Genomic DNA, 144,179 nt, shown 5'->3' on the forward strand with positions numbered 1-144,179 from the left:
TAAAGCTCTTTTTTTTTCAGAGATGGAGTTTCATTCTTATTGCCCAGGCTAGAGTGCAATGGCGCGATCTAGGCTCACTGCAACCTCCGCCTCCTGGGTTCAAGCGATTTTCCTGTCTCAGTCACCCGAGTAGCTGGGATTATAGGCATGCATCACCATGCCCAGCTAATTTTTGTATGTTTAGTAGAGATGGGGTTTCACCATGTTTGCCAGGCTGTTCTTGAACTTATAACCTCAGGTGATCCGCCCGCCTTGGCCTCCCAAAGTCCTGGGATTACAGGGCTGAGCCACCACACCTGGCCAGAGCTGGTCACAGTTCTTATGAGATGTTGGGTTGCCTCCCTTCAGGGGCATGGATGAATTTGTTTTTTATGATATGATGGGTAGGAGGGAGGGATTTTTGTTTTGTCATATTTTGGTTTTGAAGTATAAATGTAGAAAGAAGAAATACTGTTGATAAGGTAAAATTTCTAAATAACACACCACCTCATACTGCAAACTTGAATATAACACAACTAGTGATTGCCCTCTGCCCAACCCCTGTTTAAACGCAGGCAGGCTTAATTTCTTATCCTCTGCAGCAAGACTGAGAAATATGGAGGAAGGATGAAGCCAAATAGGAAACAGCAGACACAGGCAGTCCTTGTTTAGGAAAGATGAGAGATGGGGGTTATGCTCCTACATCCCTGGTATTCTCCCCAGATCAGGGCAATTAAATGGGAACCAATCAAGTGGGAGAGTTTTAGAAGCACTGCAACTGTTCTGGAATCCATTCTGGTTGCAGAATCCAGAATCATTTTCTTGATATTTAAGCTAGGGGTTGACAGCTGCCCCAGATGGTACCAGATGGCACCCGGGACCAGGACACAATTGAATCCTGCAGTAGGACTCTCAGAACTCTCGTCCAGCTAGCTGTGCTGCCTCACTCAGTTATTTCACAATAATACAACCCCTCCTTCTACAAGCTTTGATGCATTTTGGAACTTACTATGGCATTAGAGCAGAGTTTATGGTATCAGCTACCAAAGGGAAGGGCTTTCAGAGATATTTGTGTTTTGTTTTTCATTTTTGACTTCCCAGAGCTTGAGCCCATTTCTAAAATTAGGAAATTCCCACCTTATGAGTCTTATGAGGCTGTGCTGATAATGCCCAGAACCCACTTCTCCAGCCTCCTTTGCAATTAGTGTATAAGCCACATGGCCGAGGAACAGCCCGGATAGCAAACCCGCCCTGAATCTGGCATTCAGTGGTAACAATGGCATCTCCACCACGCCCCTTCTGACGGTTTGGTTGGATAGCCTGCATACAGTCTTTCCATCTTTTGAGTGATTCCTGAGTTACCTTTTTACAATAATTACTTTTCTTCTTATATCAGACAGCTATTTTTGTAATTAAAACCCTTAGTTCATGCTATACAAATATATTCTACGGGGAAGTAGCAGAGTCCCATTTCAACTTTGGGACCAATGACCCAGGAAGTAAGGCCACTTGGAAAAACTATGGAATTCTTTTTGAATGAGTTTGCTTGTAATGTCACTCTGCTACTTCCTTGGTGAGCTATTTGAATTCTCTGCCTTTAACCTCCCCTTCTTTCATAGGGCTCGTCCTCCAGTCACTACTATAGAGGCAGGAGGGGAGCTCTTATATCCATAGCTACTTGATTCCCCCTGTATTCTGTCTTTCTGTTAATGCACATAAGCACATCATACACTAACAGCAGTGTGAGAAGTTCAATACATGCATGTAGACATACATCTCAACCAAACTTAGTGTCAGAAAAAGCAACTTCAAAATTCATAATTCAGAGAAAACAAGAACATGATTGGTCCAAATGCCAAGACAAGCTCAACAGTCACACCAGGAATAGAACCTCATAAAACTCTTGTGCTAAGAAGCAGTTTTGTAAAAATCAAAGCATCTCTCTTTTCATTCAGGTCTAGGTACTGAGGTTAAGTTAGTTATACAAGGTCATACCAATAATTAGGAGTATACCTAGGAGCCAAACTCAAGTCTTGCTTACATTTTTACATTTCACAAAACTTTATAAATTCTCCATCATTAAAGATGTCCTGGGTTATCTAATCTACACACACACACAGTCCAGTAAGAGGAAGACACTTTCTACAGAAAGTGTCAACTTCCAATGAGCCCACTAATCTCTAAAAGACATATCTTATTTGATCTAATGTTAATTTCTCCCCACAACACATTCACTTCCTCTTTCACACAGTTCCATTTTAGATGGATCCTGACAAGCCTTGTACCTAGGAAATTCTTCCAGGCTAGTTTTTCCACTACAGGCACTGGCGTTTCCCACTGACCATCATCATAGCCAGGACATAATGAGTCCACCAAGCTCTTGCATATGTCCAGAGACAAATGCAGAAGACAAAGGACTGACATAGGCCACTATTCAGTGTTTTATTGTAACACAAAACAATAGAAAGTGCTCTTTTATTCACTCAAGTCCTAAAGGTGCTGTCCTCTGGATTAAAGAGGTAGCTTAGGGGCAAACAGAAACCCCAACAGACTCGTGTTTTTCTTTGGGTTTAGGAAGCTCAGATCTGACTTTGTAGACCAAGTTTGGCTATGGTATGAGGACTTTACACTTAGCTTCATCTTAACCCTCAATTGCCTAACATAATTACTTTCATCTTACACGTATTTCTGTAAGTCATTGTTTATTTTTCTGAAGAACAAGGTAAATTACTTTCACCATTTTTTTTCATTTTGAAATAGTCACTGGCCGGGCACTGTGGCTCACGCCTGTAATCCCAGCACGTTGGGAGGCCGAGGTGGGCAGATCACGAGGTCAGGAGATTGAGACCATCCTGGCTAACTTGGTGAAACCCTGTCTCTACTAAAAACACAAAAAATTAGCCGGGCGTGGTGGTGGGTGCCTGTAGTCCCAGCTACTCGGGAGGCTGAGGCAGGAGAATGGCGTGAACCCAGGAGGCGGAGCTTGCAGTGAGCCAAAATCCAGCCACTGCACTCCAGCCTGGGAGACAGCGAGACTCCGTCTCAAAAAAAAAAAAAAAAAAAAAAAGAAATAGTCACCAAAAGTTTTCAAGATACTACAGAGAAGTTCACTGTGCTCTTTACCCAGTTTCACTAAATGGTTACATTTCACATCAATAATCAAAACCAAGAAATTGACACTGCTACAATATGTGTATGTGTAGTTCTAGGTCATGTTCTCACATATGTAGATTCCTGTAACCCTGGAACCACCCTGTAATCAAGATACACAACTATTCCATCCCCACAAAGATCTTTCCTGCTATCTCTTCATATCGTACCCACTCCCTCCACCCCTCGTGTATTAGTCCATTCTCACACCACTAAAAAGAAATACCCAGGTCTGGGTAATTTATAAAGGAAAGACTAATTGACTCACAGTTCTGCATGGCTGGGGAAGCCTCAGGAAACTTACAATCATGGCGGAAGGAAAAGCAGACATGTCTTATGTGGCAACAGGTAAGAGAGAGTGTGCAAGAGCAAGGAAAACTGCCTTATAAAACCATCAGATCTCATGAGCACTCACTCACTATCATGAGAACAACATGGAGAAACTGCCCCCATAATTCAATCACTTCCCTCCCTCCACACATTGGGATTGCAATTTGAGATGAGATTTGGGTGGGGACACAGACCCAAACCACATCACCTGGCACCCAACAATCGGTTCTCCATTGCCATAATTTTGTCATTTTGAGAATGCATATAAATGAGTTCCTATAGTATGTGAAGGTAAATATATTTTTGAAGTATTTATTTTTTCACTCATCTTTTTTTCTCTAGATCATTTTCATTCACCATTTTATTAACATATCCACTTATTCAAGCGGAAGACTTGGCTGGGAAAGCCACCACTGGAGAGATTGAAAATGTTCTAAGACCACTCTTACTTCACTGTAGCACATAATTTGGTTTAGTAACTTACGTGTCAAAAACTTCACAGATGATAGGACAGATAACTGTATCTTTATTCTCTGTGCCAGATTCAATAATGGCTTCCCAAAGATGTTACCCATGCCTTAATTCCTAGAACTTCTGAATGTCACCACGTATGGCAAAAAAGTACTTTTTGCAAGTGTGATTAAGGGTCTTGAGATGGAGTGATTATCCTGGATTATCCAAGTGGACTCTCCTAAATGCAACCACGTGTTCATATAAGAGGGAGACAGAGTGGGATGTGACTACAGACAAGAGAGGAGAAGGCAATGAGGCAACGTGACCACAGAGACAGAAGTTGGAGTGACACATGCACAAGCCAAGGAATGCCAGACGCTACCAGAAGCTGAGAGGCAAGGAACGGGTCTTTCCCAGAGCCTCCAGAGGAAGTGCAATCCTGCTGACACTTTGACACAGTGAAACTGATTTCTGATTTTTGGACCCCCAGAACTGCGAGGTATTAAATTTCTTTCATTTTAGGCCACTAAAGTTATGGAAATTTGTTTAAAGTGCCCATAGGAAATGAATATACTCCCCGACAACTAAGACGGTGCCTTTCTGATATATTGCAAGTGCTCAAGAAACGTTTCATGAACTTCACTGAGTTCAGTATGAAAGAAAAAGCTTTTTACAAGGGAATTTCTGAAAGGCTTAATGGAAGGAGGATTTGGCTTGTCCCTTGAAGAATTAGGTGAATTATAATAGCAATAAATGGAGCAAGAGATTATTTCAAGTGGTGTGAATAAGATGGGCAAAGCAAGGAGGCAGGAGAGCCCAGTACTATGAGGACAATGATGCTGGGATATTGTCCCAGCTTGGCTGGGATAGAAGGTCCTTGCTGGGAACCAGTGGGGGAAGCACCACAGTATGAATGGCTGGCTACCTCATTTATCAGTCCATATATGGGTTTCCACTGGCTTTCCTCCAGTGCAACTAATCCTGCCAATATGGGAGACTCTCAAATGATTCTTCTAAGACCTGAGCATAAGCAGTGGTGTTCTGTGGTGTGCTGTAGAAATCCTACTTCAGTGGGTCCACTTGGCTCCCCTGCCAGGAAGCCATTTGGAGCCCACTAGGATAGAAAGAATGTGTTTGCTCCTCTGGGAGATGGCTCTGTCAATTACTGACCAACTGTTATCATTGTCTTAGTTACCATTCTGTAACAGTTCTAATGTACAAATTTCATTCATCAGCTTGGTGTGGATGTGGTAATCCATATAACAAATGGATAGGCCTGTCGTCTGTCTCCAAAAGCTCTGACACTCACTTCCCTCCCGGCATCCAAGAAGAAAAACACAGTCAACTCTATTTTATCCAATATCCTGTGCGGGCTCTGTTCATGAGCACATCAGCACATCCATTGCATAATGATAATCAGTGTTGTGATGTTGTTGATGATCCTGAGATACTATAAGGTCTTGACAGTCCTTGTGAATTCCCAAAGGCAAAGTACATTTTTTCAATACAGTTTCTTATTTAACAGAATTCTGTGTTAACCAGGACATTTTATTCTCTGCCCACATGGCAATCTCCAACTGGCAGGCTTCCCAAATTCCTGCCTATTTATCCAAGATTGCCTTTTGTTTTCTCAAAAGCAATTGAAGAAATATTTGGAACTTGTGAGAGTATAGATTTTGGAATAGAGGTAAAAGATAGATAGACTAATGGAACAGAATGAAGAGTCAAAAAATAGCCCCAGATATATATAGAAATTTGATATGTGCTCAAGGTGGCATCACAAATCAGTGAAGAAGACAGACAGCACTGAATTTAAAAAAAAAGATAACTGAAACAAACTGTATAGCAATTTGGACAATAATTAAACTGAATCTATACCTCACATGATAGCATTAAAACAAACTCCGAATGGATTATTTGTTTAAATATAAACAATATCATACAAGCACTAGATAAAATATGTTGGGAAAGAATGTTTAAGGTGTAACACTAATGCCGGAAACCATAAAGACTGACAAATTTTACTGTATACAAATTTAAAATTTCTGAATGAGAGAAACACAGTTAAATGACAAGTGAAAAAAATCGGGAAAAATTGCAATCTATATGACAAAGAGTTAGCATTGTTTTATAGCTGATTCTTAAATAAGCTACAAATGTTAAAAGCCATCATTCTTCCCCTCTTGCCCACATAGTCCAATTCAATTAAGCACTCTTAAGCCCAGACTCTTAAAACAAGGATTGGAAGCCTATTTATTGGATTCCCTGGACAAAGATGGAAGTGGCCCCAAAATTCTGCTCCATTATTATTATTGTTGTTTTTTGAGACGGAGTCTCACTCTGTCACCCAGGCTGGAAGCACAGTGGTGCAACCTCAGCTCACTGCAACCTCCACCTCCCAGGTTCAAGCGATTCTCCTGCCTCAGCCTCTCAAGTAGCTGAGGTGTGTGCCACCATACCTGGCTAATTTTTGTATTTTTAGTAGAGACAAGGTTTCACCATGTTGGCCAGGCTGGTCTTGAACTCCTGACCTCAGGTGATCCACCCACCTCGGCCTCCCAAAGTGCTGGGATTACAGGTGTGAGCCACCGTGCCCAGCCAATGCCCCATTATTCTTCCTCAGAACAGTCTTCCTTGGAATAGATGCATACAACGTATTGGAAAAGATACATCAAAGCACTAAGAGTGATTTATCTGTAGGCTTGGAGTGAATTATTTTTGCCTTTTTCCTATCTATATTTTCTGAAATTTTCTAAATTGACTACGTTTTGGAAATAAGGAGAAAAAATTATCAGCCCAGGTTCTTAACTGTAAGCAATAGAAATCAATCTGGCTGTTTTAAGCAGACAGGGATTTATTTAAAATGTACTGGCTATCTATAGGGAAGGTAAAAAACCCGGCTTAGGCCTGAGCAGGCAGAAACAAGCTTCCAAATTATACTCCAAAGCCTGTCTGGTGAGAAAACAGCTGTTCCACCAAGCATGAGATGCTCATCTTTTGGCCACCTCCATCTCTGCACCAGGAACCTGATTGTGCAGTAACCCCAACTGTCCTTGCTGCCAGAAAGACGAATATCACCCCTGCCTCTTACTGTTACTTAGTCCCCTAGTCAAAGCTGAGGGCACATTTGGCAGAATGTGCTGGCCTGGGTCATGTGCCTGCACCCCAACACCACCTCTGTCAAGGAAAAGCAATTGTTTGGCATTTTCAGCCTCTATAGTGAGCAGATGTCTCCACATCTTATCATGACTCATAAGGCAGAGAATTCCCGAGAGCTAGAAAGGTGGTTTGTATGCTGGGTGGTCAAGAGAACAGTAAATGTCCACTACACACTACACTTTTAAAAAAGATATTTATAAAAATACAGAGAAATGGAACACTCTAAGGAAAGCAGTAACAGTTCAGGGAGAATTGTGAAGGGGTTGGGCATAATACAGGCAGAGATGATGCCTCTACTTCTTGAAAATCATCTTCCTCTCCCCCTAAAATATGAATCATTTCCCTTCATTTTATTGTTTTTCATAAGATTCTCTGCCAACTAATACATTATTAGCGGGTTAAACATGCTTTTCAAAAATTAGTTTACAATGGTTGTTATCAATAATGTACGGCCAGTATGAATTTAGTCACATGGCTTTTTAATTCCTGCCTCAAAGCTATACCAATTCCTATCTTTGAATGAAGTGAGGGAGAGGAAAGAAAACAGGAGCACATGCACTTAGGGCCTAGGTAAGAGGATGCAAAAATGGGGGACTTACGGAATGGTGAGCATGTTAACGAAAAAATTATTCAGTGACACTTGTGAAAGCACAGTAAGGAAGGTGTTATTCAGGACCATCGTGTTAGGATAGGGACCACTGCAACAGAGTTTGCAAAGGGCAGAGAGACTGGGATTGACTCTGAATACAGCAAGGGTAAGTGGAAATTTATAGCCAAGAAGCAGGGTTGGAGTGGTGGTCACTGGATGGGAAATTTCTACAAGACAACATCAGGAGTAAGGCTAAACTACCCCACAGGATTCTTGCTGAAGACAGATCTGGGTGATGAGACATCACCTGTGGAAGGTGGAGTATGAGGCACCGGATCAGATGTCAAGAGTGACCAGCTATCAAGGGTGAGGGCTCTTGCTAAACTGACCTGGTGGGGTTCTTTGCTAAAACTGGGTTGTACAAGGAAGTGCACAGATGGGCCTAGAAGAAGGTTGAATAGCCTGACTAAAGTTTGGCCAGGCAAAGAATGTTTGTCATGTGCATAGGAGGCTAGAAGGGAGTGACACAGATAATGAAAAATAAGTAAAAGGCAGGCAAAAAACCAACGAACCAACCAAAAAGAACCAGACACAGGTATCTACTTAAGAAATTTGTTTGAAACATCTGTGGCCCAAGAATAAGGCAAGAAAAAAAACAACAAAAACAGATTTTTCCTTACGGACCCAAAATATGGACTGCTATTACCCTGGTTCAGTCATCTCATGGACTACAAATTACTCCAAAATAAAAATGTTACTAAAAATAGCTTTCTTACCATTAAGTCCGATGGAAGCACTTTAGGAAGATGTGCCATTTTTATCCCAGGGCATGTGCCCTGAGGCACTGCGCACTCCAGCTTGAGATGTATACCAACTGATGTGCTGGACCCACGGGGAACACCAGGCCAGTTTCAGAACCAGGAATACCTGTGCTCTGTCTGACACCATGTCTCACATATGTGATGTTTTCATCACTACATTGGCCACTAGGAAGTTCAGAGTCAAACTGAGGTCAGCCCCAGAAAAGCAGGGTATTATATTGTTAACTGGCATGTTTCCTGCACAACAAGTTGTTGCTTGTTTTTCCTATCCTTTTAGTATTTATCATCCCCATTCTCCTCTCCCATATTAACAAAAAAAAATGTGAGCCATCTTAAAATCCTTTTTATAATGAGGAAGGGCAAAAATAATAAATATGCATATTGACATTTGCTTGGAAACCTAGAATATAAATTCAAGGCACTAGCTCTTTATTCTGGTTAGACATCAAATCACAATTAAATCTTCCTCAAATTCTCTGTTGTCCTGGTAACTGCTCTCTACTTAGAGAACATGGAGGGCTTGCCCAAAAGGGTCTGGAAGGAGAGCAAGAGCTTATTAAGGAATTCTTTCTGATGTTCGTAACCACACAACAAGCTGTGCCAGAATGACAGCGCGGAGCTGGAGAAAAGCCTTCCTTCAGGTTATCCCAATTGCTGTGATATATTTTAGGCTCTGCTGCCGTTAAATGGCTATGTACATTATAATAATAAGATTGGCCATGGCACACCAAAAACATTGACAATAAATAGTATTTTGGATAATCAGATTGCAAATCCTCTTAAACACATTTGACTCTAACAGCTATATTTAGACTTAGATGAACAGTGGCTGGGGGATTTTAAGTGTCAATTGGTGTGAATGAATAAAGATGGTTTTAAAGGAGCTATATTGCTTAGGGATTAAGGCCAACTGGAACAATTCACTTAAAAAAAAAAAAAAACCCTCCACACTCAGGAGTGCAGCTCGCATGTATTTGATTGAGGCAGATGCACTTTAATCCTTAAGACTTGTATTGCTAGTCCTGGGATGGTTCATCTCTCTCCATTTGTACAAAGCAGAGTGAGTTTTAACTGCATAAATGAGATCCTGCAACTCCTGTAAGTGAGACAATGTTTGCAGCAACAACAAAGAGGGAAAAAAATTTAAGTAGCAGTCATTTTTATTTTGGCTTAACAGATTTTCAGCAGGAAGACTCTGAATATGAATCGGCTTCATTTTTAAATCCTGAAGAAAATTTCTGAAGCAGCCCATAAGGTGCCACTTTAGTCAGAGGCAATTTAAAAAAGCCTAGAATAGCAAGAAAGAAAATCACCAAATTTGTTTGGACATTGTAGGGGGGAAAAAGTTACAAATTATATTAACTCCATTCTCACATCCTCCCTGAGTCTATTTGCTTTTAAACTTCTAAAACTCTTCCATTTTTGGAAGTAGGAATGGGGCAGGAGGCATGGTGTAAATAGTAAGAAAAACTTATATTAAGGTATTAATTCCAACAATGGGATTGTGATAAGCACTTAATAAAGAGAATGGTGCAGACTTTCTTCCAATAGGCAAGTGATTCTTCTCAAGGGTCAAATTCCACTCTCTCATTGATAATTTGAGCATTGCTAGAAAAAGTAAACACTTACTAGAACTCCTCTCTGGGTCTTTGTTTTCATGGTCCTTAAGGACCACTGAAGAAGGCATTTCCAAACTTAAATTCCTGACAATACATCGCAACCTTAAGAATCCTGGAAACTACTAGAAACGCAGTTTCTCTAAGTGAAATATCAACAAAGGACATGTAGCTACTTGGATTTCCTGCAGGTACCACTTTTAAAATGGGCTTCACCATATTCTTCTAGCCGGTAAGCAAGCTACTTAATGATGCATAAAACTAATTATTATAAGACTGAATCTGTTTGGTAGCTGTTCACAATGTAGAAAATCACACTTTTTCATGGCCTATTTTCTTTTAAAATGTGTGCCCCTTTCCCATCCTTAATGGGTTCTGTATATGTAAAATAAATACTCTTCGCAGCAGGACCCTGGCTTGGGGGCCTTAAAACCCAATAAAAGAGTCCTGTAGTTTAATGGTCCTTAAATGCTCAACATCTTTTTCACTTAATGTAAAATCCATCTGATCTAATAGCTGTGACTGAATTATAGATATATAATTTTTTTCTATTAAATGTTAATCTTCCGACTTGGCAGAGCAATAGACGCTCTAAATTATTAAGAAGGCAATAACCTCTCTAAACTCTTTCCAGAATTCAGAATATTCCCATGACTGCTATCTTGAAAAAAACTGAAAACTTGCTTAAAATATAAAAGTCAGGCCAGGCGTGGTGACTCATGCCTGTAATCCCAGCACTTTGGGAGGCTGAGGTGGGTGGATCATCTGAGGTCAGGAGTTCGAGACCAGCCTGACCAACATAGTGAAATCCCCGTGTCTACTAAAAATACAAAATTAGCCAGGCATGGTGGTGCATGCCTGTAATCCCAGCTACTTGGGAGGCTGAGGCAGGGGAATCACTTGAACCCTGGAGGCGGAAATTGCAGTGAGATGAGCCTGAACCACTTTAGCCTATGCAACAAGAGTGGGAAAAAAAAAATCAGGCGTATTAAGTATAATTTGATGCCAAATATCAATTATAACGGGCATTGTTTTTATTGATGTCTCTTCCATTATTTTAACTGAATGGAATATATATACATATAAATTAGACTGAATTATATATATATATGAACTGGAGAAGCAACCCTCACAAGTCTTGCTCTTTTTCATTTACATATGACATTTTTGTAACCTTCTCTTTTTGGTTGAATTCATTCATCACCGATGTTTGTTCATGCAGGCATAAATAATGAAAATGCCTCTAATATATAAGTGATGTCACATGCCCAATTATGCTGAACACAAGCACCCTCACTGCCCAGGGAGTCTGTTGGAATGCCACTGCTGATATAGCTTGATCTTTAAAAAAAAAAAAAAAAATCTGTACATTCATTACTCACTTGAGCCCAAAGGTCAATATATTAATAATCAGAAACTATGCTAAGAAGCAGGTTAATATTTACCTGGAGAGGCTGGTCTAAATAGTCCTGTTTCAAATAGCTAAGACCAAAACATGGGGAAGAACTGAATTTCCAGCAACAGTCTCAGGTTCAGTTTCCAGTTTAGCTGGGAACAACACTGAATGAAATGACAGTTGAAATGTCTATACTAATTTTCATTTTGTATTTTGTGCACAATCTATTTTATGGTGCAAATTCTGCCTTTACTCATCTAGTGCTTTTTATCCTCCCTCTGAACTTATTCATAAAACTTATGGGCCAGGGGTAAGATCTAGGTCAGCCACATCTTCCACGTTCATCACAGGCATTCTCTTTCAACCCGTATTTTGGTGCCAGAGGTGCTACCATTACTTTGGTGCACAGAACCAACAAGAAGAGAAAAGATCACAAGGTTGCAGAATCCAGTGATGAGGAAAACAGAGGCAATAAGAAGTAACTGTCTTCTATCATGGTGAAGCAGATGTCCAAAGAAGCTTGTAACCACTGCTAAGGTCCGGCACTCCTGCAAGCAGGCACTGACGTATCTAGTCACCATGAACACCAAAAATTAACTTGAAACTCTTCCCTTTTTTACTTTGAAACAAGTCGGTCAAAGACATGAACATTCAGATAGGGTAACAAGCACATGTGTGAGAACAGTTTTTAGGTGCTAGTCAGAGGAAAGCTGGTAACACTGGAGAAAAAAAATGCTCATGTTCTGAAGCTGCAAGATTTTTAAAGCAGCAATGAGCCAATGCATTTATAGAAGAGTAGAAAATTGTAAACTATAAAATTTGGTTGGGGTCAAGAGAAAAGGTTCAACTAAAAAACCATAAAAAAGACCGAGCTAAATTCATCTGGAATTCTGGAACACTGCTGATACAGTTAAGTGATTATAGTCACCATAATATTAAAATTTAAGATGTTCAATGCATGAATATTTGATTTTATTTCAATAGACAATTATTTATAACACTGACCCTCTATCAAAAAGAATATGCTTTTCTGATGGGGAAGTGACAAAAAAAAAATCTACACAGAACAAGAGTAATAAAGCTTTCAAGTAAGGATTGCACTCCAATAGGAATTGAGTGATTCTCTGAGAGAGCACTCATGACATCTTAGACAACATCACTCTTCTTTCCTCTTGGCCAAATGTTCAGGTCTCATAGTCTTTCTGAACACGGAATGGCAGTGGCCAGCATTGTCCATTACCTATGTTCCACTTGTTTACTAATTTAAAAAGCTTTAGTTTTCAGTGTTGTAAATGCAATTTCTACTTTCAATATCAAAAGGTGAGTGAATGAGACAAGATTAGTTGAAGGAGGTACTTGATATTTTACTTCAGAGCGCTGAAGGAAAATGGGTATTCTCATTTGTACTCTGGAGCCCATCGTTTCCCACTCCCAATGCCCTCACAGACAGTAAATAAACTAGTTTAACTTGCAAATCTTTTTACAAGGATGTTCAAAACAATATTCTAGAGAAAACTTTATTAATGGTTGAAAACAAAATAAAATACACATAATGTTCCCTTCCCATCTCTAATGTGGAAAATAAAACACTTAACATAAATATTCAGTTTAAAACTTTGCTCTATTGTAGAGCTTTTATTTTATTTATTTTATTTTATTTTGAGATGGAGTCTCGCTGTGGCTCAAGCTGGAGTGCAGTGGCGTGATCTTGGCTCACCGCAACCTCCGCCTCCCACGTTCAAGCGATTCTCCCGTCTCAGCCTCCCAAGTACCTGGGAATACAGGCGTCCGCCACCATGCCGAGTTAATTTTTGTAGTTTTAATAGAGACGGGGTTTCACCATATTGGTCAGGTGGTCTGAACTCCTGACCTCAGGTGATCTACTTGCCTTGGCCTCCCAAAGGATTCTACAGGCATAAGCCACTACCCCTGGCAACTTTTTAAATTTTTTTTTTTTATTGAAATAGGTGGCCCAAAACTTGTGAAACAGAACTCATGCTGAAGGACAACATTAAACATAATAATTAAAGAAACAGATATTGCTTATGTAAACCATATAAAGAATTAAAAATAAATCCCATTCTGACTTTCAATGTTGTTTCAACACTGAAAAAATATGATGACTTATTCTTTGGTATGAGAAGTCATTTTGATGGTACTTTTACCCTATTAAAAAAAATAGGATTACAAAATCTGGTTCAGGATGTTCAAAGATTATTGCTAAGGCAAATTTTGCAATTTGAGAAAACCTAACTGCAATGATCCATTTATTCAGTTATTTGTTAATACTCAAATTAGTAATTTTCACTCCGAATGGTAAATAAAATGTTAATAAAAAATAACAAGGCATATAAACTTTCCCTACTGAGACGCAGTAAATAAAAACGGTTGGTTACTTCAGAGTATTTACTATAAACATGTCCACTTATGTTATTTTATTGCTATCTATATACTCTTTCCGTTTACTGTATTACTGCACTTGTCTCTAAAACTTCGAAAATCTGTTATCTAAAATCAATTCTCTAATGCTAATTTTGCAGGAAAACTGTATTTCACATTATTAATCTCATTAGTATAACTTTCCTATAAATAAGCATGAAACATTTGGAGGATGCATATATAATGAGTGCTTGGTTACTATAGTAGCAAATGTCAAACTAATTGCTAAAAAAAAGTCTAAAGGTTTTGACACTTTGAAAAATCTAGTATATCATTTATCACTATTCACTAATACTGTGGCAAGAATAGTCACCACAAGTAAAAATTAAGATACTGTTGTAGAGATTGAGGTAATTTTATTATAAATTCCTGATATATTCCACCCCTGCCTGTTCTTAATCTAACTGTAATTTAGCACCACAAACCATTTATGAAAATTAATTTATTTTAAAAGGCATAAAAGTTATTAGTGTAAAAAGAAAAAATACCTATAACTACAAAAAAGGCCAAAGACACTAATGAAGTTACCTCAATAAAGATACTGTAATATGTAACTTGGCCAGCCAAGTTATAACACATTCCTCGCAACTGTATGTCTCAAGGTTCTGAGGATCTGAAAGGTTTTTTGATCCACCTAAAAGTGGCCACCAACCAAATTAATTTCTCTGAAAGACATCTTTAAGAAATTATTTCAGCCTAACCTTGCTTCGTATGGACTCACACAGATGGCTCATGTTTTATTAGGGACTCGAAGGTTTAAAAATATGTAGTCAATCCAGGGCGAAGTGTTATGTTGTTTGCCTATTTGTAAAATTAACACATACAGAAAATAAGATTCAAACTGATATTGAAAAAGACTAATATATTCATCTAATTTTTTAAAAAAACCTACCAATGGAACAAAATATATTTTATTTTAATTATACCAGCACAGTAAGGCCCAGAAAGACCATGGAGTTGCACAAAGAATGTTCAGCACCAGCAAGATAAAACAGATACTGGCCGTCAGTGCTAACTGCTAGCACACAAGCCCCTGCCGCATTTGTATGATCTGGAGCAGAGCCTCCTGAACATCTTCATCCATGTGACCCTTCGGAGAAAGAAGAAAGAGGAGCATTATTTTATGTAATCTTTGTTTACATAAGAATTCTAAAGACAAAGCTTTTACAAAGCATAACTAGTCACTGACTCATCAAATGCTAAATCCTTACCATTGTGATATCTAAAGGAAAAGGGGGTACAGCCCTATCATGAAAATAAAGTCAATTAATAAGGAGTGCACGGCTGGGTGTGGTGGCTCATGCCTGCAATCCCAGCACTTTGGGAGGCCGAGATGGGTGGATCATTTGAGGTCAGGAGTTTGAGACCAGCCTGGCCAACATGGCGAAATTCCGTCTCTAGTAAAAATACAAAAATAAGCCAGTTGTGGTGGCACACATCTGTAATCCCAGCTATTCATGAGGCTGAGACAGGAGAATCGCTTGAACCTGGGAGGCGGAGGTTGCAGTGAACCGAGATCGTGGCACTGCACTCCAGCCTGAGTGACAGGGTGAGACCCCATCTAAAAAAAAAAGACTAGTGCACACCAGTTGCTCTAACATCCATTATCATAAAACATATGGATAAACCTCCCTCTTTCTCTTTTTTAATAACAGCCTTGAATGATAGAGCAAAGTAAACTACAAGGAAATCTGTTGCTGCTGATGAGGATTTTTTTTTTTTTTTTTTTTTTAATTAGAAAACTAACTGATGGCCGAACACGGTGGCTCACACCTGCAATCTCAGCACTTTGGGAGGCCAAGGTGCGAGGATCACTTGAGGCCAGGAGTTTAAGACCAGCCTAGACAATACAGTGAGACTCCATCTCAAAAACTTAAAAAAAAAACAATTTAGCTGGGTGTGGTGGCATGCGCCTGTAGTCCCAGCTACTTGGGAGGTTGAGGGAGGATGATCACTTGAGCCCAGGAGTTGAGGCTGTTTGAGTTATGACTGTGCCACTGCACTCCAGCCTGGATGACAGAGCAAGACTCTATCTCCTAAAAAAATTTAAAATTTAAGTAATTGATTTTAAAAACCCATATTTATGTTTTTACATAAATAGGTTCATATATATTATTTTATAACTTGCTTTTTTATGTAGTGTCATAAAAATCTTTCCCTTGAGCTACCCAATTATTTTAAGTTATTGTATAATATCCACTGCATGGATATATTACATTTCTTTACCCATTCCCCTAATGATGGACATTTAAGGTATTCCCAATCTTAATGGAAAGATTACTAGAGAAGAAATTGCTGGGTCAAAAAGCAGTCTCAATTTTTAATTCTGTTAAGTACTACAAAATTTCCCTCTATAGAGATTATAACAATCTGTACTACCATCAATGGAGTAAAAATGCCCGTTTCCAATACACTCTGGCTAACACGATAGACTATAATCTTGTGTAATATTTCCAGTTCCAATATGTTCTTATTCATTTGCATCTCCCCCATTACTGATGAAACAAAGTTATCTTTTTTACATGCATGTTCACCATTTATATTTTTAAAACATACTTTAAACTTCAAGTGATGGCATGAGTTGATTAAATGCAGCTCAATATGGTGGGCCTATTACAATACCGCATCCCCTCCCAACACACATGTACGTTTTTTTTCCTGGAGTACCTAAATAGGTTTCAGCACAACACTTCCTATTAATATGAAAAGTTTTGCTTTCAAAATCTGTTTCTATAACAGCAGGATGTTTACATTTCAAACATTAGCCATAGTTGACTGAACTGAATTTCTTAGTTAACTTTATGATGCCAGAAGGCAAGACTATTTCTGATGCCAATTGCTTTTGTTATGTTTCATTAGGACACAGCAGAAAATAATTTCAAATTCTGGAAGTGCATATTATACAAAGTGGAAAGGCTTGTTAGTTTGCTGTATTTTTCATTAAGAGCAAGCTCTTCCTCTCACGGCCAATACTAGTGAGTTTCTCAGCCTCTCTAACACAGATTTTCTACTATTTCCCCACTTGAACTTCCTATTCCCTGTCCCTCAATAATCTTCTCTAATAATTGCAATAAACTTTAAAATTCTAGTTTATCTCTGATTTGCTCAAAAGAGTAGCTAAGATACCTTGTTCTATCATATCATTCATTCTTTTTCATTGGTTTCCCCTCCATCTCCTATAGAAATGGCAGGTCTATTGATTTTAAGAACTTGATATCATAAAGTATCTTTCATTATTTTATCTAGTTGTCTGTTTAAAATTGATTTTTTTTTAATCTTTCCCTTCTTTTTTTTTTGGCTTGTTTTTACAGTGTGGCCTAACATACTTCAAATTCAAATAATTCCCATGATCTCTGTCATTCTAAAATTTCTTTCTTTTAGTACATTTTCTTCCTGAAAAAAATCTATGCTGAGAATTTTGGGGATGCTGCTCATGGTGTTTCTACAGGAAATTAAGTATAGTATCCTTTACATGTTAATCATTTCTTAGTATTTTTTTTTAACAATAACTTTCTCAGTACACCCCTAAAAAAAGGGAATTCATAATATTATTCCTTAATTATTCCTTGGCTTTACCAAGCCAAGTTAAGGCTTGGTAAATAATTATCACCAATTCTCTCTTAACAAATCATTTTGTCTTTAATTACTACAGTCCTATACACATAACACCCTGCTTGTTACTTTTGTACTTTTCTAGTATTCAAAGCCATTCCCACACTCCTCTTAGATGACAGCCACGTGTGGATGTCAAGGCACTGTCTCCAGCTAGCAACACCATTAACGTGTGCTACCATCACATGTTACCAAACGGTCTATAAACTGAGTGACAAGCAGATGGAGACAACACTAAATTTAAGATGTTGTGTTGCCATATAGCTTTGTAAATTTTTCTGGGAGATCCACAAACCATGATTAAAAGAAACATAATTATTTTTAAATAAGCATATGGGGTGCAGCTACTTTAAACATCAATTACTTTCACATAAATTTATTTGAAAATAAAAAAATTATTATCTCTAAAGCAATATTCTTTCCAAAGGAGAAGTAGTTCTTTACCTGTGCAGCACTAAGAAGGTGTGTTCGATAAATTGCAATTACTTCTTGATGCTGTCTGTCAGCATCCTAGAAATGTGGAAAGATGGGCAGATGTGAATATCAGCATTGACATTTCCAAACTTTGGACAATGCTCAGGCTTCATGCTACAAAACTATTATTATTATTAAAGTGCTCCTGCTATTTCTAACAACAAACTACCTTGGACCTACCAGATGCAGAATTCCAAAACTAACAATAGAAACTTCTCTAATGAATGTGTGGCTAATGACAGTAATGCTACTTTCCCTAATTAACATGAAATTATTGCTTTAGTTCACATCTAGTGCCATGACCTTCTGCAGACACTTATCACATGTTTGGATTATTGCAAATGCTTCCTATCCTGTCTTACTATCTCCACGCCGTATTCCCTATCATGCCTCTGAGACTAAGGTACCTCTTTCCTCACATCACTTTTGGCTCAAAAACCTTGAGTGACACTTCTTTACATACATGAGAGAATCCAAATTCATCAGTTTGGTTCTCAATGACTTCAACAGTTTGGCTTCAAACATTCGCTCTCAAATACAGCAGTCCCCTCTTATTGGCAGTTTTGCGATCAGCGGTTTCACTTTCTCTATTTCAGTTGCCCATGGTATAGTACAATAAGATATTGTGAGATATAGAGACCACATTCACATAACTTTTATTACAACATATTGTTATAATTGTTCTACTTTATTATGCTATTGTTATTAATCTCTTACTGTGCCCAATTTATAAATTAAACTTTATCACAGGTATTTATATATGGGGGGAAAACATAGCTTAGATAGGGTTCAGCAGGTCTTATCCATGGTTTCAGGCATCCACTGGGGGTCTTGGAACACAGCCTCAGTTGGTAAGAGGGGGACTACTCTACAGGCAGGCCTTTCAGTGCCCTCTGGCCATGCCACTTGTATTCTGTCTCCACGCTTTATAGCATATACAGGGTTCAGCAGGTCCTATCCATGATTTCAGGTATCCACTGGGGGTCTTGGAACATACCCTCAGTGGAGAAGAGGGGGACTACTCTACAGGCAGGCCTTTTACTGCCCACTGGCCATGTCACTTGTATTCCATCTCCATGCTTTTTTTACACTATTTTCTTTGGATGGAAGAGCCTCTACTTTCCTTTCACCCACCAAAATAGCATCTACTTTACAAGTTGAAGCCAGGTACTCCCTTCTTTAAAACTAGCTTCCACCACACCACTAAGCTTTCCTTCCTGGAAACTCCCATCACTTAGAATCTGCATTCTCAATTCTGTATTTGACATCTCTCATTTTGTCATTTTACGAATCTGTATTTTGCCTCCCTAACTACCCAGAATTCCTTGGGGACAGGAATGGCATACTTTCTTTATCCCTGCTTAGCACAGTGTCATGAAGATAATAAACAATAAACAAATATTTCTAATTACTAAAGGGACACTATACTCTTTGGATAAGATCCAAATTCACAATTTACCATCCTTAATCTATAGGCCTACAGTGTTAAAAAATAAACACTACAAAAAACCTTTCTTCTCTTAAAAAATAAACAATTCTACGAAATAGGGAAACATCAACAACAATTTACATGTGATTGGGCCATTTTACTTAGCATTTCGTGTGTATTAGTGCATAATTAAAAGCATAGTCCCAGATACTCAGGAAACTGAGGCAGCAGGATCACTTGAGCCCAGGAGATCAGCCTATAGCAAGACCCCATTGGAGACGAGCCTAAGCAACATAGCAAGACTCCATCTTTAAAAAAAAATGTAAACAAACAAGTAATCAGTTATTATTGTTTTGTGGATGAGAAAACCAAGAGTTAAAAGGAATGTTCCTTGCCACTTCCTTGTAAGTGGCAGGACTGAGACCAGACCTTCCAACTTTAGCTTCTAAATCCAGGCATTTATTCTTCTATGTAAGGTATAAAACAATAGGAATGCTTCTTTATTCACAAAGATAAAAGATTATTTTAAAACCTCCTTTAGTTTAGTGGACCAATATTTTAGAGAGTACACTGCAATGAGAAAGATGCTGGATTTGGAGTCAGCCAGTTCCACATTTATACCCCAGCTGAATGACCCCAGGCATCAAATATTTTATTCTTTGTTTCCTTAAGAATTAAATGGAGGGAATAAACCTGCTTTGTGAGATTGTGATGAAGATAAAGTTTATAGATAAAGTATGTAAAATGTTTAATATGGTGCCTGCTGTACAGTAGGCATCAAATAAGTATTATTACACCACCAGTATAGGTAACTTCTCGTATATAAAAACAATTACATTCTTGGATCCAAACACAGCTACAGATCACTTTAATTTCTAAATTAGCCTTACAAACCAACTACAGGGAACCAGCACATATTCACGCAAAGCCCCGTGTGCCTGGTTACTCACAGCCAGCTGTTGCTCCAGAGATTTCACTTGGTGCTGCAGAGTGTCAATCAGCTGGCTCTGCCTCTTGGTAGGGTTCCCACTTGTGTAGGTGAGTTGGGAAAGGCCATTGAGTGCTTGTTTTAGTCTTTCCACATCATTAAGCAGTTCAGTTATCTTAAAAAAAAGTTGTAGGAGAAACATATTATTTACTTATTCATGTACAATGAACATCTTTGTACATAAATCATTCCTTTTTGGAGACACAAGCTTTATCTTTATACAACAGAAAATTGAGGTATGAATATTGCCAAAATTGTTATCAACGGTGCATATAATATGTAATTTATAATTAAATCCCCAGAAATTCTTTACAAAAGCAATACCAGATTACAATAAATATTACATATATCCTAAGATGTGAGTATAAACATAGTCTTCTTACTTTTAGATTATAAGTATCTATGAAGGCACATGAACTATCTTCCAGGTAACATATAGAACACAGGAAGGGAAGGCGGATTCCCAGCAACAAAGTGTGAAAAGTAAAAGGGTGTGGCCCATGTAAGTCTAATATGTTCCTTTTTCCTTTCAAGAGTTGTATTATTTAAGACTACTTTGTTGTCGAGAAGAAAAAAAAACAAGGAGGCTGTTTATAGGAATAGGAAGTGCCTAGAAACATAGCATTTTCCCCCCTGCTTTAAAGTCAGACAGAGTCGACTTGTATGAGCTTGACTAATTTCCTTTACTTTGCTGAGCCTTAGATGCCACATTGATGAAAGGTGGACAATCTTTCAGAGTTAAAAAAATCAGGTTGGGCACAGTGGCTCACACCTATAATCCTAATACTTTGGGACGCTAAGGCAGGAAGATTGTTTAAACTCAGGAATTCAAGACCAGCCTGGGCAATATAGCAAGACTCCATCTCCTCCCCTGCAACATTTTTTATTGAAAAATAATAATAGACAAAAAAACAAAGAAAATCAAATGCACTTATATGCACATGCTCAATAAATGGCAACAAGTAGATATTAATAATTAGCTCTTATAATTTATAAGTATATTTACTTATACTTAAGTATAATAATATATTTAAATTTATAAGTATATTTATATAGTAATATATATTACTATATATATTCATAGCTACCTTCTGAACAAGCTTAGAGCATTTAAATTCTCAATCACAGAGATGGTGTGCCAGAGGATAGTATGTACAAATACTTTCCAATGGGGAGGGCAGTCTGTGTCTGTGTTTACTCCACTGTATCCCCAGCACATGATATGTAGAAGGCATTTAATCATTACATGTTGAATGGATAAAACTGCAGTCAGTCTTTATATGTCATCTCCATAGTAAAAACTTTATAAATACCAGTGTCAAAAATATTGTTGAGTACCTGTCTGTAAATTGTACCATGAGAATTAAAAATAAGATGGAAAGTTAAGTTATAAACCCTGCTCATAAAAACTGGGCAGATCAACTACATAATTCTAACAAGGTAATATACATGTTTTAAAGGGATGGCAAAGCCACAAAAAAACATGTATCTTAGAGGAGGAACTGTTTACCATAGACTAGATTGGACAGTGAGGGCTTTAGGAAGGAGGATAACATGTTAATGAATGTATAGGATTCAACTCAGTAGAAAGGAGGGAAAGGACATTCTGGGTGAGGGAACTAGTCTGGAGAAAGACATGAGCAACAGAACATAAAATGAATTGGAGGGCTCAGTTTACTACTATGGGTGAGTGCCAAGATCAACTCTGGATGCTCCCCAGTGTTCTTGGTTTCTTGCAGCCCAGAATGAGAGCTTCCCCGCCACCCTCTTCCCCACCTTTCACATGCCACAAACCCACTGGCTTTTGACTCTTCATCTGTGAGACAAGTGAGCCTTAAGTCTCCCCATCATTCCTCATTCTTGGCTAGAACAGCTAAACAAACAGAAGGAAAAATGCTTTTGATTTTTGTTTGCATTACTTCACTTTTTTTCAATTCGGAATTTTTGCACACAAGTTGCCAAACTGGAAAGGGTGTGTCTAATGGTCACTTTGTTACTACCTGTGTCTACTTTCCTGTGAGATTCTGTGGTAAAGAGTGCTGCTCTGGGTTTCCAACACATAGTCATGCAGACTACTTTGTACCTACCTTATTATCTTTTGCTTCTATTTGTTTAGCAGATTCTTGTATTCTTCTTTGCAACTCTGTGATTGTTGTTAAGGACTTATCACATCGTTCCTTCTGATCCTTGATTTCTTGCTCAATGCTAAAATGCAGTAATTCCTTCTCATCTTTTGCAGATATTTCCTTCTTCTTGGCATGTAAAACTTCCTCACATACTTCCTCATACTTTCTATTCAGATTGGCCAATTTTTCATTTAAGCTGGAAATCTGTGTCTCCAAATCACTTTTTGTTGCTTTATATTTAGACAAATCAACTACTTCTCTAGTCTCTAATTTTTTTAATGCTTGTTTAGTATTCTGAACCTCAGACTGAAGTTTGGAGACTTCTTCCATTTTGTTTTGGCTTTCTTCTTCCTTTTCTCTCAAGCTAGCTTTTATGATTCCAACTTCTTTCTCAAATGCTTCTTTAATCTGCAAATGCTCTGCCAGGGGTACAGAAGAGTTCTTTTGATTCTCCAACAACTGATGCAGTTTGGTCACTGTCTGCTGCTCTTTCTCGTAACACCTTTGCATATTCTTCAATTCTTCCTTTAGATTTTCAATCGTGCCATTAAGAGATTTTTTCAGAGCTTCAACCTGTTCCAATGGAACATGTTGTTTTTGCAAAAGATTTTGCACTGCAAGTATCTCAGAGGTCTGTTTGGCATTTTCTTCTACTAGCTTCTCTTTCACATTCTTTATTTCTGCATATTTCTGTGACAAGTCTTTTAACTGTTTGTTTAGCTCGTCTGTTTTTCTGCTTAATGCTCTTTCCATTTCATGAGACTTCTCAATGAGAACTGTCTTATCCCTCAAATCTTTCTGAAGGGTAAAAATCTCCTTCTTTAACCTATCATTCTCTTGCTTGTTTTTCTTGACTTCTTCTTCACTGACACTATACTTCTGTGTCTGCTCTGATAACTGGTCTTTTAGTTCTTTCTCTGTTGCTTTAAATTTTCTCTCGCACTCCTCAAAGCTGACAATTGGGGCGTATTTTACCTTAATGCATTCTTGTATTGTGTCGAGCTCCTTCTTCTGGGCTTTAATTTCGGCATGCAGTGTCACAATCTCTTCTTGGCCTTTTCTGTAGTTGGCCAGTATTTCAGCATTACTATCCTGCACCTTTCTCATGCTCTGACTTAGCGAGCTCATCTTTGCCTCGTGCTCTGCCAGGCTGATGTACTCAGCTTTTATTTGGTTCTGAGTGTTTTCCAGGTTTCTTTTTAGTATTTCATTCTTATCTTTTATTTTTACAAATTCCTGATTTATATCTTCAAACTTTTTCTTCACATCTAATAATTCTTTGTTAGTTTTAGCTAACGTGTTATTCAGTGTCATTTTAATCTCTTCATGGGTTTTAACCGGCACATACTCATTACTCATCATCTTCTTCAAGTTACTGTTTTCAGATGTGAGAGCGTGTATTTTCTCCTGGTCTTCACCACATTTTTTCTTAAGTTCAGACAATTGTTTCTTAAGTTCAACAATACTGGATTTCAGAGCTGTTACCTCTTTTTCATGTTTCTCAGGAGGTACAAACACAGTTTCTAGGCGGTTCACATCCTTACTTAAGCTGTCATTTTCCAGTAGCAATTTCTCCATTTCCAGCTTCTTTTCTGTGTATTTTTGTGTTACATCTAAAACCTTTCTATTAAGATCATCAATAATTGCATCATGTGACTTTTTCATGTCTTCACTTACTTTTAAAGGAACATAATGATTTTTCATTTCAATTGTTAAGTTATGTGCTTGCTCCTTGAGGAGCTTATTATCCAGATAAACTTTTTCAATTTCCTTTTGTAGTGTCTGATTTTTCAATGTTAACTCAGTGATCTTCTTCCCAAGTTCTCCTGATTTCTGTTCTAATCTGCTCTTAACCTGTTCATGTTCCTCTAGTTTGATGTGCTGAGCAAGCTTGGCCTTAACATTCTCAAGTTCTCTCTTTAACTGTCTAATTTCACTAAGGGATTTTTCATGTTCTCTTTCCATTTCTACTAATATTTTTGCTTTCTCATTCACTTCATTTGATAATGAGCTCTTCATGTTTTCAAATTTTTCGGCTGGAATGGAAAGGGCCAACTTTGCTAACAATTCTTTTGCCTGGCCTTCCATCTCTTTGACCTTTCTTCCTTTCTTCTCTCGCTCCATTTCACACATACTAAGTTCCTTCTGTAATCGCTTATTTTCTTCTATCAGCTTGCCTTCATCCCTCTTAAACTCTTCCACTATCATCTCATTTTGTTTGATTTGGTTTCTTAATTTCCCCACTTCTGCTGAAGCACCTTCATATTTTGCTTTCATGTCTTTCAACTGATCCTTCAGTTCCTCCGTTAGTCTGTGATTCCCTGAGGCTGCTTCACTTGTTAAGTGTTCTTTAAGGGCAAGAAAATGGGTCTGCATTTGTTTAACTTTACCTTCTGACTCATACATCCTCTTCTGCACATCTTTTAATGCATCTTCTAATTGCTTTATCTGTTCATCTGAATCCTCCTTGACCCTTTCACATTCTAATGCTAACGCTTTGCATTCTGCCACTTTGTGTGCCAGTTCATTTTGGAGCTTCAGTCGGTCTTGTTTTGCTGACTCGCAGAAAGTTCGCATTGCTTCTAACTCTTTCTTTAAAATTTCATTTTCGGAGTATGATGTTTGACTGGGTAAAGATAGCTCCAGAGGTCTTAACATAGATCTGCTTTGCATATGGGCTGGTATACCTGGGGAAGTACACTGAAAAGAAAAAAACAAAAAGACATCAATCACAAAAGTCTAAATGAGACATTTACTATACTTATTTGCCAAACTTAGAGAAAGTTTGCACATCATCAGGAGTCAAAGTGTTATCAGACTAGGTAGTAAGATGGAAAAAAAACACAATGCTGATTTTTGTAGTAAGAAAACAGTTCTGGATATGATTTCCTTAATACATTCACAACATTTTCAGACCTCTGTTCACGTAAGTCTATTTCTGGCAGAACAAGGGAAAACGGTCATGGCTACTGGGTGCTATTTTGTCTTTCCCCTTTCATAACACCTACCCACACATGAATATCACCAACTTTATCAAAACGTATTTATTATTTATATGTTTTATGGCACATAATGTGCTTAGAACTTCAAATTCTGAAGCAAACCATCATAACCTTGAATAAAAACAAGTATTGTCATTTTAAATGTGCCGATAATTTCATAGAATTATAGATTTAACTTCTAACAAGATTTTTGACTTCTGTGTACTTTCACTGTTAAAACAACAGAATATTCTCTAAATTATAAAAATACCACCAAAATAAACCCAGCTAGTTATCAGAGTTGTCAAGAGAATGATTGGTCATGGCCAGCACCAGGGAAAGAGTCTCCCAATAGATAGAAAACACCTGGAGCTGGTGACAGCCGCTTCCGGATAAGATCTCCGGAGCTGGGTGAGCAGGCTCAAGCATGCACACTAAGAGGCAAAATGGTGGATGTATGACCTTCTTCCAGGGGCATTTGACTGGTAAAGGAAAACAGCCCCTAGAGAGCATGTGCACAACCTTAGTAAAGGCACTACATATGTGGACCCTCCTAAGTGCTGACAGGCCACTACGCATGCAGACAGCCTGCCCCCAAAAGAAGAATCAAGGGAGGAGAAATGCAAACCCAAAACCAAGCCAGTGTATAAAAATCCCAAGCCAAGGGCTGAACAAGAGCACTGGGATCTCTCAAGCCACCCACTTGGCCTTCTTCCAAGTGTACTTTGCTTCCTTTTATTCCTGCTCTAACACTTTTTAATAAACTCGCTCCTGCCCTAAAACTTCCCTTGGTCTCTCCCTCTGCCTTAAACCTACTTCTGCCCCTCAGCCAAATCCTTTCCACTGAGGAGGCAAGGATAGAACTTGCTGCAGATCCCTACAGATTTACTGTTAGTTAAATCTGAACTGCCTTTCCCCTGGATCAGGAGGAAAAAAAAAAAATTAACTTTGAATTATTCATATCTGTCCTCCCCTTTATATGGGCAAATATGAAGAGTTAACTGACCACTGTTAATGAACAGAAACTTAGCATCAAATGCAATGAAACTGCAATTCAAATCTCTTATTATAACCACTAACATCAAAAACACTCTAGAGGGCACCAGAAACAGCAATATCTGTTTTTATTAAACTCAAGAAAGCAGGACCAACCTTTGATAATGAAAACCTCACTCTATTACAATGCTACTTTCTCCTCTTTATAAAGGCACAGAAATTTTCTTTAAATGTTTTTTAAAATTAAAAAAAAAAAAACAGTTATTACCTGTGAGTCTGCCATATACATCTGACCTTGTTTAAGAAGCATATCTTCTTTTCCTAAATAAATCCATATAAATGACATTTTAACTTAAATATCCATATTAAAGTAGGCTAAACATTAATTTGATGTTATTCCCTTTATTATTCAAATAAAAGAGAAGCAAGAGGTACAACATAAAAGTATCCTCATTCTAAAATACCCCTTTTTTTCCTTTATTATTTCTATAAACAGAAGTACCTACAATCTACTGAACAATAGATACTAGGTTGGTTTTTATTTTTTTCTTATTTTTTTTCTATGCTCTCTTTCAGCAGAATCACTAAGATTTCAGAAACATCGAAGACTGTCAAACTAGGCTACATGATAATAAAACATATCTTATAATCAAAACAAAAATGATATTCTTTCAAATTTATAGCATAAATATTACTGTTGTACGAGAGGATAGTTTAATAGTCACTAGGAAACAAACAAAAACAGATTTTCTACAGAAATTGTTTATTGCAGAATAAAAAAGATTATGTAGAGTCTAAAAATAATTCATAAATGTTTATTGAACATGTAATTTTAAAATGCCTACTTGCATTGAGACTGATTTCTCCAAATTAGAAAACTGTGTTTATGTTCTTCCCATAAAAAAATGAAGCCTAAATATCACAAGACGAATGTCTATGTCTACTAATCAACAAGGCAAATTTGGTAATTCATACAATATACAATTTTAAAATACAGGTAGCTAAGGAGAATCAGAGCCTCAGCAATTATCAGAATATGTTAGAAGTTACAATAGTCATCTTAACGTCTTCCTAGTTACATGTGTTGATGAAGTTTAGCAGCAGGAATATCTTGTACAGTTATTTCTGTATAGTTAAACAAGTAAGAATAAACATTCTTCTTTGCTTGAACTAGGTGAACTGTAATGATAATCCATACTTTTATACTTACGGTTACTGAAATGACTTCCTGATCCTAAATGATCACTCTGAAATCAGAAGCATAAAACATTTTAGGGTGAATGCTGCCTCATTTTGTTAAATTCTGTATCTGTTTTAGCTCTAAATGATGCAGTCATTAAAACTACATTTTTGACATTCCTGTTTCTCCAGAGCATTATTCTACTCAAACCCACAAAAAGAAACACTAGCAACACTTAGAGAGATCAGGTGGGAATAAAGTACCTCACTAAGCATTTTAGTAAAAGCAGTCAAGTGTTTTAAGGAAAAACTTCATTGCTCAAAAGAAAAAAAAAAGTAAGCCCTAAATGAACTGAAAACAACTTTCAAAAACTACTGTTTGCTACTGCTTTACCTCAAAAGGACGGAAGTGGCCACATTCATGTCAATAACTCATTTTACTTTACCACTGTAGGAAGCAGAAACCCTACCTCATTGACTATGAAATATCGACATAACCTCTTCTTCCAGAGTTTATAAAATACCAAGTACTTGGAAAGTAAAACGAGACAGAGAGCAGGAAATGAAACTGAGGCAGAGACCTACACATAGTAATAAATCCATCAATCCATTAGTTAGGAAATAATAGAGAAACTCCAGATACAGTGAATCAAAATATACTGGGTTGCTCCTTTTCCCAAGTAAGCCCAATACAAAGAATCTAATATATAAATTAAAATGTTACACTTCAAGAGTAAGAATAGGCCAGGTGCAGTGGCTTACACCTGTAATCCCAGCACTTTGGAAGACTGAGACAGGTAGATCACTTGAGCCCAGGAGTTTGAGACCAGCCTAGGCAACGTGGCAAGACCCCATCTCTACAAAAAAATACAAAAACGAGCCAGGCGCGGTGGTTCATTCCTGTAATCCCAGCACTTCGGGAGGCTGAGGCGAGTAGAATGCCTGAGGTCAGGAGCTCAAGACCAGCCTGGCCAACATAGTGAAACCCTGTCTCTAATAAAAATACAAAAAATTAGCTGGACATGGTGGTGGGCACCTGTAATCCCAGCTACTAGGGAGGCTGAGCCAGGAGAACTGCTTGAATCTGGGAGGCGGAGGCTGCAGTGAGCCGAGATAGTGCCATTGCACTCCAGCCTGGGCAACAAGAGAGAAACTTCAATCAATCAATCAATCAATAACACACACAGAAACATTAGCTGGGCAGGGTAACCCAAGTTACTCAGGAGGCTGAGGTGGAAGCACCACCTGAGCCCGGGGAGGTCAAGGCTACAGTGAGTGGTGATCACACCACTGCACTCCAGCCTGGGTAAGAGAGTGAGACCCTGTCTCAAACACAAAACAAAACAAAACAAAACAAAAACCCCAGAGTGAAATGAAGAGTAAGGACAGGCAGATGCAGTTCATATTTGTGCATTTAGGTGTATCAGTCCTAATAGCTACATACCAAACTCTGAAGTTGTCGACCATGATAAAACAGTCCACAATTCCATGACTAAATTAATGCCACCTCCTTTAATCATTAGTGCCCCCACGGCATGAAAAAATACCTATAGGCTTAGTTAAGCTCTTTGTTCTATGGAATATTTAATACTAAAGTTTATAATAACTCCTAAATGGTCCCATACATGCATAAGGGGGTGCTATGCACATAAGGAGTTCAAAAAACTTAATTTGGTCTTATTACCTTTATTACTCAAATGAAAACAAACATAAAAGTTGTAACATAAAATCAGCCTCATTCTAAACTATCCATTTTCTCCATATTTTTATACATACAAGGGAAATAGCTACATGTTAAGTTATTATACATAACTCATACCAGTAATTCTTTTAACAGTTAAGGTTTTTTAAGCATGTGAGATAATACAGCAGTAGATATTCAATGTTTGTAGTAAGTGATGAATTCTTAGTAGTTTGTTGTTGTTTTGTTTGTTTGTTTTGAGACAGGGTCTCACTTTGTCGCCCAAGCTGGAGTGCAGAGGCACAATCTCAGCTCACTGCAGCCTCCACCTCCTGGGTTCAAGTGATTCTCCTTCCTCAGCCACCCAAGTAGCTGGGATTACAGGCATGCACCACCTCGCCCAGCTCATTTTTGTGTTTTTAGTAGAGACAGGATTTCACCATGTTGCCCAGGCTGGTCTTGAACACCTGAGCTCAAGTGATCCACTTGCCTTAGCCTCCCAAACTGTTGGGATTACAGGCTGAGATACCATGTCCAGGCAAATTCTTAGTAGTTTTTAAGGGTTGCTGTTATAAATACTAGGTCATGTATAAAGTGGGACCTGTAATTTTCTGTTTGAAAGTAAAAAATCATTGCTAGCATAAATATTCATCACAATGAGTATGTAGTGACTGAGGAAAATGTCCCCATCATACTGAATGGGAACAGTTACAAAACAAGATGTACAATATGATCCCACCTGTTGAATGAGTATATAACACACAAATTATGTACAAGTGTCTGAAAGGATTTCAGTCAGGTACTAGCAGAGTTAAGATTATAAGTGTCGCCGGGCGTGGTGGCTCACGCCTGTAATCCCAGCACTTTGGGAGGCCGAGGTGGGCGGATCACAAGGTCAGGAGATGGAGACCATGGTGAAACCCCGTCTCTACTAAGAATAGAAAAAATTAGCCGGGCGCAGGGGCGGGCGCCTGTGGTCCCAGCTACTCGGGAGGCTGAGGCAGGAGAATGGCGTGAACCCGGGAGGCGGAGCTTGCAGTGAGCCGAGATTGCGCCACTGCACTCCAGCCTGGGCGACAGGGCGAGACTCCATCTCAAAAAAAAAAAAAAAAAAAAAAAAAAAAAGATTATAAGTGTCTTTTGCATCTGCTTTCAGTTTAAATATATTTTCTTATTTTTCTGAAGTAAATATGTATTTTTATAAGAAAAATGTTACTTTTATGACTACGGTAAGTTATAGACTTGACAATTAAGACAGATAGTTTGTCTAAAGCTACAGAAAAACACCTTTGTTTTCTTCCCCTTGAGACAGAGTCTCACTCTGTCACCCAGGCTGGAGTGCAGTGGCGTGATCTCACTCATTGCAACCTCTGCCTCCCGGATTCAAGCGATTCTCCTGCTTCAGCCTTCTGGGTAGCTGGTATTACAGGAATGTGCCACCACGCCCTGCTAATTTTTGTATTTTTAGTAAAGATGGAGTTTCGCCATGTTGGCCAGGCTGGTTTCAAACTCCTGACCTTAAGTGACCCACCCACCGTGGCCTCCCAAAAGTGCTGGGATTACAGGTGTGAGATGCTGCGCCTGGCCTACATCTTACACTTAAGACATGCAGAAAAGCTAGCTCCTAGAAGAAATATATACATAAATAATACCCAAGTTATAGGTGTCAAACTTTGATTAATACTTAAAAGGCCCTGTATATACTCCTAAATTTTCTCATTCAAGTAATTCTAAGTGTAAAACTAGCATTGTAGTTAAAAGCACAAAGGAGTCAGATGCTTGAATTCAAATCCTGACTCTGTCACTTACTATTTGTGAAACCCCTCATGGGTAAACCCTGCGCCTCAACCTCCTTATCTGTGAAGTCAGGTAATAGTAAAACTTATCACATAGAGTTCTTTTTTCATGCACGTCAAGAATGCAAAGTACATTGGTCAGTGCTAATAAAATATTAGCAATCATCAGTTTCACAATTAACCTAAAAAAGAGTCTTCAAATGTGAAGACAGAAGCCACTATAGCTAGATCATTTTTTGGTTTATAAAATGGTGTTTCTGAATAATCTTGAAAATTCAGTCACATAAATATGTACACATATTAAATGTGTATAATACAATGAATTTTTGCATATGCATACCTTTTGTAATTATACACAACCCAGATTAAGATATAAAATATTTCCAGGACCCCAGAAGTTTCTTCACACACCTTACTCGTAACCCCAACCAAAGGGTGGCCTCTATTCTAATCTCTAACATCATAGATTAGTTGTATCTGCTTTTGAACCTCATAAAAATAGAATCATTCAGTATGTACTCTTCATGTCTGATTTCTCTCTTGCAACATTGTCTGTGAGATTCATATATGTTTTATATTATTTTTCATAATGCACACATAGTTCTTTATTTACAAAGAAAAATATTATTTTTGCTATGCTCTGAATGTCTGCCAAGATGTGTTGAAACTTAATTCCCACTGTGGTGGTATTATGAGGTAGGGCCTTTTAGAAACTGATCAAGTCATGAGGGCTTCACTTAGGCCCCTTTTTGCCCTTTCGCCTTCTGCCAGGAGAAGATGCAGCAAAAGGCCCTCACCAGACACGAACGCCAGATCCTTGATCTTGGACTTTCCAGCCTCCAGAACTGTGAGAAATTAATTTGTTCTTTACAAATTTTCTGTATTTTGTTAGAGCAGCACAAATGGACTAAGACACTTTTTTAGTGTACTTTGGGGCTGCATTCACCAACAAAGATAAAAGATTCATGCTGAATCAGCTACCTTCAGTGATGCCCAGTGATGACTCCTTTCTGAGATAATCCTGGACATATCACTGTTCATTTTTATGAATGCTTTTTATTATCATTATACTCACTGCAAATTTACAGGTAGAAATATGATGTTTTAAAAAGGTAAGGATGGACAATGAAGAGAAACTAGAATGACACTAAATGTCGATTACATGCTAGTCAATTTAAATGATCTTAACCTTTATAACTATGTGGAGAAAGAGACAATCACCCCAGTTTTGCCAAACAGGCAACAGGTTCGAAGACTTTAAATAAGCAGCCCAAGGTCACACTATAAATAAGAGATTTATAATTCAAATTCAAGTCTGCTGCCAAGCCCCTTACCATTACCCATTATGAGTTATAGGAAATAATTTAACCTTTCTATACCTCAAAATATTTAAACCTATTTTTCAGAGCCTCAATAGTCCTTAAGCTTTCTTCATGTTGCTTTTCTTTGGCTGCCAAAAGGGACTTCAGCTTTTCTCTCTGAAATGAAACAGAATAAATAGAGTAAAATAACCCTGTGCTTGGAATTGGGTTAAAAGTGTGTTTTAGAAAACATGAATTGGAATTACATTAAGGACTGGAGTTAATGAATTCTCCAACCTGGTGAACTCTACTAGTAGAGTTGATAATTTCTACAAATATACTAATGAAACATACAATATCTATAAACAAAATCATAAAAAATTCAAATCTCTGTTTTCAATCTTAATGTTTTCAGACATTTCTTTATGTTTAGAATTTTACATTATTTTCAGGACAAGTTTCACAGAAAGTAAGACTTTCAGAAGCAATAACAACAAAATGCCTACAATAACCTATGCCACTATATTCAAAACATCCTTTTATAGTGATGTGTAGATTTTGAATTTCCCTTTAATAACCAGAAATAGAATCCAGGTCTGTATCTCAATTCAGGACTTAAACCTACTATAGCATCTATAATTGAAGATGCTACTATAGCATCTTCAATTCCTAAAACTATTTTAATGGTTTAAAATAAAATGTCATCCTACCTCGCTTTCCAGATCATCAGCAACCATAACTTCCTAAATTTAAAAAGAAGACAAAATATTTTCATTCTTAAAAGCTTATTTTAAAAGGCATGAACTTGGCAAAGATCTTTTAAAAAGACTGGCACATGTCTTTAAGACTGGGGCCAAGGATATGAGAAGAAGATAATGTACCACCAATTCTGTTGTATGAGTTGTCTTTTATTCTTCTCACTATCCAGGTTCAGAAGCACTTTTGATTCTCTTGAGAATCTATCAACCAACAAGTCCTACTTGTTCTTTGTCCTCATATCTCCTGTCTACTCTTTTCTCTCCAATCCCATGGCCCTAACTATAGTTCAGCCTTTTGCTTTTGCATATGTTCAATTTTAGGAAAATCTAACATAGATAGCAAGATATTAAAGTGATACAGAAAATTAGAATCAGAAGGACACAGCTGTACCAATCACGCAGTTACTTCTTACTTTTGAAATGCAAATATCACATAAGATTTCACCTGTGATAAGTCCTGTACATAATAAAATGTATATTTAAAGAGTGAACTGATTGTACTAGATTTCATATATATTCTACTTTCCCTCTAAAAAAATGATTCATGGATATTTCTTGTATTTCCAATTTTTTTATACAACAAGGAATATATTACGGGTCACTGTTTCTGTGATTTTGTTCACCACAGTGTTCTCTGGAATGCCCTCTGATTCCCCCTTACTTCCTTCAAAATTCAACAGAAGTACCGTCTCCCACAGGAAGTGCCCCCCTCAGAAGCTGCAGCCCACAATGATCTCTCCTCACTTTCCTGAACATTCTTTACACTGTCCTTACTTGTTTGCTTATGCTACTTTAAATGTAAAATTTCATGTAAAAAGCCTGGTCCCCAGTAAGATTTAACTCCTCTGAAATGCAATGAGCTAATTTTACCTTAAGCAATCATTAACAATTTGCTATTGATAATGTAGTAAGACAGTTTTTTGATTTTTTATTATGCAGATTTATTTACCTCATTCAGCTGTAACTGTAAACCGTTGACTTTATCCAAAAGTATTCGTTGTTCTTGCTGAATTTTTCTCAACCTCTCTTTCAAATCTTCATTTTCAATCTCCAAATCCTTAAATAATAAAGACAACAAGGTACCAGGCCAATCTTAAAAGAGCAAATTCTTAAAGAAGAAATTTTTTAAAAAGCAGTTCACTGTCATACAGGTACATACGCATGTAAAACACTAAGTACAAAGATACAATAATTTCAATGATATGCCAAGGATTTAAAATCTACAGATCAAAAATAAAATAGAAAATTACTATCCTATAATAGCTAATAAATACAAGTATATACTACAAGAGGGCAAATCATCATAATTCCAATAAAGAAAAAATAAAAAGCATCCAGACACAGAAAAGAGCAAAAGAATATGCCATTTTAACTTTTGCTTAAGATCTCCCAAATTGGCCGGGCGCGGTGGCTCAAGCCTGTAATCCCAGCACTTTGGGAGGCCGAGACGGGCGGATCACGAGGTCAGGAGATTGAGACCATCCTGGCTAACCCGGTGAAACCCCGTCTCTACTAAAAAAAATACAAAAAACTAGCCAGGCGAGGTAGCGGGCGCCCTGTAGTCCCAGCTACTCGGGAGGCTGAGGCAGGAGAATGGCGTAAACCCGGGAGGCGGCGCTTGCAGTGAGCTGAGATACGGCCACTGCACTCCAGCCTGGGCGACAGAGCGAGACTCCGTCTCAAAAAAAAAAAAAAAAAAAAAAAAAGATCTCCCAAATTTATGAGACTCTTCTAATGTTTTTGTTGAACTTATCATCGTTTTCAGTGCTCTGGTAAAAGATAAAGGCTCGAATTTAAGGACATAGTTCATTTTCTTACACTACATACGAAACTAAGAAAACCCAAATAAAATGCTTTTATTATTTTGAAAACAGCTATTCAATTTATCATTTAACAGTGTTTCAGTCATAAAATTAATTATGGGTCCTTCCTCTAAAATAATCCTCATAATATTAATTGGAAACTTTGACCAATATAAAAGCTCAAAAGTACTGTGTGGTTAGTTTAACAAAATTATTTTTCTCAATCAAAATAGAAAATACTTCAAGAAAAAAATCAGATTTAACTTACATTAATGATCATCATTTTTAATAGTATAATTTTCCAAAACAAACACAAATGTATGGTTTATATCACAAAACAGACATATTTAAATCAAATAGTTATATAAAGTTGCTTTTTCTAATGTATATTAAAACAATACTTTCTACACCATACTTCTCGTGTTATATAATTAAATTTTATAATACTGGACTCAAACATTGATAACAAAAGTCAATTCTTTAAGACAAGATTAGGCAGCCAGGCACGGTGACTCACACCTGTAATCCCAACACTTTGGGACGCTGAGGCGGGTGGATCACCTGAGGTCAGGTGTTCGAGACCAGCCTGGCCAACATGGTGAAACCTATCTCTACTAAAAATACAAAAATCAGCCAGGCATGGTGGCACATGCCTGTAATCCCAGCTACTAGAAGGGCTGAGGCAGGAGGATCACTTGAACCTGGGAGGCAGAGGTTGCAGTGAGCCAAGATGGTGCCACTGCCCTCCAGCCTGGGCAACAAAGCCAGACCCCATCTCAAAATAAATAAATAAATAAATAAATAAATAAATAAATATAAAATAAGAAGAGATTAGGCAAAAAAGAGAATCACAAACAACGTTAACGAGTGTCCCTTTCTTTGCCCCGCTCATTTCACCCACTCTCTTGTTTCCTCTCTTCTCTCTCAATCCCACTACAAATACTGGAATTGTTTTTAAAGGAAGATACCACATTTTTTTCTTTTTACCTGAATATTTTGATGCTCCCTCTGATGTGACTTCACATTTACTTCATCTTGCATGTGTGTCAAATTTCGCTTTGGTAAAACATAAGAAAACATGGGTCAGCAAGTGTGAGAATACAGAAAAGTATATTTTCCTCAACTGGCAATACACCAGGTTAGTGATTTTCAGTTTATCCAACATTAGCTGCACATAACACAAGGTGGCAGTGTTTCTATTTAAAACCCCAAAATGTAAAGGACCTTTAAGATCATATTTTAAATAAATCAAGTATAATTTATTTAAAAATACTAAATAACAAATTTTAAAATATGATTAAGGATTTATTTTAACTAAAGTCACAAAATTTTAGGCCGGGCGCGGTGGCTCACGCCTGTAATCCCAGCACTTTGGGAGGCCGAGACGGGCGGATCACGAGGTCGGGAGATCGAGACCATCCTGGCTAACACGGTGAAACCCCGTCTCTACTAAAAAAATACAAAAAACTAGCCGGGCGAGGTGGCGGGCGCCTGTAGTCCCAGCTACTCGGGAGGCTGAGGCAGGAGAATGGCGGGAACCCGGGAGGCGGAGCTTGCAGTGAGCTGAGACCCGGCCACTGCACTCCAGCCTGGGAGACAGAGCGAGACTCCGTCTCAAAAAAAAAAAAAAAAAAAAAAAAAAAGTCACAAAATTTTAAAAAGAAGAATTTGTAATAAACTCATAACAAAAGTTGGGCTATAAAGCACTGCATTGCCAACTACTCCTAAAAGAACTCAATTAAAAAAAAAAAAAAGGAGGAGGAAGGGGAAGTCACATAAATTTTGAAAGACAATATGGAAATTATTTACTTCTCTGAGCACCACCAAAATAAAATATCAAGAGGTATGGTAAGGAAGAGACAGACAGTCCCTCTGACCTGAGCAATATAAAAAGGTCTCTAAATAACTTGGTTGGGTATATGTTGTTTTTGTAACTTACTGCTTTGAAACTTTATTCCAGCTTAGAGATTTGCTTTAACAAAAACACAATATAATCATTAAACAAGAGAACAAATAACTCCCCTATTAAAAAAACCAAAATGATCTTTAAATCTCCACAATAACTAATGTAGAAAGCTATTTCTTTCTTCCTAATTAGTTTTTTAAAAAAAACTACTGCTTTAATTCTTCGAGATAATTTTCTCATGTTTTGTATTATTTGTTTACCTTTGTTTGAACAAGTTTTTAAACTATCATTCAAATGAGTTTGGATCTAGAACCAGAGGAACAAGTCCCATTTGAAAAATATTCTATGTCCACAATTTGGCCCTAACTATGTTTCCAGCCTCATTCCTTCTACCAAAGGACTGTTCTTCAAGTGGAATCTGACATCTTCTCACAGCTCACCTGATCATACCACTTTCATTCCCAGTCTTCACTTCAGAATCCTCACCCACGGCCTCCACTATACCTTAACTCAGACATATTAAGTCAACCCCATCCTTTAATTAAAATCCATCTTCCTGACAAACCTTGTTATTAGCACACTAAAAGAACCTCTCTTGCACCTCTGGCTCCAATTAGCAGCGATCTGATCACATGCACCACTGATTAGGGGGCACACGTCCTGCCTTCTGCCATCTGGTAGTTACTGGTGGGTACATATCCAAAGTCCTTATCATACAAGGTCCTTCTTAATCTAGCACTTTGTTACTTTAGCAGCCTCTTCTGCTCTCTCCACGATGGGCACATCACTCCTGTCACACTTGTCTGCTGCTGCTCCATGAACATGTCTAACCTGCTCCCTCATCAGGGGCTGGGCACCTGCCCTTCCCTCAGCCTGTGAGGCTTCTCCCACAGACCTCCACCCACTCCCTCTTCATCCTTTAATTCTGTTTTGTTTTGCTTCATAGCATCTGCTATGATACTAAATATTCCTTTGCTTATTGTTCATCTCTCACTAAGCTAGGAACTCCATAAAGGCAGAGATTTCGTACACTACAATATTTCCAGCACTTAGAACAGTAGTTGGCATGTTGTAGATGTTCAACAGATATCTGTGAAAAATTGAGTGAGTCTTACATTTGCAACTGTACTGTAGGCTTCTTGATAACAGAGATTACATGTGCCTTAGTATTTAAAAAAAAGTCCTATTTACAGCATATATTTAGTAAGTATATTCAATAAATGATAGAAACACAGTAATTAGGAGCAGTGTGTCTTTCTGTTCCTAGTAGAATACTAACTCCTTGTATTCACCTCAATAATTCCTAGAGCACTAAGCCGAGCACCATTCCCATATTAATATTCAATCATTCTTTTTATTTTAAATATCTATACATTTCAGAAATCATTTTTCTCTGATTCTGTGTGAGATGGCTAGTACAGTCATAGCAGTGTACATTTTTTTCACTCTACTCACACTTAGGTTATATGAGGCACAGGGAAGAAGGCTGGAACAGTTGCTCCAGATGGAAAAGTGCCAACAGACATGAACCATGCATGAACATATTAACTCAGATGGATTGAAAAGGAAAACAAGCTTTAATGCAACTTTCATGATAAGTGCAGCAAACCACCATGGCACATGTATAGCTATGTAACAAACCGGCACAGTCAGCACATGTATCCCAGAACTTAAAGTAAAATTTTTTAAAAATGTAGCTTTCAGATTCAGGTGAGAGGTAGAAAAATGACACAAGATGATGATCAGAATTGCTCAAGATACCTGATTACTTTCTCTTCAGGGTTTGCAAATGCTTAGGTTCCTCTCTCTAGAGAAAAGTTGAAAGCCTGGAAGGAACAGTCAGCAGGAGAGGAAAGCTGCCTACACTAGCTGTTGAGCCACAGTACTGTAAACTAACCCCACTTATTTGAACACAAATAGATTAGCAGAAAACATAAGACATTTCACAAACTGGTACATCAAAACAGGGTTAAACAGTACTTTAATAATAAATTTAATGCAAAGCATGAATTGTTTCACGTGTTGGTATTCTGCAAAGTCCTCAATTAAATACACACAGAAAAAAAGACTGAAGAAGAAATAAAAACGCTAACAGTGGCATTGAAATCACAATATATAATCAGTTTAGAACTCTGTTTTCTTCATTTCTTATTACATTTAAAGAATTTTCCCATAACAGTAAATATTTTGTCCTATTATTAAGGGAGACTGGGGGAAACTGTCTATGATCTGCCAAGCTAAAGTTCATCATTTAACAAGTTACAATGTCTCCTACTTGAAAAAGTTGAATGCTTACGGCCCCAATCAGGAGGCTATTTCTTTCCCACTGGATACCTTCACTGAAACTGAGATCTACTGTCTCAAGTTAAGTGACAGTATCTTGATAGGACCTCATGATCTAAGTACCCAGAATCTATATGGGCTTGATTAACTGAGAAGAGAGATAGAATGCATTAAAACTCAGAATAGTTATGCATAACTATTAACTAGTTTTACTAAGCACTTTAAACTGTACAATACATATAATTCTTTAACATTAAAATTAATATCTACCTGTTGCAAAGATGGTCCTTTCTTCCAAAGTTCTCTCCCTAAGATTTAGAGAAAAAGAGAAACAACAAAATGGCAGGTTAACTTGGTGTAGATATACATTCCCTAACTATACAATTGAGTCAATATTGAATAAATAAACTTTAGAGTTTCCTCCAAAGCTTACAACTTTTTAGTTTTATTTCTAAAACATATGCTTAAAACAATAATGAAATCTCACTTTTGCCTATCAAATTAGCAAGGTTTTTATACCAACATTCAAGTAGGTAGGATTAAAGACTAAGGACGGGAGGCAGATAAAAAATGGGAAACTTATTTAGGATGGGTATGGTGGCTCACACCTGTAATCCCAGCACTTTGGGAGGCTGGGGCAGGAGGATCACTTGAGGCTAGGAGTTCAAGACCAGCCTGGGCAACACAGCAAGACCCCATCTCTACAAAAAAATATAAAAAATTAGCTGGCCATTGCGGTACCCGCCTGTAGTCCCAGCTACTCATGAGGCTAAGGCGGGAAGACAGCTTGAGCCCAGGAGTTTGAGGTTGCAGTGAGCTATGATGGCACCACTGTACTCTAGCCTGGGCAACAAAGGGAGACCCCATATCTAAAAAAAGGAGGGGGAGAAAATTTTAAAACCTCCTAAATTGGGAGGCAATTTGTCAACATAGACCAAAGGCTTAAAGAAATGTACATGCCCTGAAACTCAGTGATTCAATTTCTAGGAACTGACACTAAAGGGTAATAAAAATATACTAAAATATTTATGCATAAGGACAGTCACAACCTTTGTGTACTAATGAATAATTATAAATAGCTTAAACACTACATGTAGAAAATTGCTTTATTAAATGAAACTTAAACAGAATCTCATACACCAATAAAAATCATACTGTAGAAAAAGTATTTTTGAGGGAAAGGCCTTCAAAATATGTTACATAAAAAAGTAAGCTACACTTCAGATTTACAGGTGAATTCAATTTTATGGGAAAAGACTAGAAGGATATTTCTCAAAATGTTAACAGAGGCTCCTCAGTGGTAATGAGTGACTAACTTTATTCATTGTGCTTTTCTGTATTTTCCTGTTTAAAAAAAAAACATAAAAAATCATGGCATAGACATTTGATAAATATCAGCTTAATATTTTATATACATGTTTAAACAACGATTCTTTCTTTAAAACTTTCTAAGTATAAAAAGCTGGGAGGTTCACCCCTTCTCATAAAAAAAAAAAAAAATTAGTAAAACACTTCACTCTTCCTTCTCAGTTCTGAAGTTATTCCAGTGTCTTAGTGTTCACTGGATAAACTAGATGATATATGCAACACACACTGCCTCAAAGCAAGTGACTATAATGTAAGCAAGCAAATCCATGTTGTAGAGGGAGATGAACCAATACTATTTATCAGTAAGGAATGTTTTGTTTCTTATAAACTGTAGTTCTACTACCTAAGTCTTTTAAAAAGTGGCTCTTTGTTAACGTGGACTTTTCTAGTTACAGAAAACTGCTGATACCTTTGTTGGTATTTTCCGATGCAGTCTTCAACAAGGTTAGAATGTCCAGATTGTCACCAATTCTTGCATAGTAAGAACTATCATGGCCAAGCGCATCCAGCAAGCTTATATCAGCACCATTTTTAATTAAGACTTCTACTGCATCTCTGCAACCATATTCGCAACCTAGCATGAGGGCAGTTCTAAATGGAAAAATGGAAGAGCAAAAGACTGAGAAAACTCCAAGGAAATATTGCAGAAATATTCTGCCCGAGGCTCCCTTCGTAAAGAATAGACACTACTTTTAAGAAGTCAAGCCTGTTACAAATACAGATTTTACTTTACATTTTAAACTCATTGCATTTATAAAAACATTTGCTTTGTATCTTACTTTGCAAAGCTAAAATTTTCTATGTCCTTATGTCCTTTAATTACTTCTCCTACCAAACCAACCTTTTTTTTTTTTGAGGCGGAGTCTCACTCTGTCGCCCAGGCTGGAGTACAGTGGCACGATCTCGGTTCACTGCAAGCTCCACCTCCCAGGCTTACACCATTCCCCTGCCTCAGCCTCCAGAGTAACTGGGACTACAGGCGCCTGCTACCACGCCTGGCTAATTTTTTGTATTTTCAGTATAGATGGGGTTTCACCGTGTTAGCCAGGATGGTCTCGATCTCCTGAACTCATGATCCGCTGGCCTCGGCCTCCCAAAGTGCTGGAATTACAGGCGTGAGCCACCGCGCCCGGCCCAAACCAACCTCATTTATTCCACTTCTTCAAGGTCCTACGGGTAAATAATCACCACAAAAATTTTCCACAACTGATACTGTCACTCCATGTGTTCAAAACCCAGCTTTTCTAGTCCCTTCATGAACTGAACCACATCATGCAAACCTCCCTTAAGAATCCCTTCTCCTCCAAGAGAAGTATCAGATTCCATTCCTGATGTTCCTGCTTAGAAGAACCTTGATTCTTCTAACTGGAGACCTTCACATCTTCAGATTACAACTAACCCCATGCAACATGGATCACTGCTTTATTCTGCTGCAATAGAAACACTGGCACTCAAACATCTCACAGTACATCAGCAAATACTAATCATGCAACAAAATAATTGTCATGAAAATCTAGAAGGACACTAGAAATTATTTTGTCTAATCCTCTATATTTTAGGGTTGAGCTAACCAACACGTAATGAAATGAAATGACATATCCTATATCTAACTCTGTCTTCAATTGTGAATATTGGATCTCTTAAGGAAACTGACTCTTGCCTTTTCTCTGTTATGTATGCTGTGTTTCTCATATTCCAGCCTTGTTCCCCAACTCCCCTGTAGTTGCTGATAAGAAATTCTGTACAAAACCGGCATTAACAAAGTTTTGTTATTTAAAAAATGCTACATATAAAACAGGAAAAAAAGAAACCTTGAATATACAGTATTAGAAACTAAGGTTATAAATTATGCTGAAAATCATCTGCTATTTAGTCTATACAATATACACTGCCCTGCCTCACTGGCCTTTTGTGAATGCCCAATGAAAAAACATAGATAAAGTGCTTTGAAAAATATAAAAGCTATAAAAAATACAAAGCATTGTATGTAGATCAACCAGATTATCTCTTTGATCCTAAATTTTAATTTAATTAATTAATTTTTTTTTTTTTTTTGAGACACAGTCTTGCTCTGTTGCCAGTGCAGTGGCATGATCTCAGCTCACTGCAACCTACGCCTCCTGAGTTCAAGTAATTCTCCTGCCTCAGCCTCCCGAGTAGCTGGGATTACAGGCACACACCACCACACCTGGCTAATTTTTGTATTTTTGGTAGAGATGTGGTTTTGCCATGTTAAAATCCAATTTTCTTCATCATGCTTGGAATCAGATGATAGTATCCACAAGAAGAAAGTAATACTAAAAAGCCACTTTCTTAATCACATCATTTAATTGCTTAAGAATTTCCTCCTTTGAGATGTGTGAAGAAAACAATTACAGCTATAAAATCTGACAACTAAAGACTATTTTTTATACTTTTACACTTCTAATAAACTACAACAAAAGAATACATGTTTGTAAGAATAAAATTAAATCAACAGAAACCAAAAAGTTTACTAGTAACTAACTACAAAAACCCCAGAAATTTTAGTTTAATTTATTGTAATATTTGAATTAAATGGAAGGGGTGTATTTCAGATACTTTGTGACCATAAACATCAGAATTGTAATACAGCAAGCACCATGATACATTAGACCTACAGACAGAGATAGGGAGAATTCTGGATAGAAATTATTAGAGCACACCAACTAAAATAGTATCAAATACAGAAGCAAAAATAAAGCAAGGGACCTCTGCAGTACAGAAATGGACAGGTTCAGAGGAGATGGCACTGTACCCTGGCAGAGTAAGGAGAGAAAACACCTTGAGAAAATCTATACTGAAACATGTCAAGTTCCAGAACACTCAAGAACCACTTTACTCAAAAGATTCACTAATGAAGAAGTAACTATAGATGTACTTTTTAAATTCTTCTCCTATGTATCTTACTTGCACCCATTTCATTAAAGAGTTTTTTAAGCTTAAAACACCTAGGATAAAATTCCTCTTTCCTTCAGTTCTTTGAGCCAAACATAAGGCCTAATCACTGCTTTTATTCACATTTACCCTATCATCTTCCTCTATTTCCCTCTCCTCCTTCTTTCTTTGGCAGACTCTGAAGAAAACTGACAAGTAGATGTTAATTCCAAGGAAAAGCAAGCCAGGGAAGGGGAGAACCCAGGGGAAAGAAAGGCCAAGTTGGAGAACAGAGCTGCTGCTTTGACTTGGCCTTTCCATCCCTGTGTATCCAGCTGGTATCTGGGAGCCATGATAAAAGAATTAATTACCTGTTTTGTTTGTCTCTGGAATTAACATCCGCTCCTCTATCTATCAGCAGTTGACATATTGTTGGCCTACTCATCTGAGTAGCCAGAACAAGTGGTGTCCGCCCGTCCTAAGCAAAAGGAAAAATAAAACAGCATTAAGACAACAGATCTCCCAAAATGTAGAAGTTAGAATACATTAGTTGAAATGAGAATAAACATCATAGACTAACTTACTACATCTTTGGCATTCACAGAGGCCCCATGGTCACAAAGCAGCTGTATGCTAGAAGGACAATCTGCCATTGCTTTAAGGAACAAAAGAAAAAGACAAATGGTGAACATCTGTTGGTAAGACACATGGTGTTTTTCTAGGTCCATATAAGGAATAAGTTCTTCAGTTTTTAAACTACCAAGCTTCACATCCTTCACTCTTAGTTTAGCATTATAAGCATCAATTTTTCATCTGAAAATGGATTAGACAAGATAATATTATAAATTGTCTACAATTTATTAGGACCAAGGAATAATGTCAACCTTGGAGAAGATAAGAACACACTACTATTCTAAGGATAAGCACAGATAATAAAAATCAAAGTTAAATTTTGTACTTACAGTATATTTTTAAACATGGCTATAACTGACTTGATCCTTGAAGTGTTGGCTCAGTTTTTTTAAAGAATCATATCCGTTTTTTATAGAACAGTCACAGTAAGTAAAGTATGAATCATACAATCCATATTTCTCATAAAAGCAGAGATTGCAATGTCCACCTTCATGCAAAGTAAGATCATTTTGCTAATAATTATAAAATCACATTACGTTTCTTTGACTAACACTATAGTTCATATTTATATTAGGAAAACTTATGTTAAATTCATAAAATAGGATTATGTTTACAATCCCCACAAATTTTTTAAGGCTTATGAGTTGACATAAATTATAAGCACAAAAAGTACTGACAAAGTGAGCATTTCTTTTTTTTTTTTTTTTTTTTTGGTGAAATAACAGAATTAAACCAAACATAAGAAAATCAAGTAAATTTTCACTTTTCGTCTCTAATCCAGCAAATCTTTATATAAAATGTATAATCAGCTTTAAGAAAAAGATAAACTGAACTTGAATACATTAATTCAGAAACTGTAAAATTAGCGACCCTTTAGGTCCAATTATAAATGAGAATTTAAAAATGTAAAGCATAATAAATTCCAGAGTTTACAGATTACTAGACCATGAAGAACCACTTAAAACCAAAAAGAGAAAATGGTATATACCACCCAGAAATCCTAGACTTTGAGCTAGACGAAGTAAATGAGTTGGTTTATACATCCTCTTCTTTGGGAGTATGTGGGAAGTAGGGGCTTTGGAGATATTTGGAAGGCCAGAGGGTTGAACTGTAGCAGAAAATGCAGTATTTTACCAAAATTTGTTCTCCTCTTCTTCTACTATAGAGTAGGTGGAATATGACTAGTCACCTAGAGAGTTTATTTCTGAGCCTCCTTTGCAGATAAATATAGCCAATTGATTTTGCTCCTATCAGTAGAATATGAATGGAGAATAATCTACTACTTTCAAATCTGAGCTCTAGACTTTGGGCATGTATTCCACTAGGCTCTCTCCTCCTTCCTGCTAGCTAGAATACGGCTATGACCGCAACTCTGCTTCAACGTTGTAGTTAAGGAAGATACCCAGAGTTAAGTAGAGAAACAAGATAGAAAGAATTCAGTTTTAAAATGACCATGAGTGACCTGTCAATATATATCACTCAACAATTTTTTTAATAAGCATCTGATATTAGAGTTATTTTGTTATAGCAACTTAGTTTCCATCCTAGCTAAAGCATCTAACTAATAAATATTAAGATTTCAATTGGTCAAGTTGTACCAGTTTTTAAAGCAGGGATAATAAAATACATAGTTAACTCACAGGGATCACTGTGAGGCTCAAATGATAATGGAAAAATGCTTTGCAAATACAGTAATACCCTTCTATATTAAAAAAAGAAAAGAAATGTATTGTGTGAGAAATTATCATACAAACACATAAAATACAAAAAGTAAAATTTTTTTAAAATAAGGTATAAAATTTTGAAGGAAATTTGAAGTATAATATGCCTTCAGTGCAGACCACCTTAATCTACTGCATATATTCCATATATATGAAAAGAGAAAGTAGACTGTTTTTTTCCCTGGCCTTATAGTTAAATGTAGGAATATCAGACTTAGCAAGAGGTCAGGCTATCTTACATCCCAAAAATACCTAAATATATAACTTTTTTCAAAGTACTTTCTTTAAGACACCTAAAGAATAATGCAAATAAATTTAGACACACAAGTATAATTAATAAAATCTCTAAAAATTATCAGTATAAATCTCTTTTAAAATATAGCGCATTACAGTGATATGAAATTCAGCATTGACATCTCTAAAGGAAAACAACTATCACCATTAATTAAGAAATTATTATGTGCCAGGCACTACTTATGATTTGATTATACTTATTAATACTAGTTATTGCAGTAGTATTATTAACTTCATTTTGCAAATGAGAAAAAAGAGGTTCAGACATGTTAATTAGGTAAACATAGTTTAAGGAAAGTCTTCTTCCCATTTCTCCAGTTCCCAAAGATATGTAACACACACACACACACACATTCTCTGTTTCTCTCTTTCTCTCTCTCTCTCTCACAAACACACACACACACAGCTTGGAGCTCCTTGTAAGCAGGATTACAGTTTATCTACCTTTGTACCTTTAGTATCTAGCAAACTGACTGGCCTGTAAATATTGACTGAATGAATCTTTTTAAGCTGTATAATATAATAAATTTCTAATTTGTGCATATGGATTTTTAACACTCTCTGTTTCTCCATGAATTATACAAATATCTATGTGTTAAAACTCTGAAATTAATTCAAATGACTAAAACATTTTAACAAATATTTGTACCAAGGGAAACCTCTGCTCACCTGCATCATGAAGTGCAGTTCTTCCCTGCAGGTCTGCATGCTCAGTGGGACAATTGTACTGTTAAAATAAAGAAAATTTAGTAAAGTAGGAGAGTTTTATTTTAAAATTAGATATCCAGACTCAGATGAACAGCTGCTATTTAATCTTAAAATATTCCACTTATCAAAGAAGCTAAAGACTATCAGACAATCCATTAAATATTTTGACATGGAACAAATACAGTAACATTATATAACTAAATTAACAATATTTCACCAAACAGGAAACATATGGTACATTATAATGAATGGTATGAAATACAGGAAAATATGTATTGTTTGGGTTTTTTTCCACTAAGAACTAAAACTTGAGATACTGAATCAGAAAAGCAAGTGAGTTCTGCTATGAAACGTAGTGAATATGTTTTTAAAAATATATGACTGAAATCTTTGATGGGAACTTTAGCCAACTAGTTAGAATTTTGTGGTTACCTGATTAAAAATGTAATAATATTATGTAGTATAAATTATCTATGTTTGTATAGAAATATACAGATCCTATGTTGTATTACTTTATCTTACACGATAGTCTAGACAACAGAAAATTCCAGCCTTCAGTTATGTCAACAGGAAGGTCAAGCCTTTGTTATTTATTTTTAATACACCGAGTTATGCAATTCACTTCCCTCAGAGTTTTTGTTCTTTATTGTTCACATTCCTTCACAAATGATGGAAAAAAATATGTAAGCTCATAGTCAAAGTTAGTTTACTATTCTCTTTGATCTAAAATTCCAGAAACACATTAAAAATACATCTATGATTTGTAGTCAAAATAATAAAGCTAAAGTATTAACCACTTCCACTACCTGTAGAAGTTTTTGTAGGCACAATGCATGTCCATACTTAGCAGCCAGGTGAAGAGCATTTCTCCCTATAAATAATTTAAGATACATGTGAAGGATTATTTTCTTCATATGTGAATTGAGGAGTTTTATAGAAATATGATTTGTGTTTTCCAAAACTAGTTGACAACATACTTAATCTGTAAGTATACTTTCAGTTTCCAAAGATGTTTCATCTAGTTTGATATTTTAGTAAGAGATGATATACGTACCAAAACAATGAATGTAGAAAGAAAAACTAATTATACAAATCTATAACAAGCAGGAACTTTGTTGTATTCACTACTATATCCCCAGCATGTAGAACAGTACCTAAAACACAGCAGGTAATTAAATACTGGCACAGAGAAAAGGGAAAGGAGAGAAAGACAATGAGTAAAGAAGATGGATAAAGAAATACCGAGATTTCACATTACATTTCCAAATAGGCAGTGCGGACACTGAAAATTGAGAAAGTTTAGAAGCGTAAGGCATAGAAAGGGTATTCCTTAACTGATTTTCATGCTTTGGCTAAAATTCAAAGTTTATTATGTAATTGTATCTCTGAAAATCAGACAGCTCGTTCAAATATAATTTGTATAAAACGTGCATTCTAAAGGAAATGCCAAAGGGGGTAGGGAGGAGAGTTATCAGGTAATCTGAAAGGTTAATTCTGAATACCAGAAAAGAAACTTGTAGGAAAGTTCTACCTCCAAACACTATTTTTGCTAATTATATTTCTTTTTCCAAACACCTCTTGGATGGTGAAAGATATAAGGATTTAACCAGACTATTCCAACTTCTAACATTTAATGCTCTTAATTTCCCTCTAATCTCACAAACTTCTTTTCTTTTCAATTTATCCTTTTAGAGACAAGGTTTCACTCTGTCATGCAGGCTAGTGTGCAGCCTCATAGCTCAGTGCAGCCTCGAATGCCTGGGCTCAAGCAATCCTCACAGCTCAGCCTCCAGAGTAACTGGGACTACAGGCTCATGCCACCATGTGCAGCTAATTTATTTTATTTTGTGTAGAGATAGGGTCTCACAGTATTGCCCAGACTGGTCTTGAACTCCTGGCCTCAAGCAATCCTGCTGCTTGAAGTGCTAGGATTACAAGCATGAGACATCACACCTGGCCACAAACTTCTTAAAATATAATTTGGGGGCCGGACACGGTGGCTCATACCTGTAATCCCAGTACTTTTGAGAGGCCTAGGCAGGTGGATTGCTTGAGCCTGGGAGTTTGAGACCAGCCTGGGCAACATAGTGAAACCCCATCTCTACAAAACACATAAAAATTAGTCAAGTGTGGTGATGTATTCCTGTAGTCCTAGCTACTTAGGAGGTTGAGGGCAGAGGATCACTTAAGTACAGGAGGTCAAGGTTGTAGTAGACATGATCATGCCACCACACTCTAGCCTAAATGACAAAGCGAAACCCTGTCAGAAAAAAACAAAAACGCCACAATTTGATTTCACAAGTAGACCTTTTTGCTAGAAAAGTAATTTATGTTTTATTCATCTTGGAGGGATAAATAAACTGGCTTTCAACTTTTTGGTCACTTCTGTGTAGCTGACTAACCAGGCTGCAGAACAAAATATAGTGAGTCCAAGTCTTTCAGGTTTTTCAGTAAGTACAGATATAATATATTCAACCATACCCAAACATCCTCTAATTACAAGTCGATCAGATGTGATCATTTCAAATTTCAGTTCGCTCCTGTTCATGAACAAGTGTCCTAGAAACATTTCACATTGTGAAAAGTGACTAAAATAACTGTCATTTACATGTGAAGTAAGAGATAGCATGGAGTGGAGATGGTAAGGTTAGGCACAGTGGCAAGAGTACCTGGTGTTCTACAAAATGGTACAGAAACTTGATCACATAAAAATGTCAGGTCAGGACTAAGGAAACACCAAATCTAGCCAGTTGAGATATGGCAGCAAAAAATCAAGGAAACATCAGATCTAAAGCATACCAACATAAATTACAATACAGGTGCATACCTGGTAAGACCTAAGTAACAAATATCTCAAAACTGCACTAATTTGAAATCTAGTCATTTTAAATACATTTATATATTAAACAGCACTTAAGATAATACACATAAAGATGTGTGTTCAAATTTAATTGCTGTAATGTCTGGATTATAACGGACATTACAGCAATTGAGAAAAGACTCTTGTATTCAATAAAGGACAACTCTAGAGACAAACGTAATAAAACATATCCAATGAAAATATAAATAGCAGCAAAAACAAAAGACAGGAAGAGTTAAACATGGTATGTTGGGGTACAATATATGAAATAATATCTGCTGAGCTTGGGAAAGCATTTGAGCTTGATCTGCAATGAAAGAAGGCAGGCAGAAGTCACTAGATTAGCCACTAGGCAAAATGTCCAGAGCAGAAAGAATACAGGCAAAAACAACAAAGACACTTGTTTGAATTGGAATCAGCATAATAAATAGTCTTAAGAGCTCTGAAAAGGCATGGTTAGTCCAAAATTTCTAAAAATAAATGTTCTTCTACATCAATGGAAAGCATATATAAGCAATAAACACATTTCTTTGTTCACTCAAAGGTAGCAGATAAATTGAATTTGGTCTTCTTAGAATCCGATGTATTCTTAATTAAAGATTTACCTCACTATTTCAATTATGATCTGTCTCCCTCTCCTTCCCTTCCATTTCTAAACACAATGCTGGGTAACAGTGATGTATTTATTTGCCCATACATGGAATCACAGGATAAAAAACTGTAAAAACTAACAAACAAAACCTTTTAGTTCTGAGTCAACTCCTGTATTTAACAGAAACACAAAGTAGAACTGCAAAGAACTAAGCTGTCAACAGTCCCAGAGAAGTGAGAATGTTTATCCTGATAGATAGGAAACTAGCACTCTCATGGAACAAAAGAGATAGTTATATTCAAATACTTAAAGGTCTACCTTTGATGTACAAACTTCTGTTGTAAGATTTTAAAGAACAGACAAAGGTACAAATAAGTGTAAGCAGAAAACTGAGTAAGAAATACATTTTGATTCTCTATAAAAAATGATTTTTTTATAAACATAGCTAGGTACAGAATGGGTTCCTTATGAGGCATAACGGTTAAGAATACAGATTCTGACTGCGACTTAGCTACTGAAGGGCCTTGGGCCAAGTTACTTAACAGCTCAGGGCCTCAGAACCTCTCTGGGTTGATGTGAGGATAAAATGAGTGGGTAAAGTGCTTAGAAGAATAGCTATTAAATGTTATATACACGTCAGCTATTCTCGTTATTATTGTTGTCCTTGATGATAATGCTGTTATGTGGCAGTTAGTTCTCCATCACAAGAAACATCCAACCAAATGCCAAATGACCTCACAATAGAAAGAATTCATTAATCAATAGTATATGAATATAAACTAAATGGCCCCTAATGGTTCTTCAAAATCTGAGATTTTAGGATCCTGTAACACTACTTGGACCTGCACTAGAATTCAGGTCTCCAGCTGCTCATCAATAAAGAAATCCTTTCTCCTAAATTCCCTATACTTGACCTATCCCACAATACCTCAGAAGTAAACTTTTTCTCAACTATTTAAAAACAGAAAATTGAGATGTCTCTCTTTAAATCACATTTAAGTCTGAATAAAAATGTTAGCAGTGGACAATGTTTGTTTTCGCTTTATGTTTTACAATTAACTACGGAGGTAAACATACCTGCAGTGTCGCTGGTTGTAATATCAACTCCATGTATAAGGATGGCATTTAAACACTCAAGATTTCCCTTTGAGGCCACAACATGGAAGCTAAACAACAACAACAAAAATTTGTTATGCTAAGGAAATGACCAAAGGTCACCTTAAATGTTACATTAATGTCACCCTTTATTCAACACACACTCACACACACAAAAAAAACACACAAACACACACGTTTTAAAGGCTACATTAGAACACCAATATATTTAATTAAAATTTTAAAAAGACACCTATCCTATTTACATAAGCAGCCAATACTTTCTAAAAATATCTGCTTAGAACCAATGAAATATACGAATGTGCAAAAGCCTTAATAAGAGAAAGTTTACACTATAATATCATTAACTCTAAAGTTTATAGCAAAAGCACTGCTGGTTGGATCTTAATAAATGCACTGAAAATGTTCTATCAGATTATTTTATTTAGTTTCAAATAGTTTCATTATTTTATTTAGTTTAGCAGAATGCTGAGGCCAAAGACAGATCCAAACACTTATCTCTTCTTTTTAGAATTATCAAACTAAACCTAAGAAAAGTCTTCAAAACAACAAGCTAAACTACCCTTAAAATCACAAAAGAATCAGCGCCTTCCTCCCAAACATTACCAACTAATTACCAACTACCAGTTAATTCTTCCTTCTGTTCAAACGCCTGGGCTTGTATGATTGGCTTAAGTTTCACATGAATGGGAATAATTGAATAAGTTTCCTAATAAGGCAAGTTAAAGTTAAAAAACTAACTTTAAGCTATCAAGTATTCAAAATGCTAGGTAACAATATTTTATTATTTATTTGATCATCTAATATTTTATTAATCAACAAACACAGAAATATTTTGTGTGCAGTGAGAACTGACATTCTGTGAATCTATGAATTATGCTGAGTTCAACAAAAAGAACTGCCACTGACATTGAATATTACTCTGCAAATCCAAACTGGTAAACACAATAGTTGTTGGCAAAGGATGTTGAACACAAGTAGAAATAGAACTGAAGCCTTAAGTAAGTGCAATAACCATTCTAAAGATGCCAGGAAACAAAAAATGCGAAAGTGCTCAGCAGGTGCCAGGATACAGATACACTGTTGAAGCCCACTCTCAGCAGAGGTCTTCCCTGACCACACACCATTAAAATTGTTTACATTTCCCCATTCACCAAAACGTTAGTACTCCTAGTTCCCCCAATGCCTGCCTTTATTATTCTATATAGGATTTAATATTTTGTAATAGAATAAATTCATTACTTTCTTTATAGTCTATCAATCTCTTCCCGCTCAACTCAATGAAAGCAGGGATTTTTGTCTAGTTTTGCTTCCTATTACATCCCCCAAACCAGTAACAGTGCCAGTCAAATGACAAACCCTCAAATATTTGAATAACTGCATGCTTGGAGACAAAATCTGATGATAGCTTACAAATTCATTTCCAGATATTACAAGACTCAGTCTTGCGAAGCTATTAGTATTACGATGGATATAAATGCAAACTATAGACCAAGCACTACCAAGTAAAGCAGGTTTGTGTACAATCTGAATTAGAAAGATGTTTCTGGTAAAAGAAATACAGTGGTCTTAAGAATCAGGTAAGTTCTCCTTCTACTAAATTAAATCGCTGTAAGGCTGAGTATCTCTGCCTTATAATCCCTCTGCCACAATGAAACTGGGAATTATACTATGCAATGCACCATAAGAACCTTTTGAAGAATGCTAATTTCCTTTAGCAAAGGTAGTCTCCCAACAATCTTAGAGATATCATTGTTTTTTTTTGTTTTTTTTTTTTTTGGTTTTTTTTTTTTTGAGACGGAGTCTCGCTCTGTAGTCCAGGCTGGAGTGCAGTGGCCGGATCTCAGCTCACTGCAAGCTCCGCCTCCCGGGTTCACGCCATTCTCCTGCCTCAGCCTCCCGTGTAGCTGGGACTACAGGCGCCGCCACCTCGCCCAGCTAATTTTTTTGTATTTTTAGTAGAGACGGGGTTTCACCGTGTTAGTCAGGATGGTCTTGATCTCCTGACCTCGTGATCCGCCCGTCTCGGCCTCCCAAAGTGCTGGGATTACAGGCGTGAGCCACCGCGCCCGGCCGAGATATCATTGTTTTGTTGTTTGCTTGTTTTCATTTCTTAGATCACAAAATGTGGAAGACCTCTTTCTTCAAAAGAGATCCACATTATAATGATGATGTACAAAAGGTCAGAAATCACAACAAATCTACAATGCATTAGTAATGCTGATGTGCTATAAATAGATGTGCTTTGGAAAGAAAATATATCAATCATTAAAACATATGCAAAGAATTGTATAGGAAATTTGAAAAATTGCTTTATAAAAATACTGTTTTGCAATTTAAAAAGCAACTCTTTTTTTCTTTTAAAAACATGACATGGACTTCTTCTATAACAAGAGATATATGTAACTTGGACAAACGTTACTACTGAGGACAACTAGAAAAGCTGCAAAAAATATGAGACATATGCTTAAAGGTGTCAGTGAGCTAACAAAATAGTAAAAAGTTACTAGGCCAGGATGCAAGGTAGGACGAAGGCCCAGAGAAGTGAGCTTAGTATTTGAGGTCACTTTTTCCCTGGGAACATTTGCTGATTCCAAAGTACTGAACAGCACTTTGACAGCCTTAACGAAATGGGGAGATACAAACTGGAGTCCACTGCTCTCCAAGTAGCAGTGGAATCCTTGGTGAACCTTCCCCATCTTGGATTGGGCCGTCGAAGGGCTGTACCTTAGGAGAGAGTCAAACAGGAAGAAAACAGATCCTTGCAGTAACTATGGCTAGGCTTCAAGTATTTTATTTTTGAAACCAAATTAAGCTCAAGAAGTATATGTTCTTTTGTCTTAAATTTAGAAATTTCAAAATTAAAAACAATCATTTGAAACAAATTGTTTTTGTAAATACAGAAAATATATTTGTAACATGTCCCACACTTGACTAAATACAACATGCTTTAATTAAGAATACAGTTTGCGTGTGAGTTTAAAAAAAGGGAAATACTTAATTCTACGAATGCTAGAAAGAATTCTACTCTCGGCCTGGTGCAGTGGCTCACGCCTGTAATCCCAGCACTTTGGGAGGCCAAGGTGGGCAGATCACCTGAGGTCGGGAGTTCAAGACCAGCCTGACCAATACGAAGAAACCCTGTCTCTGCTAAAAATACAAAATTAGCCAGGGGTGGTGGTGCATTCCTATAATCCCAGCTACTCGGGAGGCCGAGGCAGGAGAATCAACTGAACCCGGGAGGCAGAGGTTGCGGTGAGCCGAGATCGCGCCATAGCACTCCAGCTTGGGCAACAAGAGCAAAACTCCATCTCAGAAAAATAAAAAATAAATAAAAAATTTAAAAAAGTCTACTCTCTACAATGAAAACTTCAAGACTAACACTCCTCAAATATTTCAAAAACTAAAGTTCACAGTTCATAAAATTACACCATTATAACTGACTATTTAATGCCACTCAAAATTGAACCTTATATCAAAAACTCCAAACAAAAACTCAAGCCACCATTCACTCAAAACATTCAAAGTATGAATGGGCAGAATTGATTTCAGTGATGTAGGTTTCACTGAAAAGTTTCATCCCAAAAAAGATTCCCTTTATCTTTTATCATCTTAGCATTTGAGAAAAAAGAAACATGAAAAGCAATGTCACTTTTGGATATTAAATTTTCACAATTTATACTGTGAGCCCTATAAATAGCTTAAAATTCAGTAATGGGGCAAGATTCAAAATAACCAATGTTTCCATAACTATCAAACTGCTACTTGATAAAAGTGAAACATTATGAACTTGAAACTTTTCCAACTTTATTGCTCTTAAAAACTGCTTAATTTATAGTCCTGTTTTGTTATCTTTACTATATTTAATATCTAAGCATTCCAAGGCAGTGACCCACATCACACATTAACTATTCACTTCCTAATATTCATTTCTATATTTAGTATCTGGTTTCCAGTTATAATATTCTGAATAAATTCATGCAAGTATAAGACTGAGAAGAATTTTTAGGAAATGAGACTTTTCACCTCTAACTTTGGAAGGGTTCCTAGATAAGGTTTTAAATGCTATAAGTATAGAGGGTCATAACAGACACCAGATCTACCCTTTAACCCAACTGCTCCCCACCCACAACAAGAAAGGAAATAATGAAGATTTGAGACGAGGGGGAGAAGACAGACACAAGGTTCATAAGCATATATACAAGCCAGCAGTTCCCCATAGTAACAAAATAACAAAAAAAAAAAGGGTGGGATTATTACCTGTATCTCCCTAACCCACACTAGTTATTCTGCCTCCTTTCTGCTCTAAGCATTCTCATTTAAGTGAATTATCCAAGTATAAAAATGGATTGGGGGTTGGGAGAAAAGAGTGTAATTTACAGAACTCTTCAAAGACACAAAGCTTGGGTTCACATTCCAGCTCTGTGACTTTACCTGAAATGAGACCAAATTATTTAACCTCCGTAAACTTTTTCCCACTTCTTTTATCAGGCTGCTTCAAAGAGCAAATATGATAAGGAATACAAAAAGGCTTATAATGAAAATGCACCAAATAACCATAGGCTGTGGTTTGCCACCGGGTCTAAACAATTCTAGACCACTGGATAGTATTCTGGTGTTCTCTCTCTAGACTGGAAATCTTTTAAATTGAGAACAATTATTAGTTTGTTTGAAAGATTTTATAGTGCAGGTTTTGGCAGAATTTCTTAATAAGTTGATAACTACAATTCACAAGTTTCATTTGTATCCCAAGACAATTCCCTTCAGACACGCTTTTATCATCAATAATACTTACGCAGATCTGCCTTCCACATCTAGTTTGCCTGGATTGACCCCCTTTTTAGCAAGGATTGAGGACACTTTTTCTACATCCCCCCTTTCTGCTGCTTTCATCAATCGGTCATCATATTTATTCCAATCTGCTGCATGCTACAAAAATGAAAAAAAAAAAAGTAAATATGGCATACTACATTAGTTAAGATTTCCTAAAGAAAGGAAAAAAAAGAGAAAAGAAAGCAGTACTGCATAATACATAACTTATTTTCCAATTGCATTCCAAATTTCCTTCTCCCTTCTGTGCTAACTTCATTAGGAGAGCAGAGTTATAAAATCTGTGTATCTTAAACAAGATATACAAGACACAAGATATACAAGAAACATTTAAAATTATACTTTTGAGGGAAAGCATGTTTCTTTTGTTCTCTGCCCAGTTCTCTTTGCCTTTGAGGCAAAAAGGAAAATCAGTAACTACTGAACACCTACCCTGTACCAGGCACTAAGGTCCCAATCAACCCTAGTAAACTAAAATTATCATCTCCATTTAGCAGATAAGAAAAGCCAAGGCCCCAGAGACAGTAAATGTCTTAAGTGTTCAAGCCCGACCATGACTTTTATAGTTCCAAAATCAGTGTAGTTTTCCCACACCCTTTCAGATTTCAAATCACACTTTCAGATTTGGCTCTGGTTACATATCTCCTAGGACTCTTAGATGCAGTGGAATTCTACATACATTTTAAGAAACTACCCCCCCCAACACAGACATTTATTTAAAAAGTACTGTTGGAAATATATTTATGGAGGCAAATTAAATATACACACACATATTCTATACAGAAAGCAATTCATTATGTTTATATATTAGAATAAAATAAAACTTTTACATAGAAAAAGCTAAAAATGACAGACTCTAAAGTATTAACTGCTTAACATCTGAAAATACTAAGATCACAGCTTACTTTCATTTTCTCCCTTTTTACATTCCATATGTATTGTTTTTATAAAAAATAGATTTTTAATTTTAATAAAAATTCTGTGTATGTGTATTTAGAAGATTAAAGGTGAGGGTTTTAAGGAGGATGTCTCATATAACATACATTTTAATCATATCAAGGTTATCTCTAACTTTGATAAGCAAAAATACATTCAAGGTATTCTGAAGCCAATAACCTAGATCTTTTCTCAATAAGCATAAATGTCAGAACATAGAACTAAAATACATGTTAAACAGTTGATATTTTAGCCTTTTAAAATATTATACCAATTTACTAGTAAATTCTGTGCTAAATCTAGTATTATTTCTAGAACAAAAAAAGATCTGGGTATTTTTCACTTAACTTACAAAACAAATCCTATGGCCACAAATACCCTAACAAATATCTGAGAAAAAAACTGAATCACGTGTATATCCTCTAAATGTTTGATCAACATGATAATTTTATATCTACTATTCCCTATAAACCAAAAAAGAAAAGTAAAAAAAATCACCATCACTAATTTTCTTGTTAAACAAGTAATGTAAAATTAAATACTTGATGTAGAGAATGATTATGAAAAAAGACAAATACATTAAAATTTTAACTTACTCCTGTAATTTAATATTTTAATGGAACCTGGTTCAAGTACCTACACAGATTTTAGAATTGTCTCTAAATTAGTTAAATTTGGTGATGAACCCCCTTCCTCCTAACTTCAAAAGTTTAAACTGCCAACTTATAGAATAACCCTACCTATGGGCTCCATATCTAAGCTACATTTTACGTATCACCTTTCTTAAGCTTTAAAACAAAAACAAAACAGTTTACTGACTCCAATTTGGGGAGTGGTAGTGAACATAAGCTTACAAGACATTGTATTTTCAAATGTCTAAAGGATTAAATCACACTTAACACACAAATGCTTGTTCTAGATTTGATTAGTCTACCCTTACAATTAAAATAATCTCAAGTTTATTTCCAAGTAAACTTGCTGGTGGAAAAAAGAGCCATTTAAATCACCAAAAAGTTGTAAAAATTCAAAAATAAGGCTTTCTTTAAAGATAATTAAATGTGATTAAAGTCTCACATTATCATATGACTTTCAGTTCTATACCAAGTACCATTTTCAGCTGCGATTCACTGTCAGTTAACAGTAACACTGTACAATTATTAAGATTTTATCATGTGCTTTTTAAACCCAGAGAAAGAACTTTTGTTTTCTATTACTAACCCCAATCTGCTAATCAACTAAATCAAGAAGAAAAAAATAAAGCAAACCAAATTAATAAAACAGTAGTGCATTTTAAAAGAACACAGTTCAGAAAGCCTAACCAAGAATCTTTTGTTACACTAGACTACTGGGATACCTACTCTGTTCTTAGGAGCACAAGAAAACCAACAGTTCATCATAGACAGGATTTAGTTTCTTGTTGCTAATGGCAAACTACTTTGCATTAAGTTACAAATCTCTGTAAGCTCACAAAGCAAACCCTCAGACAAACTCCTGACAAGTGACTCAGTCCCTCACATACTGTGCTACACTTAGCTTGGATCTCTAACGATATTTTCTTCGTCTTCAGGATCCTTCTCCGCCTTCATAACGCTTGAATATTATCTTCCTTGCAATGCAGCACTTGATTAAGAGCAGCCCCAAGTCAGGTACAGTAACTGTCTATTTCTTATTTTTTAGAAGCTAGCTATCTTTCAAAGTTGTCCCTTTGAGGGACCCCACTGGAAAACTTGAACAGCGCTCTGCATCCTGCTGCCTCAACACTGCAACACAGACGCTGCAGTGCATGATAAAACTGTCCACATCCGAATTGTCCAGTAAACAGTGTGGAGCCCGTCTCCCATTGGTTGAGTTCTATTTTAGATTCCATAGGACTTGACAGCTGAATGATAGAAAGGAGCAGCTAAGAATATATTGTAAATGCATGCTTTTCCTCTGAGTAATAAATTTCAGGTCTACTGGGGAAAATGACTCAAACATATTGTAAAACATGCTTATTATATAAAAACAAATTGTGTGACATAATGACAACATTTTAAGAGACAAATTTGGTTATTCCTCAGAAAAATATTTAAAACCAGTTTCAGTCTTAGGATCATCTAACATGAAGTTATAATAGCCCTGACAAACTCTATTTTAAGCAAACGTGTCACATTTTAATTTAAGGAAACACACAGTAACACTTTCAAATTTTCTCCATTTTATTTTGTACCCCTATCAGTCTCATTCTGCATACAACCAGGTTTCAACTTACAACTGCTGCCAGTCTGTCTCCCAGCATGTTAAATGAGAAGAGCCAGAGGCACTGCCAAAACATTAAATAGAATACATCATGATGAATACTTTTCAACAAATTTTAAATTTAACTCAGTACTTTTAATTTCCAAGTTTAGCACCCTGCCTAATATGACAAGTAAATATTTTATCAGTGGAAAGTCAAATTACCTGGATTCACTGGATTAAAAAAAAAAAAAAAACTGGTTAAACACTAAAGGAGGCAAATACACATTAGACAACGAGCTAGACTATTAAAAAAAATCTCCATTTGGGGACAAACCAGGTAACTTCTCTGCATTCTCTATGATAGCATACTTGTATCAACATTTCTTACATTACCAAGGCCAGTGCAAGTTCAGGGTGGTTTTTTTGTGGTTGTTAGTGGTGGTGTTTTTTGTTTTTTGGTTTTTTTTAAACCATGTTCTCATTACCACAATAGCATGAGAATAATTTACACTTCCTCTAAAAAGACACATTTGGGAAAATTGTTTCATGGGAATGCAAAACATTCCAACACAAGTGTTTACAGGAAGGAGGGAGCTGCTATATTACAGATCATGCTGCCAGTTAAAAATTCTGCTATGTACTTCCACAAGAAATTCGTTTCCTACTAAATTTAAAACATTAGGCCCATATTCTAATTATAAAATATATAAGGGTCATATACCATATCTTATTTTTGAAACAATGATTGTTTTTTCCCCCCAAACCACAAGATATCACAATGGATTCATTTGGCTAAACCCAGAGACTCCGCCCAGTCTGTGTCACGTTCTTCTGAGGAAATCTGTGATAGAACTCAGACCCTGTCCTTTGGGTAACAAAGCAAGCACATTCTTTCTAGAAATAGGACAGCAAAGGCAAAGGAAGATGGAAAACAGGAACAAATAACTAAAGCCATATAAGGAGCTACCCACACTCAGGAGATAGAATTGTGTGTCCTAGTATTATGGACATCCTGAGCTGTCTGCCACCTCCCTAGCCTTTGTGGCGTAATCTTCTGTGCCTGCTCTCACACCTTCCTTCATAGCTATTTCCCAAGAGCCCTAGGCAAATTCCCACCTTTGCTGTCCCCTGTACCTGTAAGGTTCTTCCCTCCCCTACTTTCAGGTTCTTCTCCAATGTTACTTCCTTAGAGAGGGCTTCTCAGACCTCTGCATCTAAATGGCCCCCGGTCCCACTCTACCCCACCACTCTTTATCCTTGTGCCCTGTTTTACTTTTCTGCAGGGAGCTCATCAGTATCTGCCATTATATCAGATGTTTATCTGTTTATTAGCGTACTGTCTGTCTCCTCAGCTCCCCTCTAATTTGACTATATCTAAGGTTTCTTCTGTGTCTGGTTTGAAACTGTAAAACTAATTTTTCAATAAGTAATTTGGTAGCCAGTCACTAGATTCTCACCCATCTTAAGGACCAGAATCCACATCTGCTTCATGAATCCTTTTTCCTCTTGGACTAAATTGTTAAATAGGCTAGATCTGTAACACACATTTACCAGCAACATTGTTTCCCAGTAAACTATCCACATTCAGATAACAAATATCTATTGACCTGAGGTGAGGGCAGTTAGCCCATGAGTGGTTCAGTTGATTGCAACTGAGCAAACAGATCCTACTGCTCATGGTCAATAAAAGATCCTTCTTCACACTTACTCCTGCACATCCCACACTGCAAGTCTTTCTTTACCAGTCTACAAATCCCACTGAACTCCTCAAAAAGCATTTTAGTTAAAACACGCATTCTTCAGAATTTTGCCTGACTCAAAAGTCAGGCAAACCTGGGTTCAGAGTCCAGCTCTGCTACCTACCTGCTGTATACCAGTGGGATAATTTATTTACACTTTCTAGGCATCAGTGCCCTTAACTACAAAGCAAGGATAACAATAGAGAACCTATATGTGTAAAATCAAATAGCTAATAGATATGAATGATCTCAGCACCATGCATGGTAGATGTTTATGCCCAAAAATGGTAGGCACTGGCGATAGTCACAAGTGCTCCAGCTCCTGGTCAGTGTTACTGTTAAAAGAAAAACTTCAGCTGAATTAAATTTAAAGGAGTTTAATTGAGCAATGAACAATTCAGAAATCAGGTAGCCCACAGAATCACAGCAGATTCAGAGAGACCCCAGGGATGCCCTGTGGTCAGAACAAATTTATAGATTAAAAAGGGAAGTGATGTATAGAAATCAGAAGGGAGGTACAGAAATAGCTGGACTGGTTACAGGTTGGTGTTTGTCGTATTTGAATACAGTCTGAACACTCAGCAGTGTATGAGTGGTTGAAGTATGTGGCTGCTGGGATTGGCCAAGACTCAGCTATTGTTATGGGCACATACTCCTAAATTAGGTTTTCAATCTTGCCTACCGATTAAGTTAGATTATAGTTCATCTGCAAGGACTCAAATATAGAAGTACAGAGTCCTTCTCAGGCCATATTTAGTTTGCTTTAACATTACTAATCAGAAAAACACTCTTTAAAAAATTAATAAAGAAGTGGCCAGGTGCAGTGGCTCACGTCTGTAATCCCAGAACTTTGAGAGGCCAAGAGGCGGATCACCTGAGGTCAGGAGTTCGAGCCCAGCCTGACCAACATAGAGGAACCTCGTCTATACTAAAAATATAAAAGTAGCCAGGCATGGTGGTGCATGCCTGTAATCCTAGCTACTCCAGAGGCTGAGGCAGGAGAATCGCTTGAACACAGGACACGGAGATTGCAGTGAGCTGAGATCGCGCCATTGCACCCAAACTTGGGCAACAAGAGCGAAACTCTGTCTCAAAAAAAATAAAATAAAATACAATAATAAAAATCCAACCAAACCCCTAGAAGTAACAATTTACAAGAAATACAGGGGACAGAGAAATATAATAAACTATATCACAAAGATTGCATCACAGGATGCAATCAGAAAGATCTACCATCGAGTAAACCATGGCTTCTTAAACAAAATACAGCAAGATTAAAAAGACAGAATTTAACCTATAAATTGAAAGTGACTTCAGAAACCTACAAAGCAATCGTAAGTCACAGAACTTAAGTACCCTGATTAAACAAACTGTATCTATAAAAATAAAACAATTGAGAAAATATGACTACTGACTGGACATTGGATGGCATTAAAGAAATCTCAGTAAACTGAGATTTCTGATGTGATAATCTTCTAATTATTTCTGAAAATCCCCATGTTTTAAAAATACATACTGAAATATTTTTAGATCAAATGAATCAAGTAATAAGATGCCTGGTATTTGCTTCAAAAATAATCAAAACAATCAGAGGGCAAACCTAATCTAATAGCACATTTAATAGATTATACACCATGATCAAGTGTATAATCTTTATTCCTGGAATGCAAGGACGTTTCAATATATGAAATTCATTGTAATATACCACCTTAACAGAATAAAGGACAAAAATCACAATGATCATATAAGTTGATAAAGAAAAAGCATTTGACAAGACTCAACATCCTTTCATGGTAAAAATACCCAAAAAACTGGGACTAGAAGGAAACTGCCTCAACACAATAAAGACCATATATGAAAAGCCCACTGCTAACCTTATACTCAACTATGGAAAACTGAAAGCTTTTCCTCTAAGATCAGGCAGAAGACAAAGATGCTGCTCTGGCCATTTCTATTTAGCATAGAATTGGAAGTCTTACTCAGAGAAATTAGGCAGGAAAAAGAAATAAAAGACATCCAAACCAGAAAGGAAGAAGTTGAAATCATCTCTGTTCTCAAATGACAGGATCTTACTTGTAAAAAAAACTCTAAAGATTATAGATACACACTCATACACACAAACAAAACAAAAACCTGTTAGAATAAATTCAGCAAAGGTGTGGGAAAGAGCACACAAAAACCAGTTGCATTTCTATACAATAACAATGAACAATCCAAAACAAAATTAAACAATTCCATTTACAATAGCATCAAAAATAAAAAAATACTTAGGAATAAGCCTAGTCAATTAGGTGAAAAATTTGTACACTGAAAATGACAAAACATTTTTGAAATTAAAAAGTGACAAATAAATTTAAAGACATCCCAGGTTCACAGGTTTGGAAAACTTAATACCATTAAGATGTCAATACCACCCAAGGCAATCCAGAGATCAGTGCAATCCCTACCAAAATCCCAATGGCATTTTTTGCAGAAATAGAAAAATAAATCCTAACATTCATATGGAATCTCAAGGGACCTCAAATAGGCAGTCTTGAAAAGGAAGAAGAATGTTGGAAACCTCATACTTCCTGATTCCAAAGCTTATTATGAAACTATAGTAATCAAAACAGTGTCAAAGTGGCATAAAGTCAGACATATAGACCAGTGGAATAAAGTAAACAGCCCACAGATAAACCCTCATGTAACAGTCAAATGATCTTCAACAAGGTGCCAAGAGCACTCAATGGAGAAAGAAAAACCTCCTCAACAGTGTTGGGAAAACTGGATATCCACATGCAAAAGAATAAAGTTGCACCTTTAGCTTACACCAGATGCAAAAAATGACTCAAAATTGATTGAAGACCTAAACATAAGACCCAAAACTGTAAAACTCCTAGAAGAAAACACAGGAGAAAACTTCATAAATTGGATTTGGCAATGATTTCCTGCATGTGACACCAAAAGCTCAGCTACAAAAGCAAAACTAGACCAATGAAACTGTATCAAACTTCTGTGCAGCAAAAGAAACAATCAACACAATAAAAAGGCAACCTACAGAACACACAGAAATATCTGCAAATCATATATCTAATAAGGGGCTAATACATAAATTACATTTTTAAATTACTATGACTCAACAACAACAAAGATTTAAAAATGGGCAAAGGACTTGAATAAAGATTTCTACAAAGATAATGTATGAATAGCCAATAAGCATAAGAAGATGTTCAATGTCACTAATCATTAGAGAAAAACAAATCAAAACCACAGTGAGATATAACCTCACACTCAGGAATGCTAACATCCCAAAAAAAGGAATAAGAAAAGAACAAGTGTTAGCAAGAATGTGTAGAAATTAGAACCCTTGTGCACTGTGGGGATTGTAAAATAGTGCAACTACGATGGAACGCATATGGTGATTCCTCAAAAAATTATAAATAGAGCTACCATATGATCCAGCCATCCTACTTCTGGGTATATATCCAAATGAGTTGAAAGCAGGGTCTCCTAGAGATATTTGCATATCCATATTTATAGTAGCATTATTCACAATAGCCAAGAAGTGGAAATAATCCAAATGTCCATTGATGGTTGAATGGATAAACAAAATGTGGCTTATGCATACAATAGACTACTACTGAGCCTTAAAAAGAAGGAAACCCTGTCACATGCTACAACATAGATGAACCTTGAAAACATTATGCTAAATGAAATTAGCGAGTCAAAAAAAGACAAATACTGTAAGATTTACTTACATGAGGTACCTAAAGTTGTCGAATTTACAGAAACAAAAAACAATGGTGGATATCAGGGCTGTGACAGGGGCAGAAATGGGGAGCTGTTGTTTAATGGGTATAGAGTTTCAATATTCCAAGATAACGTTCTAAAGATCAGTTGCATAACAATGTGAACATACTCAACACATGAATTTAAAATGGTTGACAGTAAATGTTTATGTTATGTGTTTTCAGTACAATTAAAAATAATAATAAAAACATAAATGTAATTTCTCAAGACTGTTTTTCTTTTATTTTCTTTTTTTTTGAGACAGAGTTTGTTCTGTCACCCAGGCTGGAGTGCAATGGCACAATACCAGCTCACTGCAACCTGCAACCTCCACCACCCAGGTTCAAGCTATTCTCCTGGTTCAGCCTACCGAGTAACTGGGATTACAGGTGCACACCACCCACACCCGGCTAATATTTTTGTATTTTTAGTAGAGACAGGATTTTGCCACGTTGGCCAGGCTAGTCTTGAACTGCTGACCTCAACTGATCTGCCCACCTCAGCCTCCCAAAGTGCTGGGATTACAGGTGTGAGCCACTATGCCCGGCCAGCCTATTTCATGATTAATACTAACAAATACTAATTTTTTAAAAATCAATCAGGGCTTTGGGAGTATAGATAAAACAAGATTGGCCACAGGTTAATAACTGTTAAAGCTGAGTTACAGGTTCATGGGAGTTCATTATAATAAACTATTCTCTCAACTTCTGTATATTTCATTCACTACTAATAAATTAGCTGATGTATACATATTTAAACTGCAATACATCATTATCACCAATGCCTTTCACTGAGTCATTAATGTGGCTCCTAAAGCAGCACACCCTTTCCACTCTAATCCTTTAACAAAAGATACCTCTCTGCTTCAAAAGAATTAACATTTCAACATATCTTAGTGAGTCCACAGTCATATACTTACAAGGTAAGCGCCATAATATCAAATGAAAGCCTTCTAAAAGGAAGTAGTAATTTTTTTGAGGGGTACTAATGTTTACCATATATTAAAACAAGTAAATTTCTACAGTCAGTTATTATGTTGGTTTGAAAAAGAGACGTTCATCCTATTCAGAATGCAGCGAGCCAAAGTATCTATGGTAAAAGACAAATATAGTTGTTTCTGGAGAACAAATATTTTAACATAAATCAGTTATTTCACTAGGTAGATCTAACTGGACAACTTTAAACTCTACATCAACATAAAAAAATCACTTAAAAGTTTTGACATTGACTCTCATATTAATATCAATTAGAAATTCATAACTTTTCCAGATATATAAAATTTTTAATTTGAAAAGTAATGTATGTTTTGTGTAGAAAGCCTAGAATACATTTAAGTTTATAAATGAAAACCGATATACCCCATAATTCCACCATGCAGAAATAACCATTATTAAAAACTTTACATCTAGACTCTTTTCTGTTAAAAAGTCTAAACAACATTTCTTTAAGCCTATGAGTCCAATACTGAATATTTATTCAATATTTAAGAAAGTCTCCTAAGAAATTTATATGCAAATAGACTTTAACATATATGCAAATCCATATGAAATATACTGTTTAATGGCTAGTCAACAAATCATAGCTAAAATGATTAGGTGACTAGTTTTAGCCTAAAGGTAATTTATATAGGATGATAGCAAAACTTTGATAGAAAACTGCTTAAAGCCAAGAGGAGTCATCCTGAACAAAAGTATCTAATTCACAGATCTTAATAATTTTGGTGTCATGGATCCCTTTAAAAATCTAATGAGGCAGGGCGCGGTGGCTCTCGCCTAAAATCTCAGCACTTTGGGATCACTTGAGCCCAGGAGTTGAGACCAGCCTGGGCAACATGACGAAACCCTATCTCTACAAAAAATACAAAAAAATTAGGCATGGTGGCGCACACCTGTAGTCCCAACTATTTGGGAGGCTGAGGTGGGAGAATCACCTGGTCCTGGGAAGTCGGAGCTGCAGTGAGCCAAGTTCGTGCCACTATATTCCAGTCTGTCTGTTAGAGCAAGACCCTGTCTCCAAAAAATAAATAAAAATAAATCTGACGAAAGCAATGGACCCTCTTTTTATTTATAATTGCATATACGCACTCGATGAGATAGGAAAAACCAAACTTTTCCCAACTCTCACACTCACCACAGAATACTTCTGTGGCCAAATGCAGAGAGGTTTTCTCCACTTACGGAGCAGTTCTCCAGCACACACCATCTGAGTCTCCTACAATTTAACTCATTTCTGACACTAGCTACCTGGAGATAGTGTCAGATCGCACAGAGCTACAGACTCAGTCCCATAAGACTGTCACTCCCACCCTTCAGATGCCAATTGCAAGCCCCAGCTTGTGACCCGTGCTTCTGACCAACTGCCTGTAAATCAGGGTTCCCATGACCCATGATTAATTTGCTAGAGCAGCTCACAGGACTCAGGGAAACACTTTACCTATGCTTACTCATTTATTGTAAAGGATGTTACCAAGCTTGCAGATGGAAGAGATGCAAAAGGCAAAGAATGTGGGAAGGAGTGAAGGGCTTTCTTGCCCTCTCCTGGCTTACCATCCTCCAGGTGCCTCCACATGTTCAGCAACCAGGAAGCTCTCTGAACCCTGTCCTTTTGGGGCTTTCATGGAGGCTACATTACATAGGCATGACTGATTACATCACTGGTCATTGGTGATCAACTCAAACATCAGCCCCTTTCCCCACCCCTGAGGTTGGGGTGGGCTGAAAGTCCCAACCCTCTAATCATGGCTTGGTCTTTCTGGAAGACCAGTCCCCATTCTGAAACTATCTAGGGGCTCCCAGTCATCTCATTAGCATACAAAGGCACTCTTATCTCTCTGGAGATTCCAAGGGTTTTAACAGTTGTGTGCCAGAAACCAGAAACCCCGACTCTACTTAAAAAAAAAAAAAAAAAAAAATTGCAACAAAATAATCACTAAACACCTATGTGTAAAGGGATATAAATATTTCACTCAACATTCAAATATGTATGATCAATTGATAGTGCCAAGCCCCACATTTAGGGTGCTAGATATACCCGGAGGAAGAAAATAGACATGACACCCGGCCTCAACCAGGTGACTGGAATTAAACTCAGTCACTTTCTTCAACTGATCTCACAGTATAAGAAGGCAGACAGACATGTATATAAACATGCACAAAACAATTACAGTATAGTATAACACCACCACAATAATTATGTGTGCAATACAGAAATGGTTCAAAAGAGGGAAAGTCAGAAAAGTTCTACAGAGAAGATGACTAACCTATCTATTAAAAGGTAAGCAGAAAATCAGGTTGGAAATACCACCACAAATTTAGGAAATGACAAACGCAACCTGTGGCCTTTTATGTTCTACAAAGCACTTTATATTCATGATATACATATCAATTAAAATCTACATGCAAATGACTCAGAAACACATCCACAACCCAGGCTTCTCTAAGTTCCAGGAATATGTATATATCTCCATGTACCTTCTTCATGATTCTTCTTGAGTGTTTTAAAAGCACCTACATATCCCAAACCAAAAACATGCTCTTCCTCCTGAATTCTGATCCTATTCCAGGTTTCATTAACACAGCAAAGACATCAGAATCCATCTGGTTGTGCATAGACAGAAATCTAGGTATTAATCTTGACACCTTCCTTTCCTTGGTCCCCATCACCAAATCCTGCTGATTTTACCTCCCCATGTTACTGAAATCCACCTGCTCATCTCCATGTCCATTGAAATTACCCTATTCCAAGTTAGTACCATCCCTCACCAGGATGGCTGCATTTATCTCCTAAACGGTTTGTTCTCATTCATTCTAGCCCTTTCCTTGTGTTCTCCACACTGCAGTCAGTAATTTTTCTAAAATGGAAACCTAATCATACCACCACCACCACTTCCCTATATCCTGTCCCACCTCAGTTAAAATCCTTTCAGTAGCTTTCTATTGCTTGTAGGATAAATATAAAGTTCTTTGACGGAGTCCAAAAAATCCCTGCACAGTGCTGCCCTCACTTGCCTCCTTATATCATATGGAAAGTTAACCCTGTTTCTCATTTTATACATGCAGAAACGGAGTCACTAGGAGATTAGGGGATTTGGTCTGCTATAAGGCAACTGTAATTCGTTGCAGAATGATTAAAGAAACCTGTTGTATTGACTTCTTGTCCATTGCTCTTTGCACTAGTTATGCTACTTCCATTTCTCTAATCATCTGGAAAAAATCTTCAATGTAAAAATGCAAGTATCTTTTTAAAATTTCCACCTAATAAACTTAGATATCCTTTATAGCAAAAAGGATGAAAACTTCCATATTTGCATATGCAAACTTTCATGAAGCGCCTACTACTGTCAGGCGTGGAAGACAGCCCAAGTCTCTCTTCCCATGGAACTTGATGTTCTAATGAAGAAAGATAAGTAAGCAACCAAGGAAAACAAACTATCACGTAAGAATAGGGAAAGAGGGCTGGGCGCAGTGGCTCACGCCTGTAATCCCAGCACTCTGGAAGGCCGCGGCAGGCGGATCACGAGATCAGGAGATGGAGACCACGGTGAAACCCCGTCTCTACTAAAAATACAAAAAATTAGCCGGGCGCGGTGGCAGGTGCCTGTAGTCCCAGCCACTTGGGAGGGTGAGGCAGGAGAATGGCGTGAACCTGGAAGGTGGAGCTTGCAGTGAGCTGAGATCCGGCCACCGCACTCCAGCCTGGGCGACAGAGCGAGACTCCGTCTCAAAAAAATAAATAAATAGGGAAGGAGATGTGATGAAAATGCTGAGAGTTGACTGTTAGGTTGGGTAACTGGAAAAGGCTGTTGTAAGAACCTGATCTTGAGGGTGATATCCAAATGACAAAGAATTTATAACCCAGACAGTGGGAACAACTAGTGAAAGGGGCTTGGATATCTGAAAGAAGGCCAACATAGCTGATGCATAATGAGTAAGACAATCCCAGGATGAGATAAGAAGGCAGACACCACCAGATCTATAATATGGGATTCCTCAGTTTTATCATAAACATTTTTCAAAAGGGACTTCTTGAAGGATTAAGGCAACTGTATTTTCATGAAGTTCTTTTGGTCGCTTTGGAATCAAGTCTACAAAAATAACTCATCCTGACATACTATTTTTTTTCACTTCCAAGAATTTATATTGAGCAATATTACCTGCTGAATCTTAACTTGCTTTGAAATGTTTACAAGATGAATTTATCTTAATATAATAGATATCTTATATACCTCACCCACTTCAGACCTAGAAATCTAAATAAACTTTACAATGAACTATGCTAAAAAATCTACCATAAAAATAGCACTCCCCAAAACAGTTTCATAAACAGTCACCATCCTCCAGATAAGGCTCCAAGAAAAGAAAGTCTTCTCCAAAGGGAAAAATATATATCCTAAATAAAACTAAACATCATTGGTGTTTAGGCAAATTCCCCCAAAACATCTAATTAACAAAGTACAGCAGGCTTCTATAGTACCCTATAATTACCAGCATTCTCTGTTACACAAGCTGTATCACAATTCAAAACAGCAGAGAGCAAAGCATACAAAGCATAAACATTCCTTGAAGATTAGGCTGCACAATTAAGAACTGTTCTACAGTTCATTGGATTGATGATGGCTAGAAGTATTCCCCCATTCCATTTAGTCCAAAGGTTATTTATTCCTCCCACTTATATAACAGCAAATTAGAGCTTATGTAACAGAAAAAGAAAAGAATGCTAAAATATACCAGGGAAACAAAAGCTGTACAGCCAGCTTCTTTCTCCCTGACCCCTGACTATCTTCTCTTTATTATTTCCCTTATCCTTAGTTAATTATGCCTCATTCACTTCTGTTATCCTTCCACTGTATGATTTGAAAGTATGTAGTTTGGACTCAGTGGAACAAACAGAGGAAAGGGAAAATTATATCCTAAAATCATTTTCCTGACCAAGGCAAGAACAGGCTTAATCTCACTTTACTGGATTCTTCTACATAAAAATATAAACAACAAAAAAGATGATGATGATTTAAATAATAAATCTAACCTCTTCAACATCTAAGGTGGCTATCAAATCTGAAAAAAAAATTTAAAGAACTGGAGTCAGAAAGACTCAGAAAGCACTGCTTTGCCAAGATTTCCTAACCACCCAGTTTGATTCTATTCTAGTCTGTTGTATAAATACCAGACTGTCTACCCCTCCCTAATGCAGGTATTTGTTACTTTATTAGAACTGTCTGGGCACTTAAAACAGTTTATTTAAAATATAGACAAGATGTGGCTTCTCCACGTTTAACAGTTATCATTTATACTGTAATATTACTTATTTTACCCTTCCTCAAGAGGAGATGCATTAAATTACTAAGTAAATATATACATAGACCTTAAACAGAACAAATTATAATGTATATCATACAAGAATGAAGCTTTCAGGCTGGTTAAGATTTTGTTTAATATTCCCTTAAAAATGCTAAGATTGGTTATCTGGAAAAAAATAAATTTTGTTCCTTGATATTTTTTGAAAAGTATATTCAAATTAGAGTTCTTAAAAAGCCTAAATGTCATAAGTAAAAATTTTTAAATATAAAGCTAAAAACCAAAGAGGATCATTTTGCCTTCTATCCCTATATACACCAATGAACATAGTAATACTTATGGTGAATTTTAACAAATATTTTTGCCAATGTTTGATATGTATCTCAAAACAGGAGAGTTTTAGAAAGCATTCTATGTTTACTCTCAACAAAGTAAAAGGCAAAATAGATACACTTATTAAAGAGCCTCTGATGGGGTTTGATCACAATAAAAACCAACAAAAGATATTTTTGTACCTTTGGTTTTTTCTTGGCTTTGCAAAGAAATATTAATTAAACAAAAATACGTTCGCTACAACTCAAAAGACTCTTCAAATACTAAACTGAAAACAAACATTACACTATTAGCCAATATTTTTAGAATGTAAAATGTGAATTATAAGGTTATATATATAAAAGCAGAGGGTTATAGGAAAGCATATGTTTTTGTAAACCTATTAAAAGTTAGCTGCTCTTCCTTTTATTAAATGAATAATACTTCTGCACAAATGCATAACTTTCCCCCAAACAGCTATTTCACACAGGATTTCCTTCCAGTGAGTCTTAATACATGTCTCCCATATTAAAAATACATGGCCAAATTAATAATGAGAAAGAATGTTTGCTCTCATATTTAGATCTATAATAAAAACACAGCATTATAAATAAGGATTCTATTTCAAAATCGCTGAGGAAAACCTCTAAGTGTTGTATGTACACAATTATTAAACTTGAAGAACCCTTCAAGTCAAGTCAAACTGTTATTTCTACTTTCCAAATAGGGTACAAAGGAACTAACTAATTTAAGGCGGTGGATGATGCAGCCACTGTCCATTTCTTTCACTGCTATAAGCCCAGCCCTTTGCAATGTGATTGTGCCACTCCTCTCATCAAGAAACGACATTTACTTCCTCATCCGTTGAATCCCGCCTGGACTTGTAACTTAATGTGACAAATACAATGTGGCAGAAGTGACCTTTCTTGCTGCTTCCACTCTACTCTGGGAATGCTGCTAGCATGCTGTGAACAAGCTAGCCCCCTTGAGGGTAGGAGAGCATGACAGAAAAAGAGCCCAGCCACCCAGTCATGCCAGCAAGCATCATGTGCCAGACATTATCAGTGCTGCCATTTTAGACCATGCAGTCCTCGTGCAGCCACCAGACGACTGCAGCCACAGGAGTGACCCCAGACAGACCAGATCAGCAGAACCACCATGTAGCAGAGTCCAGCCCAAATTGCTGACCTACAGAGTCATCAGCAAATAAAATAGTTGTTATAAGTCACTAAATTTAAACCTAGGACTGTCTGAATCCAGAGCCTAGACTCTCTCCACTAACTAAAGCTGCAATTATTCTTTGGTTGAGAAATACAAAATCTTACATCTTGTAGTCTAATTCAATTTTATAGATATAAGAAGAGCAGACAAATTGAGAAATAATAGTTTATAACTTTTTTTATCCATTACATAAAAATAGGGGATTAGTTGGGAACAGAAATATGTCTTTTTACCCTCCTAAAAGGAAAATAGATATAATATCAATAATATTACGCTGATAAAATGTTATTAGAAAAAGTACTTTTTCCTCTTTCCCAAAGATATGCCAAGTATTCATTTAAAACCTAACAGCATTCATACATGTTTTATTGATAAAAGCTGAACTCAGCATCTGATCTAAAAGACAATCTGGCCATGCAATAAAAATTAAGAAGTTATTAATTTTTATTAATAAATGTGTGGCTTCAAACATTGAAACATGGCTGGGCACAGTGGCTCATGCTTGTAATCCTAACACTCTGGGAGGCCAAGGCGGGCAGATCACCTGAGGTCGGGAGTTCGAGATCAGTCTAACTAATATGGAGAAATCTCGTATCTACTAAAAATACAAAATTAGCCGGTTGTGATGGCGCATGCCTGTAATCCCAGCTACTCAGGAGGCTGAGGCAGGAGAACTGCTTGAACCCAGGAGGCGGAGGTTGCAGCGAGCCAAGATCACACTACTGCACTACAGCCTGGGCAAGGAGAGCGAAACTCTGTCTAAAAAACAAACAAACAAACAATGAAACACTGCTACTACTGTAATGTCTGATCAGTATACATTCATACTTGAATGGAAACCCTAAACTAGGCATGGACCATAACAGAGCAAGAACCATAAGAGCCTTCTCTATGTGTATCCTTTAGGGTTTGGCAAACTTTTTCAGCAAAAGATTACATAGTAAGTATTTTAGACTTTGCAGACCATGTGGTTTCTGTTGTAACTATTCAACTCTGCCACTGTAAACTAAAACAGCCATAGGCAATATGTAATGAATAAGCATGGCTGTTTTCCACTAAAGCTTTATTTATAAAAATAGGCAGTAGGCCACAGTCTGCCAATCCTTGTTTTAGATAGTCACTGATCTTTGGCCAAAAGACACCTAGTTTATTGGCTCTGATCAAGCTAATCTGCATGCTGCCTTCTCATAAGACCTACCAGAAAGTACTCTCCATACTCATATTTTACTGTCTGCAAAATTGCACGATGTATATGTGATGTTTAAATTTTGTGTCAATTTGATTCTGTTATGCTGCCCAGCTGTTTGGTCAGATACAAGCCTAGATGTAACTCTGAAGGTATTTTGTAGATGTGATTAACATCTACAATCAGTTGAACTGAAGTAAAGGAGATTACCCTCTATAATGTAAGTAGGCCTCAAACCCTTAAAGGGCTTAAGGGCAAAAACAGGATTCCCAGAGAAGAAGCAATTCTACCTCAAGACTGTAACATGAAAATCCTGCCTGACTTCCCTGCCTGCTCTACAAATTTCAGATTTGCCAGTACCATAATCACATCAGCCAATTCTTTAAAATAAATTTCCATACACACACACACACACACACACACACACACATATATATATCCTATTAGTTTTATTTTTCTGAATATCCCTGATTGACATACTAAGGTAGTATATCCTTACATTTAAAACGGAATATACTCTGATTTTTTGGTACATCAACTGAAAGTTATGGTAGATCATATTACTATTTGAAACTATTTATTCTCCTGCTTCCTTACAAGGTGAGAGAGAGAGCGACAGAGGAACAGAAAGAGAGAAGGAGAGGGGGAAGGAGGGAGGGGGAAGGAGGGAGGGGGAGAGAGAGAGAGAGAAAGAGAGAATGTGTGTGTGCATGTGTGTTTGTGTTAGGAGTAGGTTATTGCTCTGGGGATCAGCCATGTGATATGTTTGACCAATAGAATGTGAACAGAAGTGAGGTACACTGCATGTTACCAAAAGCTTTAAGCAGCAATCCAAGTTACAGTCAGCCTTCTTGCTGTAGTACTTTGTGAAGAGACTGGCACGTATCTTACGAGGGCTGTTCCTTCAGCCTTGTTTCCCAAATGAGAAAAAGTCTGGAGCAGAGCCACAGGTCAGGGCAGAACTGAAGTTGAATCACAGTTTATTATATAAAGTTAGTGGGAAATATAAGTTTGTTATCTTGAGAAGCCACTTAAATTTGGAGATAATTACTATAACATGGCTGAACACTGCAAAATTTGGTACCAAAAGTGGGGTGCTACCTTAACAACAGCTATCACCAAAAACAATTTTAAAATATGTGACCTAGGCTTTGAAACCAGGTGGCGAAAGCAAGAAAATTGTTATTGGAGAATGGAAAAATAGTAACCCACATAAGGTGGTGGTAAATAAAACTGTCACATAAAAAATTGAAGGACTTGGCAAAAAGATTATAAAAGCTGAACTTTAGATGTCATTAAGTAGATTTAATAAAGGACCATTAGATTAGCTCATTAAAGGAAAAAGAAATCCCCCAGTCATAGGAAGGAGGAAGGAAGGGAAGAAGGAAGAGAGGAAGGAAGGGTAGAAAGTAGGAAGGAAGGGTGGAAAGTAGGAAGGGAGGAAGGAAGGGAGGGAGGGAGGGAGGGAGGAAGAGAAAGAGGAGAGGAGAAGAAAACAGAAGAGAAGAGAAGAGAAGCAAAGCGAAGCGGCGAGGCTCAGAAAAGGGGCCTACTTGCAAGTAAGGATAAAAAAAGAGAGAACCTGAAATTCCTGGACTTGCAAGTTAGATACTCCCAACTATTTCCCATTTCCAACAAGTAAAAAAGTGTTTTCAAAGGTCAATTATGACACAAACCCAGGGCAAAGACCGAATCAGAAGTGTAGCCATCATACTGTCTAAGACCTTAGAATTAACGCTGCCCCCAGTAAATCCACTCAGTGGAACAAAATGGCTTGGTGGGGGATTCCCCTGACAAGCAGCAACTAAGAACGTGGACCCACGGAAGCCCAGTAAGCTCAAGATACCTGTACTGAAGTCCAAAGTAAAATGCACATCTCAATGAATTGAGGATGTAGCTACTGGCACATGGCTCTGACTAAAATCAAACAGATAAAAAGAAAAAATACAACCACCAAAACATCATTCTGTTTGAATTAAGGAACCATTATTCTTCTGGATTATCTTTGGGTCCTCAATTTTCTATAGGCAAGAAGTGGGTTGAGAAAGGTGTTCAACCCTTGTAACATTCCCTGACCAAGAAGAGCATATCCTCCAATATTCCGTTCAAATGTAGATAAGAATGATATATTAAAGGAAACACCTTACAGAGTACCCACCCAAGAGTCATGGAAAACAACAAACTGGGTGAATAATCAAGGAAAATCCCCTAGGGCCAATAAAAGTTACCCTTGCTACATTTATCCAGTAAGATTTTCATTGCTAAGGACCAACAATTGTTATATGCTTCCTTTCTTCCCCTTTATTTATTTATAAATTGTTTGAGATACAAGGTGATATGGTTTGGATCAGTGTCCCCACCTAAATCTCATGTTGAATTGTAATCCCCAATGTTGGAGGTGGGCCTGGTGAGAGGTGACTGGATCATGGGGGCGGATTTCTCCCTTTGGTGCTGTTCTCATGAGATCTGGTTGTTTAAAGTGTACAGCACCTCCCCTCTTTCTCTTCCTCCTGCTCCAGCCATGTAAGACATGCCCGCTTCCCCTTTGCCTTCTGCCCTGATTGTAAGTTTTCTGAGGCTTCTCCAGAAGCAGATGCCACTAGGCTTCCTGTCCAGCCTGCAGAACGGTAAGCCAATTAAACCTCGTTTCTTTACAAATTACCCAGTCTCTGATATTTCTTTATAGCAATGTGTGAGTGGACTAATACACAGTGTCTTGCTTTGTTGCCCGAGCTGGAGTGCAGTGGTATGATCATGACTCACTGCAGCCTCAAACTCCTGAGCTCAAGTGATCTTCCCACCTCAACCTCCCAAAGTGCTAGGACTACAGACATGAGCCACCATGCCCCACCCATTCTTCCCCTTTCTTAACAGGAATGTTTATGGTGGACATCCTGTCTCTGTTCCACTACTGGGAGAGATGGATGGCAGAACTGGTATTTTAGTTCATTGATCTCTGGATCGAGAAAATCTGCATAGGTAAAAGATGTAGAAATCCTAAAGAGGTTTAGACTTCAAGACTAATGTTATTGAAGGAAATTCTTGGAGTATTTTCCTTGAGGAAGAGATAAATATATTTTGTATGCCGAAGCAAAGAAAGTTAATATTTGTGATCAAGAGGACAAACTGTGGTAGATTATATTACTGTTTGGTATTTACCAGCCCTGTCTTTGAAGAATATGCACCCCTGCACCTCACTGACTCTGCACCTGACCACGTGACATGCACTGGCAGTCATGAAGTACTCCACTCCCGAGCAGAAGATTTAACAGGTATCACAAGTTACAGCCAGCCCTGAATTCTGCTCACTACCATGAAAATGGCAGGTAGAGAGAGAGGCTGCTCCATCATTCTGGATCTTAGGATGAAAATAGGGAGTGCAGCCACTTGCACAGTCAGCCCAAAGCCTACATGTGCCATAATGCTGACAAATCACCAAGATTTGGAGATTATTTGTGTCTGCAGTGAAGTTGATTAATACAGAAATCAAATGAAACAAAAGGTTAAAGGGGGAGGAATTGTGTTACATACAAGTATTATTTTGGTAGTTGAATATAGTGTGAGATGCCTTAGGTGGTAAAATGAGTACAATTAGTGAAGTAAAGAATACCCATTCTGTTTCTAGAATGGCTATGAGTGTGGGTAAATATAGATTCTTTAAAGGATAAACCAGTTCAGTTTGGTTGTTGGATGTGATGGGTAGCAAAATATAAAACTACAGTTGCAAACCTAATAAATTAACTTTTATTAACCCAGAACTTTACACAGTCCTCAACTATAATCAACAAAGACTTTTATTACCATCTTCATAAAAAGAAACAGAGAAGTTCAGTCACCTGCCAACATTACAGTTACCAAGAACAGTTAAAACTCAAACCTGAGATTATCTAATTCTAAACTTTAAATTTTTTCTATAGCATGCTGTCAATAAACAAGGGTACAGATTATTTGGTAAACATTCAATTAAAGTGGTTACTGACTTTATACCATTTGCCCATTAGATGCAAAAGAAAGGTGATTCCATGAACTCAGTTCTAGGTCTGAATCCTATTTAAAAACATTCTGTATCTCTATTCAGTAAATTCTCTTAAATTTAGACTATACTAATTCAGAATTCTGAAAACCCAGATAAGGAATGGCCTATATTTTACCTTTTTGATACGAAAAATATTTCCCAGGCAAATTAATAATGCATTCAAATGACTGGTGATGCAGTTTGGACATTTTAAACACTTTATAAACCCCTTAACAGCCTTCGAACTCCTTATATTTACTATGTCATTTTTATTATAAAATAATATATTCATACTAGAAAAACAAGAAAACACTAATAAGAAAATACTAGGCCGGGCGCGGTGGCTCACGCCTGTAATCCCAGCACTTTGGGAGGCCGAGGCGGGCGGATCACAAGGTCAGGAGATCGAGACCACGGTGAAACCCCGTCTCTACTAAAAATACAAAAAATTAGCCGGGCGCGGTGGCGGGCACCTGTAGTCCCAACTACTCAGGAGGCTGAGGCAGGAGAATGGCGTAAACTCAGGAGGCGGAGCTTGCAGTGAGCCGAGATCATGCCACTGCACTCCAGCCTGGGCGACAGAGCGAGACTCCATCTCAAAAAAAAAAAAAAAAAAAAAAAGAAAATACTAATACATACTCAAAGAGGAAAGGAAGGCAAGAGGGAAGAGAGGGAAAAGACAATCTAGTAAAATCACTTTTTTTATTTTTTGAGACAGGATCTCACTCTGTTGCCCAGGCTGGAGTGCTATGGCACCACAGTAGCTCACTGTGGCCTCGATCTCCTAGGCTCAAATGATCCTCTCACCTCAGCCTCCTGAGTAGCTGGGACTATAGGCATGTGCCACCGCACTGAGCTAATTTTTTTGTTTTTAGTAAAGAAGAGGTCTTGCTATGTGGCCCAGACTGGTCCTGAACTACTGAGCTCAAGCAATCCTCCTGGCCTCCCAAAGTGCTGGGATCTAGCCTACAAAACTACCATTAAAACAGTAACTTCGTATTTTGTTATATGTCTTTCCAAACTTCAATATCTAGACACACATTAAACTTTTAAGTCAAAATGAGGACATACTATACACATATTCCACTTTAAGGAATAGTCTTAATATGAGTTCAGTGGAATTCCTTACTGATGAATATTCTTCACTGAGCATTTCAAAGCTCATTAAAATATCAATCTTTCTGGCTCCCTCTGGTGGCAACTAAGAGAAGCTATTTTTTTTCTTCAGTTTGAAAAAAATTAAGGTTGCTCCACTCAAAAGCACTAATTTATCATTACTAAAAACATCTTTAAGAACCTATCTGAATATACAATTTGGCCAGAAAGCGTAAAATGGACAATTTTTGAGTGAATTTCTATTAACCAACAGGGATTTCACATCAGAAAAACCTGGACAGAGTTCCTGACTTGACATTTGTTTGCTAGTTGACCTTGGTCAAGTTACTTAATCCCCCTGTGCATCAGTTTCCTCATTTTAAAAATAATGCTAATAGGGCCCGGCGCAGTGGCTCAAGCCTGTAATCCCAGCACTTGGGAGTCCGAGACGGGCATATCACGAGGTCAGGAGATTGAGACCATCCTGGCTAACATGGTGAAACCCCATCTCTACTAAAAAATACAAAAAAACTGGCCGGGCGATGTGGCAGGTGCCTGTAGTCCCAGCTACTCGGGAGGCTGAGGTAGGAGAATGGCGTAAACCCAGGAGGCAGAGCTTGCAGTGAGCCGAGATCCGGCCACTGCACTCCAGCCTGGGCAATAGAGAGAGACACCGTCTCAAAAAAAAAATTAAAAATTAAAAATAATAATAATAATAATAATAATAATAATAAAAACCACTTCATTCGTTATTAGAGTTAGGGTTAATATATGTGTACTCTGAATATGCTCCACAGTACTGACACAGTAAAACAGTAAACAGCGGGTGCAGTGGCTCACGCCTGTAATCCTAAACTTTGGAAGGCCTAGAATGGAGGGTCGCTTGAGCTCAGGCATTTGAGACCAGCCTGAGCAACATAGTAAGACTTCGTCTTTACAAAAAATTAGCCAGGCGTGGTGGTACATGTCTTTAGTCTCAGCTACTCAGGGATACTCTTATAATAAACTTATTGTTCTCAAGACCAAAGTCCTTAATGACCTCTAAGATTCTCCATGGTCTCACCCCTCCTTACCTCTAAAGTGTAATCTTGAAATGGGATACTCTCCGTCTAGCCTCCAATCTCTTTTCATAGCGAAGTTCTTCAAAATTACCAAGTTCCCTCACACAGTACCAAGGTACAATGCTACTCCATTTGTGCTTCTTAATCCTAATTCATTTTTCAGATCTCATCTCAACTTTTTCAAAGAATCTTCCTCTGACTCCCCAGATTTTGTCAGGCCCTCCCCGTTATATACTCTGGTATATCTGTACTTCTTACAGCTTATTACATAGAGCTGTACCTTTATATTTTAAGTGTGTTAGCTTTCTAATCCTGTCTCCCCCCACTTTTCTGTCTACAAATTTCTCAAGAGCAAGGAGTACATGTTCGAGCGTAGCACTCTATTTGTCTACATAGAGTAGGCACTTAAGTATCTGTTGAGCAACTGAATAAACTGAAATTAACAAATACTGCAATTAAAGAATTCTTTCTAAACCTACTTCACATAAAAGATGGTCATGGAAATGTAAAATAATATTCCACATACTATGCTCTGTATTTCTTCCCAGGCTATTTAGTGTTCATAAAGGCTGATAGAAAATAATACTCAGAAATATATTTAACCCATACTCACAGAAAAAGTTACACCCTTCAGAGAAGAATCAAGAGCACAGAACCTAAATATATAATGATAGTCCTTTAAACACCTCAGTTTTAATTTTTTTTCAAATTTTAGTACATACGTGGTTGTTTTCTGTAGCAAATATCCAGCTGAAAATGTGTCTGAAAATGGAGTGTTTTATAAATGTACCAGACAGTTTTACTTTTCAAGGAAAACTGGTGAATGAACTAGTACAGCTAACAATCATTCGCTAAAAAGTGTACTTCATGGTTTCCTTGGAAGATATGCACTGAACTATTTTAAACCAAGGCACACTTATAATTGCCTCAAAGAGTGTGACCTTTTTATAGATTAAACTCTTTCTCTATACAGTAAGCATCCCTAAGCACAAAGTAAATTTTGTTCCCAAACGGCTTTGTCCTCTATTCATTTTCACCAAGCCAGAAATAAAAGATATCTGGAAATCCCCAACCAAAGAAAGTTACAAAGTTTGCAATACTCTTGCCCAGAAGTTTGAGACCAGCCTCGGCAACACAGCAAGACTTTGTCTCTATTAAAAAAAAAAAAAAAAAAAAAATTTAACTAGCCAGGTATGGTGGCAAGTACTTTGTAGTCCTAGCTACTCCAGAGGCTAAGCTGGGAGGATCACTTAAGCAAGGGAGGTTAAGGCTGCAGTGAGCCATCACCACGCTGCTGCACTCTAGCCTGGGCAACACAGCAACACCTCAAAAAAAAAAAACCTTCATTTGATGGAATATTTGATAGATTTATCTGACAGATTTTTGGTAAATCCTATGACTCCAAAACAGTAATTATTTTTCCCCAAAAGCTGCATCATGATATATAAAAATCTAAAAATTAATTCCTTCCCCTGTTAGGTTAAAGGAAAATAAGAGTTTAAAATATAGCTCATATTTATAATAAAATCCTTGAGAATCACCTTCTCCAGGAAAAGTAAATATTGGTATGATGTGGCCTCCCTCCCATGGTGAATATAGATAAATCAAGCTTAGCACTCTTTCCTCTTTCCTCTGACCAAGAATGTCCACAGACCTCCTTAGGATATGGCACTACTCAGTAATACAAGAAAAGCATAGTCATTTTAACTGTCAGAGGGAACATTTGCCATCAATGGTTGTGAAAGGAAGTGGCCAGTACTTTAGGGAAACTTCTCTTCTCCCTGTCTGAAAAGAAAATCTTTCAACTTTCACAGTGTCCTTCTAACCTTAAGGAGGACCTCTCATGGTGGATCTCTTAATTCTCCAGTCTCCAGGAAGGCGGATAGAACTGTGATCTTATTAATAATATATTTCCTATGTTATCATTTAACCAAGAAATAAAAACCTAGAGTGGGGATACAAATGTACCTGAGTGAAAGCAGAGGTATATTAAGAAGGAAGGTTTTCAAGAATCCTGGCACTGGCCACGCAGAAGCAATCCAAGGAAGATGAAGGCAACACCAAGTCATCAAGATAACTTTGCTAGAAGAAAGAACCTGAAATGTACCCAACACATAGACATGATAAACACTGAGGTGATGGATGCCCTAAATATCCTGACTTGATCATTACCCACTCTATGAATGTAAAAAAATTTCACATGTATCCCATAAATATATACAAATATAATGTATCCAAATAAATAAATAAAAATAAATAGGATGACTTTAAACATCTGAATCTTATTCATTCCCACTGTTCTGACTGCACCTTCACTAAGCAAGCTTCCGACAAACTTGCTTTCACATGGGAAGAGACTGGATGGAAGTATCCAGCCCCTCAACCAGTTATTTAGTTCTCATTACACATTAATAAAATGACATTTAATACATGAGTGACTTTCAGGGTAACTCAGCACCCCCAAATCCAATCAAGAGTGAGTTTCTGCTTAAATAAGCCTAAGGTAAATTTACCAAGATGACAAAAGACCTTCATCTGGCAACAGAGGATTGGCTCTTCCCCAACAAAACTTCTCAAACTTTTACAAGATATATATCTGAGCAGCATGGAGGAAATTGTTTTTAAAAAACGTAAACAGCACTGATTTTCTCATTAGCTTAGAATTAGAAGCATATTCTTTGCTGTTTGTGTATAAAATAAAACTAAATCTCTCCAAAATACAGATCTTAAAAATATGTATTCACGACTTTCTCCACTTATTTTCATTTCATTTGGCTTTACTTTTTCTTTTGAAATAGAAATAAGATCACAAAGCTCAGCTATCTTGAAAAGGTTTTAAGACCACATGTTAAGAAATAAACACTCAGAAAACTAATGAAAGGGAAGAACCAAAAAATTAACAGCTATGGGATGTGGTATTAGAGAAGCCATTTTTTCTTTATATGTTCGGTACTTTCTAAATTTTCTACAATAAATATTGTTCTGTTCAGGCTTCTTTATTTGGAAGGAACAAGTACCTATCCAATTTCTTTGTGATTTATCACAAAGCTATACAAAGAATCACAAAGGAAATCTCGCAGAAAATACTGGGAACCACAACTGAGCTGAGCCCTATAAAGTCAGGAGCTAGAGGGTGGCCTGGGAGTCAGTTCTGTTCTGGGAATCTCAAGCAGAGGATGAGTGGTGCTGCAGCCAGTGCTCAGCCATGCACACTGCTCAGAGCTCTAATCCACATGTTCTTCCACTCTCACTATCAGCTGGAAACATTCTTTCTTGCCTCCATCTTAAACTCTAAATTCCTTTCATTTTAAGTATAAGAAGGTTAGAAAAACATGCAGCTTTTTCTTAAGGGTTAAATTTAATGCTTTTTAGATTATATACGGAATGCATAATCATAGCTTCTAAAAAGATCCAACAGTATAAAGAAGGGTATATAAAAAGGAAAATCTCCTTCCCCCCCATTCCTCTTCCCTGGCATATTTTGGGGGAAAGAGAAAGCAATCTACGACAGAAAAATTTATAATTAATGCATATTTCCAAAAATCATAAAAATATTATTTAACAAACCACAATATCCTATAACTTTTTTCTCATTTTATTACATAAATTAAAAATTGCTGTATAACCAGAAAATACAGACAATAAAAAAGCAAAAACAGGTCACTTTAAAATTACTTGATACTGCATACTGCATCATATACAAATAATAAGAAACACTTTAAAATTGATTGGTTCTATTTTAAATAGACATTTTTCTTAACTTTACTGTCCATGGAGTAGATATGTTTACATTAACAACCTATTTAAAATGATATAAAATGCCTCATCACTGTAGAAATATTTCAATTCCTATAAAACTTTTCATTTGTCTTGTTCAGGTTTAACTGGTTAAAATTAAAATAATTGTGAAACCGTTCTCAAAAACTAAAAACACCAAATAAACACAAGGCAGTGATGTTTAATGTATTAATTACTAAATATCTTAAACTGTTTTAGAACTTCTATTTAATATAGCCAGTAATCTCAAACAGTGGTTTTCAAACCTATCTAATTTTTAAAATTTTCTTAAAAGCCTTGAAATGAAGAAAGAAAGAAGGGTGGCTCTGTTTGAAAGTAGGGCCTCTTCACTGCCTATGTTCTTTCCCTGAACCCCTAAGGCTCTTCACAGAGCAGCTCAAAGTGTAGTAGACAAACCATTTTCATCAAAATAACCTGGTGCATAACACTAACCAAACTAACCAAAACAGCATTGATACTGGTACAAAAACAGACACACGGACCAATGGAACAGAAGACAGAACCCAGAAATAAAGCCACACTCCTACAACCAGCTGATCTTTGACAAGGCTGACAAAAACAAGCAATGGGGAAAGGACTTCCTATTCATTAAATACTACTGGGATAACTGGCTAGCTATATGTAGAAGAATGAAACTAGACCCCTGGCCGGGCGCGGTGGCTCAAGCCTGTAATCCCAGCACTTTGGGAGGCCGAGACGGGTGGATCACGAGGTCAGGAGATCGAGACCATCCTGGCTAACACGGTGAAACCCCGTCTCTACTAAAAAGACAAAAAACTAGCCGGGCGAGGTGGCGGGCGCCTGTAGTCCCAGCTACTTGGGAGGCTGTGGCAGGAGAATGGCGTAAACCCGGGAGGCGGAGCTTGCAGTGAGCTGAGATCCGGCCACTGCACTCCAGCCTGGGCGATAGAGCGAGACTCCATCTCAAAAAAAAAAAAAAGAAAAAGAAACTAGACTCCTACCTTTCACCATATACAAAAATGAACTCAACATGGATTAAAGACTTACATGTAAGATCTAAAACTATAAAAATCATAGAAAAGGCCAGGCACAGTGGCTCACGCCTGTAATCCCAGTACTCAGGGAGGCCAAGGCAGGCGGATCACCTGAGGTTGGGAGGTCGAGACCAGCCTGACCAACACGGAGAAACCCCGTCTCTAATAAAAATACAAAATTAGTCAAGTGTGGTGGCGCATGCCTGTAACCCCAGCTGCTTGGGAGGCTGAGGCAGGAGAATCCCCTGAACCCAGGAGGCGGAAGTTGTGGTAAGCCGAGATCGCACCATTGCACTCCAGCCTGGGCAACAAGAGTGAAACTCCGTCTCAAAGAAAAAAAGAAAAAAAAAACAGAAAAAAATCCTAGGAAATACCATTCTGGAAATCAGCCTCGGCAAAACACTTACAACTAAGTCCTCAAAGGCAATTGCAATGAAAGCAAAAATTGGTAAGGGGGACCTAATGAAACTAAAGAGCTTCCACACAGTAAAAGAAACTCAACAGAATAAACACACAACCTACAGAACAGGAGAAAATAGTCACAAACTATGTATCCAACAAAGGTTTAATATACTAAATCTATATGTAACCTAATGCAACAAGCAAAAAACAAATAACCCTAATAAAAAGTGGGCAGAGAACATGAACTGACACCTCTCAAAAGAACACATACAAGCGGCCACCAAGCATATGCAAAAATGCTCAACAACACTAATCAGAGAAATGCAAATCAAAAACTGCAATGAGTTACCATCTCACACCAATCAGAATGGCTATTATTATAAAGTCAAAAAATAACAGATATTGGTAAGGCTATGGAGAAAAGGTAATACATATATACTGCTGGTGGGAATGTAAATTAGTTCAGCCACTGTGGAAAGCAGTTTGGAGATTTCTCAAAGAACTGAAAATAGAACTACCATTCAACCCAGCAATCCCATTACTGGGTACGTACTCAAAGGAAAATAAATTGTTCCACCCAAAAGACACTGTACTTGTATGTCACTTCAGCACTATTCACAATAGCAAAAACATGGAAGCAACTTAGGTACCCATCAAGAGTGGACTGGAAAAAGAAAATGTGCTACATATATACCATGGAATACTACTTAGCCATAAAAAAAGAATGAAACCATGTCTTTGCTGCAACTTGGATGCAATCGGAGGCCATTATCCCACATGAATTAATGCAGAAACAGAAAACCAAATCCCACATGTTCTTGCTTATGAGTAGAGCTAAACACCGAGTACACATGGACATAAAGACGAGAACAAAAGACACTAGAGGGCAGACAGAGGGACGGGGGAAGGGCTGAAAAACTACGTACTGGGTACTATGCTCAATACCTGGGTGACAAGATAAATCATACCACAAACCTCGGCAACATACAATACACCCAAGCAACAAACATGCATATGTACCCCTGAATCTAAAAGTTGAATTTTTTAATGCAGATTCATAAACAAACACCATTCTAAACATCTCTAAAACTGTTGTCTAGGAATACCCCTGAGAACCTAATATTCCTAAACCCCTTAAACATAGGAAACTATTTTAAAGAGTTTAAAGAATTGATGCTTATTTTCTCAATTAAAAAATTCACCACTAACCAAACTGGGATTACACTAATAGTCCTCCAGCTTGCTTCTTTTTACATATTTTGACATCTTGGCATGTCACATATATGTAAATATGGACAATTTGCACATTCCAAATGATAATTTCTAAAGATTTACAATTTCCTACAACTAGAGAAAACCATGTATTTTTGTTGTTTGTTTTTGAGACAGGGTCTTGCTCTGTCACCCAAGCTAGAGTGCAGTGGTGCAATCATGACTCTGCAGCCTTGACCTCCCAGGCTCATGCGATCCTCCCACTGCAGCCTCCCAGGCAGCTGGGACTACAGGTTTAAGACACCAAGCCCAGCTAATTTTTTAATTTTCTGTAGAGACAGGGTCTTGTTATGTTGCCAAGACTGGTCTCAAACTCCTGTGCTCAAGTGATCCCCCCACCTCAGCCTCCCAACGTGTTGAGATTACGGATGCAAGCCACTGTGCCCAGCTGAAAACAAAGATTTTTTTAAAAAGAAATGAATAACAAAGGTTTTTTTATACTTCTGTAATTTCAAGTACTTTTAATTGATTTTAGGATTTAATGTTGGGATTATAATTGTAATATTATACTGATAGATGTCTTTATGCAAAACACCTCTGGTGTGGAATTTGAAAGTTAATGGCCAGATTTCTAAATTGTTTTAATTTTCATGTTTTAGAAATAGTAATACTTAAAAACAAGTTTGAATGTTTCGCATCATATTTTATATCAGTCAAGTAGCTGTATATAAAGAATAATTTGAATTTGGCACGAATAAGTAGTTTCCGTACTTCTTAGTATGCTTTAAGTATTTATGTTTATAGTCAGATTCTTTATAGCAAACTACTCTAAAAAAATTATACTTTATTATACTATGCAATTGGGATAAAATATTTTATACTGATTTTAATAGAATGCTTAAGTATTTAACATGCTTTTTGTGTTTTTTTTTTGAGATGCAGTCTCGTTCTGCCACCCAGGCTAGAGTACAGTGCTGCGATCTTGGCTCACTGTAACCTCCACCTCCCAGGTTCAAGCAATTTTCCTGCCTCAGCCTCCCAAGTAGCGGGGATTACAGGCAAGCACCACCACGCCCAGCCATTTTATATATATATATTTTTAGTAGAGAAGGGCTTTCACCATGTTGGCCAGGCTAGTCTCCAACTCCTGACCTCAAATGATTCGCCCACCTCAGGCTCCCAAAGTGCTGGGTACAGGCATGAGCTACCACACCCAGCCTCAACCTGGTTTTAAATAACATTTTCTGTATCTAAGAAATTACGGAACTTAAAGTTCAACAACTTTATCCTTTTAATGTAAGATTGCAGTCATCTATATTGAGGTGATTATTCTAATTGTAGTAAATAAATGCTTATACTTGTAAGCTCTTGGCTGATGGTGACAGAGCTCATGACCTTTGATTATGGCAGGGCTTGGCATTTTACGTAAGAAGAGTTTCAGTTTACTAGTTATCAAATGCTAACTCAGGACACTCTTTGGTACTATAAAAGGTATGAGGGTGTCTCATATCCATCCTATTACTTTTTTGAATTTCAAGGATATTGAAAATGTTTAATAATGAGCAGATCTGAGATCCAAAACACTTATGATGCTTTAAAATCATTACTGTTCTGAGCTGATAACCTAATGTGAATAGGTGGCCATCGGGGCTTAGTGTTTGAAACCAAATGTCTTAGGATATTTCTGCCCCTTTTAAATATAACAGTGCCCTATTTGGGAACTATGCCTGTATTATCAACAGATTAAAGAGTGGGCAACTCATCCATAGTATTATAAATGTGTACATTAAAGAATAAGAGGCCGGGCGCGGTGGCTCAAGCCTGTAATCCCAGCACTTTGGGAGGCCGAGACGGGCGGATCACGAGGCCAGGAGATCGAGACCATCCTGGCTAACACAGTGAAACCCCGTCTCTACTAAAAAAATACAAAAAACTAGCCGGGCGAGGTGGCGGGCGCCTATAGTCCCAGCTACTTGGGAGGCTGAGGCAGGAGAATGACGTAAACCCAGGAGGCGGAGCTTGCAGTGAGCTGAGATCCGGCCACTGTACTCCAGCCCGGGCGACAGAGTGAGACTCCGTCTCAAAAAAAAAAAAAAAAAAAAAAAGAATAAGAGACTGTGTCTAAGTCTTAAATTTTATATTAGATTCTAACAAGTTTTACTCAGTTTTAAATTTAGTATTTTTTTCTATATTTAAAAACACTTGGCTGGGCGCAGTGGCTCATGCCTGTAATTCCAGCACTTTGGGAGACCATGGCAGGCAGATCATCTGAGGTCAGGAGTTCAAGACCAGCCTGGTCAACACAGTGAAACCCCATCTCTATTAAAAACACAAAAAAATTAGCCAGGCACAGTGGCGGGCACCTGTAGTCCCAGCTACTGGGAAGGCTGAGGCAGGAGAATCGCTTTCTGAACCCAGTAGGCAGAGGATGCAGGGAGCTGAGATCGCGCTACTGTACTTTAACCTTGGTGGAAGAGTGAAACTCCATCTCAAAAAGTAACATAACATAACATAACATAACATAACATAACATAACATAACATCACTTGTTAGTTGATTTGCTTATATTCCTACAATTACTGCTATATATAAGATATTTGGATTTTTTGAATGTCATCTGTGCCTCAATCATAGCCTTTTACTTAAAGTAGAAGTGGAGCATCAGCCACAGTACTTACACAGACACCAAACCACATTTCCAGGCCCACTCTACAATTCAATAATTTGCTTGCGTAGTCTTTTCCAATAGCCTCACACATTTTTGCAACTTGTGATTCTCTTCCTACATCTTTCCTGGACTTCCCAATAATGTTTTGATGGGAAGATGAATTTTTAAATAGACATAAGTATATTATTTTTAAAAAAAACAACTTTTCTATTTTATTATTTAAGTAAAAGACTATGGAAAAAAGCAAAATAACCTTTTTTAAATATCCTGGAATAAACTTAATTTATATTAATCAGTAAAAATCAGAATTATAATCACTTATTTTTCTTCTGGTTTCTGCATCCTGGACTATTATAATAATCTATTATGCCGGGCGCGGTGGCTCAAGCCTGTAATCCCAGCACTATGGGAGGCCGAGACGGGCGGATCACGAGGTCAGGAGATCGAGACCATCCTGGCTAATATGGTGAAACCCCGTCTCTACTAAAAATACAAAAAACTAGCCGGGCGAGGTGGTGGGCGCCTGTAGTCCCAGCTACTCGGGAGGCTGAGGCAGGAGAATGGCGTAAACCCGGGAGGCGGAGCTTGCAGTGAGCTGAGATCCAGCCACTGCACTCCAGCCTGGGCGACAAAGCGAGACTCCGTCTCAAAAAAAAAAAAAAAAAAAAATCTATTAATTGGTCTCCCTGCTTCTGCTTGTACCCTTGCCTCCCTGCTAGTTTATTCTCCACACAATAGTCAGAATATTCTTTTAGACCATGTCAGATCATGTTACTCCTTTGTTTTAAAACCCTCCAGTAGTCAGCATCCTTGCCATAAATGTTTAACCTAAACCTAATAACTAGTAAGTAATCAAACCCAAATTGTAGGAAGTTCTTTTAAAACAAAACAAAACACACCTGGCCTGGATTCTTTAGTTTGGCATTCAGACACAATCCAAAATCTTTACCCATACATGATCCAGACCCCTAAGAGATCACTGACAATAATCTCCTTCCACTTTCTCCCTCTTGCTTACTTTAATTTTAATGGCTTTAAACCATGGTTTTAAAACATGAAGACAATAAAATCTCATCTCGGGGTCTTTTAACATGCTATTCCCTCTATCTGGAATTATTATTGATTAGAGGAAAAAGCAGAAACAGTCATCCAAAAAAAAAGTATTACTATGTCTATTGCTGCAGAACCAAAACAGTGATTTGAAACAGCTACCATTTATTATTGCTCATGACTCTGCAGGTCAATGGAGCAGTTCTGCTGGGCTGGGCCAGGTATAGCAATCTCAGCTGGTTTATGCCTGTGTCTCCAACTCAACTAGTAAACAGGTTGGAGGTTAGATGGCTCAGCACGGGCTTGTTCCCAAGAAAGAACGGAAACATGAAAGACTTTTTGAGACGTAGGTTCAACATCACTTCTAACACATTCTATTGTTCAAAGCAAGTCACAAATCCAACCCACATTCAAGAGGTAGGGAAACAAAGTCACACTGCAAAGACTATGGATCCAGGCAAGGGTAGAGAATTGGGACCAATTTGTAATCAATCTACCATATCTTAAGAAAACTATTTCAAAATAGTGGTTCATCTAAGATGGGAGAAAATGAAATGCACAAAGGATAAAAACTATACTTTATACTTATAAATCCTATAAGGCAGGGTTTCTCAATCTTGGCACTATTGACATTTTGGGCCAGGTGATTCTTTATTGTGAAGAGGGTGTCCTGCACATTGTAGGATGTTCAGCAAGATCCATGGCATCTCCCCACTAGATACTAGCAATACTCCTCAAACTTAACCACCAAAAATATCTCCAGGCATTGCCAAATGTCTCTTAAGGAACAAAATCACCCCTAGTTGAGAACCACTGTTATAAAGGGATAAATAAAGGGATAAATTAAGGGAAAGACAACTTGGCCTTACAAACTGGCTTTATATTGGCAAGAATATAATTGCTTTCAAAGGCTGTTAAAAATGATTCTAAAGTGCAAACCTTATTTACAGGTATGTATGATATATACCAAACTTTCAATAGCTGACATATTAAAAATTCAAAGTTTTGTTGACAATTCCTAGGTCACTCCCAATTCATATAATTTAATAAAAAACATTACCATACTCTTGAAGTCAATATAAAAGAAGATAATGGTGTCAGATGTTAAATTAAATTAATACTACTGGCTCTAGAATTTGATGTGTGTATATATAAGCCCCAGATTGCAATAAACAAAGTTGTTTCTCTCCAATTGCCAAATATAAAATTCTGTCTTACAACTCTATCTCATCTCCAACCCTTCTTTTCCCAGTTCATGCATGACGCCGGCAATTTGCCTCCCAATTCCACTTCTCATTCTTATCATCAACAACAGATGTAAAACACAGCACAGAAAACTGCTGTAAAAAACAACAGCAGTAGAAAGTATTAATTTTTTAATAAGTACAACAAATCAAAATACACCTTAGGGAACTTTTCTAAGTAAAAAGAAATTGGAAAACCTACAGTAAAAAGCAACCGAGAAATATTTGTTAATCTAAATTGTTTCCACAATACTTATGTTCCTGAAACTCTATATATAAATTAAACTACTTTAAATACATAATACTGTGAATCTTATAATATTGTATGTTGTAATCTTGTAATTTGTAAATATTATAAACTAAATATTCTCTAACATTCATGTGCAAATCTGTGATAGCACTGGCCAAGCAAAGTCATATACACAAGAACCAATTTAAAAACTTTCTTTTGAGCTAGGTACAGTGGCTCATGCCTGTAATCCCAGAACTTCGGGAGGCCAAGGTGGGAGGATCACTTGAGCCCAGGAATTTGAGACCAGCCTGGGCAACAAAATGAGGCCTTGTCTCTATTTAAAAAAAAAAAAATTCAATCGATCAATCAAAAAATTAGCTGGGCATGGTGGTATGCACCTGTGGTCGCAGCTACACGGGAAACTGAGGCAGGAGGATTGTTTGAGCCCAGGAGGTCAAGGCTACAGTGAGCCAGTTTCCTGCCACTGCACTCTAGCCTGGGTGACAAAGCAAGACCCCGTCTCAAAAAAAAAAAAAAAAAAAAGCCCTTCGTTATGGAGTTTTAGGGCAAAAATAAGTTTCTCCCTTAGAGAAAATAAAATGGGGTAACTTGCTAATGCAGTAATACACAAATGAGCTAGGCTGGCCGGGCGTGGTGGCTCACGTCTGTAATCCCAGCACTTTAGGAGGCCCAGATGGGCAGATCACAGGTCAGGAGTTAGAGACCACCTGGTCAATAATTTCTACCAGAAATACAAAAATTAGCCGGACGTGGTGGTGGGCGCTTGTAGTCTCAGCTACTCAGGAGGCTGAGGCAGGAGAATCGCTTGAACCTGGGAGGCAGAGGTTGCAGTGAGCAAAGATCACGCCACTGCACTCCAGCCTGGGCGGCAGGCTCAAAAACAAAAAAAAGGGGCGGGGGGGGCCCTGGGCTGAGAGTAGGAAGAGGGCAGTAAAGTGCCTACGGTGCAAAATATGTAAGGAGGGACTCACTGTCAAGGCCAGGCAATAAGCCAAAATGTGAGGCAAGAGCCTGCTGTTCTCATTTCATGTCCAGTCCAGCAGGAACTGCACTTAACAGCAGGCAAATAACACAGGAGGCTGCCCGAGGTCTGTCCTGTGCTAAGCCTCAGCACTCACATCTTACTCTTCACTGTCTCCGTGTCCCAAGCATACAATTAAGACACTTGCCAAAGTTTTGAAACTATGAAGGTGGAAAAGAGGAGCATTCTGGGAAGTTTCCAAAACTCTGTCCTTTATAAAACTGGCTTTGTGTTTAAAAGTAGTTTCTAATTTAAGCATGTGTATTCACAATTTCAATGAAAATGTTATTTTAGTCATTTTTTTCTAATTACTGCTATTTAACTGAACCAATGTTATTACCCATGAACAATGAAAAGCAACAGTATGTGATTAGAACGTTAGTTTTAATAAGTCAGTTCATGCAAAAATGACTACAGAATAGGGTTTCATCCTCACAATGCAAAAGTATTCCTTCACTACTTTTGGTCCTCTTTCAGGAGTATCTTCAATACTAGCAGTTAGAAGCAACCACAAGAAATTCCACCTTACAGGTTAGAACCAACAACAAAACCCTACCTGATAGCCTCCATGCATTAAATGAGATAATTTGTCCTAGGATACACACAAACACACCACCACACCCGAAAGCATTTACAATGGATCATAAGTGTAGTTCCTTCCTCTTTTGTGACTCACCCTTTTCCAGGATGTCAAAACAGTTCAACAGCAGGAATGTAATTAGATATGAGCAATTAGAAAACTTGCTGTTCTATTTTCCCAATGTGCATACAAAAAAAGTTCTGATTCATAAAGCCTAACTTACAGGACTCCCTGCAATACAGTTCTTTCATTAAGGCTAAATTACTTAACATGGCTGTAAGTAATAATATGCACAAATCCTTTCACATCTTCATTTTAAAGATAAGCAACTTGAAATCCATCTTTCCAACTACCACTTCTACTACCTCCACACATAATCTATTTTCAAAAGCTATTTCCTCAGCAAACTAGTCAATTGGTGAGTGTCAAGGAATGTAGGATTTTTAGTTTATTACCTACAGGTTTTTAAATACCAATTATCAGACGGGTGCGGTGGCTCATGCCTGTAATCCCAGCACTTTGGGAGGCCGAGGCGGGCGGATCACGAGGTCAGGAGATGGAGACCATCCTGGCTAACACGGTGAAACCCCGTCTCTACTAAAAATACAAAAAATTAGCGGGGCGTGGTGACTGGCACCTGTAGTCCCAGCTACTCGGGAGGCTGAGGCAGGAGAATGGCCTGAACCCGGGAGGCGGAGCTTGCAGTGAGCAAAGATCGCACCACTGCACTCCAGCCTGGGTAACAGAGCGAGACTCCGTCTCAAAAAAAAAAAAAAAACGATTATCTTACTGACATATTTAGTAATTACACAAAATTACGGAAAACACACAAGTTTTTCACATCTAACACTTGACAGCAAGAGTCTTTTCGGGTACATGAATTTGCATGTTCCCAGTAATAAATTCCCAAATAAAATTAAGTTCTTCGTTTTATATAAATGTTTATTATAAGTTGCATTAATATATTTTAATTATAAAAAGGAATCTCATAACCAAAAAATGAAAAATAAAAAACATTTCATAATTCTACCATACCTCCATAACTATGATCTTTGTATATCCCCTGCCGGTCTTTTCCCATGTGAATGTTTCATATGACTATTATCAGGTTGTACCTATAATTTTTATTTTGTTTTTTTCACTCATGAGATTTCCATTTCTTCCATAGTATTCACATGGTTGCCAAATGCCTTGCATATCAATTTTCTATTGCCATATAACAAACCACTGCCAACTTAGAGGCTTAAAAACAACATTTATTTAAAATTTTACAGTTCTGTAGGTCAGAAGTTCAGGTGGAGTTGACTAGGTTCTCTGCTTGGGGTCTGATCTCTCAAGGCCAAAATGAACGTGCCAGCCAGGTTGGGCTCTTGTCTGGAAAAAGACTCTGCTTCCAGGCTCCTTTGGTTGTTGGCAGAATTCAGTTCCCTGAAGCCACAGGACTAAGGTCCCAGTTTCTGATGGGTTGTTAGCCACAAGCCTCTCTTAGCTCTAGACCGCTCACATTTCTTCTCACATGGCCCTGTCCATCTTCAAGCCAGCAACAGGAAAAGTCCTTCCCATCTTTCAAATTGCTGTGACCTACAGTTCTGCTTTGAGCCAGAGAAAACTTTGTTTTTAAAAGGGCTCATGTAATTAGAATAGGCACACCTAGGTCTCCTTTTTAACTAAAGTCAAGTGATTAGTAACTTAATTACATCTGCAAGATGTCATCTGCCATGTAACATAACATAATCATGGGCACATTTCCTTATCATATTCAAAGTCCTGGGGATTCAGGTGGGAAATTAAGGCCATTTTTAAAATTTTGCTTACCACATCTCTGGATGTGTATTTTTCACTGTGCGTTGTAGTCAAAAAGCTTAAAGGACATCTAGCCACCAGACTAGAAAACTTTAAGGTCCCTTCCAGTCCCAAAATTCTAAAAATCTAACATGCAAAGCTATTTTCCTAATTGGAAAGGAAATACAAGTATGCAAATTTCAAAGTTAGTTAAATCAAAAAGGGTGTTGAAGATTTTCCTTTCCTAGTTTAAAATAAAAAGGATATGTTTTAACGAAATTGTCATTTTGAGGGGGGCCCATTTCTAGTCCCAATAAGAGGCTGAACATCTAGGGAAGAATACAGTATGAAAGTGAAAATAAAAGTTAGTGCCAAATCGTAACGCCTGGGAAAGCCAAACGCAAAAGACTCTGAACCAGTGGCAATTTCCACACTACAAAACTCCAGTTTCATTCTAAGTAAAAAGATTAGAAAAGGTAAACAGGAGAAATGAAAAATTAGGTCATAAACAGACTATTCCACCCAAGGTTCATTAAGAAAAACTAGGACTAAGGATACAAACCTTAGGCTGTTGGGTCTCTTAACATACAGGGATTCAGCTGACTGCCTTTGGTATAAGACAGTCCCCATCCCTACGACACAAATCTAACAGAAGGAAGGAGGGAGAGAAAAAAGTACCTCACATATACCTGATGACACATAAATATCTGTTGAGTAAAGGTGTAAGATAATAGACTATAAATTTGTTAGCCTTCAGAAACTTCACCTCCCTAGCCAGAGAAGAGAACTATTTCTGAATTCAGCTATTAATAGAATAAAAGCTACCTATATCAAGCAAGGCTGACATTGGATCAAAGGTAAGACAGTCTGCAAGGGGGCTGGATAATGGTCCTCAGGGGTGACAGAAGAAAATGGGGGCAGGCAGTGTTAAGACCAAAAAACAGTCTTTTTTTTTTTTTTGAGACGGAGTCTCGCTTTGTCACCCAGGCTGGAGTGCAGTGGCGCGATCTCGGCTCACTGCAAGCTCCGCCTCCCGGGTTCACGTCATTCTCCTGCCTCAGCCTCTGAGTAGCTGGGACTACAGGCCGCGCACCACCACGCCCGGCTAATTTTTTGTATTTTTAGTAGAGGCGGGGTTTCACCGTGTTAGCCAGGATGGTCTCCATCTCCTGACCTCGTGATCCGCCCACCTCGGCCTCCCAAAGTGCTGGGATTACAGGCGTGAGCCACCGCGCCCGGCCCAAAAAACAGTCTTAACAAATATTAGATTGAATTTTGCTGAAATTTTTGGTTTCAAAGTAATTACAACTTATATAATGGCAAATATACAAGTAGATACAATGTCCTCAACAGAATTCCCAAGACTTGTTCTCAGCAAAATTAGTCAGGATTCTCCCTACTGGTATTAACAAGCAGAAAGAACACTTTGATAGCTATGAGTGATACCATGGAATGAGAACTTCATAACAGTCATACAGAGAATACTAACCATAGCTCCAACTCCTCATCAAATACACAAGTGTAATGTTTTCCATAGCTTACAAAACACTCAGTCTGGGGTTCTCATTCATTGCTCTACTCTATAATAAAAATTTACTGGGGAAAAACCATGTATTTTGACCTAGGAATACAACTTACAAGAGATGTGAAGGACCTCTTCAAGGAGAACTACAAACCACTGCTGAAGGAAATAAGAGAGGACAGAAACAAGCCAGGCGCAGTGGCTCACACCTGTAATCCCAGCACTTTGGGACGCCGAGGCAGGCGGATCATGAGGTCAGGAGATCAAGACCATCCTGGCTAACACAGTGAAACCCCTTCTCTACTAAAAAAAAAAATACAAAAAATTAGCCAGTTGTGGTGGCAGGCGCCTGTAGTCCCAGCTACAGGAGAGTGGCATGAACCTGGGAGGTGGAGCCTGCAATGAGCCGAGATCGTGCCACTGCACTCCAGCCTGGGCAGCAAGACTGTCTCAAAAAAGAAAAAAGAAAAAAAAAGAGAGAAAGAGAGGACACAAACAAATGGAAAAACATTCCATGCTCGTGGATAGGAAGAATCAATATTGTGAAAATGGCCATACTGTCCAAAGTAATTTATAGATTCAATGCTAGTCCCATCAAGCTACCATTGACTTTCTTCATAGAATTAGAAAAAACTACTTTAAATTTCATATGGAACCAAAAAAGAGCCTGTATTCCCAAGAGAATCCTAAGCAAAAAGAACAAAGCTGGAGGCATCATGCTACCTGACTTCAACCTACAGTAACCAAAACAGCACGGTACTCGTACCAAAACAGATACATAGACCAATGGAACAGAACAGAGGCCTAAGAAATAACACCACACATCTACAACCATCTGATCTTCGACAAACCTGACAAAAACAGGTGATGGGGAAAGTATTCCCTATTTAATAAATGGTGTTAGGAAAAATGGCTAACCATATGCAGAAAACTGAAACTGGACCCCTTCCTTATACCTTATACAAAAATTAAATCAAGATGGATAAAAGATTTAAATGTAAGACCTAAAGCCATAAAAACCCTACAAGAGAATCTAGGCAATACCATTCAAGACATAAGCATGGGCAAAGACTTCATGACTAAAACACCAAAAGCAATGGCAACAAAAGCCAAAATTGACAAATGGGATCTAATTAAACTAAAGAGCTTCTATACGGCAAAAGAAACTATCATCAGAGTGAACAGGCAACCTACAGAATGGGAGAAAATTTTTGCAATCTATCCATCTGACAAAGGGCTAAGGGCTAATATCCAGAATCTACAAAGAACTGAAACAAATTTATAAGAAAAAAACAAACAAACCTATCAAAAAGTGGGCGAAGGATATGAATAGACACTTCTCAAAAGATGACATTTATGCAGCCAACAAACATGAAAAAAAAGCTCATCATCACTGGTCATTAGAGAAATGCATATCAAAACCACAATGAGATACCATCTCATGCCAGTTAGAATGGCAATCATTAAAAAGTCAGGAAAGAGATGCTGGAGAGGATGTGGAGAAATAGGAATGCTTTTACACTGTTGGTGGGAGTGTAAATTAGTTCAACCATTGTGGAAGACAGTGTGGGGATTCCTCAAGGATCTAGAACTACAAACACCATTTGACCCAGCAATCCCATTACTGGGTATATACCCAAAGGATTATAAATCATTCTACTATAAAGACACATGCACACGTATGTTTACTGCAGCACTGTTCACAATAGCAAAGACTTGGAACCAACACAAATGCCCGTCAATTTTAGGCTGGATAAAGAAAATGTGGCACATATTCACCATGGGATACCATGCAGCCATAAAAAAGAATGAGTTCATGTCCTTCACAGGGACATGGATGAAGCTAGAAACCATCAATCTCAGCAAATTAACACAAGGACAGAAAACCAAACTCCCATGTTCTCACTCATAAGTAGGAGTTGAACAATAAGAACATATGGGTACAGGGAGGGGAACATCACACACTGGGGCCTATCAGGGGGTGGGGGGCAAGGGGATAGCATTAGGAGAAACACTTAATGTAGATGATGGGTTGATGTGTGCGGCAAACTACCATAGCACATGTATACCTACGTAACAAACCTGCACGTTCTGCACATGTATCCCAGAACTTAAAGTATAATGTTTTTAAAAATGTATTTTGTCACCTTTACAAACACTGTTCCATCTCACTTCTGCTGTATTCAGGTATTTAACTCAAAACTACTTTGTGCAAAAACGAATGGTGTTTGTTTTGGGGGGGGGGGGTTTGTTTTTTGTTTTATTTATTTATTTATTTATTTATTTATTTGAGACTGAGTCTTGCTCTGTTGCCAGGCTGGAGTGCAGTGGTGTGATCTCAGCTCACTACAACCTCTGCCTCCCGGGTTCAAGCAATTCCCCTGCCTCAGTCTCCCTTTTAGGGGTTATTTTCGGGAGACAAGGTCTTGCTCTATTGCCCAGGCTGGAGTACACTGTCATGACCATGGTTCGCTTCAGCCTCAACCTCCTAAACTCAAGGGATCCTCCTGCCTCAGCCTCCCAAGTAGCGGGGACTGTAAGTGTGCACGACTACACCTGGCTACTTTTTCTCAAGATGGGGTACATTTCCATTTATACTGTTCTAAAGCTTTCGAAATATTTCACTAAAATCTCTGGTAGGGTAGAAAAGCAAGTGGTATTAGCCCCATCTTACAAGAGAAATAATGGAAACTTACTGAGATAAAGTTCTTTGACCAGAGTTTTTCAGTAGCAGTGCCTGGACTTAAACCAAAATTTTCTGACATCCTCTCATCCTTGATCTTTCTGTCCATTGAATATCTCTACTTAAATAGTATTGACACTAAAATCAAAGAAGACATTTTTTAAATTGCATCAAATTTCTTTTTATTTATACAGAAAAAAATAAAATAGAATAATTTATGTCCCAGAGAAACACTAATTTTATCTTAAAAATCTGAATGAAATAATATATTCTTAAATACAAGTCTAGGTGATTCAGTTTAGAGAAAATGAATTCTCTAATTCATATAAATTCTCAAATATTCACGAATATATGCCGAATTTTTTGTTTACATTTTTTATGCAACCTAGTGCCTGGCATACTACCGTATGTATACACCTACACCAAGCTAGGCTGACACTGGACCCAAGGTGGGGCAGTGGGCAAGGCAGCTGGATAATGGTCCTCAAGAGTGACAGAAGAAAATGCAGGCAATTTAAATGGTTTACTATTTAATTAAGAACTTCACCAAATTTCAATTCTTAGCTGTAAAGAAAAGTCAAAAAAATTCAATCCACAAACACGAAAGTATTCACTTAGCAGCAGAATCCAGAAATTGAGCATCTCTCTAAGTGTAGTCTATACACCACTATGCACGTAACCCTCCTCCTGGCACAAGGACAAACGTGGGTGACACAGTCTTCTGGCAGTTCCTCCTACGGTTCCAGATCGTTCTGCATCAGTCTGCAGCAGGGACAGATGCAGCAGTGAAGCCTGGGGCATGAAGTTAGAAATTAAAAAGGAATAAAAGCCCAACAGAAGCCGGCTCCAAAGCTCCGGTCCTTGGCTCACCCTAATGACAGGACAAATAGAGTGCAGGTCCTTGCATACAGCCTGCAGTCACATGCCTGGACACCAACATTCTCTTCCCACCTGCCGCTACCCTTCCCTTTCCCTGTTCATTCCCTAGAGATACTCATCATACAAATACTCTCTGTAGCTCAGAGGAACACTAGGTTACCATTTCATACACTGTCCTGCATACAATTTCCCTTCTAAATAAATGTACTGATATTTAAGTGTTTATAAGTGAGATATTTAAAAGAATATTCCAATTATTAATAGCACCAGTATTTCATCGATGTGACAGAAAAATCAAGATAATACATTAATATTAATGAAGTTTGTAAAAAAAAAAAAAAACATTTATTTCTTCCAGCTCTGCTTCATCTTCACAAGTCATATTACCCTTAAGTTTCCTCACCTTTAAAAGTTAGTTTCAAATATCCCTGTTATATTGTAGATACCTGCTATAGTATTTAATGGTAAAATGTCATTCTACAACTTACTTCCAAATGGTTCAGTGAAAGATATGAGTGTGCATTTATTATGCTTTTACTATACATATATAGATAGAGAGAATGCACCAAATTGTTAACTTTCGGATCTAAGTAGAGTGCAGGTGGATCCTAGTTCACTGTGCTATTCTTTCAAATGTTATGTATGGTTCAATTTTTTCATAACAAAAAGTTGGAGAAAACAAATTAGCTATCTGCTAAAAAACTGTGCTTATAAAGATTATTAGCACAGTAAGTTAAACTTTCAAGGTTATTTTTCAAACATCATCAGAACATTGAGCTATTCACCTGAACTGAATATAAATATGTGCACTTCAGAAAAAAACCCACTAAATTGCTAACATACAGGAAGATGTAGACAGTGCTCTCTCTCTCCCTCTTACAGCATAATTACCATTCAATCAGGGACTGCACAGTGCATCAAACCCAGGACACTTGGAAATCACAAAGGGCTAGCAGGCAGGGTTTCTGACCACGTGTCTGTTGACTGTGTGACTTTGGTAAGTCACAACTTCTTCAGGGTTTCAGGTGGCCTACGTTTCTCCAACTTGGGCCCTCCTCTCCATCCCTTCCAGCATTGTAATGATGCAGGCCCTCACTAATTCTTGCCTATACTATTTCAGCAACTTCATAACTGATGCACCTGTCTCCAGGCTAGACCCCACTCAAATCCATCCTGAACAGAGCTACCACAGTAATCCATCAAAAACACGTTTGATTTTGGAATTTCCCACTTCTGGAACCACAGGAAAAAGTTCCAACAACTCTTGAAAATGGCCATTTTTAAAGCCATTCCAAGATCTACCCCCAAATCTCCTCTACTTCCTATTTCCCACCCAGTCTCCTTGCTATTGTTCTAGGATCCTCCCTTGCTATTTTTCTAGTATCCAATTTCCCCCTCACCCAGCTCTGTGATATTTCCTCTTCTCTATGCCTTTGCTCTTGTTGTTCCCTCTGAAAGAAATTTTAACCTTTCCTAGATCACTCCTACCCACTTCTTTCAAATCTCAAGAAGCTCACCCTGGCCAGGTGCGGTGGCTCACTCCTATAATCCTAACACTTCAAGAGGCTGAGGTGGGAGGATCGCTTGAGCCCTCAAGCCTGGGGAACACAGTGAGACCCTTGTCTCTACAAAAAAATAAACAAAATTAGTCAGCCATGGTGGCGCATGCCTGCAGTCCCAGCTACTCACTTGCTGCAGTGAGCCAAGGCTGTGCCACTGCACTCTAGTCTGAGTGACAGGGCAAGACCCTGTCTCAAAAAAAAAAAAAAGGTCACCCTGCAGATTAGTGTCTGCCAGGAGCTAGAGAAGAGTAGGTGGAAAGCAGTTGCTTAATGGGTACAGAATTTTCTTCTGGAGTGATGAAAATGTTCTGGAAGTACGTAGAGATGGTGGTTATACAACATTGTGAATGTATTAAATGCCACTGAATCGTTCACTTTAATACGAGTGATTTTATGTTTTGTCAATCTCATCTCAATTTTTAAAAGACACCAGCAGCAGCAGCTTATTCTACCAAAAAACCCTCAATGGCTCCCCACTCTTCTGCCCAGACTAGATCAGTACTTGGTACACTTCTCTATCACAACACTTATTATCTTCTATTGTCTGCTGATAGAGCTCCCCCACAAAACTATGAGCCTCTTCTTAACTTCCTCATCTTCTTACCCCGCAGCGCTTAGCTCAGGTGCTCAATAAATTTTTTCATAATTGAAAAATTATAGAGATACCACTTATCTCACTCAAGAAAAGGGCTAAAACAGATGGACTTTTGATGATTTAGGCTATATAAAAGCCTATGAGAGTTTATATTAATTGGAAAGGAAAAGATTAGGAAGATTGCTGTGTCAATCTGGTTATAAAGGACAACAATGGCATGACCTCTGGTGAGATTTTTCAGTTAGCAATATAAACATGTACTGAGTTACCTATATAAGAAGCACTGTATTAATACGCAAGCCCTGAATATGCCTTGTATCATTTAATGCTCACAACTACTCTATGAAATGAGTATAGTGATTAATCCTGTTTTCCAAATGAAGAAACAAACATTTAATTAACTTGCCTAAGGTCACAAAGCTGGTTACCAGGAGTGGCAAGGCTCACACCCAAGATGTGCAGGCTGCAGAGTCTGACCCTGTAGCATCAATGTGCTACCCTGCACCTTCATGCTGCTCCAGGTATGGTTTCAAGAGCTACGAATGGACATTCTCTGGCCCACAATTTGCCTTTTCTAAGACTGAGAAACACTTCATTTTCCTCATTTACCTACTTATACATGGCCATGAATACTATTTATATTTCATAAAGTGCTTTTTTAAAATATAAAATGTTAATTAAAAAAAAAAAACAGTCACAAAAAAGAGATGAATCATTTAAAAAGGATTTATCATTTAAAAACTTTTCAGCCGGAACTGCCATCTTCCAGTAATTCGCCAAAATGACGAACACAAAGGGAAAGAGGAGAGGCACCCGATATATGTTCTCTAGGCCTTTTAGAAAACATGGAGTTGTTCCTTTGGCCACGTATATGCAAATCTATAAGAAAGGTGATATCGTAGACATCAAGGGAATGGGTACTGTTCAAAAAGGAATGCCCCACAAGTGTTACCATGGCAAAACTGGGAGAGTCTACAACGTTACCAGCATGCTGTTGGTATTGTTGTAAACAAACAAGTTAAGGGCAAGATTCTTGCCAAGAGAATTAATGTGCGTATTGAGCACATTAAGCACTCTAAGAGCTGAGACAGCTTCCTGAAACGCGTGAAGGAAAATGATCAGAAAAAGAAAGAAGCCAAAGAGAAAGGTACCTGGGTTCAACTGAAGCGCCAGCCTGCTCCACCCAGAGAAGTACACTTTGTGAGAACCAATGGGAAGGAGCCTGAGCTGCTGGAACCTATTCCCTATGAATTCATAGCATAATAGGTGTTAAAAAATAAATAAAAGACCTCTGGGCTGAAAAAAAAAATAAAAAAATAAAAACCTCTCATGTGGCCAGGCGCAGTGAATCACACCTGTAATTCCAACACTTTGGGAGGCCAAGGTGGGCGGATCACCTGAGGTCAGGAGTTCAAGACCAGCCTGACCAACATGGAGAAACCCCTTCTCTACTAAAAATACAAAATTAGCGGGGTGTGGTGGTGCATGCTGTAATCCCAACTACTCGGGAGGCTGAGGCAGGAGAATCGCTTGAACCCGGGAGGCAGAGGTCGCGGTGAGCCAAGATCGTGTCACTGCATTCAAGCCTGGGGCAAGGAGAGGGAAACGCCATCAAAAAAAAAAAAAAAAAACAAAAAAAACCTCTCACATGTAAATCAGCAAGTATTTTTGGGCTATTCTTGTACACGGCTGGAAAGATCATGGCTTTACTACAACCACACCCATAAGGCCTCGCCACTGGGACTCATTTTCAAAGTACCTCAACATCTGCACAAAGTAGGCACCCTGCTAATGAGAAAATCATATGAAATAACAGTATGTTGGAAGAAAAGTTAAACACTCTTACTTTTTTAAAAGTTTAGAAAGCATGGTATATATGTCTCTCTCTAATAAAGAGAAAATGTCACAATCTGGTAAGAAGAAAATTACCCAAGAATCAATGAGATTTTTTAAAAAAATGATTTGTGCATCTGCAAGGGAAAACCTTACTACAGAGGTAATGTAAAACCTTGACAATATATAAATATGGTCAATATTAAAAACATGTCATCTCCTCAAAAGTGTACACAGTTGCAGATACACACGCACACAAATACACACACACACACACACACACACACACACACACACCCCTCCAAATAAAACTAAGGATGATAGTATAATATACTGGGTAAGTATGCATGCATACAAAGCAAAATGACAGAAGGGGCAGTGTGACAGTATTAATATCTAACAATGTCGAATTTGAAACAAAAGTTATAATGGAACTAGAAGCTTTTATACTACAAGTTATACTCTACAATGAATATAAAATAGCCAAGAACCTTAATGTATCAATTATCACAAAATTAAATACATAAAACAAAAACTGTTTGAAATATAAGGGAAGGTGACAGAAGCACAGCTAAAGCGAGACAGACATTCCTCTAAAGCGACGGCTGGCCAAGTAGCAAAAATAAGGATGTATAAAGCTCTTACAGCTCAACATGAACAAGGCATCAGCAGAAAAAAATGGTCAAAGAAAATGAACAAACAATTCCTAAACCAAGAAATGAACGCAGCCGATAAGCACAGAAATATGTTCACACTCCCTGGAAATCAAAAACATGGATTAAGCCAAACTATTTTTTTCTATCAGGTTTAAAAACATGTTTTAAATAACAGCATCTATTATTGGAAGGATATAAGGAATGCAACAATTTCACATATCTCTAGAGGGAACACAAATTGGTTTTGGAATCTCCCATAAAATGCCTCCTTTCTCCCTAATCACCCCTTCTCCAATATTTTTGTATATATGGCTTAAGGTATAAATCCCATAGCATTAAATTTGAAACATCAGTTCACAATGGTAAGGACATGGGTTCCAAAGCCAGGCTACCTAACTCTTCACTTATTAGCTATAGTGTCTTGGGCAGGTAAATTATTTAACTTGCATCTGAAATGATGGCAATAGTACCTACTTCTTAGGGTTGCGGTAAGGACCAAGTTACTACTACTTGGACCAATGCCCGGGAAATACACATTCAATAAATCTTGGCTATCGGCACATGGATTTCTCATAAGCAGTTTCTTTCTAAGTAACTCACTAGCATTTACTGAGTACTCCTAATTGGGACATTTGTATGTGCTCAAATAATTTCAAATTACTTATAATTTTTAAGTACAAAGTTTATTAGAATAAAATATAAATCAAAAAATTATACATATATCAGCTGGGCATGATGGCTCACACCTGTAATCTTAGCCCTTTGGAGACCAACGTGGCCAGACTGCTTGAGCCCAGGAGTTCAAGACCAGCCCAGGGAACAGGGCAAAATCTGTGTCTACAAAAAATACAAAAATTAGCCAGGCATGGTAGTATGTGCTTATAGTCCCAGCTAGCCAGGAGGCTGAGGTGGGAGGATCACCTGAGCCCAGGGAGGTCAAGACCACAGGGAGCCATGATTGTGGCACTGCACTCCAGCCTGGGCGGCAGACTGAGACTCCCATCTGAAAAAAAAAAAAAAAAAAAAGTAGACATACATTATTGCTATAGAATCAAGATAAATAAACACAGAGTGAATAACAGAGAGAGAGCATGGTATATTTATCTATTTATTTATCTTGAGAGAGGGTGTAGCTCTGTTACCCAGGCTGGAGTAGGTAGGTGCTACAGTGGCACAACTGCACCTCACCATAGCCTCAACCTTCTAGGCTCAAGTGATCCCCCTGCCTCAGCCTCCTAAGCAGCTGCGACTGCAGGTGTGCATCACCATGCCTATATTTTTTTTTGGTGGAGGGGGTAGAGACAGGGTCTTACTATGTTGCCCAGGCTGGTCTCAGGTTCAAGTGATCCTCCCACCTTGGCCTCGTTAAGTGCTAGGATTACAGGCATGAGCCTCTACAGAATTTTTAAAAAGAGCATCAGTGGTTTATGGCACAGTGAATGACATTATGGGTGATTTGTTCTATTCTTATCATCAACTATATTTGGTTTTCTTTTTTTGGGGGGAGGGGGTGGGATGGAGTCTCACTCTGTCACCCAGGCTGGAATGCAGAGTGCAATGGTTCGATCTCAGCTCATTGCAACCTCTGCCTCCCAGGTTCAAGCAATTCTCCTGCCTCAGCCTCCCAGGTAGGTGGGATTACAGGCACGCGCCACCATGCTCCGCTAATTTTTGTATTTTTAGTGGAGATAGGGTTTCACCATGTTGCCCAGGCTGGTTTCAAACTCCTGACCTCAAGTGATCCGCCCACCTCCCAAAGTGCTGGGATTACAGTCATGGGCGACCACGCCCAGCCTATATTTGGTTTCTACAATGAACATGTATAACTTTTGTGGGACAGTCATTTATCCTAACTGGTTGAGACATTCACCTGCGCTCTCTCAAGGGTACCTGGCTAGGTCCCATTCAATTACAGAGAGCCCCCAACTTATAATGGTTAGACTTAGGATTTTTTGACTTTACAACAGTACAAAAGCTACATGCATTCAGCAGGAACTGTACATACTTTGAGTACCCGTACAACTATTCTGTGTTTTCACTTTCAATAGAGTATTCGGCATTGAATTCATGAGATAGTCAATACTTTCTTATAAAATAGGCTTTGCGTTCGATGATTTTGTCCAATTAGAGGCTAACGTAAGTGTTCTGAGCATGTTTAAAGAAGGTTAGGTTAAGCTATGATGTTAGGTAGTTTAGGTGTCTTAAATGCATTTCAACTTACAATATTTTCAACTACACTGGCTTTACCAAGACATAACCCTATAATAAGTCAAAGAGCGTCTGTATAAAAATACAATTCATCGATCCTTTGCCAGAACCTCTGGTCACTCAACTACATCAGTTCATCTTCTGCATATCACCTTGGAGACTGTATCATTTCAAAGTATGTCAATGTCAACAATATTTAGGATTTCTGACAATAAAACAAAGCCAACAGACAAAACTGTTTTTGTGACTACAAACAATCCAATTTATTCTTGTGTTTTGGGGCTATATTTTTAAGCCCAGAAGAGACATTATCTTTTCTAACTATATAAAAGCTATATAAAGCTTTTAATTGTATTATGATTAAGGAAAATAAGGCAAAGAGTATTATATCCTATTGTTCCATTTATAATTTCAGGAAGCGCATTTCAACCATCCATTTTTAGGCAAATTCCCCACAGAAATCAATCTGACTTCCTTTCCAAAAATAAGCGTGTATGGGTGGAAATTTCAATAATTTGCTGTATCCTTTAGGTGGCAGGACAAACATTTGCAAAACTGTAACAGGACAGTAAAAGTTTCCATATGATAGCGATGAAACACAATACATAAGTTATAACGTTCAAATCTATTATTCTTGGATCTAGATGGGCTGATAAAATCAAAATTTTGCTGGCTATTACTTAATTCTAGAGAGGAAGGGAGAAGCAGAAGGATGAACTTACAAACTCACTAACGGGATAATTTCTGAAGATGAAACTTTCATGACTAGTCAGTTCTCTCTAAGCAGTGATTTAAACTTGTCAAGTAATTTAACATTTTAATTCAAGGTTAAAAAAAAAATGAACGAGGCCAGGCGCAGTGGCTCACGCCTGTAATTATTAGGGAGGCCGAGGCAGGTGGATCGCTTGAGGTCAGGAGCTCAAGACCAGCCTGGCCAACATGGTGAAACACCATTTCTACTAAAAACACAAAAATTAGCCAGGCGTGGTGACAGACATCTATAATCCCAGCTACTCCGGAGGCTGAGGCAGGAGAATCGCTTGAACCCAAGAGGCAGAGGTTGTAGTGGGCGGAGACTGCGCCACTGCACTTCAGCCTCAGCGACAAGAGGGAGACTTATTCTCAAAAAAAAAAAAAAAAAAAAAAGAATGAATGAAAACCTTCCTTTACCACAATCCCCAAGCTGCAGGCCCTCTTACTCCCTATTTTCACTAGAATTCTTATTTGAAGATTTTTCTATGCCTCATCTGTGCCATCCTCTACCATAAAACCAGAATTAGTTTCCAAATCTGATGCTCCCTCAGAGAGCTGTATAATTTCACAGCTCCATACCACTGCATTTGCTGTTCTTTTGCCTGGAAAGCCACTGAACTTGTCTTTCTGGCCCAAGTTCAGACTCTACCTTCCAACCTTTTTATGGGCTCACTCTACACATCTGTGTTCCCACAGCAATTTATACTGACTTCTATTATGACTTTTAACGTGCCATATACATTTATTTTTTCTATCTAGCTCTTAAAATTCTTGAAGGCTGTGACTAGCTCTTTCTAATTATGGTACAGAAATTTTTAGGACATACGCTAAATACAACAGTATCACAAAAGTGAATAAACATCATGAACCACCCAGCTGCAATTTTTTTTTTTTTTTTTTTGAGATGGAGTCCCACTCTGTTGCCCAGGTTGGAGTCCAGTGGCATGATCTCAGCTCACTGCAGCCTCCGCTTCCCAGGTTCAAGCAATTCTCCTGCCTTAGCCTCCCAAGTAGCTGGGACTACAAGCGACCATGCCCAGCTAATTTTTGTATTTTTAGTAGAGACAGGGTTTTACCATGTTGGCTAGGCTGGTCTCGAACTGCTAACCTCAAGTGATCTGCCCACCTCAGCCTCCCAAAGTGTTGGGATTACAAGTATGAGCCACTGTACCTAGTCCCAAACGCAGTTACTAACTCAAGACCAATCCTATTGCAACTATACCCCCAACATACGATCCCCACCCACCCAAAGATTATTTTGAAGCAAATCCCAGACTCCAAAGTATTTCTTTGAAAGATAAAGACTCAGCCAGGCAAGGTGGCTCATGCCTGTAATCCCATCACTTTGGGAGGCCAAGGCAGGTGGATCACCTGAGGTCATGAGTTCAAGACCAGAGCCTGGCCAACACGGCAAAACCCCGTCTCTACCAAAAATACAAAAATAGCCAGGTGTGGTGGCGGGCAGCTGTAATCCCAACTACTCAGAAGGCTGAGTCAGGAGAATCACTTGAACCCGGGAGGCGGAGCTTGCTGTGAGCAGAGATCACGCCACTGCACTCCAGTTGGGGCAACAGAGTGAGACTCCATCTCCAAAAAATAAAGAAGGATAAAAACTTTTTATAAACACAGCCACATTACTACCACTGTCACATTTAAATGTTTTAAATAATTCGATATCATCAAGTATCCATGTGATGATTACATTTCCTCAATTGTTTAATATACTTTTACTTTTTACAAGTAGTTAACCAGGATCTAAATAAAGTCCATCACTGCAATTGGCTAATATGTATTTTAATCTCTTAAATCTCTGGTAATCTATAGGTATCTCTTCTTTTTCCTTTTCTTACAATTTATAATTTTTAAGAAACCATTTCATTTTTTTACAGATTTCCACAATCATAATTTTGCTGACTACGTCCCTATCTTCCTTTGTTCCCTGTACTGTCTATAAAATCGTGGTTATAGCTAAAGGGTTATTATTTTGGCAAGACTATTAATAGGTGGTAATAAATATTCCCACCACAACATATACTATGCCTGCTTGTCTTTCTTACTGAGACATTAGTAACCTCTGATAATCATGTCTAGACTCTAGATTCATTAACTCATTAGGAGCTGTAAAGTTATGATATACTAATTCTATCACCTCTTCTTAATATATTAGCTGGGACAGAATACATGCTGTACTAATTACATCATCCCTTCTTCATCTATTAGTGGCAGTAAAGTATACTTAGAACAAGATACTTACTCTTATCAGCTATTTGGCTACCTTGAGATACAGTTCTCACAGGAAATGCGCAATAAATGTTTTATTATTTCCCTTTATTTTCCTGATCTTAAAAGAATGCATCAGTTTCCTAGCATCCTCCAAAAGTCAACAGTTGTTTTTATTTTTTTGGCCCTCATTACAAACTCATGCATTTAAGGATTTCAGTGCACTACAGTTGTTATTCTTACTGATGATCAAACTGTCCCATCCTTGGGCAACTGAGAGCCTCTTTGAGTTGGCTCCAGAGTCCTAATCTTTCACAGCCTCTTTACACTGTAGCATGACAAGGGGACTCCAAGTTCATCCTCCACACTTTCTGCTTTCAACTTGGAATTATCCATTTCTTTGAAGAGGACCTAATTAATCCATTCTTGAGCCTATGTGTTCCATAAATGTTTTCCAAACAAATAAGGTGACTGCTGAGCAAAGTCTCCTTCCTGAACTGATCATTTTTAATTTGAACAATGTGTATGATGCACAATAAGTATACATAATCATTATGCCATCCTTATTAAAAAAGTAATTAAAATCCTTTACTCATCACCTAAAGTTCCTGGACTCATTATGCACCAAAGGACCTACCAAACCACTCTGCTTTGGTATTACAATAAAATTCAGCAATTCAAATCAACATAATGATCTGAATAAACTTGCTGCAGGGTGAGGGTTGAAATCAAAAAGTAAAGTACAAAAGGAGGGTTTCTTTATTGTAATCCTCCTTCAAGAACCACAAGAAATACAACGCAGGGATAACCATAGGAAGTTGTCTGAACACAGCTTTAATTAAGGTAAGCATTTTTAATTTAAGGTTGGAATTGTTAATGACAATGAGTAAACAGTGCTTAATTATCATGAGTTTAAACTAAACGTAACAATTTGTTATCTTAATTATTTACATTACCCAAAAGTCGTTGTTATGAGAATAACATTAACATCTTTTCAAATGCACCCAAATCCCTCAGTGAAAAACACAAAGCCCTCATTCTCAAAATCACAACTAAAACAAAATCATGTTTAATCCTTTATGCTTTCTAAACATCTCAAACTAATGTTATTAGTGGAAACAGAAAATGTTTTTGAAGATTTTTTTCAGTTGCTGTATTTGTAACTCTAAATTTTTTTAGAAATACCAGTATTTTTTCACAGTGCTGAAGCATTATAGCAAGATGCTTTAGAACATATTTAGTTCTGATGTATAAAATTCACTGCCCCATTTTAAGAGTAGACTAGAAAAAGGGCAGCAAAAATAATCACTACAGAACCTCTCAGGTCAGAGATTACTTCTACAATCAAAGTACTCTGCTACGACTTTTTTTTTTTTTTGGAGACAAAGTTTCCCTCTGTCACCCAGGCTGGAGTCACAGTTTACTGCAGCTTGACCTCCTGGGCCCAAGTGATCCTCTCACCTCAGCCTCCCAGGTAGCTAGGACCACAGGCATGCACCATCACATCCAGTTAATCTTTTGTATTTTTTGTGGAGATGGGATTTCACCACGTTGCCCAGGCGGGTCTCGAACTCCCGGGCTCAATCAATCCAATTTAAAGTGGAATCCCCTTCTAAAATGTCTGCTTACAATATTTGTTTGCAGCATTTCTACTACTTCTGGAATTACAGTCCCTTAATTTATATTACTTAAATTTCCTAAGCTAGGTGAAAATGGAACAAGCATATTCTCACTATACATATAACTGAACAAATAATTAACCAGATCTGATACAGTATTTATAGTCATTTAATTATTACTTTTAGAAATTCGAAGCTCCAACTTAGTAATTAAAAATAAATGTAACAGGCTGGGCATGGTGGCTCATGCTTGTAATCCCAGCACTTTGGGAGGCCAAGGTAGGTGGATCACTTGAGGCCAGGAGTTTGAGACCAGCCTGGTCAACATGGTGAAACTCTATCTCTACTAAAAATACAAAAAAATTAGCCGGGAATGGTGGTGGGTGCCTGTAATCCCAGCTGCTCTCGGGGCTGAGGCAGAAGAATCACTTGAACCCAGGAGGTGGGGGTTGCAGTGGGCCGAGATCACGTCATTGCACTTCAGCCTGGGCAACAAGAGCAAAACTCCGTCTCAAAAAATAAATACATAAATAAATAAACAATAAATGTAACAATAAAAACACTCTTGGTTTATGGTTAATAGATGCAGCCATCTCCAGATTTGCTAGCAAAGGACTAATCCGCAAATGTAGTTTATCCACAATTTGTAATTGTGAACTACATTTACATGTGTACAAACATTCCCATTTAGTAAACTCTAAATTCACTGGAGTATTTATAACAATGGTACTATTCAGAATATGTAAAACACTACTTTTGCCCATAATCTGCACATAATTCTAATTTAGCATGCTAAGCTAATATGCTGTATTCCACATATTATGTAATAAAATATCTGTATATGTCACATACCTCAGTCTACTGCTAATGTGTCTCCTTCAGATAATAACCTTAAATACACATACACAAAGGAAATTTATGAAATAAACATTTTAAAATTTTATCTCAAATCAAAGTTGTGCAAAGCGAATAGTGACTATTCCAAAATAATTAAATGAACACTTTAAGACTCAAATTAGGTACCCATAGAGGAAAGAGGAGAAGAAAGTAAGATGTACCTTACACCATAATAAATATCTTATGTATCAAAGACTTAAACGTAAGAAAAAAAAAAAAAGACTAGAAGAAACTTGGGGAGGGGGGTTGTTTAATACTGAATATTGCAGAGTGGAAAGGCCAAGATCTAACATAAACCTAAAAAACATAAAAGGTTATACATTCAATTGTATAAAAATAACCACCTTCTCTGCACAGCAAATGCCACCAAAAAAAGTCTTAAGACAAATAACCAATTAAGAAATAATATTATTCATATGAAAAGGGCTAATTTCCCAGATATAAAGTACATACAAATGAATAGGGAAAAATATCAACAACCCAACAGAAAAAAGGAAAGGATAGGCCGGGCACAGTAGCTCACACCTGTAATCCCAGCAGTTTGGGAGGCCGAGGCGGGTGGATCAACAAGGTAAAGAGATTGAGACCATCCTGGACAAAATGGTGAAACCCGGTATCTACTAAAAATACAAAAATTAGCCAGGCATGGTGCTGCATGCCTGTAGTCCCAGCTACTCGGGAGGCTGAGGCAGGAGAATCACTTGAACCTGGAAGGCGGAGGCTGCAGTGAGCGGAGATGGTGCCACTCCAGCCTGGCCACAGAGCGAGACTCCATCTCAAAAAAAAAAAAAAAAAAAAAACAGAAAAAAAAAGAAAAATGGAAAGGATAAACTGTTCTTACCTATCAGGCTAGCAAAGATCAAAAACTTTGAAGACTTCTACTAAAAGCTTGGAAAACATTTCTCATATACTGGTTCCATGATGCATGAAAGGAAATTTGACAACATCATTCAAAATTACAAATGCACATATCCTTTACCTCAGCAATTCACTTTTAGGAATTGATCCTACAGGTACAGACACGCACTTGAAATATAAATATTAATCACATAACTGTACATTACAGCAAGATATGAATGGGAAGGTTCTATTTACAGTTTAAAAAAAAAAAGTCCAAGATATGAAACAGCAGCTACAGTGTGCTAGCATTTCTATAAAGGATGACTATTTATATTCATATTTGTTTGTATATGCTAAGCTCTCTCTGGAGGAACATACAAGCAACTGTATCACCACTGGCCTCTGAGGAATTGGGGCAGGGTGGCTGAAGCAGGGGTTAGGGAAACAGTACCGATATTTTGTTGTAAATATTTTTATTCCTTTCCAATATTAAACCATGTACTATAATACCTATTCAAAAAATAACTGTTTTTAAAGGCAAAAAGAAAAAAAAAAAGAGTAGCCCAATCATACAATACATACACGTGACCAAATCTAGGATTATGGTTTATAGATTGAAAAGCAGAAAGGATCTATTTCTCCTGTATATGTGTTTTATTCTATCGACGCTTGGTTTGGTTTTATTCATCACTACAGTTTTATTTTAAAATTTTACAGAATTCATTCTAAGTTTTATTCATCATTATGCTTTCATTTTTAAATTGTACAGAACTTATTCTAATATTTAAACAGAAATGTTTGCTTTTTCTACATAAATAGGTTAATATCACGTTTATCTTTATTATGTCATTTTGAGAAAAATAGAATGCTCAATTGAGTGATAAGATTTAAGCTTAGAGGTATGCACTTTATGTTCCAAATGTATAAAATGCAAACTATCATGCTGATAATACCCACTAAATACTCTGCATTTCCAGAAAATGGGATAAAATTAAGTCATATAAACCTCTAAATGGGATGTAAATCCTTAGTGCAAACAAACACAACCAGGGAAAATATAGTTAATAAACCTAGAAACGTGTAACTTCTATAAAGCTAAAAACACAACCTGCATTAGAGAAGTAGAATCTTAACTGTAATGACCTCCAATATCACTGACATTTCCAATTACTTTTCTTTTAAGTGAAACAAAGTGATCTCTCTTTTCTATGAGCTTATAAAACGACTTCATGCTTTATCAAAGAACATCAATTACGTCATCTGAATCCACTCTTTTTTTGAAATAGGAATTTGTCTAGTTAGTTCCTCCACAATTTCCTATATGTCCAAGTAAAATAATCCTCAATATAGGTGGAGAGAAAGGCACAATTCTGAATTAACTCAAAAAAGCAGAAGCAGATTAATTAGTATTCTGATAAAAAGAATACAATCCTTTGGTAAAATCTGTGTTAAATTGTAAAGGTTCATTTTAATTGCCCCAACTAGGTAACTGGGCACTTGGAGCATAACAACTCCTTTACGTTCGACTCTTCAACACTTTTTAAGTAGCACTTTTTAATGACATAGAATTTTGATGATATCGCCATTCTTGTAACGTGACAAATTATCTAAATCACAACATCTGCGGTCGGGCTGTTTCTCAAGATTTCTGTTCTCCTGCCAACTAAAGAGGCCCTGACTACTCCTTGGCGTGCACACTGAGGCCGCGCTACAGGTCAGCACCGAAAGCGCCCCGCACGGATCCCGCCCCACAGGTGCGATTTACACGACCCACACCACCACCCGACTTCACCACCTCCAGGGTCACCACCCTGTGGGGTTTTGTCTTTACAACTAAGGCGATTCCCTCTGCCTCGCTGGGGAATCAAACTTTCCAATGACAACGACAGCGGCCAGCACGGGACGTCCACCAGCCTGGCAGGGCTTGACGCTCAGTCTCAGACTCGGGGAAGGTCCGGAGTCCGGGCACAGTGGCGCGGGGTGCGCAGCCCTGCCCACCTGCCCTGCCCGGTGCGAGCCCCGGCCCTGGGGACTGGGGAGCCAACACGGCCGAGCGGGCGTGGGGAGCGGGACGAGCGCCGGGAAAGGAGAGAGATGAGGGGGGTCAACGAAAGAGCAGAGTAGGGGGGCCAATCGAGGAACGCTGGATTTAAGAGGAGGGGGCCATAACCGCAGCACTGAGGTTTCTTCCAGAAGTTCGGAGGCTTGGGGGAAAGGGGTGGGGAAGAGACCCGTAGAGGCTCGGGTGCGGCGACGGGGAGGGTCCCCGGGGTCTCTGGGCTGACTGAGTCTCCGGCCTGAGAGAGGAGTCGCCAGGGCCGCCGAAGCCGAACTGGCAGAGGAAAAGCAGAGGAAGGCGGCGCGCGAGCTCGCCAGCAAAGGAGGGCTGCGCTGCTCCCGGAGCGGAGCGCCAGGCAGCCCGGGCCGCGGGACTCACCGCGCTGGCGGCGGCGGCCGCGGCGCCAGACGACGCGGGGCCGGGCACGTCCTGCCTCCTCAGGCGGGACTTGAGGCTCTTCATGGCTAACTCTCGCCAGTCCCGCGCGCCAACCTTAAAGGCTGCGGGGTGCCAGCGCGCAAGAAGTTGACGGCGGTAGCTGCAGCAGAGGCGGCGCGGACTGCACCAGCCCCACCTGCCTGCCACCTGGGGGCCTAGGCAGCCGAGGGCAACGGGCCTGAGGCGGGGCTCCCCTCCCGTAGCCAATCGACCGGCTGCCCTGGCGGGGGCGTGGCAAATCCCGACCAATCGGAATCCGGGAATGGGGCGGGACTTCCCTTTTAAACTGAGTAACACCCTTCCTCTCCCCGCTGGAGGAAAAGTTTGGGAACTTTAGCCCGGGAAGGAGCGGAGGAGGTGGCTGGTCAGAGGTGTGGAGAGACGCGCAGGCCGGGCTCCAGGCCACCGGCGCCCGCCCACCCGGAGCTTAAGATCTGGAGAGAGAACGGGGTCTCGCCTCTGCTACCTCTCATCTTCCCGGACTCCCCTCCTCTTTGCACCCACGCGCTGTATACCAAGTAAAGTTCCTTCCCTTCGTCTGGTCTCAGAAATTTCTGATTCTTGGTTACCTGCACACAGAACAGCTTTCGGGAGCAACTTCTCTTCAGTCTCCTGTTTTACTACCAAATCCTGGTGCCTGGAAACCACCACATGCATCAAAAATTCCAGAAATGAACAGTCTCTAAGAAATAAGGTGCTGATTGTGCAGAAAAACGTACAGTTAAGAAAGACCTTGAAAGACGTTATAAGTTACAGTGCCAGTTACGTGCTCGATTATGTGTTGAGTGAGGAACCCGCCGTATTGGAAGCAAAGGGATGGAATGGAGGCGGGGCGGGAGGTAGAAGAGGTGCCATCAATTAAAAATGACTCCCATAGCCAGTAATGTAAGTTGTCAAAAAAAGTTACGCCCTTTTTTCTTCAAAAAGATTTTTTGTTTTCTGTAGAAACACATTACACGTAAACGTATAAGATGAAGTTAAATCATCCTACCTAGAAATCTGGGTTAATAAAATTATTTAAGAGGTTGAAGAAACAGGAAAGTGTTCAGCACCCAATAATTTGCTGTTCGTGTGACATCTTCAAAAGTCTTCTTTGGAGTCATTTTTCCCCCCAGCGAAACGTTTATTGTCGCATGCATCCATTTGAAAAGACAAACAGTCCACATTTCCTGACTAACAAAGGACTCTTTTTGTCTGAAAGGTCAGTTGCTTTCTTTAGAGTTTCTTTATAGTAACTCAAGGTTTTCTTCAAATACTGTAAGAAAGTTTTCAGAATTTCTTGGAGAGACAGCATTCAAAGACTGTGTTAACCCTATACAACAAGTAAATAACAACTAACTACCCAAAAAAAAAAATTACTAAATTTCATCTTGATTAGATCGTTGGAAGAAAATTTTCTTTGACTCCTCCCTCTTCCTCTAGATCTCCAGTCATTTAGTTCTTGTTTAAAGTTCTCTTTAAAGTGTCTGTGTATGGTCAGTCACTCTGTTCTCACTGCCACTGCAGAGCCAAAATTATCTCATATCCGGACTATTATTACAGAAGTTCCCAGCCAGTCTCCCAACCTTAGTCTCTCAATTGTCCCATCACCAGTAAATTATCAGCCATCATCAAAAAGTCTTACAAAAATAATACTCTTGCTCAAAAGCCTTCAGCAGCTAACAAATAAAATCTAACTCCTCTACTTGGCATTTAAAGCTGTATAACGTGGACACGACCCTGTTCTCTAGCCAACATCCCAAGCAAATTACTTTTCAGCCCATTCTCCAAACATGGGTCATGGCTTTCAATTTCCACATCTTTATGCATACCGATCCTTCCTCCAATAATCTTCTGTCTGTCTACATTCATCTCAGAAAATCCTACTCCCCCAAGAGTGATTGGCCGGGGACCTGGGGGGCTTCTGGAATACTGTACTATTCTCTCTGGGTGCTGGTTACATATGTAGTGTTTTCAGATTGTGAAAATTCAGTGAGCCTGTACTGTATACAATATATACTCTTTTATGTGTGTGTTATGCTTTAACAAAAAGTTTGTTTTTAAGTGCATGCCCCTTCCAAGTGCCCTCCTCGCTATAGAATCTTCCCTGATCAAGTAACTGGAAGTGATCTCTCCATCCTCCAAATAGTTACAGCAATTATACCTCTCATACGATACTAACACATATGTGCTGAGCAAACCTTATTTCACTACTGGACTTCAATTTACTTAAAATTAGGGAATAACTGGCCGGGCGTGGTGGCTCAAGCCTGTAATCCCAGCACTTTGGGAGGCCGACGTGGGCGGATCACGAGGTCAATAGATGGAGACCATCCTGGCTAACCGGGTGAAACCCCGTCTCTACTAAAAAATACAAAAAACCAGCCAGGCAAGGTGGCGGGCGCCTGTAGTCCCAGCTACTCAGGAGGCTGAGGCAGGAGAATGGCGTGAACCCGGGAGGCAGAACTTGCTGTGAGCTGAGATCGCGCCACTGCACTCCAGACTGGGCGACAGAGCAAGACTCCATCTCAAAAAAAAAAAAAAAAAAAAATTAGGGAATAACTGACATATATTTGAATTCCCTAGAATGCTTAGCATGCTACAGGTGTTTAATAAATATTTCTGAATGAATTGATGCACTCTTATTGACTACTATAGCAAATTACGGTTGTTTGTTCTATGTATTTATGTGACACAGGATTGGAATTCCCCCTATTGTGAACACAGATGGAATGATCTAAGGCTGTGGTCCTGCTCAAATACTTGTGTCTCAATCAACTCCTTTGCTCTGGACTTAAGATAAGCACCCATTTACCATCTAGTCCTCTGACTGAATGTTATGTGTTAATTGCTTACACAAGCACTGTCTCAATAATTGGCTGTTGAGTTATTAATTGCAGTTGTATTGCATGTCTCCTGTACTGGTTGTCTCCTGTAACATCCAAGTTATCGTAGTCCTGGTGACCGGCCTCCTTTTCTGTTGTTACTGGATAAAGCAAAGGAAACAGACAGAACCACAAGTATAGCTTGCATCAGGTTCCAAAAATGTTGGGCAAGTTATTTTTATTAACTGTCTGGATGATGTCCCCATGGTGTCTGTGTCCAGTGGCCTTTATGGATTTTTCCAGCCTAGAAACTTGATAGCTGATGTCTGCTTATTCCCGTTTGAGAGCAGCTAAGTAAATAGCACTGGTCTGAATATTCAGTAAAGCTTTTTTACGTTGATCTGGAAGCTGCCTATATGAAGTAAAGCCACTATTATTCGCATTCAACCAGACAGGTTGGATTTTACTTTGTTAACTCTTATCACTATTATTTATTTTTATCTTCCCTTCGGAGCAAAGGGCACTTATCAAACCTAGGTGAACTTTTGTTTGTTATCACATTGAGCGTAAATAAAATACTTTTTTTTATTTCACTTCTTATTTTTTCCAATATTTATTTATTTACAATATATACCAGAAAGGGTAATGTATTTTTTTAAATTACTTTAATAGATTATATATACACATGGTAATCTCAAATGATACAAATGGAGCAAGTTAATCTGCTTACCACCCCTATTTTTTGATCCCTGCCATTAAGGAACTTGTGTTCTGGATTAGAGAACAAATGTGTAAGCTGTATGCTAACACATACAGCTTAACGACAATCACTTACTGAATCGTGTAGTAGGACTGCAGATGGTATTTAGGGAAGGAAAAGATCAACAGATAAGTTCGCCTGAAGTGAGGCTATCTAAGGTTGAGTATCCATTCAATGAATATGAACAGGTGAGAAGTAACACCAGATAGGCAGAGGATACCCAGGGGACCTGCCAGAACAGGGAAGAGGACACAGTTGACAGATGCTCACTGATAACTCAGATGGTGATAACAGCAAAAAACGATGACAAATATGATTTCTCAGAAAAAGAATAAAGAATCCACACACAGGGCCAGGTGCAGTGGCTCACGCCTGTAATCCCTGTACTTTGGGAAGCCGAGGTGGGCAGATCACGGGGTCAGGAGATCAAGACCATCCTGGCCAACATGGTGAAACCCCATCCCTACCAAAAATACAAAAAATTAGTCAGGCGTGGTGGCGGGCGCCTGTAGTCCCAGCTACTCGGGAGGCTGAGGCAGGAGAATGGCATGAACTCAGCAGGCGGAGCTTGCAGTGAGCTGAGATTGCACCACTGCACTCCAGCCTGGGTGACAGAGCAAGACTCCATGTCAAAAATAAAAAATAAAAAAGATTCCACACACAGGCGGGGCATGGTGGCTCACGCCTGTAATTCCAACACTTTGGGAGGCCAAAGTGGGCAGATCACTTGAGGTCAGGAGTTCAAGACCAGCCTGGCAAACATGGCAAAACCCCATCCCTACTAAAATACAAAAATTAGCTGGGCGCGGTGGTGGGAGCCTGTAATCCCAGCTACCGGGGAGGCTGAGGCAGGAGAATCCCTTGAACCCAGGAGGCACAGGTTGCAGTGAGCCAGGATAACGCCACTGCACTCCAGCCTGGGTGACAGAGCAAGACTTTATCTCAAAAAAAAAAAAAGAATTGACATACAAAGTCTAAAATTTACACATAAAATGAGTCCTTTTCAAACACAAAGATCTCCTTCCAGACAAGCTTTAGTTATGAATTCTATATCCAATGACTTCTCTCTTCATTTTCAGAACTTCTTGCTGCTCCTAGTAGCCCCGAGGACCCAGTGAAAAAAGCCAGTGAATAATTCCATGAAGGGGCCCATGATATCAGTCATTCTCTCCCAGCTCAGATGCCAAAGCGAATGGCTGGCAGAACCACGTGTGGCCACAGAGTCATGAGGAAGGGCACCTCTACCCAGAAGTCATAGGCAGCCCAGGAAATGAGAGACTTGACGCAGTTCTCACACCCTCTTCTCTTGCCACATTGAAAACTAAAACATTGCATAAACGAGCTTTAAAAATAAAATACATAGGTCATCTTTGGCACTAACTTTAAAACAATCTGTATTTTTAGTTAACTCGCCAAAGGCTGCATCTTAGAAAACTAGAATGAGAAGAAGAAAAGGGGGAAAGAAGATGGTGTCTGCTCCATACAACCATAGACCCTCATGTAAGTTTTCTTAGTTACTCAGCACTAAAACTTCAAGAGATATCAATTCCTTCTTACAGAAGCAACTTCTTTCATCTCCCCTGTTGAGGATTGTTATGCATTTAGCTATAGCAATCTTGAGTTTACCACTTATCTTCCAAAGAAGGCTGCTTTCTACCTCTCTCTGTCTTCCCTGGCATTTATAGACTGTCATTCACTTATGACACACCGAGTGTGCCATTAGTTTCCATACTAGACTTCCCCAACATAATTGACCTCATACCTAAAAGCAGTTGAGATAACCACTGTGATTTCTTTGGATTTAGGTTTAACATCAAGTCTTGATTACACACAATCCAGAAGTACCCTTAGCTTCACTTTAATAGTAAGACCGATGGCCCTGAGTGCTTATGGTTGAAAGGCAAAAAAAAAACCTTCTTGATTGCCTCTTTTAAAACAGGCTACTCAGCCTGGAGCCCAGATAAACACCAGGAATTTGTTTCTGGGATCAGTAACCATCTTACTCCACAGTAAACTTTCCTGGACCTTGGAGTTTTCTTATCTTGGCCAGGATACCAAGATATGTGCAATGAGCTGAAAAACTTTCAAAACTTGAGCACTGTCAAATAAGTTGGATAGAAAAGTTTCTTGCTTTTAAATTTAAAATATGGCAGATAAAGGCTATCTCTATATATTTTAAATGATGGTTTTACTTGTCCTGCTTGTATTTTTTTCCCTCCAGATCTCCAAGGAGACTTTTAAAATTCTGGTGAGGTGTTCGGTAAATACTCTTAACTGAATTATCAATTACTAGTAAATTACATGCTGGTTCAATACCACCAGTTACTCCAGGACAACCTTTGCTACTCATCCTAACAAAAGAACACAGCAGACAGAATACGTTAAGATAAATCTCACCTTAAAATGTACTTGGGAGATGACCCAAGCTTTATGGTGGATGATGAACAATGACTTTACAGCCATTTAAATTGAAATTGCTATTGACTGTATTGGTTTCAGTTATGGGAAAGGGAAAGGGAAGGTCATAGATAAAATCTGGATATACAAATGTTCTAATAAAGTTATATATAAATGTATTTTATTATATTTTATATCATATAAAATTATCACTAGTGTTCATATGCTTTAAATGTACTATTTGGAATTCTTTCATCAAATATCCTTATAAATTAATATATCTTTAAGTAAATCCCAATTTTTACATTAAAAAGGAACCCATATAAGTGTAGATAAAATGTGTGTCTTAGGCCAGGCACAGTCACGTCTGTAATCCCAGCATTTTGGGAGGCCAAATCAGGCAGATCATTTGAGATCAGGAGTTCAAGACCAGCCTGGCTAATGTGGTGAAACCCCATCTTTACTAAAAATACAAAAATTGGCCGGACATGGTGGTGGGCGCCTGTAATCCCAGCTGCTCGGGAGGCTGAGGCGGGAGAATTGCTTGAACCTGGGAGGGGAGGCAGAGGTTGCAGTGAGCAGAGATTGTGCCATTCCACTCCAGCCTGGGCGACACATCAAGACTCCCTCTCAAAAAAAAAAAAAAGAAAGAAAGAAAAGAAGTGTGTATTTTAAAAGGTTAACTTAAAAAATTACTGCATGATATAATACATGATTGATTGATTGACTTTTTTAACATTTGATTACCAAAAGACCCATTCCCTTCCCTTTCTGGAAGGACATAGTTCGTGAAAAGTATTTGCTGCAGGCTCCTTCTTCAAAACTACTTGAATCAATGTTTGTTTTCATTAAAAATTAAAATATAATTTTGTATCCAATTGTTAAGTAATACTTAACTACAACATTTATTTGGGAGAAATGTTTAAATTAAGATACAATTCTTATATACAGTAGCATTATTCCACACTGCATTTAGGCCATCAAGACTATTTTAATAGCATATTTTATTCAAAGAGCTTTGTCCACTCTTATGCCTTCATGGATTAACCAGATAGATATATTCTTTACATCATCTATTTAGTACAAATATCAAAAATATTTGATAATAATGAATCAGTGTATGCTTTCCCTCTTGCTGTTTTATGAATGTTGTTGCCACAAACAAAATATTTAAAGTAGCCAATAAATTAAAATACCAACACATGCTGAACTTCAAAAGAGCTACATTTTAATTTTGCCAGGCTAGGGAGAAGCATGTTTTATGCTCCATAAACTTCAAAACCCTCCCTGGACCTAAACAATAATTAAGAACAGTTCCTTTGAACCTTAGAAGGGTGTAGTCCATGAATTTACTTGAGTTCAAGACATCCCATTTTAAGGCTAAACTAAAAGGCGTATTTCTTCTACTACTGAGACATTGATCTCTAAGAGAACAATAAACTCTCGAGATCCATGAACTTTTTGGTTCATAACTCTGAAGTGACACTCATCAAGTCAACAAATACAAAAAAGCCTAAAACCCCTAACACCCAGAGGATTGAGCTCTTATTAGGCAAGTCAAACCCCAACTAAAACTACCTTGGGGAATTCCCAAATATGAATCACAGCAAATCACCTGGCAACAATAAAGGATGCTCATAAACTCTTGCAGCCAGAGAGCTCCCATTCAATACTACATGACTCCAAGTCAACATTCCTTGACAGGTAGCTGTGCAGTCTATGCCAGAATGTTAACACTTTGAATGCTTTTGTTTAAATCACACTTCCATCCAGAAAGAAATTGAGGCAACTTGTAACAAATTTCATTACCATACTTCCTGGCAACAAAGGGAGGAAATCAACCTCAGGAAGGAAGAACTTATGTTCACTATTGGAGAGAGCGTGATATTCATCCTCGAGTTTGAAATTTGGCTTTCAGCTTCCTAATAGCCAAGGCAAAACAAAAATAGAAACTAACAGTGACAGCTTTAAAACCAGGAAAGGAAAAGGCACTGAAAATTCTCAAAAGAGATAATGCTTTCCTGCTGCTACATTCTGCAATAAATTTCTCATATGAGTGTGCCTTTACTTACAGGACAGTGAGCAATGGAATAGACAACCCCCTCAACTATAAGAAATATCTTCGTTGGGTGTCCAGAGTGTTCATTCCTCCAGCAAGTGTTGGTTATCAGATGACGGGTGAGATGATACTGAGGAATCAGCAGGGAACAAGTAAACAAACAAATAAGTAAGTGACCAAGATCAATTCAGAGAATGGTATATGAGGAAAATAAAAAGGATAATGTACTAGAGAACGAAGTGGGAGGCAGGGGTGGGGAGAATGATTGTAGATTGGGTAGTTGAGGAAAGTCTTTCTGGAGAAGTGACTTTGAACTAAGGTCTGAATTACAGAAAGGAGCCTGTCAAGCATAGATGTGGAGGCAGAACACTCCAGGCAAAGAAAACAGCCAATGCAACGGCCCTAAGCAGTGCGGTATGGCTTGGCTTGTTGCAGGAGCATACTGAAGGCCAGTGTGGCTGGAGCATAGTGGGAGAAGAATATGGGCAAGAGAAAGTTGGAGAGACAGGCTGGGGCCAGCACAAAGAGGGCCTGGTGGACCAATGAAGGATTTCGAATTGTGTCCTGATAGGAAGCTAACTAAGTAGGGGATGATATGATCTTATTTATATACTAAAAAGATCTTTCTGCTGCTAGGGAGATCATAAAAGACCAAAGGGGAAAGCAGGAAGGCATGAGCAGGACTGGGATATAGTTTAGAAATAGAGCTGCCTCGCTGGTAGACTGGATGCAGGGAGTAAGACATTAAGAATCTAGGTAGGTAGGTGGTGCTGCTTACTGAATGGGGATGACTATGGGAGCTATGTTTCCAAGGGAAAGTCAAGAGTTCTGTTTCAGTTATATTGGTTTAAGTCACCCATTGAGCATCCAAATGAGGATATATTAAGTAGGAGGCCTAAATAGCAAGAGTGAAATTCATTAATTTGGAAGTTATGGCCAAATAAGTGTAATTTAAAGCCATGAGGCCAGATAAAATCTGTCATGGAAGAAGAGGGCCAAGGGCCTAGATGCGGATACTGCAACCTTTAGAAATCAAACAGAAGACTGGGTGCGGTGGCTCACGCCTGTAATCCCAGCACTTTGGAAGGCAAAGGCAGGTGGATCACCTGGGGTTAGGAGTTCGAAACCCCATCTCTACTAAAAATACAAAAATTAGCTGGGCATGGTGGCAGGCACCTGTAATCCCAGCTACTCGGCAGGCTAAGGGAGGATTGCGCCGCTGCATTCCAGCCTAGGCGACAGAGCAAGACTTCATGTCAAAAAAAAAGAAAAAAGAAATCAAATAGAGAAAAAAGGTACCAGCAAAGAAGACTGAGAGGAAATGGCTAGAGAATAGGCAGAAACTAGAGAATGTGACACAGCAGCCAGGAGAGGGTGGTTTTTCAAAGGTCAATTCTACCAAATACCACTGAAAGATGGAGAAGCACAGAGACAGAGGAGCAACCACTGGGTTTCGCCACAAAGGGTGTTATTAATAGCCTTTACCAAACAATTTCCATCACTTTTGGGGACAGAAGCTAACGAAAGTAGACTGGAGAGACAATGGGAGGTGATAGGGTGTTCTGAAGGAGAGCAGAGAAATAGGGATAGCAGCTGGACAATGACAAGATATCAGTGGAAAGTTTTTTAGTTTAAGGTGGGAGAAACTAAAACATTTTTTGTAGGCTGGGAGGAGAATGATCCAGTAGAGGGGAAAGGACTCATGAAACAGAGAAGGGGGACATCTGTAGAAGTTAAGTCTTTGAGGTCAAAGGGGATTTGATCCCTCAGTTAGGAGCCTGGACATGTCATCTGCAGTAACAGGATAAAGGCAAAAAAATGCAAGTACAGATAAGTGTACGGTGGTATATTCAGTGGAAGGAAAAGACGAAGGTCCCAATGGCCTGCTTCTATTTTCTCATAAATCATGATCATCACTTTAGAGGGAGATGGGCAATGAAGAAACACCACTTTTGGAAATTTGAGGACAGATAAGAAGATATGAAATAGCCAATCTTTTTCAGTCTTACAATTCCAAAATATCAACTTGGTCTGCCTGATCTATGAAATACCCAATGTGATTCTGAGAGTGTGAATAATTTCTCAATTGATAATTTCTCAATCTTTCTACTAGCAAAGAGATTAGCTTGTACAGGAACTGCCAATATCTAAGCCACCAAATAGCAAATGCTTAATTAATGTTCCTAAGCTATAGAAGGATTGGCCAAAACATATATTCAGCAAAGCACCACATCTCACCCTTTTCTGTATGTCTACCCCACAGCACAAAGTACTACTATTACTATTACTACACAATCACTAACGTTTACTGAGATATTACCATGTGCCAAGCACTGTGCTAAGTTCTTTACATGTATTTCTTTTAATACTCCCAGAAAAGAAATGAGCAGTATATACTACTGTTATCCTAGTTTTATGAATGATGAAGCTGAAGCTTCCAAATGCTAAATTATATCAGTATTAAAGACCATGCAGTTGTCCATGAAATGGGAAGGACAGATAAGTAACTATTATCAATCATGTCATGTAGTTATGAGTGGAGTTGTATAAATAAGTGTTAAACCAAAACCTAGTAAGGTATTTATGCTTGTAAATAGTTTGCCCATATACAAAAAAAAAAAACCCAAGACTTGATTAAAATGATTTATACCTATAGTGATTCACTATAGAAAGTTAAAATAGGCTTGGTGCAGTGGCTGACACTTGTAATCCCAGCACTTTTGGAGGCCAAGGTGGGGGGATTACTTCAGGCCAGGAGTTCTAGACCAACTTCGACAACGTAGTGAGACCCCATCTCTACAAAAAAAAAAAAATTAAAATTAGCCGGGCATAGTGGTACACACCTGTAGTCCCAGGTACTGGTCGGGGGAGGCCAAGATGGGAGAATCACTTGAGCCTGGGAGGCGGAGGCTGCAGTGAGCCGTGATCACGCTACATCATTCCAGACTGGGTGACAGAGTGAGACCCTGTCTCAAAAAAGAAAAAAAAAATTAAAATACTTCAGACAGAAAGTCCCAACTGAAAAATGGAAATTTGGAAAACCCTGTTGACAGAACAAGGTCTGTTGAAGAAGAGACTCAACCAGTAGTATACTGGTAACCTGTTAGACAGCTGTATTTTTATAAGTGGGAATAGGGGGACTAATTTATAGCAATTGCCAATTTCAATGGTATAAATATGTCCACCATGGAATTCAGACTCTCAGTGTGACATCGATCATCCCTCAAAAATTCTTGAAAATCTACCAGTCAGCTCTTGTGAGTCAGTTCCAGCACTCCACTGGAAGAAGCTAATATGAACCCTCTGGCACCACCAGACCTCATGTTTCCTTGGGTATGTCTAGCAAGGATAACTTTGGGATCTCAGAACTGCAGTCAGCCTGAGGTTTCAGCCCTTCTCCTATGGACCAAACAAATGAGGTAAAAAAGGAACACTGGGCATGAATTATGCTGATTCTAATGTATTTTTGATATTGGAGTTAGGAATAGGTATGAGAGACCATCTTGTTTCAGTCTTTGCTTTTTGCTTGTGTTTTCTCTCTTTTTTTCCAATGTATTGAAAAGATTAATTGAATAAAATACAATCAGATATTGAAATGAACATAAACATTGGATATAGAGATTGTCAGAGTGATCACTTCCTATGTTTCAACATGCTTGTGTGATTCCATGCCTGTATTCCTAAACAGTACTTACACAGCTTCCCCATGTGAGCGCCTGAGAAGTTGGTGTTGATTTATTGGATAAGTGACTGAGTTTTGTGTGTGAAAACAATTCACGGATAGAAATTTAACTTAATGCCATCTTAAAGGATTCAGTGGCCTAATTTCAAGTTCATTAGTACTCACCAAACAGTGCATTTATAAAGTCATGGGTGATTGTTATATGAACTTTCAGAATTATGTCTTTCCGGTTTCATTCTTGATTCACATCCAAACAGGTATGGTTTAGACTCTAGGATTGAAACAAGGGTCTAGGGTAGAATCAAGTTTTCTTTCAAACTTGTCCCATAGATTTTAAAAAATATCAGAGTTCCTGGTGTTATAGGAACACTGCATTCTTTTGTAACCTCCAACAAAAAAACTAGTCAATGCTGCCTAAAATTGAGATTCTAGATAAATATCTCAAAAAACAAATGAATAACAAATATTATTATTAAAAACAGGGAAATTTTAAGCAACATGAGAACTTATGACAGAGAAAATTAGTTTATTTATTCATTAAATATTTGCTGAGTATTTACTTATTAAGTGCCAGGCACTGTGCAGAATCTTTGAGTTTCATCATTGCTTCCAAAGGACAAAGATTCCTGTTTTCCTCGGATATATCCACATGACTAACTGCCTTACCTCCCTCAAATGTCTTTTTTTTGTTTTGTTTTTGAGATGAAGTCTCACGCTGTCGCCCAGGCTGGAGGGCAGTGGCACGATCTCAGCTCACTGCAACCTCCACCTCCCAGGTTCAAGTGATTCTCCTGCCTCAGCCTCCCGAGTAGTTGGGATTACAGGCAAACGCCACCATGCCTGGCTAATTTTTTGTATTTTTAGTAGAGATGGAGTTTCACCATGTTGGCCAGGCTGGTCTCAAACTCCTGACCTCAGATGATCCACCTGCCTCAGCCTCCCGAAGTGCTGGGATAACAGGCACGAGCCGCCACACTCAGCCTAAATGGCATCTTTTCATGGAGTCCTTGACCTATTCTGCCTTCCCCATCCCTGCTGCTTCTCAGTCCCCTAATTTTTTTTCCATAGCACTGGCATACATGTTACCTTCTGAAATACTAAACCGATTATATATAGTGTATCAAAAAGTTGTAAGTGCTGGAGTGATTGGAACAGGGTGAGAAAGGGTAAGAGAGGGAGGAAATGACCCGAGAGAGATAGTGGGAGCAGGAGTCTAGATCACGTAGTGCCTAGCAGAGTATCGTAAGGGCTCAGGGCTTTTATTTGAGGGGCATGGGAAACCACATCAGGGTTTTGCAGTAATCCAGGTGAGAAGCAATGATGACCAGACCAGGTTAGTAGCAGTAGAGAAATGATTGGATTCTAGATAGATCTTGAAGGTTGAGCCAGCAAGAATTGATGTGAAATATGAGAGAGTCAATTATGAATCTGAGCGCCTGGAAGGACAGAGTTGTCATTAACTGAGATGGGGAAGGCTGTGGGTGGAGTGGGTTGTGGAGAGGAAATACAGAAGATCAGGAGTTTGGTATTAGCCATGTTTATTATGAGATGTCTATTACACATCCAAGTGGAGATGACATGTAGCAGGTTTGAGAAATGATTCTGGAGGCCAGGAGGGACATATCAGATGGAGAGATAAATATGGGAGTCATCAACATACAGCTGGTAGAAGACTGCATGAGGTCACCAAAGGAGGAAATATAAAGAGGCCAGGGACTAAGCTCTGGGACACTCCAGTATCAACCAATTGGAAGACAAGGATCCTACAAAAGAGAAGGAAAAGTGCCATACAATGAAGAAAAAGGAAAACCAAAGAGTATGGAGCGCTGGCAGCCAAGTAAAGGAAGTATATCAAGGAAGAGGTCACGGTCAGCTGTGTCTCTGCTGCTAATCAGTGTGCTGGGTGAGGACTTAAATTACCATTGCATTTAGCATGATGGAAGCAAGCCATTGGTAACCTGGACCACGGGCAAGTAGTGTTGAGGGAGAAGTGAGAACAAAAGTGACTCAGTGGCTTTAAGAGGAAATTGGAGGAAAAGAATTAGAGACTACATTAATAAGCAACTTCTTCAAGTTTTGCTGCAAAGGGGAGTGAGAAAATGGGGCAGACATGGTGGAGAAGTTTTTCTAAGATGGGAGATAGTAACAGAATGTCTCCAAGCAAATTTTATATACATGGTTACATGTACACACCCCAACTTTAGCACTTGTATTATTCCATTTACATGTTTGTCTCCCCTAATAATTTGTAATAATATATACATTCTTCCAGCCTGGGCAACATGGCAAAATTCCATCTCTACAAAAAATACAAAAATTAGTCAGGCATGGTGACATGGGCCTATAGTCTCCACTACCCAGGAGGAGGGAGGATCACCTGAGCCCAGGAGTTCAAGGCTGCAGTGAGCTGTGATCGTGCCATTGCACGCCAACCTGGGGTGACAGAATGAGATCCGGTCTCAAAAAAAAAAAAAAAAAAAATCTTGAGAACAGGAACCTCTTTTTACTCAAACTTTATATGCCCATAGGCTAACCCAAAGTACTCGTTTTGTATCATAGCTGCAGCAAATCGCCATGAATGTAGCAGCTTAAAACAACACAGCTCTGTAAGTTAGAAGTCTAACACAGTCCTCACTGAGCTAAAATCAAGCTCTGGCAGTGTGTTCCTTTGTTGCCTTTGTCTGCTTCTAGAGGCTGCCCTCATTCCTTGGCTCATAGCTCCTTTCTTATCTCCAAAATCAGCATTCCTTCCATCTCTCTGACCATGTTTCCACAGTCACATCTCTCTGACTCTGAACTCAGCTAGGAAAGATTTTTTTATTTTAAGGAGGCAGGTAATTAGATTGGACCCACCCAGATTATTCAGGGTAACCTCTCCATCTCAAAGTCCTTAATTTAATCATATCTACAAAGACCCCTCTGCCCTGTATATGGTAAGTTATTCACAGGTTCTGGGGATTACAACGTGGACATCATTGCGTGTCATTATACTGCCCATGATATCCAGCGACTCACACATAAATAAACAATGTCTGGAATACAAGCCTTAAACATTTTTTGTCTCATGGCATTTGTCATACTGCATTCCAAAGGTCTGACTTCCTTAAGGAATTGTAGTCTCTGTATGAGAGCAGAAACTATTTCACCTTTGTTCTTCACTGCATTCCCAGCACCTAGCACAAGACACGAAGTAGGTGCTCAATAAATATTTGTTGAGTGGCTGAATGAATAAATAAGTGGGTAAACCTATTCTATCATGTGAGCTGCCCGAGCAGATCTCTTCTTTGACCTCAGCAGATAATCTCACTCCCTTAATGGAAATGTGGCTCCTTCTCCAGGAGCGGGGCCAGTTTATCTTCCTTGCCTTGTTACTTCTTTCAGCGACTGAGTCTACCTTTAGCACATCTTTTCCCTGAGGCACCCACTGAGTTCATGCCATCTGGTATGCTAATTCACATTAAGCTGTTAGTGACTTTATGACTGGAAGGACATGTTTAATTTTTATAAACATGGAAGGACATGCTTACTTTTTTTTTAATTTATTTTATTTTTTTTTTTGAGACGGAGTCTCGCTCTGTCGCCCAGGCTGGATGGAGCACAGTGGTGCCATCTCGGCTCACTGCAACCTCCAACTCCCGGGTTCATGCCATTCTCCTGCCTCAGCCTCCCGAGTAGCTGGGACTACAGGCACCCACCACCACGCCCGGCTAATTTTTTGTATTTTTAGTAGAGACGAGGTTTCACCTTGTTAGCCAGGATGGTCTCAATCTCCTGACTTAGTGATCCCCCCGCTGCGGCCTCCCAAAGTGCTGGGATTACAGGTGTGAGCCATCACACTCGGCCCCAGAGCTTGGTTTTATACATTTTAGGGAGATATGAGACATTCAATATGTGTAAGATGTACATTGGTTCAGTCCAGAAAGGTAGGGCAGCTCAAAGTGGGGAGGGTGCTTCCAGGGCATAGGTAGATAGGAGGCAAAGGATTGCATTTTTTTGAGTTTCTGATTAGCCTCTCCCAATGAGACAGTCAGATATGCATTTACCTCAGTGAGCAGAAGGGTAACTTTGAATAGAATGGGAGACAGGTTGGCCCTAAGCAGTTCCCACCTTAACCTTTCCCTTTAGCTCAGTGATTTGGGGGCCCCAAGATTTATTTTCTTTTCACAGCACAAAAAGTTTTAAGTATAAAAGCATATATATTGAAAAGCAAATTGGCGTTCACTCCTGTTCCTGATACCTAGTTTCCTTCCAGAGGCAACATCTTCTACTCGTTGGTTTGCTTGTTTTTGTTTATTTTGAGGGAAGAAGTGTAATCTAATAGGCATACTCTATGCATGTGCAACTTTTTTACATCAACACAGAAGCCTCCTTAAAAAAAAAATCCCTTTTCTACACCTTGCTTTTTAATTAACAGTATCAATCTTTCCAACAGTGGCTTAGCATACCATTAAATAGAGGGTACAACAACTTAGCAAACCTTTATAAATCAGGCCCTCAAGAGATGATTTGAGTGTGGCGGAATTTCAGCATTTGAGGCAGAGAGAATATGAGCGGTCCTGTGTCTGGGAAAGGCAATGGAGAGATCTGTAGTGTTGGTGGGGCACTTGGAAGCCTAGATACGTGTCACAAGAAAATCTCAAGGAAAACAATGTAGACAGGGTTGCAATGAGTAGAAGGGAGCAGGAATGCAGAGGCCAGAAGAGGGAAAGCCAGCAAGGCAAAAGGAGTGGGCACTCAGGGCTCTTCACAGCCATCTGGACCCAACCTGTCCCGATGCTCCAATGCATCTTCCTTTTCTTTTTCTTTTCTTTTCTTTCTTTCTTTCTTTTTTTTAAAATAGAGTCTTACTCTGTCACCCATGCTGGAGTGCACTGGCGTGATCTCGGCTCACTGCAAACTTCGCCTCCCAGGTTCAGGTGATTTTCCTGCCTCAGCCCCCTGAGTAGCTGACATTACAGGTGCCCACCACCATACCTGGCTAATTTTTATATTTTTAGTACAGACAGGGGGTTCGCCATGTTGCCCAGGCTGATCTCAAACTCCTGACCTCAAGTGATCCGCCCACCTCAGCCTCCCAAAGTGCTGGGATTACAGGCCTGAGCCACCGTGCCTGGTACCAATGCATCTTCCTCTACTTCCCTGAGTGCCTCACCCCTCTGAGCAGGAAAGTTTCCTCTCCCAGTCCCTAGCCCTAAGCAGGCACATTCCAGGGCCTTTGCTCATGTCCTCTTGTTTTCTGGGATGCATTTGAAACCGTTGACACGCCCTCCCTCCTAAGCTCTCACCTGTCCAGGTCTCTGGGTCACCTTGCTCTACTGGTACTTCTGCTACCTCTCTGAACTTTCTTCATTCTCTAAATTCATTGGTTAGGCCTGTCATAACAAAGTACCACAAACTGTGTGACTTAAGCAACAGAAATGTATCATCACACAGTTCCGGAGGCCCGAAGTCTAAAAGCGAGGTGTTGGTGGAGCCATGTTCTCTCTGAAAGCCACAGAATAGAATCCTTCCTTGCCTCTTCTAGCTTCTGGTGTTTGCCAGCAATTCCTGGTATGCTGCCCTTGTAGATGGGTTGCTCCAAGCTCTGCCTCCAAAATCACATGACTATTTTTCTACACCATCTTTTTAATAAACTTGTCTTTTTCTTGTCTTATGAGGACACCAGTCATATTGCATCTTACTCCAGTATGACCTCATCTTAACTAATTATATCTGCAATGACCTTATTTCCAAACAAAGTCACATTCACAGGTACCACTGGTTAGGACTTGAACATGTCTTTCTCGGGGACACAGTTCAACCCACATCACTTCCCATAAAACAGTGGTCTACAAAATAGGGCGGGACCCGTCTCAGAGTGTATGAGATAATCCTTTGAGGAAAGGGAAGAAATTTCTATTTATACTTTTTTTTCCTAAAAGATAAAAAAATTAAGCGTTACTAATAATATTTAATATGTGGACTGATAACAGTGGCCTCCCCTGTGTTCTGTTTGTCAGAGCCCCATGTCATGCCCAGTGAGTGGTGAAAGCTAAAGGAATAGTAGACTTTCCTTAGCGCTGAGAGGATGACAATGGAGCCCCTGATTCTTGTTCAATTTCAGCATGTTCCCACATATTGCAATTGGTGTGCTTTTGAGTATCATTAATGTGGCTACTTTTATGAAAACAAGACCTTTAAATAGTAGACTCTATATACTACTTTGTCCTGAGATGAAGCATGATCATAAAAGTACTTTAAAATTCAATTTAAACATGAGGTTGCACTCTATTTTACAAAACTACAAATTTTCCAATTTTGCTAGCCTTTTTTCATGATGGCAAATAACAATAAGTAGTATGCTACCCAGCAAAAGGTATGGAAAAAACAAAACTTCTGAGTGTATCCCTTCAAGATAAATGCAATATTTTAACAATGAATAAGAAATAGATTTTTTTCAAAAGGCACTCATGTGGAGAGCATATTGAAAATGGGCATTTGAAAATGTTTCCACTGTTAGATAAAATAACATGTTTCTTTCCAAAACTCTTATAGCCTTCCATTTCTGGCAAGAAGAACGACAACATGACCTTAAAACGATCATGATGGTCAGGCACGGTGGCTCATGCCTATAATCCCAGCACTCTGGGAGGCCGAGGCAGGTGGATCACCTGAGGTCAGGAGTTTGAGATCAGCCTGGCCTAAATGGTGAAATCCCGCCTCTACCAAAAATACAAAAATTAGCTGGGTGTGGTGGTAGGCGCCTGTAGTCCTAGCTACTTGGGAGGCTGAAGCGAGAGAATCACTTGAACCTGGCAGGTGGCAGTTGCAGTGAGCCGAGATCATATCTCTGCACTTCAGCCGGGCAATAGAGTGAGATTCCATCTCAAAAAAAAAAAAGAAAAGAAAACAGAAAACTATCATGCTATAAAATGAAGGGGTGGCCTGCCCCTCCACACCTGTGGGTGTTTCTCGTAAGGTGGAACGAGAGACTTGAGAAAAGAAATAAGACACAGAGACAAAGTATAGAGAAAGAAAAGCGGGGGCCCAGGGGACCGGCGCTCAGCTTACAGAGGACCCACGCCGGCCCCGGTCTCTGAGTTCCCTTAGTATTTATTGATAATTATCTTTACCATCTTAAAGACAGGGGAGTGGCAGGACAATAGGATCAAAGAAAAAAGAGGAAATCGGCAGTAAGACATATGAACAAAAACCTCTGTGACATGAATAAGTTCAAAGGACAATGCTGTGCCTTGAGATGCATATGCAAACATCTCCATAAACCTTTTGGCAGCATAGTTTCAGTCTATCACATGGGGAGAAACCTTAGACAATACCTAGCTTTCCTGGGCAGAGGTCCCTGCGACCTTTGGCCGTGTACGTGTCTCTGGGTAGTTGAAATTAAGAGAATGGTGATAACTTTTAACCAGCAAGCTACCTTCAGGCATTTGTTTAACAAAGACACATCCTGCACAGCCCAAAATCCATTAAACCTTGAGTCACCGCAACACATGTCTCTTGCAAAGGACAAGGTTGGGGGTAGGGTCACAGATTAACAGCATCACAAATACAAAACAAAATGGAGTCTCTTAGGTCTACTTCTTTCTATATAGACACAGTAACAGGCTGATTTCTTTCTTTTCCCCACAATAAAACATTTAGTGATGTTGAAAAGAATAATTATTGCTAACGCATAACAGAGTTTCTAAGAAAGTCAGGGCAATTCCCAGGGCTAAAACCAAAGAAGGAAATAAAGCCCAGAGCTTCCACTGCAGTCACTGCAGCTTCCTGGTAAACCTGGAGACAGGAGACACCACCCTGGGGTGGTGCCTTCAGGAAAGGTACAAATAAAAATAAAAATTGCTATTTCCAATTACTTTCTTTCTAAAACTTGCAAAAAAAAATTAGCTTCTCTAATATTTACTATGTGGACTGATACCGATGATCTCCTTTGCATTCTATTTGTCAGAGCCCCAGGTCATGCCCTGTAAGTAGGAAATGCAATATTTTACAGGTATATTTTATCAGGTATTTTATCAGAGAGCTGAGTCTTCCATGAAAGAACGCCCTGGAAAACATCCACCTACCAGCAAAGAGACACCTGGGGAAGAGTATCAGTGTGGGCCTATTCTTTTGATAGGGGAAAAGGAAGTCTCTATTAAGGATTTTTCTTTTCTTTTTCTTTTTCTTTTTTTTTTTTTTTTTTTTTTTGTAAAAAGGGTCCTGCTCTGTCACCCAGGCTGGAGGGCAGTAGTGGAGTCACAGTTCACTGCAGCCTTAACTTCTCAGGCTCAAGAGATCCTCCCACCTCAGCTTCCTGAGTGAGTGAGTAGCTAGGACCAAAGTGCTGGGATTAAAGGCGTGAGTCATTGTGCCAGGCCAGTATTTCAGTATTTCACTTAAGCAATGTGAAGAGCAGAAGTTGAATATTTTAGCAGCAAATCCTCTATACCAGCAAATGCTCAGTCCACTGATATGGAAACCACAGGTTCATCTAAATGATGGAGAAGTCTGTATAATGATGTTTCCTTCAACAAGGCCTTACGGGATCCAGCAAGTCTTTGAGGTCACGTATGCTCATCTTCCTGGCATCTGTCCTATGCGCATAACACATCTGCAACTGACTGGCTCAGTTCAAACCTAAGGCTAGCAAATTCAGAGCCAAGGGACCAGTTAGTCTGTGTTTCTCATTCTGTAGCCACATCTTAGCCTATTCCCATTCTACTTTACGTATAACTTCTATCCATTGCTAAACATTCTCCGCTGACTTTACTGCCGGGCACAAATCTTTCTTTGGCCATTTCAGCCTATGGGCGTTTTTCTTCCTGTAAACTTGCATCACATTTTCTCTGTCACTCACCTGATTTTTGATAATATTTGGTTTGAGATTGACTTCACTGGATCTTATTTCCCCTCCAAGTTACTTGCTGTCATCAGGAAGCATATTGAAATCTTTGGCATCTTTTATTTATTCTTTTAGAAACTTAGACTCACCTCTGTTCTTGGTATAGATGTTTAGTTATTATGTAACTATTATACTAAGCATATAATAATATATACAATATAGACATATAATCATATATGGACATGATCATAGCATGTTTAAAGTTTTGAGGTGAAATGCCATCCTAATCAGGATTGGTTTCATTCTGAAGAAATTTCTTAATGATTGAGGAATAGAGGTGAGGAAGGTATAGAAGAACAGGCTAAGGTCATATCTCACCTGTACAATACAACTCACTCACTTCTTTCATATATTAAGGTTAAATTTCAAAGAATCATATAGTATAGAATGACAGCATGCTGGTTATCAATTTATCACTTCTCATCTTCACACCCCTCTTCAGTTCCCCTGCTTGTGATACTGGTGCTGGATCCCAGAAACGTGTCTCTTCACCTGATGGCATAATGCTAAGCTTTGTCGGTGGAGGGTTCTGGAGGGACACTGCAGGAAAAAGGGGTCTCTCTTCCTGGTTCTCAGGTGCTTTCTTTTCTTCTTCCTACAGTGGCTCCCCTGTGGTCAAGGGTGGGACTCACCCCCAGCAAGTTTCACTTTAACCCCACAGGCAGCTTCTGGCAAGTTCCATAAGTGTCCTGGCTGGCTTCTCAGCACTCCCATGTGCAGCTTCTCAACAATATTTTCTTTTTCTTTTCTTTTCTTTTTTTTTGAGACAGAGTCTTGCTCTGTCACCCAGGCTGAAGTGCAGTGACACCATCTCGGCTCACTGCAAGCTCTGCCTTCGGGGTTCACACCATTCTCCTACCTCAGCCTCCCGAGTAGCTGGGACTACAGGTGCCGGCCACCCCGCCTGGCTAATTTTTTTGTAGTTTTAGTAGAGACGGGGTTTCACCATGTTAGCCAGGATGGTCTCGATCTCCTGACCTTTCAACAAGATTTTCTAGCACCCAGTGGATGCCTGCTTGCCTGCCAACCCCAGTCTGTCTCACCCAGCAACTCCTTCCGCCATTCGTTGGTGACAGCTCTACCTTCTCTGTAAGGTCTCTGTCTCCGCATAGCGGTGGAGACTCTCCAAATTTGTCCCTTTCTTGGGTTCCCTGTTTCAGCCCTAGGGGGGACCCTAAGCCGCTCCCTCTATCTGTATTCCTGTATTCTTCAGAGTTCACTTTACACTTTAACAGCTGACTCCCTGCTATTAGTTAATATTTTTTTTCTTTTTTTTTTTTTTTGAGATGGAGTCTCGCTCCATCGCCCAGGCTGGAGTGCAATGGCGCGATCTCGGCTCACTGCAACCTCCGCCTCCAGGTTTCAAGCCATTCTCTTGCCTCAGCCTCTGAGTAGCTGGGATTACAGGCGTGCACCACCATGCCCAGCCAATTTTTGTATTTTTAGTAGAGACGGGGTTTCACCATGTTGGTCAGGCTGGTCTTGAATTCCTGACCTCGTGATCCACCCACCTCAGCCTCCCAAAGTGCTGGGATAACAGGCATAAGCCACCACGCCCGGCCCTAGTTAATAATTTTTTGTGTTAAACTTTTGTTCCAAAAACTGTGTGATTTCTTTCTCCTAACCGGACCCTGAAGGATACAGAGAGAATCAAAAGGAACCATTTTCTACAATTCCATCACTTTACAGGTGAGGAGATTGAACCAGAGGGACAGGGAGAGGGACCGGAAAAGCAAATGTCTTGCCTTTCACACAGTGAGAGGTAAAATTAGAGGTGGAAGCCATATCACCTAGTAGACAATATCAGTAGTGACTACACTGTACTCACCCAGCTCAATGACTGGAATATAAGAAGGGTTGCATAGAAATGTGTTGAGTGAGTGAATTAATGAATTATGGCTCTGAGGGCAAGGCTTGGTTGGGGAAGTTCAGGGAAGAGGAAGTATAAAGGTGTAGACTCTTTCATAATGATAAAGTAAGTTATCAGTGAGTTAAGAAAACTATGCAGGAGAGACCAAGATCCCTTGGCAGATAATTTGCCAGTTACTTCTTAATGGAACAGACTAACCCAGCAGCTTGACTTCAGCCTATAGATGATCTGGTGATTTGGGGTTGATTTTTTTTTTCTCTTTTTTCTGAGACAGAGTTTCGCTCTTGTTGCCCAAGCTGGAGTGCAATGGCACGATCTCGGCTCACTGCAACCTCTGCCTCCCGGGTTCAAGAGATTCTCCTGTCTCAGCCTCCTAAGTAGCTGAGATTACAGGTGCCTGACACCACACCCGGCTAATTTTTTGTAATTTTAGTAGAGACGGGGTTTCACTGTGTTAGCCAGGATGGTCTCGATCTCCTGACCTCAGGTAATCCACCTACCTTGGCCTCCCAAAGTGCTGGGATTACAGGCATGAGCCACTGTGCAATCCCCCCAGTGACTTTTCAGATCACCCAGGCTGCCCAAATATTTACCAGATGGAGGCGGCTTCCCTGGAAGGGTCCCCAACCGAATTGGTTTGTGGCATCCAAGAGGAGGCAGCTCGGCCTGGCGTGGCCAACATGGTGAAACCCCATCTCCACTAAAACTACAAAAAATTAGCTGGGCATGGTGGCGGGCACCTGTAATCCCAGCTACTTGGGAGGCTGAGGCAGGAAAATCGCTTGAGCCCAGAAGGCGGGGGTTGCGGTGAGCTGAGTTCGTGCCACTGCACTCCAGCCTGGGCAACAAGAGCGAAACTCTGTCTCAAAAAAAAAAAGAGGAGGCAGTTCTCTGTTGTGGCCAAAAATAAAAAATCAGTGGCAATAAAGGAGGCCTCTCCAGAATTGACCCCATCTCCGACCCACTCTCTTGAGATCCCCACAACCCACAAAGCAGTGGTTTGGATTTTGTAATTAGCAGTTTGTCTTTAACAACGATGGTTTTAGCATGGCGGGTGCCAATACAGATTCTCTGAAGCATTGGCCAGGACCCAGGAGTTGCTCCTAATTTCTGATTAAGGCATGTTCAGATAGTAAGAGAAGAAAGACCAGTCTAGCATTTTAATTAGAACAGGGTGATGTGATGGATTCGGCTTGGGCAAACTCCTTTTAGATAAATTGTTTTGACAAGTTCAAGAAAAAGGAGGGGATTCTAGGAGTAACAAGATCAAGTGGAAAGAACACTAGCCCTGAAGTCCAGCTCTCAGAGGTCAAGTCCAGCTCTGCTACTGACTGATTGTATGATCCTGGCCAACTCACTTCACTATTGGAGCATCAGTGCTCTCTTCTGTGAAAGTTTCACCTAAACAATTTCTGGACCCCAGCAACATCTTAAGAGATTATGGGATTCAGGGCACATCTCCTCTTCATCCACTGCCACCTTCAAAAAATTGACTTCTGTATGTTTCAGAGTAAATGCTATTCTTTAAGAGTAAGGGTTTCGCAGCCAGGTGCATTGCCTCACACATGTAATCCCAGCACTTTGGGAGGCTGAGGGGGTGGATCACCTGAGGTCAGGGGTTTAAGACCAGCTGGCCAACATGGCAAAACCTTGTCTCTACTAAAAATACAAAAATTAGCCGGGCCTGGTGGCGGGTGCCTGTAATCCCAGCTACTCGAGAGGCTGAGGCAAGAGAATCACTTGAACCCAGGAGGCAGAGGTTGCAGTGAGCTGAGATCACTCCACTGCACTCCAGCCTGGGCGACAAGAGCAAGACTCCGTCTCAAAAAAAAAAAAAGTAAGGGTTTCACTTTGTGCCTATCTCAGAGCAAATGACCGAAAGTGTTTCTCTTATGCATGTATTCGTTCAGTTATTCTCTGAGCCCCTCCAGGGCTTGAAAGAAGTGCCTGAGAACTAATCTTTTTTCAGGCTCACACACTCAAACCCCTCCTCTACATATTTTTCCGGCTCAGCGGCATACTCTAACTCCTCCTTTTCTGTACTCACAGCAGTCAGCATCTGTTCAACTCATTTCCTAATCTATCCCATAATCTCTCTTTCAGTCTAGGGTTTAGCCATTAAATTGTTACCTCATTTCTCAAAGTCATTTGCCATATCTCTAATCAGATGTGAGATCTGAAGGGCGGAAACTGGACCCTGCACTTTCTACCTCCCACAGGATCTAAGTCAGTGTCCTCCTCATGGGTAGTCCTCAATTAATGGTCCTTAACGGGTGGGTCCATTAGCATTGTGGGTGTACAAAGGCATGTAAGTGGACGATCCTGTCCTCAGGAAAGATTCAGTGTAATTAAGGGAGACAGTGCGACCTGAAGAGTTAGGTGACAGTTGCAAGCAACATTGCCAGGCCTGTGATTCATTGTCAATAAATGCAATAGGTCAGTGGTTCCCAACCTTTGGACCCTGGACCTCTTGTAAACTACGGGTTATGCTAAGCATCACAAATCCTTCTATCTGTAAGATGACTCAGACATGTCTCAGATGGTAGTCCCCTCCCCCCTTACCTATGGTTTGGCTTTCTGACATTTGTTACCCGTAGTCAGCCAAGGTTCAAAAATATGAAATGGGAAATTCCAGAAATTTCCATTTGATGAGTTTTAAAATGTGAACTGTCCCACTTTATCCAGCCTGGGATGTGGACCCTCCCTGTGTTCAGTGGATCCACACTGCAGACGCTACCTGCTCATTAGTCACTAGGTAGCCATCTCTGTTATAAGACGACTGTCACGGTGTCATGGTGCTTGTGTTCAAGTGACTCTTATTTTACAGGATAACAAGTCCTTGAATAACGTTGTTCTTTTTTTTTTTTTTTTTTAGTTGGAGTCTCGCTCTGTCGCCCAGGCTGGAGTTCTGGAGTTCAGTGGCTTGATCTCGGCTCACTTCAACCTCCGCCTCCCGGGTTCCAGCAATTCTCCTACCTCAGCCCCTGGAGCAGTTGGAATTACAGGCACGTACCACCACACCCGGCTAATTTTTGTATTTTTAGTAGAGACCCCTGTCTCAAACTCCTGACCTCAAGTGCTCTGCCTGCCTCAGCCTCTCAAAGTGCTGGGATTACAGGCATGAGCCACTGCGCCCAGCCTGTTACAATGTTGATAAGAAAAAAAAATCTATTCCTGGCTGAGGCCGACATCTGTGTGGAGTTTGCTTGTTCTCCTCATGTCTGCGTGGGTTTCCTCCCACATCCCAAAGATATGCACATGAGGTGAATTTGCATGTCTACCTCATCTCAGGATGAGTGAGTGTGGGTGTGAGTGTGGGTGTGGGTGCACCCTGTGAGATAATGGCACCCTCTCCCGGGTAGGTTCCCACCTTGCACCCTGAGCTGCTGGTACAGGCTCCAGCTACCCATGACTCTGAACTGCAATAAAAAGGTAAATAATTATCTTACTTGCTTTTAATAATCTTTCTTAAATACATGCATAGCTCACATTTATTGTAAGGTTTAATATGAGTAGTTTGGCTTATAGTTAGAAGTTTAGTGATAGTTTTGTCACCAGAAATATGCTGAGGGAACTGAACTATTGTTTGTATCATTAACCTATGGTAAAATTGATTTCTTCATATGTTGTTTCACTTAAAGTCCCAGTTTCTTTCTTTCTTTTTTTTTGAGATGGAGTTTTGTTCTTGTTGCCCAGCCTGGAGTGCAGTGACACAATCTCAGCTCACCACAACCTCCGCCTTCCGGGTTCAAGCGATTCTCCTGCCTCAGCCCCCCGAGTAGCTGGGATTACAGGCATGTGCCACCATGCCTGTAATTTTGTATTTTTAGTAGAGAAGGGGTTTCTCCATGTTGGCCAGGCTGGTCTTGAACTCCTGACCTCAGGTGATCCACCCGTCTCGTCCTCCCGAAGTGCTGAGATTACAGGCATAAGCCACGGCACCCGGCCTAAAGTCCTAGTTTTGGAGAACCTACTGATGATGTTAAGTGAGGCCTTACTGCACTTAATGGCCCCAAAGCATAAAGAGTAGTGGTGCTGGCAATTTGGGTATGCCAAAGAGAAGCCATCAAGTGTTCCTTTGAGCGAAAAGATAAAAGTTCTCCACTTAATAAGGAAAGAAAAGATATTGCATGATGAGGTTGTTTAAATCTATGATAAAGGCCAGGAATGGTGGCACACATCTGTAATCCCAGCACTTTGGGAGGCCAAAGCAGGTGGATCACTTGAGGCCAGGAGTTCGAGACTAGCCTGGCCAACATGGCAAAACCCTATCTCTACTAAAAATACAAACAAATTTAGCCGGGTGTGGTGGTGCATACCTGTAATCCCAGCTGCTCAGGAGGCAGAGGCAGGAGAATCGCTTGAACCTAAGAAGCAGAGGTTGTAGTGAGCCCAGATTGCGCCTCTTACCCCAGCCTGGGTGACAGATCAAGACTCTGTCTAAAAATAAAATAAAGAAAGAAAGAAAAAAAAAGAAAAAAGCTATGATAAGGAGTTTGTACTAGTTTTGCTGTCACACCTCAAACTGCAAAAGTTACTGCCACAGTGTGTGGTAAGTGCCTAGTTAAGATGGAAAAGGCATTAATTTTTGTGGGTGGAAGATATGTACAGAACATGTTTCAACTGATGGCAATTAGGTTTATCCAAGGTTTCAGGCATCCATGAAGGGTCCTGGAGTGTGTCTGCCACAGATAATGAGGGGACTATTGTACTTATTTTTCAAATATATGTTGTGATTGGCAAAATATATAGCCTTATAAAAGCCTAGAATTTCATGCTATCCTTTGTTCATCATGAACTTTTAAGACAGATACTACTCTTCCCATCCCAGGAGCTTTAAAGCTGTGAGTTATAATGCCAACATGGCCAATTCCACGAACCATACCACACGCAACCAGTCCCCCAAATGGCAAAAAAGTGGCATCAAGAAACCCTGATCACAAACATATGAATCTCTTAAGGGGGTGGACCTCAAGTTCCTGAGGAACATGCACTTTGAAGCACAACAAGAAGGGCCTGAAGAAGAGGCAGGCCAGCAATGCCAAGGCCATGCGTGCGAGAGCCAAGGCTATTGAGGCCCTCGTAAAACCCAAGGAGGTTAAGCCCGAGATCGCAAAGGGTGTCATCTGCAAGTCCCATCAACTTGCCTGCAGTGCCCACCCCAAGCTTGGAAAGCGTGCTCATGCCCACATTGCCAGGAGTCTCAGGCTCTGCTGACCAAAGGCCAAGGCTCAAAACAAGGCTCAGACCATGGCTTCAGCTCCAGCCTCAGTTCTGGCTCCAGCTCAGGCTCCCAAAGGGGCTCAGGCACCCACGAAGGCTCCCGAGTAGAGGCCTGTGTCTGCCAGAATGAGGACAGAAGGACCGGTGTGACCTCTGGGCTGCTGTCTGCTTGGGGCTGGTGCCCTCCTGTGCTATTTGCATGAATAAATGTGAGGCGGGAAAAATACATACATACATAGATGCTAAAAGAACAATTATTATACAGGTTCTGTGAACATTTTTTTGAAGTTAAAAACCATCATGCTCATAGAGTTTGTTCAAACCACTGGCATAGACAGCTAGAATTTAGAAAGCAAAGTGAACACTTTAGCCTAGGTGGCTCAATAGATTTTTTTTTTCCCCTGCAAAGGATGGGATTTGAACTCAGCTTTGAATAATGATTAAGTTTTTAACAGCAAGGATATGTCTGAGATTCAACCTATTTCAGGTGTCCCAGTGTATATGAAAGGAGAAGGCTTCATACCTACATGTTGTAATTCTCTCCCTGACAGGTCATGATACCTCAAGATCAGCTGAATTGGAGCACAGCTGGATGGAGGCCTCAGGTTAATTAACTTCCTTTGA

At 38.7% G+C, this 144,179-nt stretch overlaps 1 protein-coding gene, 1 long non-coding RNA gene and 2 pseudogenes across 10 annotated transcripts; 2 read left to right on the plus strand and 2 right to left on the minus strand.

The window, feature by feature from the left end:
- Window positions 1-14,827: 14,827 nt before the first annotated feature.
- On the minus strand, window positions 14,828-116,050 carry UACA (uveal autoantigen with coiled-coil domains and ankyrin repeats). 8 transcript variants are annotated; one of them, XM_001088091.5, is made up of 19 exons: window positions 115,817-116,050; window positions 56,227-56,360; window positions 51,393-51,481; window positions 47,670-47,734; window positions 46,825-46,882; window positions 44,092-44,162; window positions 43,879-43,985; window positions 41,022-41,203; window positions 39,515-39,552; window positions 36,043-36,111; window positions 34,203-34,310; window positions 33,206-33,238; window positions 32,574-32,672; window positions 27,749-27,785; window positions 26,807-26,859; window positions 22,523-25,261; window positions 20,398-20,550; window positions 17,989-18,054; window positions 14,828-15,022 (listed from the first exon to the last, which is right to left on the minus strand). In XM_001088091.5, exons 1-19 carry the CDS (start codon window positions 115,898-115,900, stop codon window positions 14,951-14,953), a joined length of 4,257 nt encoding a protein of 1,418 aa, XP_001088091.3. In that variant the 5' UTR covers window positions 115,901-116,050; the 3' UTR covers window positions 14,828-14,950. The 8 variants fall into 8 exon arrangements, with proteins under 8 accessions (XP_001088091.3, XP_001087966.4, XP_077795765.1 ...); XM_001087966.4 differs by lacking the exon at window positions 115,817-116,050 and adding an exon at window positions 58,556-59,279; XM_077939639.1 differs by lacking the exon at window positions 47,670-47,734.
- LOC144329940 (uncharacterized) lies at window positions 65,158-67,836 on the minus strand. The gene is made up of 2 exons (XR_013395693.1): window positions 66,855-67,836; window positions 65,158-65,428 (listed from the first exon to the last, which is right to left on the minus strand). It is a non-coding gene; the product is annotated as an uncharacterized LOC144329940 (long non-coding RNA).
- LOC696145 (large ribosomal subunit protein eL21 pseudogene) lies at window positions 103,010-103,676 on the plus strand (annotated as a pseudogene). Its single transcript, XR_010635.4, has one exon. The product of XR_010635.4 is annotated as a large ribosomal subunit protein eL21 pseudogene (transcript).
- A 27,144-nt stretch (window positions 116,051-143,194) lies between the features above and the next one.
- LOC100425428 (large ribosomal subunit protein eL29 pseudogene) lies at window positions 143,195-143,663 on the plus strand (annotated as a pseudogene).
- The last annotated feature ends 516 nt before the right edge of the window (window positions 143,664-144,179 follow it).

The sequence above is a fragment of the Macaca mulatta genome, chromosome 7, assembly GCF_049350105.2.
Source record: "Macaca mulatta isolate MMU2019108-1 chromosome 7, T2T-MMU8v2.0, whole genome shotgun sequence".
In the NCBI taxonomy this organism is placed as follows: domain Eukaryota; kingdom Metazoa; phylum Chordata; class Mammalia; order Primates; family Cercopithecidae; genus Macaca; species Macaca mulatta.

What these genes read in the sequence shown, in the direction of transcription:
- UACA (XM_001088091.5), bottom strand. Translation starts at nt 115,900, where the DNA reads ATGAAGAGCCTCAAGTCCCGCCTGAGGAGGCAGGACGTGCCCGGCCCC. An exon ending in AACTGCACTTCATGATGCAG is followed by an intron (nt 44,163 to 46,824) that starts GTGAGCAGAGGT and finishes TGTTCCTTAAAG; the next exon opens with CAATGGCAGATTGTCCTTCT. An exon ending in ATCGGAAAATACCAACAAAG is followed by an intron (nt 39,553 to 41,021) that starts GTATCAGCAGTT and finishes TCTAAATCTTAG; the next exon opens with GGAGAGAACTTTGGAAGAAA.